The 144,179-nt window shown below is 43.7% G+C and overlaps 1 protein-coding gene across 1 annotated transcript; it reads left to right on the top strand.

The window, feature by feature from the left end:
• Positions 1-60,503: 60,503 nt before the first annotated feature.
• On the top strand, positions 60,504-118,966 carry TRIM36 (tripartite motif containing 36). The gene is made up of 10 exons (XM_016187614.2): positions 60,504-60,738; positions 64,284-64,518; positions 75,985-76,310; positions 80,082-80,228; positions 87,120-87,215; positions 91,021-91,274; positions 92,415-92,539; positions 99,579-99,869; positions 107,944-108,241; positions 118,524-118,966. The coding sequence occupies exons 1-10, from the start codon at positions 60,712-60,714 to the stop codon at positions 118,873-118,875; spliced, it is 2,151 nt and encodes a 716-aa protein (XP_016043100.1). The 5' UTR covers positions 60,504-60,711; the 3' UTR covers positions 118,876-118,966.
• Positions 118,967-144,179: the final 25,213 nt, after the last annotated feature.

The following is a 144,179-nucleotide window of genomic DNA, read 5'->3' as shown; positions in this document are numbered from 1 at the left end:
GTCAGGATGGCATCATGGTAGTGCTTGCAACTTGGTGGCTGAAAGATATAAAGCAGGACAAATTGTTTAATGATCAGGAACCTGAAAGTAAGAACAGAGCAGATGTGTATTCCAGTTTCTTGGGATGAATGACTCTGAAAAATGTCCAATAGTTCTAGTTTATCTATCTCCTTATTTAGCTCCTTCATGTCTCTGTTGATTTTCTGGCTGAATGATCTGTCAAGTTGAGAGAATGGGGTGTTGAAATCCCCTACTATGACTGTGTTGCTATTAATATATTGCTGTAGTTCTTTCAGTAGATGTTTTTGAAAGTGACTGGGATCCATGTGGATTCAGTCGGCTAGGAAGGATCGTCAGTTTCCCCAGTGAATCGGTACTCATGAGATGCACCACGGGAAGGTCGATCCAATGCATCCCATCACAGACCCCTGCAAGCGTCAACCTGGCTTTGACCTAGCACGTTATGATTGGGCCCTCCTCAATCGCAATCGAACAGGCCATGGCTGGTGCACCGCTATGTTCCATCGCTGGGGAGCCAGAGATGACCCGAACTGCCCCTGCAGCTACAGACAGACTATGACCCACATAGTCCATGACTGCCACCTCTCCAGATTCAAAGGAGGTCTCGAAACTTTACATCAGGCTCAACCTGACGCTGTTGACTGGCTACGGAAGAAGGGCAAATGCTAGAAGAAGAAGTAGATGTTTGATGTATTTAGATGGCTTTTCATTGGGTGCATAGATGTTAATAATTGTTAAGTCATCTTAATTGATCCTCTGAGCATTAAGTAGTGTCCATCCCTATCTTTTAAAATTTTATTTATTTTAAACTCTATCATGTGAGATGAGAATAGCTGTTCCTGCCCTTTTTTGTGTGGGCCATTGGCTTGTATGATAGTTTTCCATCCTTTCACTTTGAGTCTGTGTTTGTCTTGTTGAGTCAGGTGGGTTTCCTGTAGACAGCATATTGTTGGGTTGTATTTACTGATCCATCTTCCTACTCTGTGCCTTTTAATAGGTGAATTCAGGCCACTGACATTTATTGATATCAAAGATTGAAGATATTTTAATTCCATTCTTATAGAGTTTTAGAGTGTTCTAAGGAGTTCATCGTTTTAGTGATTTTTGCCTGAGCCTGATAGGTAACATGCAGGTGGGCGTAAAGCATTGTCTGGAAAGATGGTATCAGAGTCGAGAACAGGACTAGAAAGCTGAGGTGTCTTCTAATTTCACCTCTTCCTTTATTGCTGTTAAAAAACAAGATCTTCTACATTGGAGATGATGGAGCTGGGTTACTACAGAAACCACAGCAGTCAGGTGAACCAAGTCCCACTGCAGAGGTGAACCGGAGTCTAGATTTCACTCTCCAATGGCTTAATTCTTGAGAGAAGACACTGGACCACACCAACAGGCAATACCAGCTGCTTTGGGTAACTGGAACTATTTGTGTCGACACTGGTTTCTAGTCGAAAGCCAGATTGTAGTTCTTACAGCTCAGATCTGGTGTTTTGAACTGGTTTTGCTTCCCTACCCTTTTCATGCCATAGAATACAAATAATATTTTATTTGTAGGGTACCTGCAATGAACTCAGGAAGCAGCTTGTGGACAGAATACACCATCCCAGAGACTTTGTTGACCCACACCTTTCCTTTCAAAGGGCTACGTGCCACCATTCCTGACCCATAAGCAATCCATTCCACGGACTGGCATTTGGAATTACCTTGCTGTCTAAGGGAAGCCAGCCAGCAGCAGCATTTTCTGGATTTTCATAGAAAAGCTGACATTCGGGAGTCGGACGGTAGCGCAGTGGGTTAAGCGCAGGTGGCGCAAAGCACAAGGACCGGCATAAGGATCCCGGTTCGAACCCCGGCTCCCCACCTGCAGGGGAGTCGCTTCACAGGTGGTGAAGCAGGTCTGCAGGTGTCTATCTTTCTCTCCTCCTCTCTGTCTTCCCCTCCCTCTCTCCATTTCTCTCTGTCCTATCCAACAACGACAACAACAATAATAACTACAACAATAAAACAACAAGGGCAACAAAAGGGAATAAATAAATTAAATAAATATTTAAAAAGTTAAAAAAAAAGAAAAGCTGACATTCAGACTCATCGAGCATCCATATTTCAACTAGTGGCCCAAGTGAGTCACGTGAACATTCAGGTCAGAGAAGTGTTGATTACAGGGTAATGCCCCCCCACACACACACACACACACCAGCATGCTGTATGAAGCCCCTGGAAGAGCTGAGCGTAGCTACGCTCACTCTTTTTGTTTTCATTTCATTTTTATTTTAAATTATATCCTCTAGAAGTTAATTTTGTAAAATGTCATTTTACTGGGGGTGCAGCTAATGTTTTACAGTGTAGTTGTACAATTTCTTTTCTCCCTATGAGAGGTGTCTACGACATATCCACTCCCAGGTTTGTACTTTTTTCACCAGAAACAGCCCCTAGGGAAACCTTCCTTCCCCAGAGTCCTTTGCTTTGGTGCACTATACCAAACGCAGTCCAAGTTCTACTTTGTGTTTTCTTTTTTCTGTCCCTGTTTCTTAAATTACTCCTCTGAGTGAGAAGATCTGGTATTCATTCTTCTCTTTTGGGCTTATCTCACTTAACATGATTCCATCAAGCTCCATCCAAGAGGAAGCAAGGGAGATGGTAGAGTCTACCCTCATTAAAAAAAAAAAATATATATATATATATATATACATATATATAATATGTATTATCTTTATTTACTGGAAAGAGATAGCCAGAAATTGTGAGGGTAGGGGAGAGAGAAGGAGAGATACCTGCAGCACTGCTTCACCATTTGCAAAACTTTCCCTCTGCAGGTGGGGACCAGGAGCTTGAACCTGGGTCCTTGAGCACTGTAACATGTGTACTCAACCAGGTGTGCCACCACCCGGTCCCACTACCTTCATTTTTAGACAATTTTCTAGTCATAGGCAATAACTATGTAGAAAACCCTGAGTCACTCTGCTCTCTCTACTCTGTCCTTTTTTTTTTTTTTTTAATTTTATTGGATAGGATGGAAAGAAATTGAGAGAAGAGGGGGAAATAGAGAGGGAGAGAGAAAGACACCTGCAGATTTGCTCTGCCACTTGTCAAGCATCCCCCCCTGCAGGTGGGGAGCCAGGGTCTCGAACCTGGATCCTTGCTTGTGTCCTTGCACTTCGTGTGGGAGGAGGTACACTGCTGATGACCCCTCTACTCTGTCCTTTGCACAGAAACACCGTCATCCTAGAGCACCTGTTGTCATTATGAACTCTTGTGTATCCTTTCACTGTCAAAGTCTACGTGTCACCTGCCCCAGATGAATCAGGCAGAGCCAGTTATTGTTCCATTATCAAGTCTTACTTCTGCCCCATTACTGCCTACTTCTGACTGTGTGGTGCTTTAGTTCTTTTCATAGAGGACCTATGACCTGTGTATTTACTGTCAGATTTCCCCTAGTAGACTTGGGTGTCAGTAGTTTTGAATTATACACCTTTGTGCTTCTGGAAGTCAGCACACAGTCATTCTGAAAACCACACTTATTCATCAGCCAAGGGATCTTGTTGGCCATTTCGGCCAGAAATTTCCCTTTGAACATAGTAGTTGTATATAATATTTATAAATCGTGTCAAAACAATTGTCTTTTTCTGTCCTGTGACCATAAAATACAGGTCAGCATATAAATCCACTTCTTATCCCTCAGGCCAGAAGTAGAAATACTTCATGTCTTTTCATGCATATTTAGTGAATTTAACCATGCATTTAATATCTAATGCATTTTAACCATGATAAAAGTATTATAAGGAGGCATCAAATCACTTCAAACTAAGTTATACATAAAAGGCATCTTTTGCTATGACCACTGTGTACTGAGTCATTATCCAGAGTATATCACCAGCCTTTTGGATCTGAGGAAGGATTCGCAAGTATAGAAGTTAGCACGGGAGACCTTTTAGAAAAATTGCCAGAAAGTGACAGGTAGGAGGGAGGCTAGAGAATGTGTCATCAAAACAAGGTATGAGAATATAAGAACGCTATCCTGGAAAGTGTGTGGCCAGCCTCCATGCATTATACCAGTGTGCCTTCTTTGAAATTATTAGTTAGCCTTGACAAATACAATTTTTTTTAATCAACACTTTCCTTAAGGTTACTGTGGTTTGTAAGAAATGTACAGAATGATCAAAATCGCTCTCATACTTACTTGATGTTTTTTTGTTTTGTTTTGTTTTGTTTTGCCTCCAGGGTTATTGCTGGGGCTCACTGCCTGCACTACAAATCCACTGCTCCTGGAGGCCATCTTTTTTTCATTGTTCCTGTTGTTGTTGGATAGGACAGACAGAAATTGAGAGAGGAGGGGAAGACAGAGAAGGGGAGAGAAAGATAAACACCTGAAGAATTGCTTCACTGCGTGTGAAGTGACCCTCCCCCCACCCACCGCATATAGGGAGCCGGGGTTTGAACCTGGATCCTTGAGCCAGATCTTGTGCTTCACACTATGTGTGCTTAACCTGGTATGCTACTGCCTGGCCCCCTCTCATACTTATTTATCTGGCCTTTAACCTCAGCTTCAGGTGTTCACAGCTCCTCAGCGCCATGACATTCCTGAAGTATTGAAGCTGTCTATTAAGGCTGAGGTCAATTGCCAGGGTCCAATGGGTGACTCAGTCCTGCCCATGCAATGAAGCCTCCAAACAATCCAAGTGTGTGTGTGTGTGTGTGTGTGTGTGTGTGTGTGTGTGTAGGCACTGCAGAGAGACTTGATTTATGACCAGACCATGTGAAGAAGCAGAGTGTACCCTAGAGAGATGGTGTGTGGGGGCATGGATCAACCTGCCAACACCCATGTCCAGCAGAGAAGCAATTACAGAAGCCAGACCTCCCGCCTTCTGCTCCCCATAAAGGATTTTAGTGCATTCTCACAGAAGGAGAAATGATAGGGGGAAGATGACCAGAGGGCTCTGAACTCCAACTCCATCAGGACCCAGAGAAAGAAGAGGAAAAAGGGAGGGACATTTGGATGAAGTAATAGGTGTATGTGTGACTTGGAAAAGAAGAGAAGATAGGACCATAGGGGAAAAGGAGGGGGAGGGATATAGACAGATAGTTGTAGAAATAATAGTTAGCTGTATCTGTAAACCTTGGAGAACTTCTGTAGCTTTCAATGGAGAGATTGGGGATTCAGAACTCTGGTGGTAGCAACAATATGGAGTTCTACCCCTGTTATCTTGTTCCCCAGAACTCTACCCTACTAGGGAAAGAGAGAGAGAGGCTGGGAGTATGGATTGACTTGCCAACACTCATGTTCAGCAGGGAAGCAATTCCAGAAGCCAAACCTTCCACCTTCTGCACCCCATAATGATCCTGGGTCCATACTCCCAGAGGGATAAAGAATAGAAAAGCTATCAGGGGGAGGGGATGGGATATGGAGATGGTGGGAATTATGTGTAGTTGTACCCCTCTTATCCTATGTTTTTCTTCAGTGTCCCTTTTTATAATTTTTTTTTTTTAAGTATTGTCTGGAGAGGTGGTGTCAGAGTTGACAATAGGACTAGAAAGTTGGATCAGGGTTGAGAGTAGCTCCCAAATTCACATCAGGTCCTCTTGATCTTCCCCAGACATGGTCACACACACTGCCTGCCTTCTCTACACGTCTTTTTTTATTTATTATTATTTTTTAAGATTTTTCTCTTGGCTGCTAGATTCTACTGTGTCATGGAGCAGGGTAAAAGGAAAATGAAGGATGATAAATGACATAGTGGGGGTTGTATTGTTAAATGGGAAACTGAGGAATGTTATGCATGTACAAACTATTATATTTACTGTTGAATGTAAAACATTAATTCCCCAATAAAGAAATAAATTTTAAAAAAAGGAAAATGTTATAAACAATTAATTTCCTCCTGGTAGCTGAAGAATTACTGGTGTAGCTTACCAAACAGCAGCAATCTGTGAGACTACACCAGGAGCAAAATAAAACCAAGATTTTCTTTCTTTCTGAGTTTAGGAAAGTGAGTAATGTGTGGTCTGGGAGGTGGTGCAGTGGATAAAGCTTTGGACCCACAAGTGTGAGGTCCTGAGTTCAATCCCTGGAAGCACATGTACCAGAGTGATGTCTGGTTCTTTCTCTCTCTCTCTCCTCCTATCTTCTTCATGAATAAATAAAGAAATAAAAAAATAAGAAGAATAAAAGTGAGTGATATTAACTCAGGATACATAGTGGGTGAGCACCTGACTTTGGAGGGAAGGACTTTGAGGACATGGAAGGGGGGTAGCCCTGGTGACAGGGGAAAAAACTTCTAATGGAGAGAAGAAGCTAGCACTCGAATGCCCATCATTCCTCCAGAAATGTAGCAAAAGGGGCAAACAATCTCAAAACATGTAGGCTAAATTCTAGCATAGATGACTAATTTGGCATAATTTAGGAAATTGTTTCTCTTTTTAATTTTTTTTACTATTTGTATTGACTAGAGATAGTCAGAAATCAGGAGGGAAAGGGGAGATAAGAAGAGAGACAGCTGTGACACTGCTTCACCACTCACAAAGCTTTCACCCTGCAGGTAGGGGTTTCCAGCTAGGGGCTGGAACCTGGGTCCCTGTGCATTGGAACCTGTGTGCTCAACCGGGTACGCCACTACCACCCAGCTCTGAAAATTGCTTCTCTAATGTACAGAGTTGCTAAGAAGGAAAATCGATTAGATTTGCAAAATGGGCTCTGTACAGCATCTCAGACGGAAGCTGTGAGACCTAAATGTTGTCATGGTTTCTTAAATCTCTTAACAGGGAGTAAAGGGGCTCCCTAGGAAGTGTCTCCTAAATGTGACTCACTCTCTAAAGAAGCAATGCTTATGCTTCACTAACAAAGACTGTAAGAAAAGTGTCACAATGGAATACTACTCAATGGGGGCTGGCTGATGGCACACCGGGATAAACGCACATAGCACAGAACACAAAGGACCCACTCAAGGATCCAGGTTCGAGCCCCTGGCTCCCCACCTGCAGGGGAATCACTTCATAAGCAGTGAAGTAGGTCTGCAAGTGTCTTTCTGTTTCTCTCCCTCTTTAGCTCCTCTAACCATTTCAATTTCTCTGTCCTTTTAAAAAGAAGAAGGAGGAGGAGGAGGAGGAGGAGGAGGAGGAGGAGGAGGAGAAGAAGAAGAAGGAGGAGAGGGAGAAGAAGAATGAAAGCTGACCTCCAGTAACAGTAGGTTTGTAGTGCAGGCACCCAGCTCCAGCAATAACCCTGGAGGCAAAAAAAAAAAAAAAAAAACTACTCAGCTATCAAAAATGAAACTATCAAAAAAAAATAAATGAAACTATCTCCTTAGCTTCATCTTGGGTAGGACTTGAAGGCATTGTATTAAGTGAAATAAGTTTAGAAGAAAAGGACAAACACAAAATGGTCTCACTTTTAAATGGAACTTAAGAAAGTAGCCAGAGGGAGTCGGGCAGTAGCGTAGCGGGTTAAGCGCAGGTGGCGCAAAGTGCAAGGGCCGTTGTAAGGATCCGGGTTCCAGCCCCCGGCTCCCCACCTGCAGGGGAGTCTCTTCACAGTTGGTGAAGTAGGTCTGCAGGTGTCTGTCTTTCTCTCCCCTTCTCTATCTTCCCCTCTTCTCTCCATTTCTCTTTCCTATCCAACAACGACATCAGTAACAACAACAATAACTACAATGGCAACAAAAGGGAATAAATAAATAAATAAATATAAAAAATAAACAAATAAAAAGAAAGAAAGTAACCAGAAAAGGAAAAAAAAAAAAAGCCAAACCTTGGACTAGGCAGGGCGCATTGCACCAAAGCAAAAGACTCTGGGGGTGTAGGCACTGGGAATGTGTGAAAAGGGTTTTGGGGTACTGAGGTGTCCATATGTCAACAACCATACCGGAAACCATTAACCCCAAATAAAATAAAGTTCAAGAAAGAAAGAAATGAAAATACTGCTAATTTCCACAGTCCAGGATTAACTCATAAGTTGACTGAAAACATCAAGGGAAAAGCCAGAGTTGTCACACTGTCTTAGAGCCAACATAGCTTCCAGTCGAGTAAATTCTGCTCAGATCTCCCTTCTCCATTCAGACACAGACATGGGTAAGCCAAGTCATTTGGACTGTGATTTTGCTGTTTGAGTATATCAAAGCCCTTTCATGTCTGCAGTGAGTCAATATATGCAGCAAGCAAATAGAAAGACCTAAAAAGACACCATAAAGTTCATAATGAAATAGATTCTACTTAGGCTTAGATACGTTCTCACCTACTTCCTATTACACTTCCCTCAGTCACTCCAAAGCTAACCATATCAAAGTGAGGACTACAAAAGCTGAATAAGGGTAAGAGACTGGCATACTTTAAGGATGACTCTTTAGTCACTATCAGGCCACTCCATCAGCTGGGGCCCCCTATTCGGGGAGTCCTGAGATTCCCATACCAAACAGACATGATTTGTCTAGACCTTTAATAGATCCCTCTTTCCATTGTTACCAGTCATCTCCATCAGGAACAACACAATAGACCCCTTTGTGAGCCCCCATAGGACCTTGCCCTCAATGGGGATCAACAACAGTAGAGAATGTTTTATCCTCTGAAGGGAGGCTGGACAATATACTCTGTTCCACCTAAGGAAAATGGGTCTTGAAATTGGGCAGCTTGGAATGTTCCTACTCATGACCACAGAATGTGAACTCAGACCTACAGGGATGCAGAGGTCACATAGGCTCCTAAGCTGAATATGGGCCCCAGATCAGATCAAATTCATGGGGTTTACTGTCAATAATATTTATACCCCTTTCCCATACTTGGGAGCTACTCTCTTCCCTGATCCAGCTTTCTAGCCCCTTTTCCAGCCATGACATCATCTCCCAGACAATAACTTGGATCCACCTGTATACCAGATGTCAGGCTCAGAAAAAAAAAAACACCAAAATACTAGTATAGTCATGGGCCCTTTGGAATATAACTAAAATAGGCCTACTAACTATCTACAAAACAGAAACCCCCAACTCTTCATCTGCACTATTCCAGCTTTTAGGTTCATGATTAGTCAACAATTTGTTTGACTTTATATGTTAACTATTCTTTCAGTCACCAGGTTCCAGATACTACCATGATGCCAACTTGACTTCCCTGTACAGACGACCCCACTAATGTGTCCTGGAGCCCCAGTTCCCCAGAGCCCTGCCCCAATAGGGAAAGAGAGAGACAGGCTGGGAGTATGGATCGACCTGCCAATGCCCATGTAGCGAGGAAGCAGTTCCAGAAGCCAGACTGCCGGGATAGCCTGAGGGTACTTCTTCCCGAGCTAGTGCTCTCTGGGTTGGAGAGAACTCAACTGGAGCTGATCTAGGCTGCTGTGTGGGAGAGGGATCAGGAACTCGTGCTGCACCAACTTCCGCAGGAGATACACTCTGGAACTCTCGGAGCCGGAAAGCAATTTCCAAGTGTCTTTAATCAGAAGAGCAGCTGTTTTTATACTCTGCAAGTAGGGTGGAAACAGGATGTGATATAGAGAGGGTGGAGAGAAAAGTGACTGGTGAAAATCAGAGTGTGACAAGGAGGGGGTAGAGCAGGCGAGAATCCTATCACTGAACCACCAATGCCCTGGAGGGAGTGCTTTATGTAAATGTTAAAGTGATTTATGTAAATAGACCAAAGCTTTGAATGGGATTAAATCTATCCCTATATAGGCATATGGTTAAGCAGAAGCCAGGGGGAGCTGGCATACTACCCAACATCTCCCCCTTTCTTTTTAACTTTTTGCCATAGTATCAGGAGTGCGGGGCACTTTGTGAGGCAGGGAGACTGATAAGAGGCACACCTATTTTGGGGTTCTACTGTCCCTCCTTGCTCAACCTCTCCGTGGAGAGAGAGACTAACAGGATTGACACACCCCTCAGGCTCAAGCCCTTCCAAGCTCAACCATATCCTCACAATTCCCCAACATCTTCCTCTTACTTAATGGCCATATATAACTGGGTCAATGTCTGTAAAAGGCTTCATCTCTGTCAGGGGAATAGCAGTGTAGGGGTGAACGGAAACCTGTTGGGAAGAAAGCAGAATGATAGTGTGTAAGTGTCTTCAAAAATAACTAGCACAAGACAGGGAGGGATAAGTAAGAGTAGCAAGAGACAGAGTGAGCCTGATGGGTGGAGGAGTGGGGGCCTGATAAGCTGAGGGGCTAGAGGGGTGATCTGGCATTGCAAAATCCCGAGTCAGCTGGCGGTAAGTTCTATGAACTGCTACAGTCATTCTTCAAGAAGTCCAGGAGTATAAAAGGAGTGTCCAGCAAGTTATATAGAAGCATCAGTCCAATGTCAACGGCCAGGAAATAAATGCCACACGTCTATCTTGATGGAGGAGGACGGCCACCGGAACTTTTCTTCTCTGTAGAGAGTGACCTGGAACCGCCAAAACATGATCTGCGAAACAGAAGCAGGAAGAGCAGACACCGATGGTTGAGAGAAAGGCAGTAGGAAAGTCTTGTCCTTCGGAGTCTGTGAATCAGGTTCTCCAGATCGTGTCAGGTCACATCATGGATTTCTGGGGATGGCTGTAATTGTGGGTGATGTCAGAGGTCAGGGGTCCAAGATGGATTTCTGGGGATTCTATATGAGCAGATGCTTCTTTATGCGAAGGCTTGTCATAGCTGTAGTCAATTACTTATGAAAAAACTTTGTAACAAATTAGAAGTTTACTACAATTGATAACTCAATGATTATAACTGGTTTAGGTATCTTTATAATTTTGTGTAAAGGTCATCTTACGTGACCTCATGTAGCAGTCTTTATATAGCAAAGTTTTCATACCGAGTTTAAGTTACATATATTGATTCTTGACTATTTTTACATTGGGTTTTTAAGCAAACTCAGGTTACTAGAGTTAACACATTTTAGTGACAATTTTTTTTTTTTGGTACATTTACAATATCGGATTGATGCCAAATTTGTTGTGGATTAATTTCCACAAGATAGCTTACAGGACATTTTTGGGGGCCCTCCAAAAATGTCCTGTATAGAGAATCTGTATTTTAACTTAGGAGATGATGAATTGTCACATTGAATATTTAGAGTTTTACCTTAAACACTCAGTTACTTAAATGAATTGATTTTACCTCTTCTCGTAAAAATGTAACTTCGAAGTTACAATTTAACTGTTAAGTTAATGTTTACCAAACTTGAAACACGCATATTAAACATATAGTTTATAACACACAGGAGGAGAAAAACTTGTAAATAAGATATATCATTTCAAATGTGAATTTAGAACTACTGTCATAGTTGAACCATCTTTACTCACACAGTTTAAGACTAAACATTTCATATTGGTATCAAGACTTAAAAAAGAAATCAAAAGGGGGAATGAACAATTTTTGGACTGTTTCTGGACGTCTCCAGAAACCATGGCTGCGTCCAGCCGTTTGATATAAAGTCAGTTAACTTTCAGAGTACTCTGAGCACAATGGGTCATACAAAAATTTTGGTCACTCAATTTTTTTTTTTCACTCACTCACTCACTCACTCACTCACAAAACACAACTGGCCAGTCATAGCATAAGACATTCATTCGGGGGGGGGGAAGTTCTGTGAATCAGATTTTTTTTTTTTTGATTCTGCCATGCTGTATTATGGATCCTGGGGTGCATCCTGTAGCCAGTCCTCTTACAGTCAGTCTTCTTGCAGTGTTTCTTGTTCTTCAGGGATATCAGCGCCATCATGTGGGTATTGCCGGACATGGCGGGCAGGAACCCAAACAGGCTTGGAGTAATTTTGTGGAAAAATACATGCGAAACCCCTCCCCATAGTCAACGGGGGGTCAGGTCCTTTCCAAATTTTATCAAGTGGGTCTTTCCATTTGACTTTAATAGCTGGGAGGGTGGGTGGTGTTTGCCAATGAAGAATTATAGGAGGTTGGTCGGAGTTTTTGTAAATATTAAAGAGATTTAATGTAGTTAAGGCTTTTGCCAGCTGGATATTAGGGGGGTACATTTCCCCTTTTTCTTTATTTAATTGAGCCTTAAGAGTTTGATGGGCCCTCTCAACAATGCCTTGTCCCTGTGGATTATACGGAATGCCTGTAGTATGAGTAATGTTCCAGAGGGAACAAAAATCTTTAAATTGTTTGCTGGTAAAAGTAGGTCCATTATCCGTTTTAAGTTGAAGAAGTAAGTCCATTACAGCAAAACAGGAGAGCATATGGCTTATAAGCTTTTTTGAGTTTTCTCCAGTCTGAGCTGTAGCCCACATAAACTTAGAGAAGGTATCAATTGAGACGAACACATATTTTTGTTTGCCAAAGTTAGGTATGTGGGTAACATCAATTTGCCAAAGAGCGTTGGCTTTTAAACCTCGAGGATTAACCCCTAGAGTCTGAATAGCAGGTGTTTTGATTAGACCTGCACAGGAGGAACATGTAGCAAGAATACGTTTTAACTGTGACAGAGGAATATCAGGAAATCGAGCTCGAAGACCTTTAAGATTAACATGGATTAGGGAATGAAAGTCAGCAGGATTAGAGACAGAGGCCAGGAGAATTCCTGTGGAGGCAAGGCGGTCAGCTGCAGCATTCCCTTCGGACAGGGGACCAGGAAGAGGGCTGTGGGAACGTAGGTGCTGAACATACAGTGGATGGGTTCGAGAACAGAGCATAGAGGCAATTTGAATTAAAAGAGGAGAAAGTGGGTTGTCATCAATTCTTACATAAGATCGAGCAAGCCATGGAAGTAAGTTAACAGTATACACACTGTCAGAAAAAAGGTTGAAGGATTCTGGTACAGCTTTTAATGCAAGGAAAACAGCATAAAGTTCTTTGTACTGAGGGGAATTATCAGGAAGTTCAGTAAAGAGAGGTTTGGGGTATTGCTGGTCTGGATAATATATAAGGGCAGCAACTCCCTTTTTTCCACCATCAGTGAACACTGTAGGAGCAGAGGGGATGGGATCTCGAGAGAAAAGTTTAGGTACTAGTAGAGGCAACAGAGGTAAAGAAGCTATCAAATTATTAGAGGGAAAATGATTATCTAATTGTCCTGGAAAACCCATTAAACTTATGGCAAAACGAGAATGGTGACGTATGAGCCATTCTGTATCAGTGAGAGAAAAGGGAAGAATGATTGAATCTGGTTCCCTTCCTAAGACCTGAACCGATCTGTTTCTTCCTTGGCGAATCATAAATGCTAAGGCATCAATCTCGGTAAGGAGTCTTGGAGCTCCGCCTACTGGCGTATGAAGCCATTCGAGAACGCCATGTTTCTGCCACAATGCCCCCACTACCGTGGGGGTGGAGATAAAGATTAGAAGATTTACTGGAGAGGAGGGGGAGAATCGAACGAGGTGCATGTCCTGGAGAGCCTGGTTAACTTTTTCCAGAGCCAAGGATGCTTCGGGGGTTAACATACGCTTTGAGGAGGGCTGTTTGTTTCCTTTTAACAGATCGAACAGTGGTTGCAGGCAGCTCGTAGGCAGATAAAGATACTGCCTAAGCCAATTCAAATTTCCAAGAAAACTTTGTAAAGAAGCAAGAGTGAGATTAGAAGGAAAAGTAACACAAGGTTTTAAAGGACAAATCTGCGTTAGGGAAATCTCTGAGCCTAAGAAAGATATTGGAGGGATTAGCTGTATCTTCTCAGGAGCTACATTAAGTCCACTTCTCTTTAAGGCAGGGATTAGAAAATCACGTAGGGCAGAGAGATCTGTATCTAATTCTCCCCATATTAAGACGTCATCCATATAATGAAAAACCTTAAGGCCCTTATGAATATATGGGAAAAGGGCAGATTTAACAACCTCTTGACAAATAGTAGGACTATTAGCCATGCCCTGGGGCAGTACCACCCATTCAAATCTATCGGCAGGGCTGGCATTATTAATAGAAGGAACAGAGAAAGCAAAACGTTTACAATCTTGTGGGTGTAAGGGAATAGAGAAAAAACAATCCTGTATATCAATAGCTATGATTGGAATTCCTGTGGGAATTGCGGAAGCAAGAGGCAAACCCCTTTGGGGGGAGCCCCAAACCTGCATGGTTTTATTAACTGCACGAAGATCTTGGAGGAGGCGCCATTTTCCTGAGCGCTTTTTAATTACAAAGACTGGAGTATTCCATGGGCTCCGAGAATGACGAATGTGTCCCAAAGATAACTGCTCTTGGACGAGTTTTTTTTAAATTTCTAGCTTCTCCCTAGGCAAAGGCCACTGTTCCACCCAGACAGGCTCATTAGAAAGCCAATCTAAGCGGGGAGTTCTGTTACAAACAGTGGCAGTTAGTATTGGGGGTGCTGGTTGGGTCTAGCAGTCTCACAGGAGTGAGTGTGGTGTCCTGCAGAGGTGTCTGAGGATATCACTACATCTAAAGATTCCAGCAAGTCTCTTCCCAATAAATTGGTGCTTATATCAGCTATTAAAGGCTGAAAGCGTCCGGTAGTCCCTTCTGGATCTTCCCACACAAGGGAATCTCGTGTGCGGAATGCCTGAGTCAATCCTCCAACACCATGTAAGCGTGGTCCTGGGAGGAGTTCCCAACTCTGGGGAACCTCTGCTTGTCTTAATATTGTCTTATCTGCTCCCGTGTCAATCAAACATTTAAAAGGAATATTACCAATCTTTACTGTCATAGTTGGGTGACCCCTTTCTAAAACAGGGGTGGTCCATAAAATCTCAGGCTCTGAATTCGAGCTGTTCTCTTGCTCCAGCCGGTTATTTCTATGCTGGAAGTTCCCACATACCGCGGGTTCCTCCTTCTGCTCACCCTCTGTTATTGTTACTTGGCGTGGTGGGTGTAGCGACGGATTGGGTCCCAAGCTGGGCTTCTGTTTGTGGAAGAAGGGCACAGCACCAAGCAGGCGACCTGCTTCCTTCCCTCTTGGGGGCGGGGCTAAGGGAAGCCCCATACCTAGTTTAAATCCCTGTTTACATTTGGCAGAGGCGTGCCGTTCCTAAGGAACCTTGACCAACAATCTCTCCTCCAGTGAAATCCTTTCTGGCATCTGGGACAAGGCATTCGTGGTCTCTGATTCCCTGTCTGGAGGCGGGGTTGCCCTGATTGGAGGTGGGGTCGCCCTGACTGGAGGTGGGGTCGCCCTGACTGGAGGCGGGGTCGCGGTCTATTTTCTGGACATTGGTTACGCCAATGCCCTTGGCGACCGCACTGAAAGCAAGCTCCTTTTTGCTTATGTAAGGTAGCTGCATAGGCCTGTAACATAGGTCCTTGAAAAGAGCTTGATCTGAGATCCTGTGTAGCTAGAATCCAAGTATCTGGGTGTTCGTTTTTAAGAGTGATACAGGCCTGTCGAAAATGCGGAAGCATTCCATCCCAGACTATGGATCGCAGAAGGAGAAAACGAGCGTCAGGATTATAAATCTTCCTTTCCAAACTCGACTGGACCCTGGCAATGAATTTAGCGAGGGATTCATCAGGTTCTTGTTGCAGGGAGAGAATGGGGGCTGAGGCTGCTCCCATGGGTGGTGTTAATCGCTCCCATGCTTTTAATGCACACAGGCGTACTTGATCAAAATACCCCGCTGGAAACTTGGCTTCCGCCTGTTGAATCCCTGTTTCTAATTGGCCTGTTCCAAACAATGCATCAAAATTACCCACTGGCTGATTTTGAATATTTTTCCGTGATTGTTGTAAACATTTGTCACGAAAGAATGCCTCCCATTGCAGGAAGAGGGGGCCTGGGAGCGTAGCACGAGTCACATCTCTCCAATCTTGAGGGGTATTAAGGTTCTGAAGCAGGCCTTGTAAAATGGACCTGGTCCATGGGGCATGAATACCGTCATCTTTGATAGCCTGGAGTAGTTCCTTCAGGTCTGTGGCGGAATATGGATACCAGGCCTGAGGTTTTTGTCTATTGGGGGCAACATTGACCGGAAATGTGTGGACTTGCTCTGATAAGTGTGTAGCGGTAGGAGGAGTCATCGAAGTGGAAGCTTCTGGACAAGTGGCCGAAGAAGTGGTTTTGGAGGCTACAGGAGAATTCGGACATGTGTCTATCAAAACAGGGTGGGGTGAAGAAGCAGCCGTGGAGGCAGCAGGAGGTTCCGGACACGTTTCTGCCAAAATGGGGGTGGCCGAAGAAGTGGCTGTGGTGTCCAAAGGAGAATTCGGACACGTGTCTGCCAAAATAGGGGCCTCAGGGCAAGATGCCAAAATAGGGGCCTCAGGGCAAGATGCAGAGGAATTAGGGTGGGTCAAGATCACGACAGGCCTTTGCTTCTTCTTGTTTTTAAGGTGCTGGTTAAGTTCTATGATTACTTCCTTTATCTCTTTGACCTCAGCCTCTAGGTCCTTAAGCCTTTTGAGAGGTTGACCTATATATCCCTTAAAAGCTGCTATGATGATCAACAGGATATAAGGTGAAGCCCCGAGAAAAATGTCCCAGATATATAAAAATTGTATACTGGAAAAAGAATGCAGGATTTGGAAAAGATTTTCCATGGTAGAGAGATCTCCGGAAAACAATAAGAAAGAAAAAAAATCACAGTGCCTTAACACAATATTGCAGATACCCAAAAGGTGTGTACTTATCTAAGATGTCTTCTTGTAAATCTGCTGCTTACAGGTCCCTGTTCCGGGCGCCAGATGCCGGGATAGCCTGAGGGTACTTCTTCCCGAGCTAGTGCTCTCTGGGTTGGAGAGAACTCAACTGGAGCTGATCTAGGCTGCTGTGTGGGAGAGGGATCAGGAACTCGTGCTGCACCAACTTCCGCAGGAGATACACTCTGGAACTCTCGGAGCCGGAAAGCAATTTCCAAGTGTCTTTAATCAGAAGAGCAGCTGTTTTTATACTCTGCAAGTAGGGTGGAAACAGGATGTGATATAGAGAGGGTGGAGAGAAAAGTGACTGGTGAAAATCAGAGTGTGACAAAGAAGGGATCAGTGTGTGACAAGGAGGGGGTGGAGCAGGAGAGAATCATAGAACCACCAATGCCCTGGAGTGCTTTATGTAAAAGTGATTTATGTAAATAGACCAAAGCTTTGGATCAGTAAAATCCCTATATAGGCATATGGTTAAGCAGAAGCCAGGGGGAGATGGCAACTACCCAACACCAGACCTTTCACCTTCTGTGTTGGTAGGTGTCACATTGGTTTGGTTTCACTCCACCACCACCCCCCCTCCCCCCGGAGATTGTGGTTTAGTCTTTGCCTTTTCCTGTTTCTCCCCGCCCCCTATCCTACAGACTTCCTGAGTTCCTGCTGCTGCTGCTGGAGGAGAAAGATGCAGGACAGAACTTGTGGTGATTAGATTAGATTAGTTTTTTGAACGGTTTGCTTGTGAATAAAGAAATACAGCTTCTCTGCTCAGCTGTGTGTCCCTGGTCTCTGTCTCCCGCCCGGGAAGCTAGCCCAGCATACTGGCGCCCCGAACTTTGATGACACTTCTGCCCCCCATAATGACGCTGGAACCATAGTCCCAGAGGGTTAAAGAATAGGAAAGCAATGAGGGAGGGGATAGGAGACGGGAGTTCTGGTGGTGGGAATTGTGTGGAGTTGTAACCTTCTTATCCTATGTGTTTTTTTTTTTTTTGTCAGTGTTTCCTTTTTATAAATATAAATAAAAATAAAGTACTTTTAAAAGAGAGGGGGAGAAAAAGCCCTTTCATATTCTCAGGAGAATTGGGCCACAAAATGTAAGCTTTATGCCCGGCTATTATGCAATTCCACCACTATTTGAACCCTTCAAAGGAACTTGAAGATATAAGACACCACAGAGCCCAAATAGCACCAAGAAACACTTGCCCCTCACATCTAGGATCCATGTGCTTTTTGGGTTGAGATGATGATGATGATGATGATTTTGCCTCCAGGGTTATTATATGGCCTTGGTACCTGCACCATGAATCCAGTGCTCCTGGCGGCCATTTTTCTGTTGTTGTTGCTGTTATTCTTGTTGTTGCTACTGTTGTTGCTGGATAGGAAAGAGAGACTTTGAGAAAGGAGAAGATAGAAAGGCTAAGAGAAAGATAGATACCTGGAGACCTGATTCACTGCTTTGAAGCAACGACCCCTGCAAGTGGGGCAACTGGGGGCTTGAACCACTATCCTTCCACCAGTCCTTGTGCTTTGCGCCATGTGTTCTTAACCCGCTGCACCACCACAGCCCCCCTGAGATTACGTTTTAAGATATACTGAACTGTGTACCAGCATGTGTGATGCTGGGGGCCATGGGATCTGAGACCTCACACACACAGGTACTTTACACACAGGAGTATTCCTGTGCTTTACTCTCTGAGCTACCTGCCCAATCTGTAAGCCGAGATATTTCTCTTCCTCCTCCTCCTCCTTCTACATTCATAACCTAAAAACTCTTCATTTATTGGATAGAGACAGAAATTAAGTGAGAAAGGGGATTTTAACCACTTGTGAAGCTTTCACCCTGTAGATGAGGACCAGGGTCTTGAACTTGAGTTTTGTGCATTGTAACATGTCTGATCTACGGAGTGCACTGCCACCTGGCCCCTGCAGGCTGAGATTGTTGCCTGCCTGATATATATATATGTATATGTATATATCATATACCTTTTACATAATATATATATATATATATATATATATATATATATATTATGTTTTTTTTCTGTTTTCAAGTGCCTTTCCTCCCACCACATATCTGTCATGGTGCTGCACTTGTGTTGAAATCCCCAGTTAATACAGGTGTCCTTCCCCAGTCATACCACGTGGCCCTTGAAGGAGTAGCTGAATCGTACTCAGTTTTGGATTCTCTCTGCCTTGTAAGGGGTACAAGTTCCCATTTGTTGAACTCAGTGGATCTGCGTCACATAAGCTATTTATTTCCCTGCCAGCCTGCAGTGGTTCAGGGAAGCTAGACACACAGGAATCCCCACCCAGCTGTGCACCAGTTCTGGTGACCTTTGGCAAGCCATGCTCTGTGCCAGCTGTCGTTACTGTATCATACAGGAATCATACACTCTGCCCTGCTGATCAGTCGAGACAGTAACTGTGTGTCTGTGAAGTGCTCACAGATTTTCAGAGGACAGGAAGGGGCATTTGGTTCAAGGGTTTTTAGAAAATGAACCAGCCCAGAAGAACTTCATGTTGCAATAGAACTTCACTATATTGCTCAGATTTTTTTTTAAAAATTTACTTTGGGGTCAGGTGATGAAGCATTTGGTTGAGTGCAAATGATGTAATGTGCAAGGACCAGGGTTCAAAGCCCCTGGTCCCCACATGCAAGGGGGGAAAGCTTTGGAAATGGTGAAGCTGTGCTACAGGTCTCTCTCTCTGTCTCTATCTCTCTTTCTCCCTATCTCTCCCTACCCCCTTGATTTCTGGTTGTCTCTGTCCAATAAAGATAATACAATATTTTTTAAATTTACATTTAGAAGTTGTTTTATAGAAACAACTTTGATTTATAGATTTTTGATTTATAGAAAGATTAAATAGAGCTTTTCAGTGCTGTGCAGCTAGTTTCCCCATTATGAATGTGCTACATGGGCCTTGTGTATTTGCTGTAGCAAATTAAGCATTTCCCCTCCCTCTGGGGTTATCTCTGGGGCTCAGTGCCTGTACTATGAATCCACTGCTCTTGAGGCCATTTTCTCGATTTTTTTTTTGGATAGGACAGAGAGAAGCTGAGAGGTGAGGGGAAGATAGAGAGCGAGAAAGAGAGAGAGACAGACACCTGCAGACCTGTTTCACTGCTTGTGAAGTGACCTCCCTGCAGGTGGGGAGCCCGGAGCTCCAACCGGGATTCTTGTTCGGGTCCTTGCACTTTGCGCCATGTGCGGTTATTCCGGTGTGCCACCGCCCAACCTCACTAATTGAGCATTTTTTTATGGCAGTTATTTATGTTGATGTCACTGGCCCTTCACTGCTCTGGGCTGTTTTTTTCCAGGTAGAAAAGAGACAGAGGGGGCTGGGCGATAGCGCAGCGGGTTAAGCACACATGGCACGAAGTGCAAGGAGCCGCGGAAGCATCTCAGTTGGAGTTAGCAGCTTCCCACCTGCAGGGGGGTCACTTCACAGGTGGTGAAGCAGGTCTGCAGGTTTATCTTTCTCTCCCCCTTTCTGACTTCCCGTCCTCTCTCGATTTCTCTCTGTCCTATCCAAAACAATGACAGCAATAACAACAATATTAATAACAAAGAGAAACAACAAGGGCAACGAAAGTGAAAAAATAGTCTCCAGGACCAGTGGGTTCATAGTGCTGGCACCGAGCACCAGCGATAACCCTGGAGGCAAAAAAAAAAGAAAGAAAGAAAAAAAGAAAAGAGAAGGAAAGAAAAGAAAAGAAAAGAAAAGAAAAGGAGGCAAAGCTTCCCCTAGTGTAATAGGGGCCAGACTTGACTCTGTGCCATGTACTCCAGTGAGCTCTCTTGCCGGCCCTCTTGTGTTGTTATTAAGTCAGATTTTCTCAGATTTTACCCGGCATTTTTGTTGCTGTCATTTTTCCAAGATCCCATCTATACCACTCCATTTATCATTGTGTCTCCTCTTGGCTGCTGTACTTTCTCAATGACTTTGACAGTTTGCAGAGAGAATGGTCATGTATTTTGTAGACCCTTGCTCAGTTAGGATTGGGTGACATCTTCTTACTATCAGACTGGAGTTTGGGGTTTGGGGCTTGGGGAGGAAGAGCTCAGAGGTAAAGTGAATCTATACACCTTTCTACTTTAAAAAAAATCTGTGCCAATTCCCTACTGTCAAAAAAAAAAATCATTATATCGATAGAATTTATCAGGACCAAAGAAATGAGGCCTTATTTTAGCACAAAAGAAAGTAACTTTTCCCCATTAATGCCAATTCTCAAACAACTGGGTAGCATTAGCAGGAATGGACTGTTCAGAAGAGTTCCTTGAGGACTAGTCTCAGCACTACAGACCAGAAGCTCACACTACGGACCAGCCAAAGTCCACAAACCTCTCCCATGACAAAACAGTCCTGGTCGCTGGTGGGAGATACAACCAGAAGGATTCTTTTTTTTAAAAAAAAATTATTTATTCCCTTTTGTTGCCCTTGTTGTTTTATTGTTGTAGTTATTACTGTTGTTGTTGGATAGGACAGAGAGAAATGGAGAGAGGAGGGGAAGACAGAGAAGGGGAGAGAAAGACAGACACCTGCAGACCTGCTTCACTGCTTGTGAAGTGACTCCCCTGCAGGTGGGGAGCCAGGGGCTTGAACCGGGATCCTTATGCTGATCTTTGTGCTTTGTGCCACGTGCCTAACCCGCTGCACTACTGCGTGACTCCCGGAAGGATTCTTGAATCCTTGGTGAGTAATAGAGAACTGGAATCAGACTAACAAATGACAAAATACAATCCTCTCAGAGGCACATGGCTAAAGGAATACACCCACACACTCTTTATGGCTGAGGCATCAACAGTGAAGAAGGCAGCAGGTAGAGTGTTGGCGTATGTGGCCTCCAGGCCCCACACTGTCCCTGCCACTGGCTCTCTGGGTCACCATGGCCCTGGCCAAGCCACTCAGCTGTGTCTCAAAGTAACCATCTCTGAGGAGGCGGGTATAATGTCCTGTAAGATTACACCAGCACTTACTTCCCCTGTAACGGTGTGTGCTCAGTACTCATGGGCTATTATTTGTTAGATTGGGCCTGTGGTGGAGCTCAGAAGGCTTCTAACAAAGTAACTGGGTGGGGGAGTGAATTTCTGGAGAAGGCTCTGGAAACCTCTCAATAGTAGTAACAACAATGACAATAAACCTTCAGTTACCTCATGCACCTGCTGATAGGGCATGAAGGCAGATACCTGTAGCTTCAGGAGCAGGACTGCATACCCCGTATGTCTTCTCCACGAGATTTAAACTTACCATCATGTTCAGAGGGCAGTCAACCAGGACTAAATATACTGCTTTGTCTCAGACCATGAAATGAAACCACACCTACCAGCCATCACTGGAACAGTGAACTTGGACTCCAACCACTGAGCCAGCAAGCTTCTGACTCACCTACGCACATCAACTTGACATTCACCCTCCCCTCAGAGCTCGCTGGAGGATTAGAGGAACTCAGGCATCTGAAAGCTTCTCATGATCTGTGAAGTGCTTTTAATTGATAAGCATTCTTAGTGTTTCTGCTAAATGTGTTGACCTCAAACACACACACCAACAGAAAGCAGTCAGCTATTTCCATAACAAAATAGACTGAGTCAGAGAGGCAACAACATAAACAGAAGTTGAAAATCATCATCTCATGGTGGGGCATATACCCACTGCTGGGGAATCAAAACCAACACCTTCTTGCAGAGCTTTTGAAGGGCCATAGAGCACTTTGCTGGGTAAAGAACATTGCCTTCTGGGGCCAGGGGGTGTTACAATGTGCAAGGACCAGGGTTTGAGATCCCCGCCCCCACCTGTAGGAGGAAAGCTTTGCATATAGTGAAGCCAGGCTGCAGGTGTCTCTCTGTCTCTCTCCCTCTCTATCTCCTCGCTTTCTCTCAATTTCTGGCTGTCTATCTAATAAATAAAGATAACAAAAAAAATCTTTCTTAAAAAAGAACACTGCAGCTTCATTACTCTCGTGAGACCTTTCCTTTAATAGTACACTCTAATTTCATCTCAGGTAGTTCACTTTCTAACAAAGTCCCATAACCTAGATATACACCAGTTTCTGTGAGAGAGAGCTTATGTGCACACGTATCCATAAACTACTGCAAAATATATACCTGAAAGCAGGACTACACTAGAGTTTGCAGTGAGTACCTCCCTAACACTTCCTCTCCACTATTCCAAGCTTGGGATCCATGATTGCTCAACAAATTGTTTGGCTTCATATGTTAACTCTGTTTTCAATCACCAGGTTCCAGATGGCACCAGGATGCTGGCTAGGCTTCCCTGGATTGAAGACCCCACCAATGTGTCCTGGAGCTCAGCTTCCCCAGAGTCACACCCTACTAGGGAAAGAGAGAGGCAGACTGGGGGTATGGACCAACCAGTCAACGCCCATGTTCAGCGGGGAAACAATTACAGAAGCCAGACCTTCTACCTTCTGCAACCCTCAACGACCCTGGGTCCATGCTCCCAGAGGGATAGAGAATGGGAAAGCTATCAGGGGAGGGGGTGGGTTATGGGGATTGGGTGGTGGGAATTGTGTGGAGTTGTACCCCTCCTACCTTATGCTTTTGTTCACTAATCCTTTCTTAAATAAAAAATTAAAAAAAAAAAAAAAGAACACTGCCTTCTTCCTTTCTTTGGGGCCTATTGGTATAGGTCACATCTTGTTGTAGACACAAGGATTATTGGGTCCTGTAGTTTTTTTATTTTTTTATTTTTTATTTTTTTTTTCCTCCTCCAGGGTTATTGCTGGGCTCGGTGCCTGCACCATGAATCCACCGCTCCTGGAGGCCATTTTTTTCCCCCCTTTTGTTGCCCTTGTTGTAGCTTCGTTGTGGTTATTATTATTGCCCTTGTTGACGCAATTCGTTGTTGGATAGGACAGAGAGAAATGGAGAGAGGAGGGGAAGAGAGAGAAGGGGAGAGAAAGATAGACACCTGCAGACCTGCTTCACCGCCTGTGAAGCGACTCCCCTGCAGGTGGGGAGCCGGGGGCTCGAACCGGGATCCTTACGCCGGTCCCTGCGCTTTGTGCCACATGCACTTAACCCACTGAGCCACCGCCCGACCCCCGGGTCCTGTAATTTTAAAAATATATTTATTTTCCCTTTTGTTGCCCTTGTTGTTTTCCATTGTTGTTGTAGTTATTATTGTTGTTGTCACTGATGGCATTGTTGTTGGATAGGACAGAGAGAAATGGAGAGAGGAGGGGAAGACAGAGAGGGGGAGAGAAAGATAGACACCTGCAGACCTGCTTCACCGCTGTGAAACGACTCCCCTGCAGGTGTGGAGCTGGGGGCTCGAACCGGGATCCTTAACACTGGTCCTTGCGCTTTGTGCCTCCTGTGTCCTGTACTTTTGTGTGTGGCAACTCTTCCAGCCCTCTAACCTCATTTTCCCCCCTGCCTGTCAAGGCATGTGTATAAGTTTAATTCCTGTTTCCAGTGCATTTTTTTTTCCTTTTAGTTTCAGATAAAGAAAGACAGAAAGGGGAAACATCATAGCACTGTGCATTTTGCAAGGCTTTCCTCAGTGCTATGCATGTTGCTCCCATGTAGTACCAGGGATTTGAACTCAGGTCCTCATGCATAGGGAAGTGTGCCCTCTATCAGGTGAGCTAGCTGCTAGCCCCTGACCTCAATGAAGTAGGATTTCACTTGATTCCATTTCACTTGCTCTTTGCCCATTCTGAAGAATAAGACTAGAAGAAATGTGATTTTAGTTTTTCACACATGCTTTCATATATTCCAGGGATTAAGTTATATCAGAGATGGTACAAATGGACTGACTTTTCTCCCACCTGTGTTAGTTAGTTACACTTCAAATTGCTTACATGCATTTGTTTAGTTATCCCATATGACAAGTCTCTGAGCCAGTAGCATTGCAGTGGGTCATTTCACAGATGAGTAAACCAAGAGTCAGTGAAGTGAAATGAATTCCTAAAGGCCAAAGTGCTATAATGTGGCTACATCAGCTGGAATGAAGTTTGGTTGCATCTCATAGAAAACTCAAATATCATGAATTAAAGAAGTTCGAATTTCGTTTGCTTTTACGTAACAGAAAACGAGAAGTAACTAATCTAAACAGTAGCATGACAGCCCTCTCATTCTTAGACACTCGGACTCATCTGACTTTTCTAGTCCTCATAGTGCTTACTAATGCTAAGAGTGAAAGGCCTTGACTGTTACTTAGAGATTTCCCTCCAGTTGTTCCCATTATCAGATTGTTCTGCTGATATGAACTATCTTAAAATTTCTTTGATAGTTCTTGGTAAAGAACTAATAAAATACAGGGGATCCAATGGACAGGGCTGTACTACTTTCTTTTAATTTCTTTATTGGGGGACTAATGTTTTACAGTCAACAGTAAATACAACAGTTTGTAAATGCATAACATTTCTCTGTTTTCCACATAAAAATACAACCCCCACTAGGTCCTCTGCCATCCTGTTTCAGGACCTGTATCTCCCCCCACACACCCCAGAGGCTTTTACTTTGATGCAATACACCAACTCTGGTCCAAGTTCTGCTTAGTGTTTTCTGATCTTGTTTTTCAACTTTTGCCTGTGAGTGAGATCGTCCCATATTTATCCTTCTGTTTCTGACTTATTTCACTTAACAGAATTTCTTCAAGTTCCATCCAAGGTGGGCTGAAAACAGTGAAATCATCATTTTTAATAGCTGAGTAGTATTCCATTGTGTGTATAGACCACAACTTGCTCAGCCACTCATCTGTTGTCAGACACCTGGGTTACTTCCATGTTTTTGCTGTTACAAATTGTGCTGCTATGAACATAGGTGTGCACAAATCTTTTTAGATGGGTGTGTTTGGTTCCTTAGAATCTGTCTCCAGGGAAGGAATTACAGGGTCATAGGGTAGGTCCATCTCTAGCCTTCTGAGAGTTCTCCAGAAGGGGCTGCACTGCTTAACCTCCACATCAAGAGAGTAAGTGCAGGAGCCATGATGGTCCTTCTTAAGCCCAAGCTAGAGTCTTAAGTCACCTTTCATTGTTTCCACATTAGAGACTATGAGTCACCCCACAGCTGGTACTGTCTATGATGTTTCTGTGTGGCACTTCAGCTCCAACCCAGTGCCTCCCACATGGTCAGTCATGCTATTATCATATCACCTATGACAGAACACCTGGAGTCACTGAAAGCATGTTGAGCCATCTCCCAAAAGACTGCCTCACTATCGACAGAATAATGGAATAATGCAAGAAAAATTAGCTAGCATTTGCTGCTCCATGAGGACTTCTATCATTTTCTTTTTAAGTAGTTCTTTTAGCATAGGTAAGCCAAATTTGGTAACTGGAAAAGAAAAAAAAAAAAGAAATGAAAAAGTCCTTTTGAAATAATCAGTTGTGAATATTTCAACTAAAAAGTAATCATACATTATACATAATGAAACATTTATTGTGACTCTCTACATACATAGTGGAAGGCAAATGCCATACGTTTCCTTTATTCAGCATAAGCAACATACTGTGAAATACCTTTGTGAAATTCAGAGCTCTTCTCTACCCAGCTGATGGAATTCTAAAATAGATATATCTGCGGAAAAGATTTCTACCATATATATATATTTTTTCCAGCAGCAAATTGAGAAGTAAGAAATGTGTTTGGAATAAAATAGTAGTGGAAGAATTCTCTATAGCAGAAAAGCGTATTTCCCCTGATAGAACTCACAATTGTACATGCCACAAAAGAAATAGTAGTTTAGAGACAGTGCCCAAGGCAGTAGCTGCAGTATTGTGGTTTATTTTCAGTTTATTACTAGTTCTTCTTATATCTTGACACTAGCCAAGCCATTTGAACCACAGAATCTTCACCTCACATTTGTAGACAGTGGCTGTGGGAGAAAAGCTCAGAGGATCCAGGAGCTTTGTATAGAGACCTGTCTAACTGCATGGGCACTGGAGAGAGAGAGAAGAGAGAGGAGAGAGGAGAGAGAGAGAGGAGAGAGAAGAGACAGGAGAGAAGAGAGAGAGGAGAGAGAGGAGAGGGAGAGGAGAGAGAGGAAAGAAGAGAGAGGAGAGACAGGAGAGAGAGGAGAGACAGGAGAGACAGGAGAGAGAGAGGAGAGAGAGGAGAGGAGAGAGAGAGGAGAGAGGAGAGATAGAGAGAGGAGAGAGAGAGGAGAGGAGAGGAGAGAGGAGAGATAGAGAGAGGAGAGAGGAGGGAGAGGAGAGACAGGAGAGAGAGGAGAGGAGAGAAGAGAGAGGAGAGACAGGAGAGAGAGAGGAGAGACAGGAGAGACAGGAGAGAGAGAGGAGAGGAGAGATAGGAAAGTAGAGAGGAGAGATATAGAGGAGAGAGAGGAAAGAGGAGAGAGAGAGGAGAGGAGAGAGGAGAGATAGAGAGAGGAGAGAGGAGAGATAGAGAGAGGAGAGAGGAGAGATAGAGAGAGGAGAGAGGAGAGAGAGAGGAGAGAGAGGAGAGGAGAGAGGAGAGCTAGAGAGAGGAGAGAGAGGAGAGGAGAGAGGAGAGCTAGAGAGAGGAGAGAGAGGAGAGAGGAGAGAGAGAGGAGAGAGAGGAGAGAGGAGAGATAGAGAGAGGAGAGAGAGAGGAGGGAGAGGAGAGAGAGGAGAGAGAGAGGAGAGAAGAGAGAGAGGAAAGAGAGAGGAGAGAGAGAGAGGAGAGAGAAGAGAGGAGAGAGAGAGGAGAGAGAAGAGAAAGAGGAGAGAGAGAGGAGAGAGAGGAGAGAAGAGAGAGAGGAGAGAGAGGAGAGAAGAGAGAGAGGAGAGACAGGAGAGAGAGAGGAGAGAGAGGAGAGAGGAGAGAGAGGAGAGAAGAGAGAGAGGGGAGAGAGGAGAGAGAGAGGAGAGAGAGAAGAGAGAGAGAGACAGGAGAGAGAGAGGAGAGAGAGGAGAGAGGAGAGAGAGGAGAGAGGAGAGAGAGAGGAGAGGAGAGATAGAGAGAAGAGAGAGAGGGGAGAGAGGAGAGAGAGAGGAGAGAGAGAGGAGAGAGAGGAGAGAGGAGAGAGAGAGGAGAGGAGAGATAGAGAGAAGAGAGAGAGGGGAGAGAGGAGAGAGAGAGGAGAGAGAGAGAGGGGAGAGAGAGAGAGAATAAAGAGATGAATTGAGTAGTCCGGCGGTAGCGCAGCAGGTTAAGGGCACGTGGCGCAGAGCGCAAGGACCTGCGTAAGGATCCTGGTTCCAGCCCCTGGCTCCCCAACTGCAGGGGATGGTGAAGCAGGTTAAAAAAAAAAAAAAGGTTGATTGAACCTTCACATGGAGAACATTTCCTCTTAATTGCAAAAGACATGACCTTCATTTCAACTGGCTAAATTGTGAAGTAAAGCAAAGTCAATGAGGAGCAGGGGGCCTGCAAGACTGTGGAGCAGAGTATTGTATGAGGGGGTCGATGTGGCAGATTCAGCAAAGTAGCAAATAGATTACTAGTACAAGTCTCAATAAATGCCCCTGTTGTTTCTCAGGAAAGGAGATTTTTGTTTGTTCGTGGTAGCCTCCCTTTTTTAAACGATTTAGTCATTATAAGACTGTAGGGCTATATATGTGGAATATAGAGAATGAATCACACCAACTTGGAAAAAAAGACAGAAAGAAAAGGAACCAGGCTGTCTCTAAGAATGACGTAGCCAACCCCTTCCCTTTGTCTTGCCTCATCGGTTTCAGGGACAGGTAAAGATGTAATTTACTACAGGTGAAAAAAAATGTGTCTGCTTTTTGGCCCAAAGCCTGTCCTTTCTACTCCTCAAAGTCAATGTTATTTTTAAAGTATAACATTTAGAGAGTTCCTTCCGTAGCATTTTCCCCTGACTCTGCAAATGCCTTCCCAGAAATTTCCCTCCTCTGTAACATAAGTACAGCTACCAGGCACTTAGATCACTCAATTGCTGTTGTTAATATTCTCAGTAGGTAGGGCTGAACCATTTCTCCCTGCAGGGGACACTGTGAAATGATATACCCTTTCTTTCTTTCCCTCTTTCTCTCTTTCTTTCTTTCTTTCTTTCTTTCTTTCTTTCTTTCTTTCTCTCTTTCTTTCTTTCTTTTGCTGTACTCTTTGAGAAAATCTAATACAATATTTATATGTGTGTGTGCCATGATGGCAAAACAGAACAATAAACACACTTTATTAATTTTGTCAGAGCAGGTCAATTCCTTGTGTAATAATTAGCAACCAATTCCATTGTAATTACTTCTTCTTAGTATACCCCAGCTCCACACTCACTGCTGCCAACCAACCAACCAACAAACAAACAATCTCAATCCCAGACCCAATAAATGATCCCCTCCTCCCTGCTTGCTTCCAACAACAACAAAAACAAACACAACAAAAAGCAAAGATTTTCTAAAATAAATAAGGTTCAACAGGAAGATGGCTCTCATTGCCAGTCCATTTATCTTATCGTCAGCGCCTCCTTTATCTCTAACTTTTGACAACTTAGAACACTCAAGATCCTTTGGAAAGGAAAAGAAAGAAAGAAAGAGGAAGGAAGGAAGGAAAGAAGGAAGGAAGAAAGAAAGAGAGACAGAAAGGAAACAGAAAGGCATTGCTACTCAACTATGAGGCAGGAGGGGTAACACCTTTGGACCTTTGATCTAGAAGGTGTTGAAGGGGCTTTAAGGACCTTGCAAAGAGCAAACATTTGTGTTAGTAACACTGGCAGGCATGATGGGGGAAGCAGATCAAAGAAACTTAAAACAGAATGTGTGATTCAATTATGCATGATGATACCTGCAACTCTATTGATCAGAGGCCGTTTTCTCTCTTAACCCTACCTTCTCCTCAGCTTTAGAGCCTATTGTACCCAAAGACCTGTGCTACAGTGTGAATGGAGTGGGTAGGCCTCAGAGGGGGTTATTATTTAGGACGTCAGGCAAGAGAGGACTGGTTAGCCAATAGAGTATGACCATATCTAATGACAAGCATGCTGATGATCTCTGCATATCTCATTTCCTAGGGGGAAAAAAAAAAGAAATGGGGAGTCGGGCTGTAGCGCAGCGGGTTAAGTGCAGGTGGCGCAAAGCATAAGGATCCCAGTTCGAACCCTGGCTCCCCACCTGCAGGGGAGTCGCTTCACAGGCGGTGAAGCAGGTCTGCAGGTGTCTATCTTTCTCTCCCCCTCTCTGTCTTCCCCTCCTCTCTCCATTTCTCTCTGTCCTATCCAACAACGACAACAACAATAATAACTACAACAATAAAACAACAAGGGCAACAAAAGGGAATAAATAAAATAAATATTTAAAAAAAAAAAAAAAGAAATGGTCTATTATTTCACAGTGTCCCCTGCAGGGAGAAATGGTTCTGTTCTACCCACTGAGATCTTTTTACTTGGCGTCCAAATGCCTGATTCAAAACTGAAGCTGTCAGGACATTGCAAGGCGTTCAGTGGGCCTTTCTGTTCTGAAAACCCTGTTTGTCTCAGGCACTGTGGGGCTATGTCAGGCACATGTTAGGTGGTCAGTCATATTGAATGGATGTTGTTGGCATGTTGGGATTAATGACTGGCCCTGGGATTCAGGCCCTGAAAATCATGTGTTGAGCCACATGTCTTACCTCCAGCCAATCCCCACCACTGTCCCCTCGCAGGGGTCTACCATGGAAATCAGGCTAGACCATCCTAGGCTTCCTCCTGGGCAAAGTCATGTTTGCTGGAGAAATGACTTCCTCTGAGACTGAGGATGAATCTAAGATATGTATCCATGGTGGGAGAGAGAACATCACGGTGATGCAAAGAGATTCTCATGCTCGAGGCTCCCAGGTACCAGGTTCTATCCCTTGCCCCACCATAAGCCAGAGCTGAGCAGTGTTCTAGTTAAAGACAGACAGAAAGACAGGCAAACAGACAAAATATATGTGCCCACAGTTCCAGCCTAGTCAGTCAAGAAACTGCTGATAAAATGAAGCGGACATGTGTTCTTAGCCAAACAATCCCAGACAGTTTGCCAAAGGTGGTGCGTAATAAACTTCTGAAGAACAGAAATTGTCCAAAGATATATAGTACCCCTTTGCTTTGAGAGAAAGGAGATTTGAAATGAAAACTTGGGTGAGCTCATTCTTTCTCTTCTCCTCCTCCTTCTCTCCTTCTTTTTCATTTTCTTCTCTCTCTCTCTTTTTTTTTTTTTTTTTTTGTAGGGCACTGATATTGTGGATCTGAGATTCTCATGCGTGTGAAGCGCTCATTTAACCACTGAGCTCTATGCCCTGCCTCACCAAGCTCTATACTTTTCATTTAAAAATACATATTTATGGGGCCAGGCAGTAGCACAGCAGGTTAACAGTGGGTTAAGCACACAAGGCACAAAGCACAAGGACCGGCATAAGGATCCCAGTTCAAGCCCCCAGCTCCCCACCTGCAGGGGAGTCGATTCACAGGCGTTGAAGCAGGTCTGCAGGTGTCTATCTTCCCCTCCTCTCTCCATTCTTCTCTGTCTTATCCAACAACAATGACAGTGATAACAATAATAATAACAGCAACGATGAAAAACGAGGGCAGCAAAAGGGGAAAAAAACTAAACAAATAAATAAAATAAAAATAAATTAAAAGACATTTTTGTTAGAAGAGACAAAGACACCAGAGTACAACTCTGCCCTGGCCCATGTGGGCCTGGATTGAGGTTGAGTGCAAAACCTTTACTCCACCGACTTAGCCCTCCCTGACTGGAAACTTTTTCTTTCTTTCTTTCTTTCTTTCTTTCTTTCTTTCTTTCTTTCTTTCTTTCTTTCTTCTCCTTCCTTCCTTCCTTCCTTCCTTCCTTCCTTCCTTCCTTTTACCAGAGCACTGCTCATCTCTGGCTTATGGTGGTATAAGGGATTGAACCTGGGACTTCAGAGCCTCAGGCATGAGAGTCTCTTTGCATTATGCTACCTACCCCTGCCTTGGCAAACTCTACTTAATGGGGTTGTAGTAACCACCAGTACATGATAGCATACATAGATATACTGGGATATTATTATTATCAGAAATCCATGAAATATGCATGACACATGGAACAGAGAAAAAACTACTACATAAAGTGGAAACAGCTTTAGTATTCTGCTGACTTGGAACAGATACACTGAACAGGAAGAGCCCTTGACCACCAGGAAGTGATTAGACAGGCCAAATCTAGACATTCAGCAAGCAACGCTGAAGATGCAGTAGGAAAAGACAGGAACAGACTGGGGAGCTGCGGATCAACCTGCCAAGGCCCATGTCCTATGGAGAAGCAATTACAGAACTTTGGTCCATACTTCCAGAAGGGGAGAAATGTTAGGGGAAGATGACCAGAGTCCTCTGATTTCCAATTCCATGAGGACCCAGAAAGAGAAGGAGGAGGAGGAGGAGGAGAAAATGAAGGACACTCGGATGTAACGATAGGTGTAGGTATAACATATAGTTACTGAAATACAACTTTATAATTTAAAATGATGAGAATGGATCCTTCAGGATAAAATGGGAAAAAAATACTGAAGATGTTAGTACATCAGGTTCAGTAATGTATCACTAGAATTACCTGTCACAACCAAACCAAGTTATTCCAGGAGCAGTTCAACACTGAAGAAAAGGTACTTTTGGGAGTCAGGAGGTAGTGTGGCAGATTAAGCACAGACGGTACAAAGCGCAAGGACCGGCATAAGGATCCTGGTTCGAGCCCCCGGCTCCCCACCTGCAGGGGAGTCACTTCACAGGCGGTGAAGCAGGTCTGCAGGTATCTGTCTTTCTCTCCTCCTCTCTGTCTTCCCCTCCTCTCTCCATTTCTCTTTGCCCTATACAACAACTACATCAATAATAACAACAGCAATAAAACAACAAGGACAATAAAAAGGGAATAAATAAATAATTATTAGAAAAAAAGAACTAAAAGGTACTTTTATTACTTAAATAAAAATGAAAACAGCTGTCCTGTAAAGAGATGCCCCAGAAGGGAATTTGATAAAATATACACACTAGGAAGACTTAGAATAGAAGAAAAAAAAAAAAGTCTTCTGTGAGAGAGAGCATATGTTCACACGTATCCATAAACTACTGCAAAATATATACCTGAAAGCAGAAGTACACTAGAGTTTGCAGTGAATAACCCCCTAACACTTCCTCTCCACTATTCCAACCTTTGGGTCCATGATTGCTCAACAATTTGTTTGGCTTTGTATGTTAACTCTCTTTTCAGTCACCAGGTTCCAGATGTCATCAGGATGCTGGCCAGGCTTCCCTGGACTGAAGACCCCACCAATGTGTCCTGGAGCTCTGCTTCCCCAGAGACACACCCTACTAGGGAAAGAGAGAGGCAGACTGGGAGTATGGACCGACCAGTCAACGCCCATGTTCAGTGGGGAAGCAATTACAGAAGCCAGACCTTCCACCTTCTGCAACCCACAGTGACCCCTGGGTCCATGCTCCCAGAGGGATAGAGAATGGGAAGGCTATCAGGGGAGGGGGTGGGATATGGAGATTGGGTGGTGGGAATTGTGTGGAATTGTACCCCTCCTACCCTATGGTTTTGTTAATTTATCCTTTCTTAAATAAAAAAAAGGGAAAAAAAAGTCTTCTGGGGCCAGGTGGTGGCTCACCAGGTTGACTGCACATGTTACAGTGTACAAGGACCCAGGTTCAAGTCCCTGATCCCCACCTGCAGGGGGATGCTTTGTGAGTGGTGAAGCAGGGCTGCAGTTATTTCTCTGTCTCTCTCTCCTGTTCTGTCTCATCAACAATAATAATAATAGTAATAATAACGACAACAAAAGGAAAAAATATGGTCTCCAGGAGCAGTGGATTTGTGATGCAGGCACTGAGCTCCAGCAATAACCCTGGAGGAAAAAAAAAAAAGAATAGAAAATGGTAGAAACTGCCCCATTCTCCAAAGGGAGGCTGGGACAACATACTCTGCCACTTGAGGAAGACGGGTCCTGAAATGAGTGCAGCCTAGCCTAGGATGTCCCTAGTTATGACCATGAACTTCGAGCTCAGATCGACAGGACTGCAGAGGTTACACTGTTCTTTTGTTAGATGTGAATAGACATGGGCCCTAGATCAGATCTATGTGGTTTCTAGTTAACAGTATTTATATACTTTTCCCATATTTGAGAGCCACTCTCTGCCCTGATCCAGCTTTCTAGTCCTATTCCTAACTCTGATACCATCTTCCCAGACAGCTGGGGAATTATGCAGATGCAGTCACATCTGCCAAGCTGTCCCCTCAGGCTTTGCCACTTCCCGAGATATTCTCGCAGTGCCTTTTTCAACCAGTCCTGTCCCGACACGTCACTCCTGGTTGTTGCCCTATAAAGTCCTTCTTCTTCCACCCCTCGCCCCTCTTGCCCGTTTTTCACATTGGTGATTAGACGCAAGAGAGGGTGGTCCAGGAGACGGCCATTTTTGCTAGCTTCATGTGGCCTGAACCACTGTGCTCTCACCCAACTCTGAGGTGTCCGTGTGAATAAAGATTTGTGTTCCCTCTTCGCTCCAGATCTCCTCTCTCTTCTCTGAAGCATAGCCCGACACCAGACAATACTTTCAGTCCACCTGCATGTTAGTTATTGGGCTCAAGAAAAAATTAGTAGGGTCATGAACCACTTGAAAAATACCTAAAATAGACTTTTTAGCTTCTTCCAACATGAAGGTTCCAAATTGCATCTGCTATATTCTTACCTTTAGCTTCCTGATTATTAAACAATTCTTTCTGCTTTATATCTTAGTGCTTTTCAGCCACCAAGTTGCAGGTGCTCCCATGATGCCAACCTATCTTCCCTGAGCAGACGACCTTACTAATGGGCCCTGAACCCCACCTTGATACTGAGTAGGAACCCCCACATCTGACACAGCTATTTTGCCTGGAGTACTTCTGCACAGCAAGGATCAGGTGGACAGGCTCTTTCTTTCTTTCTTTCTTTTTAAATGTTTTATTTGTCTTATTTATTTATTTGTTTCCCTTTGTTGCCCTTGTTTTAAAAATATATATTTATTTATTTCCTTTTGGTGCCCTTGTTGTTTTATTGTTGTAGTTATTATTGTTATTGATGTTGTTGTTAGATAGGACAGAGAAAAATGGGGAGAGGAGGGGAAGACAGAGAGGGGGAGAGAAAGATAGACACCTGCAGACTTGCTTCACCGCTTGTGAAGTGACTCCCCTGTAGGTGGGGAGCCAGGGGCTTGAACCAGGATCCCTACACTGGTCCTTGCTCTTTGTGCCATGTGCACTTAACGCGTTGCACTACCACCTGACTCTCTATTATCTTTATTTATTTATTGGATAGAGACAGCCAGACTGAGAGAGTCGGGGGTGATAGAGAGGGGGAGAAACAAAGAGACACCTGCAGCCCTGCTTCACCACTCAGGAAGCTCCTCCCCCCCTCCACACACACAGGTAGGGACTGGGGGCTCGAACCTGGGTCCTTGCACACTGTAACATGTGCACTCAACCAGGTGCACCAACACCCAGCCCCGAGGCCTTTTCTAATAGCAACTTTTCCCAGGGGAAAGAGTGGCAGGCAGCTAATGCTGTCAGGTGACAAAGGGATCCACAGGTCCTGGGTTCTAGTATTTCAAGCAGGAAGGCCTAGGAGAGCCTTCAGAATCAGTCAAAAACCAAGTTCAAGATCACCCACTTTATAGACGAAAAGACTGGATCTCCGGATGTTGAATGGATTTACCTCAAAAACAGCAGAAACTAACAGTTTCCTACCTAGTATCTGTTTCTTTTTCTTCCCTACTAACAAATCCTGGATTTTGTGTAGTGACAATGTTCCTTCCCACCATGAAATAATCACCTTCCTAGTTTTTCTTGTAGTAGGACATACATTTCTAACCTTGTTCTCACAAGGCACATAGATCTAAGTGGAGATTTGTGGTGGATGGAGTCTTTTTTTTTTTTCTTTCCTTTTTTAGGGAGGGGGATAAGAGGAAACAGCTGACTGTGAGGACCCAGTATGTTCATCTGGGTCTCATGGCATCAGGCCATAGATGACAGCGACTGGGTAAAGACATACAGGCTTTAAGGAGAGGGTTGTAGGGAAGAGGAAGAGAGAGAGAGAGAGAGAGAGAGATTGAGAGAGAGGCATGGCTGTAGACCCCTCTGGGTTAGAGAGCAATTAGAAAATCAAGAGGCAAGCAATAAATATATATATCACGCCAAACCAGCAGAACTATGTGACTGCACAATAGGTCACTTACAAGACACCCTTTGCCACTTCATCAGAGCCAGAGCCAGCTCTGCACTCTGGGTGATTCTCCTATTTGCGTCTAATTATCACTGGCAGATGCTTGCTTCCCCTCTCCCTTCCCCCTCCCCCTTCCCCTTTCTCTTTTCTTTTTAGAAAAACACAGACCCTTTCCTCCTTTTCAAGAAAGATAAGAGCCTGGCAACCTGGAGCGCCAGTAGAGTCGGGCTGGCTGTGTTCAACCAAGATTTCTTTTCAAGAGAAGCAATGATTGTCAGGTATGAATGAGGCAGACAGAAGACTGAGAAGCCCGTTTCAGTGGCAGCCTCTCCTTGGGGAGCCGCGATTTAAAAAAAAAAAAAAAAGCACTAGAAAATGTGAGAGAAACAAGAAACACGATGTACTGAATGTTGAATCTATCGCGGGGGAGCCTGTCACTGCAAAAGTGAGTCAAGAGCGCTTGTCCAAGAGAAGCTTACTGGCGCGAATTTCTTTATTCCCCCCTCCCCATAATTAAGGGAAAGTTTAATTTCTCTGTGACAGACACAGACAAGAGATCCAATCCACCTTCCGCCCTTACAGCGTGTAAAAAATACAATCCTGGTAATTGTCCTCGTGGTAGCAGCTTGGTCTTGGTCTTTGTTACCTATTGGGTTTCAGGAAGGCTGACTTGGGAGGAGGCGGCCAGGCGGTTTCCTGGGCCTTCAGTGCATTACTTCTCCCCCCCGGGCGCCGGCAGCCAGCTCCTTTGTTGTGTTGGGGCGACATTCATTCTCCTCGCCGCCGGTGCATCTCTAGCTCGTGGGGTTGGTGTGGGGTGGGGGTCCCCAGTCCTGGCGCTGGGCGCTGGGCGCTGGGCGCTGGGGGCCACCAGCCTCCACCCCACAACCCCTGCACGCTGGATAAAGGGCCGCAGCCCGGCTTTGTGTGTGGCGGGCTGGCGGGCGACCCCGAGGAGGCGGGGTCTGTGCTCCGCCAGCCGGGAGGCAGCTCGGCTGCGGGGCGCCTGTCCAGAGCGCCCCCGGGCCCCGACGGCCGCCCCGCCCGCTCTGCGCGCCCGCGCTTCCCGCTCAGACTCCAGAGGAGGGCGAGCCCCAGAGCTGCCCCATGCGCCCGCCCGAGCCGGGGTGCGGGCAGGGTCCTCGCCATGTCCGAGTCGGGGGAGGCGAGCGAATTCAGCTACATCATGGAGCTGTTAGCCAGAGGCAAGGTGGGTGCCGGGGAGCAGGGACTGGGACCTGCTAACGCTGAGCGTTCTTGCTGGGGGGCGGGTCCGGCGCTCATCGGTCCAGGGTGCGGACCCCGGAGGGTTGGGTCCTGGCGCTTGGGGTGCTGGGGGTGGGGGCAGGGGCTTTGGGGGCACTTGGAGGGGGTTCCTGAGTGCTTGGGTTAGGGGTCTCGTGGGTGAGGGAGGCGGGGGGGCACTTGGTTGGGGTCCTGGGAGCTTGGGTTGGGAAGGCTCTTGGGTTGGGGGTCCTGGGAGCTTGAGTTGGGCGTTCTGGGAGCTTGGGTTGGGGAGGCTGTTGGGTTGGAGGTCCTGGGAGTTTGGGTTGGGGGTCCTGGGAGCTTGGCTTGGGGTGGTTCTTGGGTTGGGAGTCCTGGGAGCTTGGGTTGGGAGTCCTGGGAGCTTGGATTGGGGGTCCTGGGAGCTTGGGTTGGGGAGGCTGTTGGGTTGGAGGTCCTGGGAGTTTGGGTTGGGGGTGCTGGGAGCTTGGGTTGGGGGTCCTGGGAGCTTGGGTTGGAGGCCCAGAGCGCTTGTATTAGGGGTCTGGGAAGCTTGGGTTGGGGGTCCTGGGAGCTTGGGTTGGGGAGGCTCTTGGGTTGGGAATCCGGGAGCTTGGGTTGAGGGTCCTGGTCACTTTGGTTTAGAAGTCTGGGAAGCTTGAGTTGGGGGTGGCTCTTGGGTTGGGAGTCCGGGCGGTTGGGTTGGGGTTCTGGGGCTCAGTTCTGCGCGCTCCACCTGCGCGTCCAGACTGCTTCTAGACGCAAAGTAGCCACCATCTATTCCCAGCGAGGCGTCTCCGAAGTGAGCTGACCAAAGGGGAGGGGTGGGGAGGGGGGCTGCGGGGCGCTGTCTGGGCACCAGCGGGGCGTCAGCTGGAGGGCGCCCCTTCTGACACCCAAGGTCGTCCACGCGGTGACTCCCAAGGGGTGACCTTGTGGGTGGCCCAGCGGGTGGTGGGTGCGGTGCTGGGGGTAGGGGGCCCCGGGGGACCCAGGGAGTTCGCTCTGCCCAAGGGTCTTCAGCTTCACTCCACCCCCTGTTCTGGCTCCCAGTCCCGGATTGTTTCTGGGGTTTTCTGTGGGTGCAAGAGCAGGTGCTGAGGCCACGCCCTGAGCCGGTGCTGGGGAGCCTGGGCGGGGAGGCAGGGATCTGCGAGACACCGCCCCGCAGAGGGGTTCAAGCTTTTTGCAGCCGGAACTGGAGAAGCGGGCTGCCGCGCCTGGAGTTTTTTAGAAGAGGGGGGAGGAAAGGCTGGTCAGAAAGAAGGCTAGTTCGATACCTCCCTAGGCCCTCTCCGCGCGGAATGCAGTGTGTGAAGTCCTGCTTCCACCCCCTTCTCTGTCTCTATCTGAAAAAGATAGGCTGAAGCAGTGAAGCCCCAGGGATGAGGAAGAAAAAAGCAAAGGAAAAGCAAAAGCGCAAAAGAAGAGAAAGAAAAAGGAAGCAGGTGATTCTGCAGCCCTGCTATCAGCCCCTGAAACTGGAAGCTGGCATCTCACTAACAATCCAATAGAGTTGGGAGCAGGAGGTCCTGGGGCTCCAGGCTGGGGAGCCCCCAGACTAAAGCGACCCAGATGGTCCTGGAGCCTCCACAGTTCTCTCTCCAGCTCTGCAAGCGTGGACTATACCCTGCTCCCACAAGGAGTACTTAGTAATGTTTCAAAGGTGGGGCGGTGCCCTGGCCACCCTGAGTGTGCGCGTGTTCGTGGGGGGGGAGTGTTGGGGGGTGTTGTGTGTGTGTCAGACACACTGAGCTCCCGGAGGCCCCAAACCGCTTCTCCTTGACCTCCTTTGGGTATTAGGGTGTTACCGCAGCCTGTCCTGCCCTCTAGAAGACTTACTCTGGAGAGAAAGAGACTGAGAAGAGGGAGCAGAGGCAGCCATCTATAACACATAGTGGATCTACACTGCCGGGAACTGGGAGGAGGGAGGTAGGGGGAGGTAGGTAGGGGTGAGGTGTGTGTGTGTGTGTGTGTGTGTGTGTGTGTGTGTGTGTGTGTGTGTGTGTGTGTGTGTGTGTGTATGTGGTGGGGCTAGCCCTCTATGATTATAGCTGAGTAGACCATTCTGGCTGGGGTGGGAATCCCATGACTGATAGGTGAGTTCAGGCCTATGGTGCTTCGGTCTTCAAAGGAAACCAGAATATACTGGTCAATTACTAATGCCCCTCCACTATAGGCAAAAGTAACCTTCCTGGTGGGGCCCAGGAATCTGCATAGTCACTTCCTAGTTGTCCCTGAAGCAAGCAGGTGAATTTCTTTTTTTTAATTTTTAAATAAAAAAAAAGTTTATTTATTTTCCCTTTTGTTGCCCTTGTTTTTCATTGTTGTTGTAGTTATTATTGTTAGTAATGTCGTCTTGTCGTTGCTGGATAGGATAGAGAGAAATGGAGAGAGGAAGGGGAGGCAGGGGGAGAGAAAGATAGACACCTGCAGACCTGCTTCACCGCCTGTGAAGTGACTCCCCTAAAGAGGTTTTTTTAAAAAATTTTTTTTTAATCCTCAGTGAATCACCAGCTTTTGGGAAGGAGAAGTTTTGAACCTGAAAACTCTGTCTATCTGTCTCAGAGTCCACAGGCAGGGCCACTACTCTAGCCCAACAATGTGCAAGCAGGTGAATTTCTACACACACACACACACACACACACACACACACACACACACACACACACACAGCAGGCCCATTGGCAAATTCCTTATAGCTTGGAAAAGGGAAAACAAAAACCAAAAAAAACAGATTTCTATGCAATGGACTCACCACAGTGTGCTCCTTGTAATGAAAAAAAAAAAGAAAGAAAGACAGAAATAAAGAAAGAAAGGAAGGAAGAAAGAAAGAGAGAAAGAAAGAAAGGAAGAAAGAAAAGAAAAGAAAAGAAGGGAGGAATAAAGGACACCAGAAACAAACTAACTTGTCTCTCTTCACTGAGTTTTTCTGCCTTACTCTTTACTAGGCTCACTTTCTCTGGACTTCAGAGAAACACACACTTGCTGAAAACACACACTTGGTTTTTCAGAGAAAACCACACTTGCTGGTTTTCAATGTTAGTGAGCCCAGGTGTCCCCATGAAATCTCTGGAAACAGGGTCTACCAGTGAGAACAAACATTCTGCTATGTAATTGAGGTCTGTAGGGTGGAGGATATTGTGAGATGGGTCTAATTAGTCCTAGTTCTTATTTTATGATTTTTAAACATTTTTTTCTTTGCTATTTATTGGGTAGAGACAGAGAGAAATTGATAGGGAAGAGACAGAAAGGGAGAGAGACACCTGAGGCACTGCTTCTTTTCGAGTGAAACTCCCCACCCCAAGCTCTACAGTTGAGACCCAGGGGCCTGCATGAGGTTCTTGTGTATAGTTACGTGTTTCCTTGAGCTGATGTGCCACTGCCTGGCCCCCAGCTTCTCTGTCAGAGGCCTGTAATCCACTTGCACCTTCTTCTTTCTCCTCATTCCATTACTCTTTCTCTCCTTTCCCTCCAAAGCAGATAGTGGGGTGGCCATCATCTGTGTTTATTGCCAAGCATTTAAACTTTGCTTTTTTTTTTTTTTTTTTACTAGAGCTCAGATGTGGTTTATGGTGGTGTTGAAGACTGAACCTGAGACCTCAAAACCTCAGGCATGGAAGGAAGGCTCTTTGCATAACGATTATGCCATCTCCCTAGCCCTTTGCCATAAGTCTTTTTAAAAACAATATTTATTTATTATTGGATAGAGACAGAGAAATTAAGAGGGGAGAGGGAGATAGATAGATAGAGAGAGAGAGAAAAAAAAAAAACAGAGACACCTACAGCCCCACTTCACCACATATGAAGCTTTCCCCTTGCAGGTGGAGACCAGGAACTTTATCAGAATCCTTTTTTTTTTTTCCTCCACGAATCCACTGCTCCTGGAAGTCATCTTTTTTTTTTTTCTTATTGTTGTTGCTGTTGTTATTGTTGTTGTTGCTGCTGCTACTGCTGCTGTTGAATAGGACAGAGAAACACAGAGAGGAGGGGAAGACGGAGAGGGAGAGAGAAAGACAGACACCTGCAGACCTGCTTCACCACTTGTGAGGCTGGGGGCTCGAACCAGGATCCTTGCTCTAGTCCTTGTGCTTTGCGCTATGTGTGCTTTATCTGGTGCGCCACCACCCAACCCCTACCATAATTCTTTAATGAACAAAGTATGGGGAGCTGGGCGGTTAAACGCACATGGCACAAAGCGCAAGGGCCGGTATAAGGATCCCGGTTCGAGCCCCTGACTCCCCACCTGCAGGGAGGTTGCTTTGCAAGCAGTAAAGCAGGTCCACAGGTGTCTGTCTTTCTCTTCTCCTCTCTCTCTTGCCCTCCTCTCTCGATTTCTCTTTGTCCTATCCAACGACAGCTATGACAACAATAACAATAACAAGTGTAACAACAGGGGCAACAAAATGGGAAAAATGGCCTCCAGGAGCAGTGGATTTGTAGCGTAGGCACCGAACCCTAGCAATAACCCTGGAGGCAATAAATAAATAAATAAATACATAACAAAACAAAGTGTGGAACTTTACTCTCACTTCTCATCCACTGCCTTCCCCTCTGGCAGCCATTTTTGTGTGTGTGTGTGTGTGTCTGTTTCAAATTGAATTAGGTTACTGTGTATTCTGTGAATGTGGGAGCAGAGCCTTTCATCATCTGAGGGTAATCTAAAACCCACTCAAGGAACCGGATCGGCTTATTTTACTCTATTGGGATGACTACTTTAATATTTAAAGTCCACAGTGAACCCGACTTCTGCAGTCACTCTGCTCATCCAAGTTGAAGTATAATGACTGCCTGAGATAATTCTCAAGAGTAAAAACAAAACAAAACAAAACCACAAACAAACAAACAAAAACAGAGAAGTGGCCTCCTTTATATTTCATGATGAGATGCATTTGTACCCTTTCTGGAAGCTGCTTAATTTCTTCTGTTACTCACCTCTTTGGCCTAGGAGAGAATGTCCACACCTGTGGACTGAGATTATTCAGAGCAGTATTTTCAATCTGTCCTTTGGCCTCTAGAGAGGTTTACCTCATTATGATTATTATTTTAAATCATTTCATATACCTCTTCCCTTTACATTACCACACTTCTGGAATCATAGAATTAAGGCTTAATGACAAGGACACAGGAGAAGTAAAATTTAGTTTGCTATTTTATATTTATAATAGTTAACATATCTATATTTATCTATCCATAGCCAGAAATACCTTTTTTTATTAAAGATTTAATAATGATTGACAAGACTGTGGGATAAGAGGGGTACAATTCCATACAATTCCCACCACCAGAGTTCCCTATCCCATTGGAAGCTTCCTTATTCTTCTGAGATAAGATGAGATAGGGCATGTTCAGGGTGGTATGGCCATAGACAGCTTCCCTATTCTTTATCCCTCTGGGAGTATGGACCCAGGATCATTATGGGCTGCAGAAGGCAGGAGATCTGGCTTCTGTAATTGCTTCTCTGCTGGACATAGGTGTTGACAGTTCGATTCATACCCCTAGCCAGCCTGTTTCGATCTTTCCCTTGTTGGACAGGGATCTGGAGAGGTGGGGTTCCAATACTCACTGGTGAGGTTGTCTGCCTAGGGAAGTCATGTTGGCATCATGGTAGCATCTGTAGCATGGTGGCTGAAAAGCATTAAGATATAAAACAGAACAAATTGCTTAATAATCAGGAACCTGAAGGTAAGACTAGAGCAGATGAAATTTGGGGTCTTCAAATTGGAAGAAGCTAGAAAGTCTATTTGAGGCATATTCCAGGGGGCCCATGACTTTACTCATTTTTGCCAAGCCCCACAGCTAACATGCAGGTAGTTTAAAAGTATTAATCTGGGGAGATGGTGTCAGAGTTGGGAATAGGACTAGAAAGCTGGATCAGGGCAGAACATAGCTCGCAAATATGGGAAAAGTATATAAATACCATGAACTGTAAAGCTCAATGATCTGACCTAGGGCCCATGTCTATTCATATTCAGCACAGGAGCCTGTGTAACCTCTGCATCCCTGTCAGTCTGAACTCTCATTCCATGGTCACAGCTAGGAACATTCTGGGCTGCACTCATTTCAGGAATAGTCTTCCTCCAGTGGCGGAGTATGTTGACCAAGCCTCCCTTTCAAGAGTGGGGCAGTTTCTATTACTGTTATTCTATATTGAGGGCAAGGTCCTGGAGAGGCCCACATGAGGGTTTATGATGCTATTCCTGTTGGAGATGATCAGTGATGTTGTAAAAAGGGATTTGTTAGAGGGCTAGGCCCATCATACCTATGTGGGAATCCCAGGATTCCCTGACTAGGGCCCCAGATGATGGGGTGGCCTGGTAGTGACCAAAAGGGCCTTCATTAACGTGTGCCGGTCTCTTGCCCTTATTACTCTGGCAGGGTTAGCCTATAAAAGTGATTGAGGGAAGTGAAATAGGAAGTAGGTGAGGAGGGTATCTAGGTCTAAGTAGAAAATATTTGATTAGATATTTTGTGGTGTCTTTTTAAGGTCTTTTTTACTTGTTTACTCCACTTACTGAAGAAATTCTTCTTATTGGCTATAGTTCAGTAGTTACCATTCAGGCACCTCTCAGGAATACAGTAGTCTAAGCAAAGTAAAAGAGACTTTGGAAAGCTTACATTGAATTTTCTTAGGCAAATATCCATTACTGGATAAACTGTTACTTTTGACTTTGAACATCTTTGAAGCACAAGAAAATCCATGCACTTTTATAAAAAAAAGCAAAACAAACAACAATAACAATAACAACAAAAAAGACTATGTTTACTCTGAGACAAGAGTATACTTAAACTCTGAAGTATTTAGAGTTAGAAAATCCTCAAATCTAGACTAATGTAAAATCTTAAATATCTCCTGGGACCAAAACAAAAATACCACCAAATTATCAGTTTCAGAAGATTCAATAGATAGTTGCTGGCAACACTGAAATCTAAAGGGGGTGGTAATACTAAGGTTGAGCTCACTACAAAGTATTCTTTAAAATATTCTGTTATACCTTGGGATTGGGAAAAGTGTGTGCATTGTTGGGGGTTAGGAAAAGAAAACAGGAGATTTAGACGTTAGTTATATCATTTTAAAACGGCCAGTTTCACAAACGTCATGACAGTTTTTCTCTAGTGTTTTTTTTTTCCTTTTACTGTTCAAGGAATACTTTAATAAAAAGGCACCTCATAAATTGATTTGTCAGAAGTGTTTAACTCACATTGTTTATGAAATTATAAATTGGGGCCAGGGGGTGGCGCACCTGGTTGAGCACACATGTTCCAATGCGCAAGGACCCAGCTTTAGAATCCCTGGTCCCCCACCTGCAGGGGAGAAGCTTCATGAGTGGTGAAGCAGAGCTGCAGGTGTGTTTCTGTCTCTCTGCTTCTTGATTTCTGGCTGTCTCTATCCCATAAATAAATAAAGATATTAAAAAGTTGTGAATTGAGGTCGGGGGTGGTACACCTGTTTGAGCGCACGTTAACAATGTTCAAGGACCTGGGTTCAAGCTTTTCCCACCTCCCCACCCCCATCCCTTACAGTTTCTGGACCGGCATAATGGCGCCTGAACTGGGACTGACACTCTCTATCCAATAATTTTTTTTTTAAATAAGCCTATTACAAAAAGAAACTAAATTATTGTCTTTTTTGTGTGTATTTTTAGAAATATTATTTAGTCCCTTTTGTTGCCCTTGTTTTATTGTTGTAGTTATTGTTGTTATTGATTTCATCGTTGTTGGATAGGACAGAGAGAAATGGAGAGAGGCGGGGAAGACAGAGAGGGGGAGAGAAAGACAGACACCTGCAGACCTGCTTCACCCCTGTGAAGCAACTCCCTTGCAGGTAGAGAGCTGGGGGCTCGAACTGGGATCCTTACACTTTGTGTCCTTGTGCTTTGTGCCACCTGTGCTTAACCTGCTGTGCTGTCGCCCAATTCCCTTCTTATGTATTTGTATGGTCAACTCAGCTACACTGCTTAGGGTTGACTCTAGATAAATCACCATAAGCCAGAGCTGAGCAGTGCTCTGGTAAAAATAAATAATAATAATAAATGAATAAATGAAAGAAAATAATAGAGACAGAGAGGAGGGACATACACACACACACACACACACACACACACACACACACCAGCATTGAAGCTTTCCCAGGGTAATAGGGGCCAGGCTGGAACCTGGGTTACACAGATGACAAGGTATGAACCTTCCCAGTTACATACATCATATTTACCTGTGTGGCCAGTGCAACAGAGGTGCTGGAGTGAGACCCAGGAATGAATCTTGGCACTCTGGTATCTAGTCATTTGACCTTGGGTATAATCTTTTTTTTTTAATTTTTATTTATTTATTTATTTATTTATTTTTTATTTAAGAAAGGATTAGTTAACAAAACCATAGGGAAGGAGGGGTACAACTCCACACAATTCCCACCGCCCAATCTCCATATCCCACCCCCTCCCCCGATAGCTTTCCCACTCTATCCCTCTGGGAGCATGGACCCAGGGTCATTGAGGGTTGCAGAAGGTAGAAGGTCTGGCTTCTGTAATTGCTTCCTCGCTGAACATGGGCGTTGACTGGTCGGTCCATACTCCCAGTCTGCCTCTCTCTTTCCCTAGTAGGATGGGTCTCTGGGGAAGCTGAGCTCCAGGACACATTGGTGGTGTCTTCAATCCAGGGAAGTCTAGCCGGCATCCTGATGACACCTGGAACCTGGTGACTGAAAAGAGAGTTAACATACAAAGCCAAACAAATTGTTGAGCAATCATGGACCCAAAGCTTGGAAAAGTGGAGAGGAAGTATTAGGGAGGTACTCACTGCAAACTCTAGTATACTTCTGCTTTCTTACTTTGATGCCGTACTCCAAACTCAGTCAATTTCTGCTTTGCGTTTCTACTTCTTTTTTTTTTTTTTTTTTTACATGCATAACATTCCCCAGATTCCCATTTAGCAATACAACCCCCACTATTTCATTCATCATTTTTCATGGACCTGTATTCTCCCCACCCACCCACCCACCCCAGAGTCTTTTACTTTGGTGTAATACTCCAATTCCATTTCAGGTTCGACTTGTGTTTCTTTTCTAATCTTGTTTTTCAACTTCGGCCTGAGAGTGAGATCATCCCATATTCATCCTTCTGTTTCTGACTTATTTCACTCAACATGATTTTTTCAAGGTCCATCCAAGATCGGCTGAAAACGGTGAAGTCACCATTTTTTACAGCTGAGTAGTATTCCATTGTGTATATATACCACAACTTGCTCAGCCACTCATCTGTTGTTGGACACCTGGGTTGCTTCCAGGTTTTGGCTATTACAAATTGTGCTGCCAAGAACATATGTGTACACAGATCTTTTTGGATGGATGTGTTGGGTTCCTTAGGATATATCCCCAGGAGGGGAATTGCAGGGTCATAGGGTAGGTCCATTTCTAGCCTTCTGAGAGTTCTCCAGACTGTTCTCCACAGAGGTTGGACCAATTGACATTCCCACCAGCAGTGCAGGAGGGTTCCTTTGACCCCACACCCTCTCCAGCATTTGCTGCTGTTACCTTTTCTGATGTGTGACATTCTCACAGGAGTGAAGTGATATCTCATTGTTGTCTTTATTTGCATTTCTCTGACAATCAGAGACTTGGAGCATTTTTTCATGTGTTTCTCAGCCTTTTGGATCTCTTCTGTGGTGAATATTCTGTCCAATTCCTCCCCCCATTTTTGGATGGGGTTATTTGTTGTCTTGTTGTTGAGTCTGGTAAGCTCTTTATATATGTTGGTTGTTAAACTCTTATCTGATGTATGGCATGTAAAGATCTTCTCCCATTCTGTGAGGGGTCTCTTGATTTGGGTAGTGGTTTCTTTTGCTGTGAAGAAGCTTTTTAATTTGATGTAGTCCCATAGGTTTATACTTGCCTTAGTCTTCCTTGTAATTGGATTTGTTTCATTGAAAATGTCTTTAAAATTTATGCGGAAAAAAGTTCTTCCAATATTTTCCTCTAAGTATCTGATAGTTTCTGGTCTAACATCCAAGTCCTTGATCCACTTGGAATTTACTTTTGTATTTGGTGAAATACAGTGATTCAGCTTCATTCTTCTGCATGTTTCAACCCATTGTTTCCAACACCATTTGTTGAAGAGACTCTGCTTTCCCCATGTAATAGTCTGGGCCCCTTTGTCAAAGATTAGATGTCCATAGGTGTGGGGCCTCATTTCTGGGCTCTCAATTCTATTCCACTGGTCAGTGTGTCTGTTCATGTTCCAGTACCAAGCAGTTTTGATGACAATGGCCCTATAATATAGTTTGAGATCTGGCAGTGTGATGCCTCCGGTTCTGTTCTTTTTTCTCAAGATTGTTTTGGCAATTCTAGGTATTTTCTGGTTCCAGATAAACATTTGTAGCATTTGTTCTATTCTCCTAAAAAATGTGCTTGGGATCTTGATGGGGATAGCATTAAATTTGTAGATGGCTCTGGGTAATATATTCATTTTGATGATGTTAATTCTTCCAACCCATGAGCATGGAATATCTTTCCACTTCTTTGTGTCTTTTTCAATTTCTTTGAGTAGCGACTCATAATTTTCAGTATACAAGTCCTTCACTTCTTTGGTTAGGTTTATTCCTAGATATTTTATTGTTTTTGTTGCTATAGAAAAAGGAACTGATTTCTGGATTTCAATTTCTTCTAACTTAGTCTTTGCATAGAGGAATGCCACTGACTTTTGAATGTTAATTTTATAGCCTGACACATTACTGTATTGCCTGATGATTTCCAAAAGCTTCTTGCTAGATTCCTTAGGTTTTTCCATGTATACTATCATGTCATCTGCAAATAAGGAGAGTTTGACTTCTTCTCTTCCAATCTGTATGCCTTTAATTCCTTGCTCCTGCCTGATTGCTATGGCAAGAACTTCCAACACTATGTTGAATAGTAATGGTGATAGTGGGCAGCCCTGTCTAGTACCTGATCTGAGAGGAAATGCTTCCAGTTTTTCACCATTGAGTATGATGTTGGCTGTAGGTTTGCTATATATAGACTCCACTATCTTCAGGAATTTTCCATCTATTCCTATTTTTTGTAGTGTTTTGATCATAAAGGGATGTTGTATTTTGTCAAAGGCTTTCTCTGCATCTATTGATATGACCATGTGGTTTTTGGTCTTGCTTTTGTTGATGTGGTGGATCACATTGATTGATTTATGTATATTAAACCAACCTTGCATGCCTGGGATAAACCCCACTTGATCATGATGAACAATCTTTTTGATATACTGCTGTATCCGGTTGGCTAGAATTTTGTTCAATATTTTCGCATCTATGTTCATCAGAGATATTGGTCTGTAGTTTTCTTTTTTGGTTGTGTCCCTGTCTGCTTTTGGTATCAGGGTGATGTTGGCTTCATAGAAGCTGTCGGGGAGTATTCCAGTGTCTTCAATCTTCTGGAAGACTTTTAAAAGTAGAGGTATTAGTTCTTCTTTGAAAGTTTTATAGAATTCATTTGTAAAACCATCTGGTCCAGGACTTTTATTTTTGGGAAGATTTTTGATAACTGTTTCAATTTCATTAGCTGTGATGGGCCTGTTCATGTTATCCACTTCCTCTTGACTGAGTTTTGGAAGTTGGTAGGTATCTAGGAAATCATTCATTTCTTCCAGGTTCTCTAACTTGGTGGCATATAGTTGTTCATAGAAGCCTCGCATGATATGTTGAATTTCTGCAGTGTCTGTTGTGATATCTCCTCTTTCATTTACTATCCGATTTATTTGGGTCTTCTCCCTTTTTTGTTTTGTGAGTCTGGCTAAAGGTTTGTCGATTTTGTTTACTCTTTCGAAGAACCAACATTTACTTTCATTGATTTTTTGTATGGTTTTCCTATTCTCAATGTTATTTATTTCTGCCCTAACTTTAGTAATTTCTGTCCTTCTGGTTGCTTTAGGGTTCTTTTGTTGTTCTTCTTCTAGGTCTTTAAGATGTGCAATCAGGCTGTTTATTTGTGCCTTTTCTTGTTTCCTAATGTGTGCTTGTATAGCTATGAACTTCCCTCTTAGGACTGCTTTAGCTGTGTCCCAAATATTTTGATAGCTTGTGTCTTCATTTTCATTGAACTCTCGAAACATTTTGATTTCTTCCTTGGTTTCCTCTTTGACCCAGAAGTTGTTAAGAAGTGTACTGTTGAGCTTCCACATTTTGGCACTGTTACTAATCTTTTGTTGATTGTTAAGTGTTAGTTTAATTCCACTGTGGTCTGAGAAGATGCTTGGGATGATTTCAGTGCTCTTGAATAGGCTGATGCTGTCTTTGTGGCCTAACATATGGTCTATCCTTGAGAATGATCCATGTGGATTTGAGTAAAATGTGTATTCCAGTTTCTTGGGATGAATGACTCTGAAAAATGTCCAATAGTTCTAGTTTATCTATCTCTTCATTTAGCTCCCTTATGTCTTTACTGATTTTCTTCCTGGATGATCTGTCAAGTTGAGATAGTGGGGTGTTGAAGTCCCCTACTATGATTGTGTTACTGTTAATATATTGCTGTAGCTCTTTCAGTAGAAGTTTGATGTATTTAGATGGCTTCTCATTGGGTGCATAGATATTAATAATTGTTAAGTCCTCTTGATTGACTGATCCTCTGAGCATTAAGTAGTGTCCATTCCTATCTTTTTTAATCTTATCTATTTTAAAGTCTGTCATGTCAGATATGAGAATAGCTGTTCCTGCCCTTTTTTGTGGGCCATTGGCTTGAATGATAGTTTTCCATCCTTTCACTTTAAGTCTGTGTTTGTCTTGTTGCGTTAGGTGAGTTTCCTGTAGACAACATATTGTTGGGTTGTGTTTTCTGATCCATCTTCCTACTCTGTGTCTTTTAATAGGTGAATTCAGGCCATTGACATTTTTTTTTTTATTTTTTATTTTTTATTTAAGAAAGGATTAATTAACAAAACCATAGGGTAGGAGGGGTACAACTCCATACAATTCCCACCGCCCAATCTCCATATCCCACCCCCTCCCCCGATAGCTTTCCCATTCTCTATCCCTCTGGGAGCATGGACCCAGGGTCATTGTGGGATGCAGAAGGTGGAAGGTCTGGCTTCTGTAATTGCTTCCTCGCTGAACATGGGCATTGACTGGTCGGTCCATACTCCCAGTCTGCCTCTCTCTTTCCCTAGTAGGATGGGTCTCTGGGGAAGCTGAGTTCCAGGACACATTGGTGGTGTCTTCAATCCAGGGAAGTCTAGGCCATTGACATTTATTGATATGAAAGACTGAAGATATTTTAACGCCATTCTTGTAGAGTTTTAGAGTGTTTTGATATATGTTCTATTTGTGGTGGTCTGGTTGTTTATAGGAAACCTTTCAGAACTTCTTTCAAGGCAGGCTTGGTGATGGTTGCTTCCTTCAACTGTTGCTTGTCTGAGAAGGTTTTGATGCTTCCATCTAGTCTGAATGACAATCTAGCAGGATATAGTATTCTTGGCTGAAAGCCTTTCTCATTGAGCACTCGATAGATATCTTGCCATTCTCTTCTGGCCTGTAGTGTTTGTATGGAGAAGTCTGCTGCTAATCTTATGGGTTTTCCTTTGTAGGTGACTCTTTGTTTTTCTCTTGCAGCCTTGAGGATCCTTTCTTTATCCTTACTCCTTTCCAATCTAAGTATGACATGTCTTGGTGTCTTTAGGTCTGGGTTAATTCTGTTTGGGACCCTCTGGGCTTCTTGAATCTTTATGTCTTTGGTGTTGTCTAGACTAGAGAAATTTTCAGCTATTATGGCCTGGAGAACGCTTTCTTCCTCCCCTTCTCTTTCTTCCTCTGGTAAGCCAATAATGCGTATATTGTTTCTTTTGAAGTCATCCCATAGGACTCTGTTGTTGTTTTCAGCATCTCTTAATCTCTTTTTGAGATCTCTTACTTCTTTTTTAGTTGTCTCTAATTCATCCTCAATCTTGCTAATTCTGTCTTCAGCCTCATTGATTCTATTCTCTCTGCCCTCTACTGCTTTCTGGAGTTCATCTATTTTGTTGCCCTGCTCTGATATTGTTTTAGCTTGTTCAGCTAGTTGCCTTCTTAGCTCAGCAATTTCAGCTTTCAGCTCTCTAATAACCATGAGATTATTAGAATTTTCTTCCATATTCTCATTTGTTGTTCCTGCAGTTCTGATTACAATTTTTTCAAATTCTTTACTCACTCCTGTTATTATTTCCTTAGCTAATGTTTGGATGTTGAACTCGTTGTTTTGTGCTTCACCCTCTGGAGGACTTTTAGCTGGACTCTTGTCCTGGTTCGAGTCTCCATTATTTTTTCTTGTTGTTTTAACCATTTTATATAAGTTAACAGTTTTTTCAATCCCTGAGTTGGAGTTCAGTGGTGTAAAAGCCTTTTTTTTTTTCCCCCTGTAGGCTATGGTAGCCTGAGGGCTTTTAAACTATCAATAGGCTTCTTGGCTTAATCAATGACTCCTGACCAAGAGATAAAGCAGGGTGTGGCAGAGATAATCCAGTGGTTATGCAAAGAGACTTTCACAGCCCTTCAGCTATGCCACCGAGGTATAGGTCTTCTCCTGAGTTTCCCGGTTAGATCTCTGTGCCCTGGTGTCCCTCCCTGTTGCTGCTCCAGATTCTGAGGGTAGTAGCAATGGAGACTCAGAGTTGTACTTGGTGAGTCTCTGGGGAGTCCTTTCCTCCCTTCAGCTGTCCCCTTGTTAGTGGAGCAGACTGGAGGTGGTGTCTCCACTGACAAACTGTCGAACTGTTAGCAGTCACTTAATCTCTCCTTAGGCCCCTCTCTCCTCTCTGTCACCAGCCACGCGTGTTTGTACTCACGGGTGATTTACTGGGTTTCTGTGGTCATTCTAGTCCTGTCTTGTTTCGGTCCGGGTGGTCTCCTTTGGTATTCCTAGTTGATCCGGGAGAGGAGAGGAGAGGAGAGAAAGCGATCTGCTGCTCGTAGCTCCGCCTCCAGAAGTTGAATCCCGGGTATAATCTTTATGTTGGATGTTGACTGGGTTTAATATGTCCCATCTACAGGGTATCATGCATTGTTCATAGGACTTCAAGGATCAAATGAATACTTTTTATGATTTTAATAATATTTTCTTTGTTTATTTACTATTGGATAGAGACAGAGAGAAATTAAGAGAGGAGAGATAGAAAGGGAGAGAGACACCTGTAGCCCTGCTTCAGCACTCATGAAGCTTTCCCCCTGTAGGTGGGGACCAGGGGCTTGAACCCAGGTCTTTGCGCACTGTGATGTGTGTGATTAACCAGGTGCACCACCACCTGGCCCCTGTGTTTCCAATTGTACTCTACCACTGCTGACGTCATTTAGAGTTGGAGTTTGCTTCTTTTCCTGTAGGACTATTAATTCTTCCAAGGCAGGAGTATCGCTGGTGAATTCTTTCAGTTTCTGTATGTTTGGGAAGATTTTAATTGCTCCCGAATACTTGAAAGATAACTTAGAATACCCAAATTCTTGACCTGGTGCTTCCATTTAGCAATTACAGGCTGACTGGATGTTCTCCAAAGGTCACATCAAATCGATGGGGTTTACAATCAACAATATTTATACCCCTTTCCCTTATTAGGGAGCTACTTTCTTCCCTGATCCAACTTTCTGGTCCTTCAGCCAGCCATGACATCATCTCCCCAGACAATTCTTAGGATCCACCTGCATATCAGATTTCAGGCTCAGGCAAAAAACAAACAAACAAAAAAACACTAGTATCGCCACAGGCCCTTTAGAATATAACTAAAATATGGCTACTAGCTATCTACAAAATGGAGACCCCCTCCCCAACTCTTTACCTGTACTAGTCCAGCCTTTAGGTTCATGATTGGTCAACAATTTGTTTGGCTTTGTATGTTAACTCTCTTTTCAACCACCAGGTTCCAGATGCTAGAATGAGGCCAACCAGACTTCTCTGGACAGACAACCCCACCAATGTGTCCTGGAGCTCCGATTCCCCAGAGCCCTTCCCCACTAGGGAAAGAGACAGGCTGGGAGTTTGGATTGACCTATCAATGCCCATGTTCAGCGGGGAAGCAATTACAGAAGCCAGACCTTCCACCTTCTGCATCCCACAATGACCTTGGGTCCGTACTCCCAGAGGGATAAAGAATAGGAAAGCTATCAGGGGAGGGGATGGGATACGGAGAGCTGGTGGTGGGAACTGTGTGGAGTTGTACCCCTCTTATCCTATGGTTTAGTTGATGTTTCCTTTTTATACATAAAATTTTTTTTTAAAAAAGGAAACAAAACCAAAGCTGAAACTGGCTATGAAGATTGGGCAGACGTGGCATAGAACATCAGTGAAGGAAACGATGTCATTTGGTTAAGTTGAGCACTAAAGCTCTAAGCGCTAAAGTGGTTCAGGGTAAGAGGATCCAATCAATGACAATGAGATTAATGAGGAAGAAAGCTCGAGATCTGCACTTTGAAAGGCGAGGAGGTTTTGGCTGGGCAGTGGGGAATCTGAACTTCCTGGCTGCTGGGCTCCAGTCCCCTGAGGTTGTTGCCATAGAAACACTTTATGACAGGTAAACTTGGCCAGTCCAGGCTTGAGTCAATAATTGATGAATGCCATTCATTGCCCCTTCATCTGTAACTTCTTGATACCTGGTGCCATAGACAGTGGCTGTGCCAGCCTACTGTGATTGGATTCAGTGCCATCTGCCTCATTTCCCCCCTCTAAGTCCGGGGGCTTTCTTTGATTTGATGTCCAAGGTGTTTAATGGATAGGGGTTTCCAACTGGGGACTTGGTTTAGGGGTGTGTGACCATGCTATCTCAGTCAGGACATATTAACAGAAGGTTATCCTGTCTGGCTGATCTTAGAACGAACAGACTAAGAACCTGGGGTACCTCTGAGCACTGACTGAAATTGGAACCATGCTCATTAAGGCTACACGCCCAGCCATTTGATCTCTTGTTGGGTATTACTAGTCGGCATGGAAAGAGACCAGGTTAGTTTAGTGAGTAGTGGATAGCCTAAAAGATACACTCAAAAACAAAACAAAACCTTACATGCCAGGTAATAAACATTTAATGAGTCTACTTTGCTAAACCAGGGGAAAGAGAAAGAGAAAGAGAGAGAGAGAGAGCTTGCACTTGCACTTGGGGAGTGGCTGGTGAAAGCAAGAGAAATAGACCTTCTCTGACCTTTTGGACTTCATAAGTAGATGTGACCTCCCACACATCTCACACCCTTGTGATAGAGGAGCAATTAACCCCAAAACAAAAGATAAGATAGACAGTAGACAAAGCTACTGAAGCCCTATGGACTTGGTGTGTGTGTGTGTGTGTTAGCTATGAGACAGATTTCCTGATGTTAAATTTTGAGCTATATTTTCAAAAGTAATGGTTGGAAAAAGAGTTGTTGGAAAAAGAGGATCCTCCAGCCTGGAGAAGAGTAGACACTAAGAAATACAGGGAGAAAGATACAGAAAGAGAAAGACCAGAGCACTGTTCAACTCTGGTTTCTGGTGGTGCGGGCGATTGAACCTGGGATATTGGAACCTCAGACATAAAACTCTTTTGCAGAACCATTATGCTGTCTCCCCAGCCCAATTTTACCACCTCTATAACACTGACCCGAACACACAAACTTTTAAATCCATACACACACATACCCACACGCACACGCACATGCACTTTTAAATCCATACACACGCACACGCACCTCCTTTCAGTATTATTTCCTCACTGTGTTGGTTCAGCACCACAGATTTTTCTGCCCCTTTGCAGGAGGTGTGTGTGTGGTCTGTGTATGTGTGTGTTTGGGGGGGTGGGGGGTGGGGAGACAGTCCTGGGATAGCAACACACGTGGAAAGTCATAGATATTTAATGCTGGGCTGTTGTACTCTAAGCTTGGAGAGAGATGAATCAGGGTGGGCAGGAAGTTGGATGTGAGAAAGAAAAAGAATAGAATCTGAAATAGTAGGGCAGTAGCACAGCTGGTTAAGTGCACATGGTGTGAAGTGCAAGGACCAGCGTAAGAATCCTGGTTTGAGCCCCAACTCCCCTAGCTTTACAGTTGGTGAAGCAGGTCTGCAGGTGTCTATCTTTCTCTCCCCCTCTCCGTCTTCCCTTCCTCTCTCTATTTCTCTCTGTCCTATCTAACAATGATGATATCAATAATAACTACAACAACAATAAAAACACAAGGGCAACAAAAGGGAAAATAAATATTAAAAATATTTAGAAAAAAAAGAATAGAATCAGAGAAGAAACAAAAGGATTTGAGAATGAGAAAGGGAGAAAAAGAGTAATAAATGACCTAAGAGCTTTAATTTAACCTGAGGAACTGGGAAGGTTTGCAGTATTTCTGGTAATTGAGAGGTTAGAAATGTGTGTATGCTGAGAGAGACAGTGGTGAAAAGAAGCAAAGGAAGTGACTAGAAGAATGTGAATATGATGTTTGGGAATGGTGGTGTTCACATCTGCTATTTTTTCCTTACCAGTACTGTTTCCTTTTGTTTTTAAAGTTTATGGGTAAATTTTGTACTACGTTCATTAGAAAGTTTATGGATTAAATTGCAAAAAAGTATCTAGAAGTAAAACACACATATCTTATAGGTGGGAATACTTAACAGTATGAGTAAAAAGGTAAATATTTTTTTAAAAAAAAATTTAATTTATAAAAAGGTAACATAGACTAAACCATAGGATAAGAGGGGTACACAATTCCCACCACCAGAACTCCACATCCCATCCCCTTCCCTGATAGCTCCTATTCTTTAACCCTCTGCGAGTATGGACCCAAGGTCATTGTGGGATGCAGAAGGTGGAAGGTCTGGCTTCTGTAATTGCTTCCCTGCTGAAAATGGGCATTGGCTGGTTGATCCATACTCCCAGGCTGCCTCTCTCTTTCCCTAGTGGGAAGCACTCTGGGGAATCAGAGCTCCAGGACATATTGGTGGGGTTGTCTGTCCAGGGGGAAGTCTGGTTGGCCTCATGCTAGCATCTGGAACCTGGAGGTTAAAAAGAGAGTTAACATACAATGCTAAGCAAACTGTTGACCATCATGGACCTAAAGGCTGGAATAGTACAGGTGAAGAGTTGGGGGGGGTCTCCATTTTGTAGATAGCTAGTAGGCATATTTTAGTTATATTCCAATGGGTCTGTGGCTATACTAGGTTTTTTTTTTTTTTTTCCTTTTTTCCCCTGAGCCTGAAATCTGATATGCAGGTAGATCCAAGTTATTGTCTGGGGAATGATGTCATAGCTGGAAAAAGGACCAGAAAGCTGGATCAGGGAAGAGAGTAGCTCCCTAATATGGGAAAGGGGTATAAATTTTGTTGACTGTAAGCCCCATCTATTTGATGTGATCTGGGGCCGATATTCAGCTTAGGAGCCTATGTGACCTCTGCCTCCCTCTAGATCCGAGCTCATATTCTGTGGTCATGAGAAGGAACATTCCAAGTTGCCCCAATATCAGGATTCATCTTCCTCATGTGTAGCATAGAGTATATTGTCCAGCCTCCCTACAGAGGATGGAACATTATCTACCATTGTTGATCTAAGTTGAGGGCAAGGTCCTGTTGGTCTGCTTCTAAGACCCCTTCTGTTGCATTGCTTGATGCTGTGGTCTATTTACATAATCATTGTTTTGCCCAAACTGGTTTAATCCCCACTGGTCACCACTCCGCCCCCTCTCCTAGTCACATCCTGTTTTCCACCGTTTAATCCCCACTGGTTGGCGCACTTTTTCCTTCTCCTCACCCCCTATCCTACGTACTTCCTCTTCGGACCTGACACTTCCGCCTCAGGAGATATATAGGACAGGATTGTGATTAGATAGATAGCTTGCACTGCATTCCTCATCAATAAAGATTGAACTGCGTCTTACTCAGCCATGAGTCCCTGGTCGTCTCTCTCCCGCCTGCAAAGCTAGCCTGGCAAGGTCCTATGGGGGCCCACAACAAGGTCTATTATGTTGTTCCTGATAGAAATGAAAAAGGTAAATATTCTGTACTTGAATACTCTCCCCTATTCTTCTGATATAAAAAATTCTATTTCCAAGACTTCTTTTTCCTTTTTTTTTTTTTTTTTAAGAATAGAGGCCAGGTGGTGGTACACCTGTTTGAGTGCATATGTTACCAAACCCACAGATCCAGGTTTAAGCTGTCAGTCCCCATCCGCAAAGGGGAAGCTTCTTCACAAGAGGTGAAGCAGTGCTGCAGGTGTGTTTCTTTTCTCTCCCTTTCTATCTCTCCCCCTCTCAATTTCTCTATCCTATCAAATTAAAAAAAAAAAAAAAGGAACTTGGATCCCATTGTCTCTCTAGGGCCATTAAAAAAAAAAACTTTTTTGACCTACAAAATAGTTCACCTCGAGTGTGTAGCTGCTTTACCACCCAGACAACCTGGCTTTGAGTCCCACTCCCAGCTAGAGCATGGTTCAGTGCTGTGGTGTCTTTCTCTGTGTCTGTGTTTCTGTCTCTCCCTGTCTGAAAAAGTCAACCTACAGTGATGAGTCCCCAAATGAATACCCAGTGATGACAAAGAAGTAAACAAAAAGAGAAAAAAAATACTATTATCTTTTTTTTTTGGCCTAAGAACAACATACAGATTCCTGTAGGGAAATTGTGAGGATATGGTTGACCATGGTGTGGGACCTCCCATTGAAAAAGTGGGAGTCTGGATTGCACAACCTTTCCTATTAGTCTCTCTCTACTTGAGATTGAGCATGGAGGGAAAACGACCACCAGGAAATGTCTCCTCCATAAGCCTCCCTGCTTCACAAAGGACCCTGCATGCAGCCCATTTCCTTGTTCTCAAACCAGTTGGTTCGTTTACTCAGAAGTTAATAGAAGTCCATCTTCTTTGATCATACATGGCCCACACATCATTGTTTTGCTCTGTCAAACTATAACCCAAGAACATCCTCTTTACTCATCCACCCACTCTGGACCTTCTAATCCTACATGATCTATCTCCTCTCTTAAGGCTTCTCTCTGTCTGCTAGTTATTGATATCCCTACTTCCTTTGTTCCTTTGATCAACTAAACCCCTTGTTCAACATTTACTAGGGATTCTCTGACCTTTTCTCAACCCCCTATTTCTCTTTGTCCCTCTTCTCCAAAACCATATATGGAATGGATAACTAGCTTCCTCCTACAACCCCTTATAATCCCTACTTTGCTGTTCAATAAATGGATGGTTTAAGAAACATTCCCCCGGTGATCTCTGGTAACATCTCTTGCTACTTTCACAGGGAAAGATCTGGTCGCTCACTCCTACTGCCCCGGGAACACTCTTGCCCCCCGCATCTGGTGCACAACAGAGTGGGTAAGCCAGAGATTTGTGCCCGGGAAGAGGTCTCCCCACCCAAAAGGTCCGACAAATTCCATATAGTTTTGTATATTAGCACTATATTTTAGAAATCCTTTTTTATCTGCCCATTAATTTTAACAAGCTAATATAAATATCAATAGATTGAATTACTATACATAAGGTCTAATAATATCTTCATATATGTTCTTGTGAACGCATGTATTTCAGTAGGAAAATCTTTAGAAGTGGCATTGCTTAACCAAAGGTATAGACATTTAATTTTTTAAAAAAACATTTATTTTACTTTATCAGAGCACTGCTCAGATCTGACTTATGGTGGTGTGGGGGATTGAATCTGGGTCCTGGGAGCCTCAGGCATGAGAGTTTGTTTGCATAACCTTTAATGCTGTTTCCCCTGACCTAAACATTTGACTTTTACAGGCCCTGCAGAATTTTTCAAATATCTACAGTCTCCCAAAAAGTTTGAGTGTCTCGTTCCCTACATTCTTGCAAAGTGTATTCTAATTTTTTTTTTTCAGCTTCTGGAAGTTCACTGGGAAACATCTTCTACAAGTTTTATTTGCTTAATGGAAGCACTTTCAGATTTATTTTGAGCCATACCCTGTGTACACAAGTCTTATCTTTAGTTCATGTTAATGAAACCTCATATCAGGCTGTCAGTTTCAGACCAAAATTGGTACCCAGGTGTTCTTTTTTAAAAAATATATTTATTTTCCCTTTTTGTTGCCCTTGTTTTATTGTTGTAATTATTGATGTCGTTGGATAGGACAGAGAGAAATAGAGGGAGGAGGGGAAAGACAGAGAGGGGGAGAAAAAAAGAGACACCGGTAGGTAGACCTGCTTCACCTTCACGTCTTGTGAAGAGACTCCCCTGCAGGTGGGTTCAAACCAGTATCCTTGCTCAGGTCCTTGTGCTTTGTACCACGTGCACTTAACCCACTGCGCTACCGCCCAATCTTCATACCCAAGTGTTCTGATGTGAGATATCGTCAGAAAGGAATCATTGAACCCAAAGGCCAGTATGAAAAACTGAAATGTGCCTTTGATGCTTTTTCAATAGTCGAGTTTCGGAAAAATCCATGCGAGGACGTGGTGGGGGACATGATGTAGGAACTTAAAAGCAGACAGACATTGGTCATTGTCATTTCTCTGCTCTGAGCCTTCGAGCCAGGAAGCAGATTCATCTCTAGCCCAGGATCCGAATGGTCCAGTGTTTTTGCTCAGCAAGCCCCATCCTCTGCTTGACTGGACTGCTGTGGTCCTAAATGCTCTTACTTCCCGACCAGACCGCTGCCTGGTTGGAGCAGAGGCTGAGAGCAGTGAGAAGACGGTTTTGCAGACTTCTCCCAAGTGGGAGATAAAGGTGGGGAAGGATTTCAAACCTCGCTCTGGCCCTGTGGTCTCTTCACCCAGCTCCCTCTCTGCGCTAAGAATGATGGAGCTACAGATCAGTCGGAAGGCGGTTGCGTGCTCCAAGAATAAGGCAGCCCACGCCCCAGGCTAATCTGTTTTCCGTTTGTTTGCAAAACAAGAACGGGGAACCCGGTGCCCACCATGGCAGAAGGATGTCAGGCGGCTGCTCTCTGAGCTGTCGAGCGAGCGCGCCTGGGCCACGGGCAGCCCTAGGGTGCGCAGGTGTTATTTTGTGTGTGTGTGTGTGGGGGGGGTTGGGTTTTAGGGATGCTGGAGGGGGGGGGGGCGGTTCGTGGCGGAGTGTTGCAGGGCTCCCTGGACGCAGTCTCTGGAATTCAATCCCTGGCCAGCACGCACATGGGAACCCCTCCCTGGCCAGTCTGCGCAAAGTGTGGACAGTTTAAGAGCAGGTGCTGAACGAGGATAGTGTCAAGTTCACCTGTGAACCACAACGGAGTACAGTGGTGTGTGTGTGTGTGTGTGTGTGTCTGCCTGAGGGAGACCCATTCCCCACCCAGGACCCGGGTAGGGGTGGGGGAACTGGGTGGGGCAGTGGTGGTCTCCCCAGCGCCCCAGGCAGGAGGGAGTGGAGGGCCGGGTAGAGCAGTGGCGTCCTTCCCATCACCCCGGGCAGGGGGAGTGGAGGACCGGGTAGAGCAGTGGTGTCCTTCCCATCGCCCCGGGCAGGAGTAGAGGGCCGGGTGGGGCAGTGGTCTCCTCCCCAGCGCCCCCCGCCTAGCCACCGACCCCGCTTGCCAGGCCGGGGCGCAGGGCCAGCCCGCCGCAAGGGCGCGGGGCTGGGGGATGCTAGGGGCCGACCCCGCCCGAACCCCGACTTCCGCCCGGGCCCCGGCCTCCCCCGGCAGAGGGCCCCAGCGAGACAGGCGGAGGGGCCGGGCCCGCCCCTTTGTGCGGTGGCGCGGTTGCCCCGGCGACGGCCCCGCCCCGCCCCCCGCCCTCCGGCGCCCCGCGCCCCGCCCGCCCCGCCGCAGTCCGCAGCCGCCGCCGCAGCCGGCCGGGCGGGATCCCCGGGGCGTCGCAGGCTGGGAGCCCCGCTCGCTCTCCGCGCCCGCGCTTTCGCCCCCGGCCCGCCCCTCGCCGCGTCGGTCCGCTGGCCGGAGCCGGCTGCCCCGCTCGCCCCCCGGCTCGGAGCCCAGGCTCTCGCCCGCCGGGGCCGCCGTGCATGACACCTGGCCGGCGGCCATGGAGGGGGACGGTGCCGACTCGCCGGTGAGCGCGGGGTCCCCCCACCCTTGCGGGGCTCCGCACCCCGGGGGCGCCCCCTTTGTGCCCCAGCCCGGAAGGGGGCGCGGCGGGGCATTGCGGGGCTCCTCCACCTGGGCGCCTCGGGGGCGGGGCGGGCCGGGGGTCCGGGCGCGGGGTGACTGGGTGTCGCGAGGTCGGTCCCCGGAGTGCGGCTGCTGGGCGGCGGGGACTGGTCACCCCCACCACTCCCCCGAAAGTGCTCTTTGCCTTCGGAACCTCATTTATTTTGCAGACCGCCTCGGGCTGTCTCCCCTCGGTGAATGTGAAATGAAACATGTTAACTAAGTGTTCAGTGAGCACTGCAGGGGCTGGGGAGATAGCAACAGGACTTCTGTAATAATAATAAATAATAATAATAATAATAATAATAATAATAATATTTTGTGCCTGAAACTCTGAGGTCCCAGGTTCAATCCCTGACGCCACCTGTAACCAGAGCTGAGCAGTGCTCTAGTGTAGAAGGAAAAGAAAAAAAGAAAAAGGCACTCATTGTTTTTTTGGGGGGGTGGGGGTGGGGGTGAGGGGCTGTCAGTAAAATTAAAAAAATACTCCATACCTATTTCTATTAGGAAGCGGACACACGCCTTTAGGTGCACGCGATGTGGACATGATTTGAGATTCTCCTCATCCCCCACAGTGGAAAGTAAACCTTAAATTAGCTCAATTTTCGGATTAGCTGGGATGGGAATATTCTAATTGGAGTTGTGAGGCATGGCTGTCTTATTTCCAAGCATATGGAAGCTGTGGTGTAATATGGGCTTCTGTTAAATGTTTTTTGAGGATGCAGCAAGAGACTCGCTGTTGCGTTGGAAGACCCAGCTGGCTGTCTCTTTTTTTTTTTTTTTCTCTTTCTTGGGGATTATTATGACACTTTGTGTCAGTTGAGGGGGCAGTAATTGGCATATAGTTTTAAGTGTGTGTGTGTGTGTGTGTGTGTGTGTGTGTGTGTGTGTGTTTGTGTTTTTTCTAATCAGAGCACTGATCAGTTCCGGTTAATGGTGCTGCTGATAATTGACCTGGGATCTCAGGTTTGCAGAACCACTATGTTATCTCCTCTTGCCTTGACATGGTTTTATTATTATTATTATTTGGTAGATTATATGAGTTAATTCAATTTAAGATTTCTGTAAATTTCCAGTGTTGAAATGATTGATGATACAAGGTCTGTGAGTACTTTCAAGTTGGATGATCATGGAAACTCCAGGGAGTTGAGCTTCAGAACCCCTGAGTCATGAATACCTGGGAACAAAAGCCTACCTGGGGGAAAGAAACTGGCCAGAGGTCATCAGATCTTTCTAATGGACAGAAGTCTTCAGTGATTCTCACTAAAGATAGAGTGACTCCTGCAGGCTTGAGAGCTCTTACCAAAGTGCCTCCTAACCCTCTTACACTCTTACAATATTTATTAAGTGCTTTTAAGTAAGTGCTTTGCAGTACAAGAACCGCAAGCATTTTTACCTGCATTACTGTTGAAACACAAGAAAAATGGTCACAGTCAAGGTAGAAAGCTGTTCTTGCCTGAACAAACTACCTAAACTAGTTTCACTAGCGCTTGCTGTTTGTTGGTCACTAAATACAAATACACTCTTACTTTTTGTGCTGTGTATAGTGGCTTGTCAGAAGAGTCATGGAGTATTTTTCTGTAGAAAAAAATAGGAAAAACATCATGACTTTTCTGACAACCATATATATACATGTGTGTGTGTGTGTGTGTATATATATATATATATATATATATATACACACACACACACACACACACACACACACACATATATAGTTTTTTTTTTTGGTTGCAGTTAAGGACTGAACCCAGTGTCTCATATATGGGAACCATGTGTTCTGTCACTGTACAATACCAGCTCCTATGTACTTAATTAAATAAAAATTTATTTTGTACTTAATTTTTATTAAAGTGATCTCATTTCGCTTTTCACTGGAATCCTGTCAGTAGTAGATAAAAGGTGATGTAAATAACTTCATGATGGTTTTTTGTTTTTTAATTTTTAATTTATTTGTTATTGGATAGAGACAGAGAGAAATTGAGAGAAGGGGAAGATAGAGAGGGAGAGAGACAGAGAGATGCCTGCAGACCTGCTTCACCACCGGGCCTGTGAAGCGACTCCCCTGTAGGTGGGGAGCCAGGGGCTTGACCCAGGATCCTAACTGGTCCTTGCGCTTTGCACCAAGTGCACTTAACCAGCTGCACTACTGCCCAACTCCCTGTTTTTCTTTTTTTTAAATAAAGTATTCTTTTTTTAGTTTTTTTTTTGTTATTTTTATTTATTGGATAGAGACAGCCAGAAATTCAGAGGGAAAGAGGTGAGAGAGAGGGAGAGAGATAGAGAGACACCTGCAGCCCTGCTTCACCACTCGTGAAGCTTCACCACTTGTGAAGTTTCTCCCCTGCAGGTGGGGACCGGGGACTTGAACCTAGGTCCCTGTGCACTGTACTGTGTACTCAACCAGGTGCGCCACCACCCGGCCCCTGTTTTTTTTTTTTTTGTTTGTTTTTCTATACATTTAAAAATATCTTATTCAGTGATCCAGGAGGTGGTGCAATGGATAAAGCATTGGACCTGAGTTCGATCCCTGACAGCATATGTACCAGAGTGATGTCTGGTTCTTTCTCGCCTCCTATCTTTCTCATTGATAAATACATCTTTGAAAAAATAGAAATAAAAAATAGTAAAAAAAATATTTATTTACTTATTGGATGGAGACAGAGCAGTTGAGAGGGGAGGGTGTGTCTGTGTGTGTGTCTCTCTGTTTCACTCTAATCTAATAGAGTTTAAAAAGTAATCAAAATAAAATAATGCACACTGTTTACCCCCCAATGTGTCTAAAATACCATTGTTTGTAGAGAGAGAGAAAGAGATATATGTGCACTGCTTCACCACTTTATGAAGCTTCCTCCTGGCATGCGGGGATGGGGGCTCGAACCAGGTCTTTGTGCGTTATAACGTGCACTCACCAGGGTGTGCCGCTGTCCAGTCCCCTCTTCATAATTGCTGATAAGAAATCATGTCCACTAATTTTATTTTGCCTCCAGGGTTATTGTTGGGGTTTGGTGCCTGCATGATTCCACCCTGGTGGTCTTTTTCTTTTTCTTTGTTTCTCTTCTTTTCAGACAGATGTGAGGGCGAGGCGGGGAGGAGACAGCACACCTGCACTGCTCCACCGTATATGCATGTAGCACCCTTTCTGCAAGTGGGGGCTTGAACCCAGGTCCTGAGCATGGCAATATGTGCCCTCTACCGCAGCCCCTAATATGTTATGCTATTTCCCCCCCCCATTCATATTTGTTTCTACCCTCTTGTCCTTCTGTTATAAATATGGATGTTGGAGGGGGGTTGGGGTTGATGGTATAGAATATTATAATGAAAGGGGAAATTTTGACTTAAAAAATAGATCTGGGGGGGAAGGTGAGCACAAGAGGAAGAGTAATAAGCATGTGATTATGTTGGCCCACAAAGAACCTTTCACCCCCAATGTCTCTCTCCATTTAGGTTACCATTAAGAATATCGAGAGAGAGCTCATTTGCCCAGCATGCAAGGAGCTGTTCACCCACCCGTTGATTCTCCCCTGTCAACACAGCATCTGTCATAAGTGTGTGAAAGAACTTCTCTTGACTTTTGATGATTCATTCAATGATGTGGGCTCAGACAACTCCAATCAGAGCAGCCCTCGCATCCGGCTCCATTCCCCCAGCATCGACAAACTTGACAGGATCAGTAGACCAGGTATGTGACAGATTGTGTGTATAAGTGTGAGTGTGTGTGTGTGTTTTGAGAGTTAAATGTCCAGTGATAACTGTGGAAAGGAATTGTTTGTTTGTTTATTTTTATTGCCACCAGGGTTATCACGGGGGCTTGGTGCCAGCACTACAAATTTGTCATTCCTGCCAGCCATTTCCCTACTTCCCTACCTCCCTACCTCCCTCCCTCTCTCCCTCTCTTCCTCCCTTTCTTTCTTTCTTTCTTTCTTTCTTTCTTTCTTTCTTTCTCTCCTTTCTTCCTCCTCTCCTCTCCTCTCCTCTCCTCTCCTCTCCTCTCCTCTCCTCTCCTCTCCCCTCCCCTCCCCTCCCCTCCCCTCCCCTCCCCTCCCCTCCCCTCCCTTTCCCTCCTCTCCTCTCCTTTTCACCAGAGCACTGATCAGCTCTGGCTTCCAGTAGTGCAGGGGACTGAACCTGGGACTTTGGAGTCTCAGGGATAAGAGTCTCTTTGCATAATCATTATGCTGTCTACCCTTGCCCCATTTTTTTTTCTTTCTGTTTCATTTGATAGGACAGAGAGAAATTGAAAGGGGGAAGGGGAGATAGAGCAAGAGTGACACTTGAGTCCTGCTTCACTACAAGTGTCGTGCCTCCCCCCCATCAGGTGGGGTGCTGGGACTCAAACTGGCCCTTGTGTGCATGTAAACTCAACTCATTGGGTGTGCTACCACCCGGCACTGTCATTTTTTTTTTTTTTTAATTTAAGGATTAATCTTTCCAGGTGAATAAACTAGAACTGCTGTGATAAAGGAAACTTCCTATTAAGATGTCAAAAGAAACACTGTGTGGGTGCTCAGGATTTGAATCCTTAGTGGGTGCTAAAACTCTTAGCACCTGTGCCTGGAGTTTAGGGCGTGTTCTCACTCTGTGATGGGTGTGATATGTGGGCTGAACTGTGGAGCTCTTATGAGTGGGATAATCTATACATGGGAACATCTGAATGCTGATGCAGTTAAGGGAGGAGACCATAGAGTGACTAATCCTTCAATTCTTTTTCGAGAAATTGATATCCTATTCTACCTGAGGGCTTTATTCCCCTTTATTTATTCCATTTGTGGTTGATTGGAGGGGGGTGTATTTAATGTCAAATGCGCACTGAGAATGGGAAAAAGAATCAGATATCTCTAATAATTTTGATACTGGCTACAATTTGAAACAATGGTATTTTAGATACATTGGGGGGCTAAACTGTGCATTATTTTATTTTGATTTTTTAAAAATATTCATTCCCTTTTATTGCCCATGTTGTTTTATTGTTGCAGTTATTATTGTTGTTGTTGATGTCCTCGTTGTTGGATAGGACAGAGAGAAATGGAGAGAGGAGGGGAAGACAGAGAGGGGGAGAGAAAGATAGACACCTGCAGACCTGCTTCCCCGCTTATGAAGCGACTTCCCTGCAGGTGGGGAGCCGGGGGCTTGAACCAGGATTCTTATGCCGGTCCTTGCACTTGGTGCCATGTGCACTTAACCTGCTGTGCTGCCGCTCGACTCCCTATTTTGATTATTTTTTAAACTTTATTAGAATAGAGTGAAATTGAGAGACATACACACACACACAGACACACCTGCAACACTGCTTCACTGTTCCTGAAGCTCCCCCTGCAGGTGGGGACAGGGGACTGGAACCTGGTCCTTGCACATTATAACGTGCACTAAACCAGGTGTACCACAGCAGCATGTGTTATTAAAACAGGGTTCATTTGTTTCTCTTCCCTTTTTCAGTGTGGCTAATGGAAAAGTCACAGTGATACAGGTGACTAGCACTTTGGCTCCTAGATTCCTTTCAGATAGCGCTGCTTGGCTCATTTGACAGATTTAAATAAAAGGATGCCCTCAAAGGAGACTAAAGTGTGTGCCAGAAACAACACCAGCTTACGTAAAAAATAAAGGCTTCGTTACTGTACATCTTTGGTCACATGTATGCAAGTTCCCACTTGTTCCGTGTTTTTTTTTTTTTTTAATATTTATTTTGTGAGAGAGATACAGAGAGAAAGATACCAGAGCACACTGCTCAGTTCTGGCTTATAGTGGTGCTGGGGATTGAACCTGGGGCCTCTGAGCCTCAGATAACCATTATGCTGTCTCCCCAGCTTTTCACTTGTCGTTTAATTTCTTCTTGTCAGAAAAGCATTATTTTAGTCATTTTTTTATTTACAGCATTGGCTTTGATAGTAAAAAAAAAAAAAACTAAACTAAAAGAAACAAAAGGTGTTTGATGTTACTTGCAGAAAAATGGTAGTTTAACTGTGGGACGGTATAAAGTGTAGTTTTCTTAAGCGCTGGACCCCACCCACAGCAGTGGATTCTAGACCCCAGTCAGCCTGATGAATGGTTTCCCATTGCAGCCTCCGTGAACACAGACCACGTGGACGAAGAAACATTTCTTTCTACTGTTGATTCAATGATTGTATTTTGTGCAAGACACAGTTACTGCTTTATCTTTTGTTAACAAGCTGTGACTCTTTCTCTGTGAAATTAAATTCTAAACCCAGCTTTCTGTTCATTGTCCACAGCATCACAACGGAGATCTTTGGGGTGGAGAGGTAGAAAAAAAAAAATGCTTTTTTTTTTTTTTTTTTGCTTGTGTGGCCGCAGGCAGTACGGTTTTAGAGCGAATCTAAATAACACAGATAAGGCTTTTCAACACCAGTGGTCAAGTCTTCAAAATTCTACAGAAAGTGAACCAATTGGGCTGAAATGTCTTAAAAGATCAACTGGACAAAATTGCTAAGAAGTTCTCTTTTTTTTCTTTTCTTTTCTTTTTTTCTTCTTTACTTTTATACTGATTGTGTAGGCAATGGTGGGTTGGGGTATCCAGGCCCAGGGCTGCCTCTATAAGAATTATGTGCTGTGTGAGCTGCAGCCCTGCTCAGTTCTGATGTATTTAAAGGAAGCACTGGTATTAGTGCTTCCTTTTTGTTAATAAAATTGGCTGTCAGAAAAGTCATACCATATTTTTCTATGCAAAAATGCATCATGTTGTTGTTGTTGTTCTTTTTTTTTTTTTTTTTTACCAGAGCATTGCTCAACTCTGGCTTATGGTGGTGCAGGGGATTGAACCAGGAACTTTGGATAACATTATGTTATCTACCCTTGCCCTGGTTGTGACTTTTCTAACAGTCCAATACATGACAAACCATTTCTGGGAAAAGGTTATCTGTGAGTATTTTTAAAAATATCTAATTTATTGGATATAGACAGGGAAATTGAGAAGGAAGGGGAAGACAGGAAGAGAGACAGATACCTGCAGTCTACTTCACTGCTTGTGAAGCCTTCCCCTGTAGGTGGGGGGGGACCTGGGGCTTGAACCTAGGAGTTTTTTTTAAAAGACATTTTCATAAAAATCTTTTACAATTATTTAATGGAACAGACCTTCTGTTAACAGTCCTATTGCTACTTTGGAGAGAAGTTCAAATACATATGTGCTTTATTCTGTATTCAAAAACTTGCTTAAAGGTATTTTATAGTGTTTTTTTTTTTTTTTAGTAATATATCTTATGCTATATAAGTTACTATTTTAAAGCCGTTGAGATAAAAATTTTAACATTGTGGATTTATCTATTTTGGGGTAAATGATACATACTGCTTTATTTTTATAAGTATTTGATCCTATATGAATGGTAGGTCAGCCTATTTGATCAAAGTTATACACACATATGTATATGTGCATGTACATGTCTATGTGTATGTATATGTATGTATATATATCTTGTTTCTATTCCCATTGATCTGTGAAAGGTAGGTCAGCCTATTTGATTAAACTTATATACACACACACACACACACACACACACACATATATTGTTTCCATTCCCACTGACCTTTAAACTAAAGTTGGTTTCTTTTCTTTCTTTCTTTCTTTTTTTTTTTTTGTGTGGAATGCTGATGATAGCTTACATTTTATAAGAGAAATTACACACCTGAAATTATCCCTTTTTTGTCCTCACTTCCATACTCTGAGAGGCCACATTTAAGTCAATTCTCTCTCTTCTTAAGTCCCTGAAGAATTTTTTTTTTTTTTTTTTTTTAACCAGAGCACACTGCTGCTGCTGCTGGTGGTGATGTGTCTGTGTGTTTGGGGGGAAGGGGATTGAACCTGGGACTTTGGAGCCTCAAGCACGAGAGCTTCCTTGCATAACCAGTATGCTATCAAACCCCCCCACCCCCACCCCCCTACCCAGTCCTTGGAAATTTTAAGGGTTTAACAATTTAGAAATTGGAAGATAACATCAGAGCAGTTTTGTTGTTGTTTGTTTTTAATTTAGAGCTTTTTATTCTGGACTCAAAACAGTTGAAAAGCAGTTTTTGCAGATTGGAAATGCTAAAACTCACAGGGTAACTAACTCCCAGGTGTCAGATGGTCCATGTGTATTGGAGGTGGCATCTTGTCTTTTTTTTTTTTTTTACCAAAGCACTGATCAACTCTGGCTTATGGTGGTGCAGGTGATTGAACCCGGGACTTTGGAGCCTCAGGGATGAGAGTCTCTTTGCATAATCATTACGCTATCTAACCCTGCCTGGAGGTGGCATCTTGTATGATGTTGACCTACTGTTCAACTCCACAAGGTCTAGCACAGATGCCCAGCCCATAGTTCACTGACTGGCAGCAGTGGGGCTATTATTTGCCACCAGGATATGAGGAGTGAGGAGGACATAACTGGCACATGCTTGGAACCTATGATGTATGAACTAGCTCTCTGTTTCTTTTCCTTTTCTTTTCTTTTCTTTTCTTTTCTTTTCTTTTCTTTTCTTTTCTTTTCTTTTCTTTTCTTTTCTTTTCTTTTTTCTTTGCCTCCAGGGTTATTGCTGTGACTTGATGCCTGCACTACAAATCCACTTAATCCTAGAGGCTATTTTTCCCATCTTGTCGCCCTTGTTGTTGTCATTATGGTTGTCATTGATGTTGTTGGATAGGACAGAGAGAAATTGAGGAGGGGAAGACAGAAAGGGGGAGAGAAAGATAGACACCTGCAGACCTGCTTCACCGCCTGTGAAGTGACTCCCCTGCAGGTGGGGAGCCGGGGGCTTGAACCAAGATCCTTATGCAGGTCCTTGCGCTTCGTGCCATGTGCGCTTAACCCGCTGCACTACGGCCTGACCCCCAGCTCTGTTTCTGAGTACCTAATGCTATCTTTTTTTTAAAGATTTATTTATTTATTTATTAATGAGATAGGCAGAGAGAGAGAAAGAACCAGACATCACTCTGGCACATGTGCTGCCGGGGATTGAACTCAGGACCCCAGGCTTGAGAGTCCAGTGCTTTATCCACTGCGCCACCTCCTGGACCACACAAATGCTATTCACTTTTTAAAAAAATTTTTAAATTTTATTTTCCTCTTTTTAAAACTATTATCTTTATTTACCGCATAAAGATAGCCAGAAATTGAGAGGAATGGTTAGCTAGAGATGGAGAAAGAGAGACACCTGCAGCACTGCTTTACCATCTACAAAGCTTTCTCCCTGTAGGTGAGGACTGGGGGCTTGAACCCAGGTCCTTGGAACTTGTAACATGTACACTGAACCAGCTACACTACCACCCCACCCCCTGCTATTCATTTTTATGATTGAAATGGTAAGGCATATGAATGAGAGTTAACTTGGCTCGGGAATTCTTCCATAAGCCATTACAATCTTCGTTTAAAAATTGTCCTGAATTTTATCTTATCTAACCCCTTTTAAAAAATTTCTTCATTGGGGAATTAATGTTTTACATTTGACAGTAAATACAATAGTTTGTACATGCATAACATTTCCCAGTTTTCCATATAACCATACAATCCCCACTAGGTCCTCTGTCATCCTTCTTGGACCTGTATTCTCTCCCCCCACCCCCCCACCCCAGAGTCTTTTACTTTGGTGCAATATGCCAATTCCAGTTCAAGTTCTACTTGTGTTTTCTCTTCTGATCTTGTTTTTCAACTTCTGCCTGAGAGTGAGATAATCCCATATTCATCCTTCTGATTGATCTAACCCTTTAAAAATTTTTTTATTACCTTTTTAAAAATAGTTTATTTTCTCTTTTGTTGTCCTTGTTTTTCATTGTTGTTATAGTTATTATTGCTATTGATGTTGTCATTGTTAGATAGGACGGAAAGAAATGGAGAGAGGAGGGAAGACGGGGGGTGGGGTGGGGAGAGAAAGATACACACCTGCAGACCTGCTTCACCGCCTGTGAAGTGACTCCCCTGCAGGTGGGGAGCCGGGCCTCGAACCATGATCTTTGCTGGTCCTTGCGCTTTGCTCCACGTGCGCTAAACCCGCTGTGCTACCGCCCAACTCCCTTTTTATTACCTTTTTGTATTTATTGGATAGGCACAGCCAGAAATTGAGAGGAAAAGGGTGATAGGGATGGAGAGAGACAGAGAGACACCTGCAGTCCTGCTTCACCACTCGAGAAGCTTTCCCCCTGCAGGTGGGGACTGGGGGCTTGAACCTGGGTCCTTGCGCACTATAACATGTGTGCTCAAATATGGGCGCCACCACCTGGCCCCTTTTCTAACCTTTTTTAAAAAAGGATGTCTTAAAAAAAATTTTTTTTAATTATCTTATTTATTGGATCAAAATGCCAGAAATCAAGAGGAAGGGTAATATAGGGAGGGAGGAAGACAGACACCTGCAGCACTGCTTCACCACTCGTGAAGCTTTCCTCCTGCAGGTGGGGACTGGGGGCTTGAACCCGGTTCCTTTCACATTGTAACATGGGTTTAAACCAGGTGTGCCACCACCGGGCCCCTTTACCTGTCTTTAAAGATACAGGGAGAAAAGAACTGATTCTACTGTGGTCCAGGAGGTGGCTCAGTGGATTAAGCATGAGCTCTCAAGCATGAGGTCCTGGGTTTGATCCCTGGCAGCAAATGTACCAGAGTGACGTCTGTTTTTTTTTTTCCCTCTCTCTCCCTTCTCCTGTCTTTCTCATAAATAAATAAAATATTTTTTAAAAAAAAATACACCTACTTAAAAAAAAAAAAGAATTGACTCTACTAGGTGACATACTCAGGAAATTTTCAGATATTATTGTAGTAAACGTAGTTTGGCCTGTGAAGTTGCCCTGTTTACTTAAGCCCACGCTTATTTCCTCCTCTGCCATCACCTTCTCTCTCTTCATCGTGTCACTCGGTGCACCGTGTCATTGAACGGCACTATCCAACAGGATATTCTTCTCAGAATATGGAAATGCTCGCAGCCATGAAGTGCCGATGGTAGCCAGGCTAGCCATATGTGGTTCTTGAGAATTTGAAATCTGGATATGGAAACCAAGGAAGTGAATTAAAAAAAAAAACTTTTAATCTTCCAAAAGAATTATTTATTTACTACTTTATGTATTTATTCACCGGATAGAGACAGCCAGAAATTGAGAGGGAAGGGGGTGATAGGGAGAGAGACAGAGAGACACCTGCAGCACTGCTTGATCACTTGCGAAGCTTTTCCCCTGCAGGTGGGGACCAGGGGATTGAACCCAGGTCATTGCACGTTATAATGTGTACTCAGCCAGGAGCACCACCATCTGGCCCCTTCCCCCAATTTTTAAAAACACATTTTTTTTCTTTTTTTTAAAATTGTTTTATTTATTCCCTTTTGTTGCCCTTTTTTTTTAATTGTTGTAGTTATTGTTGTCATTGTTGGACAGGACAGAGAGAAATGGAGAGAGGAGGGGAAGACAGAGAGGGGGAGAGAAAGATACAGACCTGCTTTATCGCCTGCGAAGTGACTCCCCTGCAGGTGGGGAGCCAGGGGCTCAAACCGGGTTCCTTACGCCGGTTGGTTCTGCGCTTTGCGCCTTGTGTGCTTAACCCGCTGCACTGCCGCCCAGCTCCCAAGCCCCCCAATTTTTATTTATTTATTTAATGATAGAGACAAAGTCCAAGTAGCACTTGGAACTTCAGGCTTGCAAATTCCAAGCTCTGTCACTATGCATTCTCATAGACTGCAGGGAGTGACTTTTAAATTAAGTTTAAATAACTGCATTTGGTTAACAGTTATATGAGTCAGCATAGCTGTAGAATCAAAAAAGTTGGCTTTTAATATTTCATCTGTAGGTATATACTTTTTTTCTTTGGATTTACTGCCCAGAGTATCTTTAGATCTGTTAGATTTTCTTTTTTGCCCATATATATATATATATATATATATATATATATATATATATATATATTTTTTTTATTGCTACCAGGGTTATCTCTTTTCATTTCCTTTCTTTTCTTTCTATTTTCTTTGACAGGACAGAAAATTGAGAGGGGAGGGGAAGGTAGAGAGTGAGAGAGAGAGAAAGAGCGAGGCATCTGCATATCTGCAGACCTGCTTCACTGCTTGTGAAGTGTCACCCCTGCAGATGGGGAATGGAGACTTGAACCAGGTCCTTGTGCGCTTAACTGAGTTCACCACCACGTAGCCCCTCCATATATTCTTTTTTTTCAGTGAGAATAATGGTAGAAGTACAAGGCAGATGGAATAAAACGTAAATTCTTTTTTAAAAATTAACTTTATTTATTGGATAGAGATGGCCAGAAATTGAGAGGGGTGGAGGAGAGAGAGAGAGAGAGAGAGAGAGAGGGAAAGAGAGGGAGAGAGAGACACCTGCAGCCCTACTCTACCACTCATGAAACTTCCCCCTGCAGGTAGGGACTGGGGGGCGCTCAAACCCAGGCCTTTGTGCACTGTAATATATGTGCTCAACCAGGTGTGCCACCACCTGGCCCCTAAAACATAAATTCTTTAGCATTCCTAATTTCTCGCGTCATTATGGCCTGTTTAGAAAAGTAGCTAACGTGCGTTGGTTTAATATTTTTGACTGATTTCAGAACTTCAGTGTGATATTTTTGACTAAAATCTTATTTTTATTTTGAAATTAAAAGAGGGTTACAGAAAAGGGATGAAACACCAGCTCTGAACATTTTGCTTAGGGAGGCCAAAATCTGGTTGTCCTCAGTGTACATATTGGAGGAATATGATTCAGTTGACCTGATTTAATTTTGCTGTATTCCATTACATCATTGATCAGAATCTGCATACAAAAATTAATTAAAAAAAAAAAGCCACCGGCTATTGAAATTACTTACCTATCTTAATTCCTGTCACTCCATTTGTGAGCGGAAGCATGTCCTTTAATGCGAGTTTCCATTTGTTTGAACTTGACCACTGCATTGCATCACTTCCAGAATTACTTGGCTTGTTTCCTTGTTCACGAAATGAACATTTTCATTGGCATGTTTGTTTGTTTTTTAAGTAGCTGTACTGCTTATTTCATTATGTGCCTGCTGTGGTGTGAAACATCTCGGACTGTATTGCATGTTATTTTTTTTCTAGAACTGTGACAAAGATATATTTTTGCAGAATTTCCCCATCAGACTGTATTGCATGTTATTTTTTTCTAGAACTGTGACAAGGATATATTTTTGCAGAATTTCCACATGTTTATGGGGAAAAGCCATTTTGTATGCTTTCTTTTTTGTCTGCTTAAAAAATAAGTAAAGGTTCTATCTTTAAATGGAAGCCTTAAAAGAATTGTGCATGCTAGTTGCACAGTGAGCCATCTGGCTAGATACCATGGAGCATGCTGTAAAGTTATTTCACTTGAATAATATTGTGGGCTGATGATAATTTTCTTTTTCTTTAATTGGATAGAGACAGAGAGAAGTTGAGAGGGGAGGGGGAGAGAGAGCAGGAGAGAGACAGAGAGACACCTGCAGCCCTGCTTCATCACTTGTGTAGTTTTTTCCCCCCTGGAGGTGGAGACCAGGGACTTGAATCTGGGTCCTTGTGCACTGTAATATGTGCGCTTAACCAGATGCGCCACCACCTGCTCCCCTCCCCCCATTTTTTTTTTTTCTGTGTAATAATGCCAGACATCACACAGTGCGCCAGTGAGCACTTCACTTCACGTGTGGCATATGCTTAGTTGAACCACTCATTTTTGATACTGGCTCTAGGCAGTTTGAAAGAAGACTGAAGGTTAGAATTTGTGTTTAGGAATTTAGGAAGTTCTTTTGTGGGCAGCTGTGATCACATGCTCTTAAGAATAGTGTGTAAGAGAGGCATATGGTGTGGTGGTGTGGTATGGCATGCATGCGGCTATGTTTGGGCAGTCCTGGTTTCCTGTGAACCAAGTGGTAAGAACTGCCATGCCTTGGGAGTGTGGTGCTTGATTACACTCACTGTATATTCCTGGTGTCATATACTTAGTAGAAGTATGTGCGATGCTTGTTGTGTCCTTTTGGCTTAACTGAATTTCATAGATCTTAATGATTCTTTTATTTTTTTTCCCCCAGGCCATAAGAAGATATTACATGGTTGGTTTTTCCTTCTTGAAGTCATTAGATCCTAGATCTATGAATGAAGCTCTTTCACTTCCTTCTAGATGGCTCTCAGTTAGTTAATGATTCCATTTACTGAATTTCTTCTGAAGTGACAGTACTTCAGGGGAAAGCTCTGTGTCACAATGCTTCTTCTTCTTTTATATATATATATATTTCTTTTTTATATTTATTTTTCCTTTTGTTGCCCTTTTTTTATTGTTGTTGTACTTATTATTGTTGTTGCTGTTGATGATGTCGTCGTCATTGTCGTCGTTAGATAGGACAGAGAGAAATGGAGAGTGGAGGGGAAGACAGAGAGGGAGAGAGGAAGATTGACACCTGCAGACCTGCTTCACCGCCTGGGAAGCGACTCTCCTGCAGTTGGGGAGACGGGCTCCAACCCGGATCCTTGCTCCGGTCCTTGTGCTTCATGTCACGTGCGCTTAACCTGCTGCGCTACCACCCGACTCCCGTCACAGTGCTTCTAATAAGTTCAAAGTCACATACTCCTTTGAGAGAAGGGTAGAATAAAAACTATATAGTATTTAACCAGAGGAGACCTGTGGATATGTCGATGCCACATATTTTCATACAGTTCCAGATTATTTGCAAGCCTGTTGCGGGGGGGGGGGGGGGGGGGAAGGGAAGGGATTCTCTCCAGACCATGTTCATGAGTTCCAAGTCAGGGACTCCTGCTTTTCCATGTATGAACTCGTTTTCCTCTGAGACGGGGCTGTATTCATTTGAAAGGAAACCAAATTGCTTCGCAAATGAGATACAGAAATACTACAGCTGGTAGTCCTATCATTTTGACAGATGCTAACCCTATGCATTGTGGTTTTGTTGATTTACCTAATTTAATCTGTTTTTTCTGTGGGGGTTTTCCAATAGAATCTTTTCCTATTCTTGTTTAATAATCATTAATAACTTGAGGTTGTCTTTTGTATACCAAAGAAAAGCAGGTTTTTAAAAGTAGCATTTCCATAATGCAAATAGACTCAAGTGGAGCCACTATGAATACTATGTTTTTGAATATGTATCTACATATATATCTACCTATCTTTCCCAAACATGACTCCTTCCCCTCCCCCCTTTTCATTTTCCTACTGAAGTAACTAAATAAAGGCTTACCAATTACACAGGCTGGAAGCGCAATTCATTGACTCCTAGAACAACCACTCTTCCCTGCCCTGGCTGTGAGCACGTTGTGGATCTTGGAGAACGAGGAATCAATGGTTTGTTTAGAAATTTCACTTTGGAAACAATTGTTGAAAGGTACCGCCAGGCCGCTAGGGCAGCCACAGCCATTATGTGTGACCTTTGTAAGCCACCACCCCAGGAATCCACGAAAAGTTGCATGGACTGTAGTGCCAGCTACTGCAACGAATGCTTCAAAATCTATCATCCTTGGGGCACTGTGAAGGCTCAGCACGAGTATGTGGGTCCAACCACCAATTTTAGACCCAAGGTAAGCAGCACTCTTGTTAAGACGGTAAGTCTTCATTCTGTGAAAGACAAGATAACACATCTGTTTCATTTGTCTTTCAGTTTTATTTTACTTTTTTAATCATCTTAATTTATTTATTGGATAGAGACAGCCAGAAATCCACAGGGAAGGGGGATGATAGGGAGAGAGGCAGAGAGACACCGGCAACACTGCTTCACCACTGGCAAAGCTTTCCCCCTGTGGGTGGGGACCGGGGGCTCGAACCTGGGTCCTTGAGCATTGTAACATGCGCAGCCCAACCCAGTGCTAATAGTGACTCTTAACACCTTGGCAGCTGGACACAGTAAGATACAGTGTAACACAAGTGTGTTTATAATAACTAAATTACAGCGGAAAAGGTCACTTAGATGGATGTTGAAATTCTTAAACTTAAATAGCTTCTGGGCTGTCCTTTCTGATGTATGATATTCTCACAGGGTTGAAGTGGTATCTCATTGCTGGTATCTTACTTGCATTTCTCTGAAATCAATGACTTGGAGCATTTTTTTTCCCTATGTCTGTTGGCCTTTAGGATTTCTAAATTTTCTAAAAGAAAATTCTGTGGTGAATTTTCTTTTCATATTCTCTCCTCATTTTTGGATGGGATCCTTTGGTTTTTTTGTTGCTGAGTTTGGTGAAGTCTTTATTTATTTTGGTTATTAGCAATGACTAAATCATTAACCCTTCCAATAATAAAAAAAAAAAAAGTGGTCCGGAAGGTGGCTCGGTGAAAAAACTTTGACTCTCAAGCATGAGGTCCCGAATTCGATCCCTGGCAGCACATATGCCAGAGTGATGTCTGGTTCTTTCTCTCTCCTCCTACCTTTCTCAAAAATAAATAAAACCTTAAAAAAAGTTTTTTTTAATGAAAAACTGTAATAGTAATAATGAGTCAGGTTCATTTAAGAGTATATTTGACTAACCAGTGAAATTATTAAAAATTTTGTGCTTGTTAGTATAACTCATAACTGGGAAGCATTTTTCTGACTTTTTAAAGCTTAAATTAAACTATGAATAAGTAAGAATAACAACAGGATAGTATTTTGAAACTTATAACTCAATAATTATGTAGTATGTAAGATAGACTTTATTAAGTCTTAAGATATTCCAAATATTCTGGGTAATTTCTTTAATCATGCCCACAAAGAACTTTTTTTTTTTTTTAACTGATTCCTCTGTTACTTTGCAAGATGAAAAGCAAGATTAATTATGAATATTCTCACCTTTTGCCTTCTAGTTAAGGGAACACTGTAATTGATTATATTTGGTTTGTTTAAAGTTTGTATTTCTTATAATCTAGTGAGTTGTGTGTAATATAGTAATGTATTTGCATTTTTTTTGAGCATAAAACCTATAAGAAAAAAATGGGGGAAAGTCAAATGTTTCCTGAGGCTGTGAACTAAGTAATTCTCAGAGTGTTATTAAGTAGTTAAGGATTAGTCCATGAGAACTAGACCACAGACAATTCCAAGTTCTGAATGACTTTTTACCAAATGTCAGTATGCTAAAAGACTTACCAAACAGTGCTTAGTGGTCTGTATTAATCTCATTTTAAATGCCAGAAGTCTTAGATTTAAAAAAAGTTGTTTCTTCATGAGAGAATCTGCGCTTCTTAGGTAAATTGAATTTGAGTGTACAAGAGTTAATTTCAGGAAATTTTGAGTACAATAAATACAAATTGTAGCCTTGTGCTAGACTGTAATATAATCTGTTCTGGAATATAATAAGTAATCATTGGGGGCCACGTAACATGAGTCATATGGAGAAATATATTTTTCCCTTCTAAACTGTTAATGTTCAAAACATTAAAAATTTAAAAAGATCTGCCGTATCCTATTGAATGTTTGCATATAAATTTGAGTTTGTGTGATGATTTCTTGCAGAATTCCAAAAAAGCAGACACACCTGGAACTTTATATAATAAAATATTCTAAGAATTTTTGATACCGATGCCACAATTTCTCTTTCTTCATTTCTTCCTCCTTTCTTTTTTTTATTTGCTTTTTTCACCTTTTGTTGCCCTTGTTGTTTTAGTTATTATTATTGTTGTTATTGATGTCGTTATTGTTGGATAGGACAGAGAGAAACGGAGAGAGGAGGGGAAGACAGAAAGGGGGAGAGAAAGACAGACACCTGCAGACCTGCTTCACTGCTTGTGAAGCGGGACCCCCCCCCTTTGCACGTGGGGAGCTGGGTGCTCAAATCGGGATCCTTACCCTGGTCCTTGTGCTTCACACCATGTGCGCCACTGTCCAGCTCCCAGGAAGTATTTAAAAAAAAAAAAAAAAAAATATATATATATATATATATATTTCCCCTTTTGTTGCCCTTTTTTTTTTTTATTGTTGTTGTTACTGATGTCATCATTGTTAGATAGGACAGAGAGAAATGGAGAGAGGAGGGATTATGGACCAAAAATCTCTATGGGGTGCAAAAGGTGGGAGGGAGGTCGGCTTCTGTAATTACTTTTTTTTTTTTTTTTTAGAATTTATTTATTTATTCATGAGAAAGATAGGAGAGAGAACCAGACTTCACTCTGGTACATGTGCTGCCAGGGATTGAACTCAGAACCTCATGATTGAGAATCCAGTGCTTTATCCACTGTGCCATCTCCCAGAGCACTATAATTGCTTTTCCACTGGATGTGGGCATTGACAGGTTGATCCATACCCCCAGCCTGTTGCCACAGTTTTTCATAAGGTGTTAGTCACCTTATAAATATATAAATAAACCATCAAGAATTGTCTAGCGTGTTCAATTCCTAGTTTAGTTCTATATCCCACTGAAGTCTGCTAGGAATGCAGTTTTCACTACATTCTCACCAAGTTTAGGAGAACACTTTCTACATGTTTAACTGACCATTTTGAGTTCACCAATGGTAAACAACAAAAATACTCATAAAGGAATTTTCACATAGCATGTCATATTCTTTTCTTTCTTCTTATACTTTTAGTCACTTAAGAGACTTACACAAGTGCCCTGGTCACTCTGGCTCTTGGTGGTGGTGGAGACTGAACCTGAGACTTCTGAATCTCAGGCATGAAAGTCTTTTTCATTACCATAATGCTGTCTTCCCTTGGGAGGAATTACAGGGTTTCACTGTTCCAGGCTGACTGTTTTAGTGGCAGAGAAAAGGGATAAAGAAATCACAACATGGGGCCAGGTGGTAGTACACCTGGTTAAGCACACATATTACAGTGTGCAAGGTACCTGGGTTCAAGCCCCTGATCACCACCTGCAGAGGGAAAGCTTCACGAGTGGTGAAGCATGGCTGCAGGTGTCTCTCTCTTTCCTTTTCTACCCCTCCCCTCTAAGTTTCTTTCTGCCTCTCTCTAATAATAAAATAAAAGTATTAAAGAGAAAAAAGATAAGAAAAGAAACCACAGGGAGTCTGGCGGTAGCACAGCGGGTTAAACGCACTTGACGCAAAGTACGAGGACCAGCATAAGGATCCCGGTTCAAGCCCCCGGCACCCCATCTGCAGGGGGTTCGCTTCACAGGCTGTGAAGCAGGTCTGCAGGTGTCTATCTCTCCCCCTCTGTCTTCCCCTCCTCTCTTCATTTCTCTCTGTCCCATCCAACAACGACGACACCAACAACAACAATAACTACAACAATAAAAACAACAAGGGCAACAACAACAACAAAAAGAAACCACAACACTGAAACTTCCGTGGGGGTGAAAACAATTTTTGTTTTTATGTCACGTGAGTGCTGAAGATGCTCATTTATGCTTTTACTCCTTGCTTTACAGATTCTGATGTGTCCCGAGCATGAGACGGAGAGAATCAACATGTACTGTGAGTTATGTAGGAGACCAGTCTGTCATCTCTGCAAGCTGGGTGGCAATCATGCCAATCATCGTGTGACCAGTATGAGCAGTGCCTACAAGACCTTAAAGGTAGGACTTGTTTGCTTTTGGAGCTCATTTGGATGTTAACTGGACTTCTTTAACGTCTTCCTTAGAAAATCATGCCTTGGGGAGTCGGGCTGTAGCGCAGTGGGTTAAGCGCAGGTGGCACAAAGCACAAGGACCGGCATAAGGATCCCGGTTCGAACCCCGGCTCCCCACCTGCAGGGGAGTCGCTTCACAGGCGGTGAAGCAGGTCTGCAGGTGTCTATCTTTCTCTCCTCTTCTGTCTTCCCCTCCTCTCTCCATTTCTCTCTGTCCTATCCAACAACGACAACAACAATAATAGCTATAACAATAAAACAACAAGGGCAACAAAAGGGAATAAATAAATAAAATAAATATTAAAAAAAAATTAAAAAAAAAAAAAAAGAAAATCATGCCTTGCTGTGTGCTCTGTTTTACCGAAATGAATCGTCACTCAAATTGCTATGTTAATGATGTGCTCATATGGGGCCACTAGTCTTTCTTTCTTTCTTTCTTTCTTTCTTTCTTTCTTTCTTTCTTTCTTTCTTTCTTTCTTTCTTTTTTTTTTGCCTCCAGGGTTATTGCTGAGGCTCAGTGCCCGCACCATGAATCCACTGCTTCTGGAGGCCATTTTTCCCCCCTTTTGTTGCCCTTGTTGTTGTAGCCTTGTTGTGGTTATTATTGTTGTTGTTGATATCATTCATTGTTGGATAGGACAGAGAGAAATGGAGAGAGGAGGGGAAGACAGAGAGGAGAAGAGAAAGACAGACACCTGCAGACCTGCTTCACCGCCTGTGAAGCGACTTCCCTGCAGGTGGGGAACCGGGGGCTCGAACTGGGATCCTTAACACCAGTCCCTGCGCTTTGTGCCATGTACACTTAACCTGCTGCGCTACTGCCCGACCTCGGGGCCATTAGTATTTCTGTCTAGGCACTTCTTGGCTGGATTGGCTGGCTTGACTGGATTGACATGTTAGTTCTGAACTCTGGGGAAAGAAGGATGACTTCTTTCCTTATAACTCCTATAGTCACTTCCTTATAACCTCCTGTGAATCCCTGTCTGGGAAGCTGGTAGCTATTTGAAGATGTTTGACTCTTGTTTGCCCGTTGAATTAGATTCAACTTACTGTTTATTCTGTTAGATCCTCTGTTGGCTAAAACTGAGTTAGTTACTTCCTGTCTCCTACACTGACATATAGGCCCGTTAAGACTTTACATTGGGGGGCTGGGTGGTGGTAGCACAGCGGGTTAAGTGCACATGGCACAAAGTGCAAGGACCAGAGTAAGGATTCCGCTTCAAGCCCCTCTGGATCCCCACCTGCAGGGGAGTCGCTTCACAAGCAGTGAAGCAGGTCTACAGGTGTCTTTCTCTCTTTCCCCCTTTCTGTCTTCCTGTCCTCTCTCGATTTCTCTCTGTCCTATCCAACAGCAACGACAGCAATAACAATAATAATGACAACAACAATGATAAGCAACAAGGGCAACAAAAGGGAAAAAATGGCCTCCAGGAGCAGTGGATCGTAGTGCATGCACCGAGCCCCAGCGATAACCCTGGAGGTAAAAAGAAAAGAAAAGGAAAGGAAAGGAAAGACAAAGGGTTGATAAGGTTTGATAAGGTTACCTTCGGAGTGACTGAGGGAAGTGTAATAGAAGGTAGGTGAGGAGGGTATCTAGATCTAAGTAGAGACTATTTCATCAGGTACTTTATGGGGTCTTTTTAGGTCTTTCTACTTGCTTGTTTCATTTATTGACTCACTGCAGACTATTTGATTGATGATACGCAGCAAAGGAAGCGATAGCTATTTCATCTTGCTCTCCCCTTCTCCTCCTACTCCTTTCTTCTCTTTCCTTTTTTGCTGTACCCAGTTTTTCATTTATCACCATTTTTGAATAAGGGAAGGAGAAAGTGGAGAGGGGGTGAGATTGAGAAGAGAGAGAGACCACAGCATTGTGGCATTGCCCCCACTGTCCATGGGACTCCCTGGTGCTCTGTTCCTGGTGCTCCCAGCAGGACCTCCCCTAGAGCCAGGCATATACTCTGTGGGGGCAGACCACCTCTTGGCTCCTGTTACACAGTTTAGTTACCTTTTCTGATCTAGTTTTAGGGGATACCTGAGATTCAAACCGGCACCTCATACCAGACTGGCTGCATATTTTCTCTTTCTTTTTTTTTTTAAATTTTTTTCCTTTATTTGTGATGACCAGTAGGTCACAGGATTACGAGATTACAGTGTGCAGTTCCACACCCCCCCCCCCCACTAAGAGTTCTCTATCCGTCCCCCCAAAGATATCCACCACAGTTCTCACCAGTCTGAGCGGCCACTCCCTTGCTTCTGTTCTATTATAAGTTCACGTGTATCACATCTCTAGGTTCCATGTGAATGAAACCACTCAGTACTTGGCTTTCATCTCTTCACTTACTTCGCTAAGTGAACCCTCAGATTTCATCCATTTTGTCCCGAAGGACATAGTATCATCTTTTTTTTTTTGACTGCATGGTCAAAATATATATCCCATGATGTCCTTCACCTGGCTGCCCCTAAGTTCTCTGCGCCAAGCCCAGGAGACCTTCTCCAGGCTGTCAGCTGCACTGTTCACAGGCTCATCGTATTTCTTAGTCCAGGAGATCTCTGTTATTTATTTCTCCATGCTCAGTGTCTGAACAATTGTTTCATATATTCTGTTAGTACTTTTAAGTATTTTTTTGTGGCAAAGTCAGCCCTCTCTCTGTTACGGTGTCACTCCCATAATGGAAACACCACTGTTTGGTATTGAATTCGACCTTTGACACCATTAAAAAAAAATACTTTTATTTATTTATTATTGGATAGGCAGAGATAAATTGAGAGGGGGAAGCGGGAAGAGAGAGAGAGAGAGAAAGAGACAGACATCTGTGGCCATGCTTCACCCTCATGAAACTTTCCTCCTGCAGGTGGGAACCAGGGGCTTGAACCTGGGGTTTGAGCATTGTAATGTGAGCAGTTAACCAGGAGCACCACCACCCGCCCCCCACCATCCCCCACACTCTTTTTTTTTGTTTGTTTCTTATTGGTTAGATCTTACACAAATAGTTCAAAAGAAAAAAAATGGATGTAATCTCTGACAGTAATCAGATCTTCACATCTTGCATAAAAGTTTAACCTTGTGAAAAAATTCACTTGATAATCTTTTCCCCAGTTTACTCCCTATTAAGGAAAAAATTGTTTAAAGCATTGTTCTTTCTTGCTTTTTTTTTTTTTTTACCAGAGCACTTCTCAGTTCTGGCTTATGGTAGTGCAGGGGGTAGTGGAGCCTCAGGCATGAGAGTCTCCGTGCATAACCATCATGCCGTCTCCTCTGCTCTCCTCCCTCCCCCCCCTTTTCATGTGTGAGAGATCAGAGCACTACCATACTCTGTTATATCTTGGTGCTGAAGATGGAACCTGGGACCTCTGACGTCGCAGACAGCCTTGTCCTATGTACTACTGCTGCACTGGCCTCCTAGCCTCAGATAATATTATATAGATTTACATTTGCAAAAGCAGTAAACGGATAGCCTGTCTTTTCACTTGGTTTTAGAATACCATCTGTATAATACAGGTTTATATTATTCCCATTTTTCCTGCAATTTCCCCCCCCCCCCCAGCACCATGGATCCACTGCTTCTGGGGGCTACATTTTCCCCTTATTGTTGCCCTTGCTATTATTTTTATCATTGTTGTGGTTATTACTGTTGTTGTTATTGCTGTTGTCATTGTTGGATAGGAGAGAGGAGGGGAAAACAGAGAAGGGGAGAGAAAGACACCTGCAGACCTGCTTCACTGCTTATGAAGCCACTCCCCTGCAGGTAGGGAGCTGAGGGCTCGAACTAGGATCCTTACTCCGGTCCTTACACTTTGTGCACTTAACCTCCTTGCAAATATATATATTTTTTCCCTCCAGGGCTATTGCTGGGGCTCAGTGCCAGTACCATGAATCCACTGCTCCTGGGGGCTATTTTTTTCCCTTTTTGTTGCCCTTGTTATTTTTACCGTTGTTGTAGTTACTACTGTTGTTATTGCTGTTGTTGTTGCATGGGACAGAGAGAAACCGAGAGAGGAGGGGAAGACAGAGGAGGAGAGAAAGACAGACACCTGCAGACCTGCTTCATCACTTGTGAAGTGAACCCCCTGCAGGTGGGGAGATGGGGGCTCGAACTGGGATCCTTACATCAGTCCTTGTGCTTTGCACCATGTGCGTTTAACCCACTGTGCAACCGACTGACCCCCCTCCCGCAAATATTTTTATTGGAGGCTAATACTTGACAGTAGAGTTGTTGGCACATAGGTACAATTTCTCCTCTCCCGGTGGTAGGTGTCAGCAAAGCTGTCACTCCCAGCTTAAGTTTTTTCCACTGTCATATACCAGGACCCTAATGCCCTCTGTATCCCCTCCCTTTCCCTTCTCCCCCAGAATCTTATGCCATGGTAGAGTATACCACATCGAGTCCAAGTCTCACCTTTGTTTTCCCTTTCTGTCCTTATTTCTTAATTTCTTTTTTTTTTTTCTTTGTTTCCTTGTTTTGCCTCCAGGGTTATCCCTGGGGCTTGGTACTGGCACTATGAATCCATGGCTCCTGGCGGCCATTTTTTTCCATCTTTATTGCATAGGACAGCGAGAAACTGAGAGATGAAGGGGAGATAGAGAGGCAGATAGAAAGAGAGACACCTGCAGGTCAGCTTCACTGCTTGTGAAGCGTTCCCCCTCCCACCACCACAGGTGGGGAGCTGGGGACTTGAACTTGAATTCCTGTGCAGGTTCTTGTGCTTAGTACTATGTGCACCATCACCTGGCCCCTTAATTTCTTTTCTTTTTTTTTTTTTTTGATGATTTTTTAAAAAAAAATTTATAAAATGGAAATATTAACAAGACTATAGGATGAGAGGTGCAACTCCACACAATGCCCACCTCCCAGAACTCCATATCCCATCCCCTCCCTTAAAAGCTTCCCTAGTCTTTATCCCTCTGGGAGCATGAAACCAGGATCATTATGGGGTGCAGAAGGTGGAAGGTCTGGCTTCTGTAATTGCTTCCCTACTGAACAGGGGTGTTGGCAGGTCCATCCATACTCCCAGTCTGTCTCTCTCTTTCCCTAGTGGGGCAGGGCTCTGGGGAAGCAGGGCTCCAAGACATGTGGTGCCAGGTCATCTGTCCAGGGAAGTCAGGTTGGCATCATGGTAGCATCTGGAACCTAGTGGCTGAAAAAGAGTTAAGATATAAAGCAGAACAGATAGTTGACCAATCATGAACATAAAGGCTGGAATAGTACAGATGAAGATTTGGGGTCTCCATTTTGGAAAAGGCTAGTTAGGTCTATTTTAGATATATTCCAAAGGGCCCATGACTTTACTAGTTTTTGCCTGAGCCTGATATCTAATATGCAGGTGGACCCAGGTTATTGTCTGGGGAGGTGGTGTCATAGTTGGAAAAAGACTAGAAAGGTGGACCAGGGAAGAGGGTGGCTATAAATATGGAGAAAGCCTATAAATATTGTTAACTGTAAGCCCCATTGATTTGATCTGGGGCCCATATCCAGCATAGGAGCCTATGTAACCTCTGCATCCCTGTAGGTCTGAGCTCACATTCTGTGGTCACGGCTAAGAACATTCTAGGCTGCACTCATTTCAGGACCCATCATCCTTAGGTAGTAGGTAGAGTATGTTTTCCAACCTCCTTTTGGAGAATGGAACCGTTCCCTAGCATTTAGTGATCCACATTGAGGGCAAGGTCCTATAGGGCCCCACAAAGGGGTCCTTTATGTTCTTCCTGATGGAGATGACCGGTGACAGTGGCGAGAGGGATCTGTTAGAGGTCCAGGCCCATCACGTCTGTGTGGGAATCCCAGAACTCCCTGACTAGGGCCCCAGGTGATGGGGTGGCCTGGTATGGCCCCTTAATTTCTACCTATGTGTAATTTCACTAAATGTCAATGGTCTGAACTCATCCATCAAAAGGCAGAGAGTAATTAAGCCGGATCAAGAATCTTCATTGTCTAGCTGTCTGCTGTCTGCAGGAGTCACACTTGGACCCTATAGGACAAAAATAAGCTCAAAACACAAGGGCAGAAAACCATCATACAAGCTCTAGTGGACCTCAGAAAAAGGTGCAGACAGCCACTCTCAGATCTGACACAACAGTATTCAACATCATGAACAATAGTGCATCATCTCCACTTTTTTTTTTCTCTCTGTTGGGGGGATTAATGGTTTACAGTTATCCACTTTTCTCCTTAAAAAAATCTATTTTTTTCAATATTTACAGACAAATTGAGAGGGAAGGGAGAGAGAGATAAAAAGGGAAAGCGAGACAGACACCCACAGCACTGCTTCACCCCTCCAAAAGTTTCCCCCTTGCAGGTGGGGCCCCACTTTTCAGCCAAGTGTTACAAGGTGAGAAGAGAAATGAATTTCTCTGATTTCCAGAGGAGACTGTGGTCGACCAGTTAGTAGTGAACCCAGTGCTCTGAGACCATACTTCTGGATGTTCCCGTTAGTTTTCTCTACCTGTCTTGCTTTTTAATTTTTTTTCTCTCTCTTCTCCTTCTCTTTCTCCTCCTGTCTCTTCTCCTCCTCTTGTTCCAATCTCTTCTCCTCTCTTTTATTTTCCCCAGGAAAGACTGTTGCTGAGCCTATGTGGCTGCCTGATGCCATCACTCCCAGCATTCTCCTCTCCTTTTGCTTGTCTTTCTTTTTTCAGAGAGGGAGAGAAGCAGAGAAGGAGAGAGACACCGCAGCACTGCTTCATCGCTCATGCCCCCCCTCCCCCGTGAAGGTGCCCCATGTAATGCATGGGGAGGCGCAGGGGTAACCATGGTGACAAACAAACAAACAAACTGTGTCCTGCAAGACCTTTGGCAGACTTTTCATTCTACCCATGTGTGTTGTTATGTTCCACTAGGAAAAGCTTTCAAAGGACATCAGTTACCTCATTGGTAAGGAGAGCCAGGTGAAGAGTCAAATTTCGGAACTCAACTTGTTAATGAAAGAGACAGAGGTAAGTGACCGGTGGGTTCGTGGCTTTTTGTGGCTTTTTCGTTTATTCATCCAGATGTTCTTTGATTCATTTATAAAATCCTGAGTGTATTGTGTGATCTGGACGTGAAAAGATCTCAGCCTTGCTTTTCTGGGGCTAGGAAGACAAATGGGAGGAAACAGACTGTAGGTCTGGGTGGTCGACAATGCTCAAGGACCTAGGTTCAAGCCTCTGGTCCCCACCTGTAGGGGGAAAGCTTTGTGAGTGATGAAACGGAGTTGCAGGTGTCTCTCTGTCTCTCTCCCTTTCTATTTCCCCTCTCTCTCTCTTGATTTCTGGCTGTCTCTATACAGTCAATAAATAAAGGTAATAAAACAAAACAAAACAGACAAACAAAAAAGACTATAGTGATATGTGATTGTGCTATGGAAAAGGCAGTGATTCCATGGCATGGGCACACAGAAGAAAGGAACTCTTCATGTATCTGCTAGTAATAGTAGTAATCGGGGCCGGGCTATAGCGCAGCGGGTTAAGTGCTCATGGTGCAAAGTGTAAGGACTGGAGAAAGGATCCTGGTTCAAGCCTCCGGCTCCCCACCTGCAGGGGTGTTGCTTCACAAGCGGTGAAACAGGTCTGCAGGTGTCTTATCTTTCTCTCTTCCTCTCTGTTTGCCCCTCCTCTCTTGATTTCTCTCTGTCCTGTCCAACAATGACAGCAATAATAATAATAATAACAATGATGAACAGCAAGGACAACAGAAGAGGAAAAATAGCCTTCAGGAGCAGTGGACTCGTAGTGCAGGCACTGAGCCCCAGTGATAACCCTGAGACAAAAATAAATAAATAAATAAAAGGTAATAGTAGTAATCAAAAGGCAATTTCCTATTTTTTTTAGTGTGCTGAAAAATGCATGGTTTGTGCTCCAGACTGGGTTCCTGAAACCTGTCAGATATCCCTAAGCCTAGATCCTGGTGTGTGGTAGGTTACTCAGAGCTACCCACAAGCAGAGGTCACTGATCCTCTCATAACGTATTGACAGAAGGAGCCAAAGGATCTTATTCTATGCATTTCCCTTCAGAAAAGTGCTCAGATGGGTAACTTTTGAGTATGTTGTTGGAATTCAAGATAAGAGTTGTTGAAGGGAGTCGGGCGGTAGCGCAGCAGGTTAAGCGCAGGTGGCACAAAGCGCAAGGACCGGTGTTAAGGATCCCGGTTCAAGTCCTGGCTCTCCACCTGCAGGGGAGTTGCTTCACAGGCGGTGAAGCAGGTCTGCAGGTGTCTGTCTTTCTCTCCCCATCTCTGTTTTCCCCTGCTTTTTCCATTTCTCTCTGTCTTATCCAACAATGACAACAACAATAATAATAATTACAACAATAAAACAAGGGCAACAAAAGGGAATAAATACATAAATATAAAAGAAAAAAAAGTTGTTGAAGAGGGTGAGGATGATTAGTTAGTACTTGGGGAAATTCGAAAGGTTTCTGGGATGGATACAGAGGATGCCCTCTTATTTTTATCTGGATGCTGGCTACGTGGGTGTATTTGCAAAGATTCCTTATACTCACCTATTCACTTTTTGAAAAAAAAAAAAAATGTATTTTAAATTATTATTGTACCCCAGAAACCCCATAATGTGAATCCACAGCTCAGCCTCAAAGTTCTAAATACTCTTATTAAATTACCTAGCTGCCTGTTTCTTTTCTTTTTTTATGATTTTTTAAAAAAAAACTTTATTGCATAGAGACAGCCAGAAATTGAGAGGGAAAGGGGAGATAGAGAGGGAGAGAGACAGACACTTGCAGCCCTGCTTCACCATTTACAAAGCTCTCCTCCTGCAAGGTGGGGCCTGGGGGCTGGATTCCAGGTCCTTGCGCATTGTAACATGAGCGCTCAACCTGGTGCACCACCACCCGGACCCCGTCTTTCTTTTCTCTGTGTGAAATAACCTGACGAACCATTACTCCTGACTACTGTGAAAGTGACAAACATAAAAATAGACAAGCCCGTGAGACTCAGTGAGATTTTTTTTCAGACACAGATTGTGATCATTAAAAAAAAAAAAAAAAAAAAAAAAAGGTAATAGATTCCACCTGACACCTGTAAGGATGACCTCTGTCAGTAAAACCAGGGAAGATAGTGTTGAAGAGGCTGTGGAGAGAGAGGAACTCTACTGCACTGCTGGTGGGAATGTAAACTGGTGCAGCCACTCTGGAGAACAGTGTGGAGAATAACAAATACAAAGGGAAATACCATATGACCCAACAATTCCACTACTAGGTATATACCCAAAAGATATAATAACACTGATTCGAAGGGACATATGCACCCCCTGTGTCTATAGTGGCTTCATTCACAATAGCAAAAGCCTGGGAACAACCAAAATGCCCTTCAACAGATGAGTGCATAAAAAAAGTTGTAGGACGGAAACTCAATAGAGTACTATGCAGCACTGAAAAATGATACTGTGTCCTTTGGGATAAAGTGGATGAAACTGGAGCAGATGATGCTCAGTGAAGCAAGTGAGGTGAAGGCCAACTATTGAATGGTTTCACTCAGATGCGGAATTTAGACAATTGAGTATAGAAATGTGGGGGGGGGGGGAAGGAAATGTATTTCCAAGACTGTGGGAGAACTCCAGTGGTTATTTATGGGGTTGGGGATGGGGATACAGACCTTTGGTGACAGGAGTGGTGAAAAAAAAATAGGTAATTTCAAAAAATAGGTAACAGGACAGTAGTGAATTTTTTGTTTTTAGTTCTTTTTCAATATTTGTTAAATCATCTTTATTTATTGAATAGAGACAGCCAGAAATTGACAGGAAGGGGAAGATAGAGAGGGAGGGAGAAAGAGGGAGAGAGAGAGAGAGAGAGAGACAGTGACCTGCAGCCCTGCTTCACCACTCATGAAGCTTTCCTCTTGCAAGTGGGGACTGGGGGCTTGAACCCAGGTCCATGCACATTATAACATGTGCGATCAACCAGGCACACCACCACCTGGCCCCTTCAGTCATTTTTTCTGGTCACCACTAATCACCCCCCCACCCAGTGTCTGTGGTTTGATTTGAAAAAAGTTGAAATAGAGTGGAGAGGCTAGAGAAGACACCCTGAGTAATGAAATGAAATAAAGGCTCCGTAATTGTATTATCTTGTATCTTTGGTTAAATCGAATTCCTGCCTCAGTTTCCGTTGTACACAAACTGAAAGTGGTTTTCTTTTTTAAAATTACTATTATTTTAATTTATTCATTGGATAGAGACAGCCAGAAATCAAGTGGGGAGGGGCAGGTAGAGAGGGAGAGAGACAGACACCTGCTTCACCACTCAACAGAGTTCTCCCCTTGCAGGTGGGGAGCGGGGGGGGGGGGCTCAAACCTGGGTCCTTGCAGACTGTAACAAGTGTGTTCAACCAGGTGTGCCACCAGCCAGCCCCTGTTTTTTTTTTTTCAGTCTTTATTTATTGGGTAGAGACAGCCAGAAATAGAGAGGGAAGGATGTGGTAGAGAGGGAGAGAGACAGAGAGACACCTGCAGCCTTGTTTCAATACTTGGCAAAACTCTCCCACTGCAAGTGGGAACCGGGGCTTCAAACCTGGGTCCTTGTGCACTGGGACGTGTGCGCTCAACCAGGTGCGTGGCGCCACCACCTGGCCCTGGTGATTTTCTTATTTCAGCAAATAAACTGCTGATTGTTATACTTTGGAATCTGGGCTGGTCTTGTCAGGTGTCGGCTAGCCAATCATCCTATGAATGAAATGCCCTGTAGCATTTTTTGAGGAGAGGTATTGTTGGGATTGAGCAGGTGGGGTGATGATGCTTTGTCTTCATGGCAGTGTAATGGAGACAGAGCTAAAGAAGATGCCATTGAACAGTTTGAGAAGCTCCGTGGAATTCTAGAAGAGAGGAAGACGTTCGTTTTGAAAGCCATCGATGCTTCCAAGAAACTACGGTTAGACAAATTCCAGACGCAAATGGAAGAGTATCAGGGGCTCCTGGAGAACAGCGGGCTAGTGGGCTACGCTCAGGAAGTGCTGGAGGAGACAGATCACTCCTGCTTTGTTCAGACAGCAAAACAGCTCCACCTCAGGTGTGTGTGTGTGTGTGTGTGTGTGTTTGCATGTGTGTGTGTCTGTGTGTTTGCATGTATGTTTATGTGTGTTTGTGTTTTCATGTTTGTATGTTTGTGTGTGTTTGTGTGTGTGTGTGTTTTACACTTTGAATTAATAGTCGATCTAGCAGTGCCATTAAATGCCACCCCTGGTTTGAGCTTGCATTTGGAATGGATTAGAGAGCTGTTTGGTGCAGTCTGTTGACTTTAGCCTTTGTTCATATTGATACGGTTTTATTTTATGACTTATTATTTAAAAATTTTTAAAAAATATTTATTCCCTTTTGTTGTCCTTGTTGTTTTATTGTTGTAGTTGTTATTGATGTTGTTGTTGGATAGGACAGAGAGAAATGGAGAGAGGAGGGGAAGAGAGAGGGGGTAAGAGAAAGATAGACACCTGCAGACCTGCTTCACCGCCTGTGAAGCGACTCCCCTGCAGGTGGGGAGCCGGGGGCTGGAACCGGGATCTTTATGCCGGTCCTTGCGCTTTGCGCCACGTGCGCTTAACCCGACTCCCTATTATTTTTTTATTGACAGCAGGGTTATTGCTGGGGCTCAGTGCCTGCATGATGAATCCACTGCTTCTGGTGGCTATCCTCTCCCCTTTTTCTCTTTTCTTTTTTAATATTACTTGTTATAGGATAGAGACAGAGAAATTGAGCAGGGAGGGGGAGAGAGAGAGGACAGAGACAGAGAGACACTTGCAGACCTGCCTCACCACCGGTGAAGCTTTCCCCCTGCAGGTGGGGTCTAGGGGCTTGTGCACTGTAATATGTCCACTTGACCAAGTATGCCACTACCTGCCCCCTCCTTTTTTTTTTTTCTTTATTTGATAGGACTGAGATAAATTGAGAGGGAAGGGGGAGAGAGAAAGGGAGAGGGACAGAAAGACACCTGCAATACTTGCTTTACCACTAATGAAGCTTCCCTCGTGCAGTTGGAGGGCAGCGGGGGTCTTGAACCCAAACCCTCGTGCGTAGTGATGTGTGTGTGCTTAACCAGGTGCACCATTGCCCACCTTCCTGAAGTTTTCTTTTGTGAACGGCTCCACAGATGATTAGCCTGCTTTGCCTTTCTAAAAAGTCATTTTTACACAAAATTATCTTTCTTTGTCTGCAGGATACAGAAAGCTACGGAGTCTTTGAAGAGCTTTCGACCTGCTGCTCAGACTTCATTTGAAGATTACATTGTTAATATCTCAAAGCAAACAGAACTTCTCGGAGAACTGTCCTTTTTCTCCAGTGGTAAGTTTTAGAAACAGTAGAACCTTGCTGTGTTTTGTCTGTGTTGCATGGGCGGGAGAGAGGGGGACAACACCCAGAAACTCCCTTTGTTTTGACTCTGTGAAGTAGCCCTTCCAGTTATGTAGAAGCATCCAATGCTGTCAACTTGTCCCATTGCGTTCTTATATTTATACCTAAACTCCATTCTGTTGTGTTTTAAACGTTCTGTGAATGACCTCACATGGTATCCTTTTTTTTAAATTTTTTATTTTTTTTATTGATGTCGTTGTTGGATAGGACTGAGAAAAATGGAGAGAGGAGGGGAAGACAGAGAGGGGAAGAGACAGATAGGCACCTGCAGACCTGCTTCACTGCCTGTGAAGCGACTCTTCTGTAGGTGCCCAGCCGGGGGCTCCAACCAGGATCCTTAGGCCGGTCCTTGCGCTTTGCGCCACCTGCGCTTAACCCGCTGTGCTGCCGCCTGGTATCCTTTTTATAAGTTGCTTCTTTAATAAAATGAGGTATTTGTTGATACATTAAGTTCTGGTTTAAAGCTTTGTTTTCACTATTGATAACATTTCATTGTAAATTGTTCTACCAGTGAGAGACAGATTGTTTCTATTTTTTTTCTCTTGTAAGAAGTGCTTTGTTGAATATCTTCAGGGTTTCTTTGTGTGTGTGTCTGTCTGTCTGTCTAGGACAGAAACCTAGAGGTGTTACCTGCACACTGTAACTATTAAGGTGCTTATGAAGGGGCTGGTGAGATAGCCCATCTGGAAGGATGTCTACCTTGCCTTAAACATGGTTCATGTTTAAACACCCATCGTCGTATGAGTGTGCTATCACACCAGGGGAAGCTTTAGTGCTGTGTTGTTTGTCTGTCTGTCTTCTTTTCCTTCTCCTCCTCCTCCTTTTCCTCTCTCTCTCTCCTTTTTCCTTCTCTCTCCCCCCCCCCCTTTTTTTTTGCCTGCTGGGTTATCACTGGGGCTTAGTGCCTACACTGTGAGTCTACTGCTCCTGTGGCCATTTTTCCATTTCTATTGGCTAGGACAGAAAGAAGTTGAGAAAGGAGGGGGAGAGAGGGAGAGAGAAAGATAGATACCTACAAGTGGGGAGCTGGGGGCTAGAACTTGGATCCTTGTGCTTGGTACTATGTGTGCTTAACCCTGTGCACCACTGCCTGGCCCCCATCTCTTTTTCTAACTGAAAACAACTTGAATGGAAAAAATCGCACAGGTGCTAGGCCCTGGTGTACAAAATAAATAAATACATACATACACACGTACATACATATATACATACATAAATAAAAATAAAAAAGAAAGAAAGAAAGAAAAAAAAAGATGTCTGTACTTACTTTGCTAGGACTGCCAAAGACTATGAAGACTGACTTCCTCCTAATAGTGGAGGCTAGACATCTGAGGTCAAGTTGTGGGGTGTGTGGGCTTCTAGAAGTCTGAAGAGCTCTTGGCTTTCTTTTAGGAGGAAGTCAGTGTTTTAGAATTCCTTGTATGGAAAGGATTCTGGATATGCAGAAAGATTAGTAGTAATATCTAAACGGTATTTTTTAGTGAAAGTCCACATATTTCTAAAAATAGTTGTGTTCATACACCCATATGGTGGATGACAGAATCTAAACAAAATTATCATAGTGCTTGTTTTTAAGTCACAGGACATTTTCAATGTGTTTTATGCAGTATTGGGTTTGTTTTTTTAAAATTTTTTAAATCTTTTTTCTTTTACATATTTATTATTGAATAGAGACAGAGAGAGAAATTGGGAAAGAGAGAGAGAGACAGACACCTGCAGCCCTACTTCACACTTACAAAACTTTTCCTCTACAGATGAGGGCCAGGGGCTTAAACCTGGGCCCTTGTGTATTGGAATGTGAGCATTTAACCAGGTGCGCCTCTGCCTGGCCTCTGTGCAGTATCTAGTTTTTTTTTTTTTTTTTTTAAGATAAACATAGGTATCATGTTTGGGCTAAGAAGGATTCATTTAAAAACTAATTTCTTTACATTATTTTCACCAGAGCTTATGGTGGTGTGGAGGATTGAACTGCGGAACTTTGGAGCCTCAGGCTTGAGAGTCTCTTTGCATAACCATTATGCTATCTACCCCCACCCCTTCCTTCTCTACTTATCTGTGTTCAAATCTTTTTTTTCTTTTTTCTTTCCTAGTTTATGGCAGAGCTGAGGATTGAACCTGGCTGCTCAGGGCTTCAGGCATGAAAATCATTTACAGAACCACTCTGTTATCTTCCCAGGCCTCTAAATCCTCTCTTAACAGGACACCAGTCATTTCAGTCATGTTGAAATAGAGCTCACAGTGAGAGTCTAATGTTCACTTAGCTACTTCCTTTTTTTTTTTTTAATTTATATTTATAAAAAGGAAACACTGACAAAAACCATAGGATAAGAGGGGTACAACTCCACACAATTCCCACCACCAGAACTACGCATCCCCTCCCCTCCCGATAGCTTTCCTATTCTTTATCCCTCTGGGAGCATGGACTCAGGGTCATTATGGGGTGCACTTAAAACTTATCTCCATATACAATTGGGTGCTGAGATGTGGTGGGTAAATTCCTCTAGTATGAACTTTGGGGAGACACAGTTCAAATTCAGACTTGTATTTTGCTGGATACCACAGACTTTTTTTTTAATTTCTTTTTAAATAAGTTTTTATTCTCTTTATTTATTTATTGGCTAGAGATAGACAGAAATCAACAGGGAAGGGGGAGGTAGAGAGGGAGAGATACAGGAACACCTGCAGCCCTGTTTCACCACTCTCAAAGCTTTCCCCCTGCAGGTGGGGACCAGGGGCTTAAACCCGGGTCCTTGTACGTTGTAACATGTTTTTTCAGTCAGCTGTGTCACCACTTGGCCCCTTCTTCCCTTTCTTTTTCTCCTCAGATTTTCCTTCTAGATGCAGAAAAGTTCCAGTCCTTAGAAAGGTAGGCTTACAGTCTAGTTAGAGACGGGTACAGACATGTAGGTTTGCACTGGCAAGCAAGTTTGTCATATGAAGACTAAAAACTAAAGTTTTCCACTGTGACTTCCTTTCTCTTCAAGTCAACACTTGAACCTCCTTTCAGGCATAAACTAATCTTGTTTATCCTGATAGTCATGTTTTTTTTTCTTTTTTTTTTTAATGGCCTCCAGGGTTATTGCTGGGTCTCAGTGCCTGCACCATGAATCCACTACTACTGGAGGCCATTTTTCCCCCCTTTTGTTGCCCTTGTTGTTGTAGTTGATGTTGATGTCGTTCGTTGTTGGATAGGACATCGAGAAATGGAGAGAGAAGGGGAAGACAAAGAAGGGGAGAGAAAAACACCTGCAGACCTGCTTCACGGCCTGTGAAGCGACTCCGCCTGCAGGTGGGGAGCCCGGGGGCTTGAACCGGGATCCTTACACTGGTCCTTGCGCTTTGCGCCACCTACACTTAACCCACTGCGCTACCACCTGACACGCCGACCTCTAACCCTGTAGTCATGTTTTACATATAATCAAATCTATAGTTGTTTTTCTTTTTTTTTTTTTTAATATTTTTTTATCTTTATTTGTTGTATAGAGATAGAAATTAAGAGGTAAGGGAGTGATAGAGAGGGAGAGAGACAGAGAGACACCTGCAGCACTGCTTCACCATTTGTGAAGCTTTCCCCCTGCAGGTGGGGACTGGGGGCTCGAACCTGGGTCCTTGCGCATTATAACTTGTGCACTCAACCAGGTGCACCACCACCTGAACCCTATAGTTGTTTTTCTTTCAGATCCTGGTGCTACTTCACACACTGCACTCCCTCTTTCCCACTTGAATTATTTTTCATGTCAAAGTAGTTTACCCCCTTCTCTGGAGATCCCTAAAACCATCGTTGCAAAGATGAGGTTGGAATTGGGTGATTCAAGTCTGAGTTGGTTATGTCAAGTTTATAACACGGAACCCGTGAAACAGGAAGTAGAAGCAGTCCTTTACCCAACTCTGGCTGATGGTTTTTTTTTTTCTTGACCTCTTTTTTTTTTTCCATGCACGCTTTTAAAGTAAGGATGATTGTTGTTAGAATTCGGTGGCTCCAGCTGGCCGGGCTAGCTTCACGGGTGGGTAACAGACGACCAGAGACGTATGGCTGGGCAGGGAAGCTATATTTCTTTATTCAGGAACAACGATTCATAAACTAAGACAAACTAATCACCAAACAGAACTCTCTTGCCTCTTTCCCCCCGCCCCAAGCACTCTCGAACTCTGGAACTCTGAAACCCTCTCGGGGTTCCTTGGGGCGGGGCCAAGCGGGCCGTGAAACTAGCAGGACTGATCCAATTTTCTTGGCAGGGGGAGAGCTAGAACAACCCAATGTAAAGCATACAACAGATGATTCCAGAAAAGAGAAGGCTGGGGAGTCACATTATTCTGTAGTTTTGCATTTTCGCTTCAAACTGCTTTTTGAATAACTTTCCAGACCTTATGACAGATGTGTAATATTTAGTTGCGTAAATAACACACTGCACACAGACACATTCATACATTGCTTACGTATCGTGGGGGACATGGAGCAGGCGAGTGGTTTCCTACTTTTTATTCAGATGCTTTTTTCTGTGACTTCATATAAGCGTGTGTGTGTGTGTGTGTGTGTGTGTGTTGTTGTTGTTGTTGTTGTTATTCTTGTTACTGCATGGCCCAAGAAATTCCAGTTATTGGAATTCCTTGTATGGAAAGGATTATGGATATGCAGAAAGATTAGTAGTAATATCTAAATGGTATTTTTAGTGAAAATCCACATATTTCTAAAAATAGTTAAGTGTTCATTCACCCATATGGTGGATGACAGAATCTAAACAAAATTATCATAGTGCTTGTTTTTAAGTCACAGGACATTTTCAATGTGTTTTATGCAGTATTGGGTTTGTTTTTTAATTTTTTAAAATCTTTTTTCTTTTACATATTTATTATTGAATAGAGACAGAGAGAGAAATTGGGAAAGAGGGAGAGAGACAGACACCTGCAGCCCTATTTCACACTTACGAAACTTTTCCTCTACAGATGAGGGCCAGGGGCTTAAACCTGGGCCCTTGTGTATTGGAGTGTGAGCGTTTAACCAGGTGCGCCTCTGCCTGACCTCTGTGCAGTATCTAGTTTTTTCAGATAAACATAGGTTTGGGCTAAGAAGGATTCATTTAAATTGCTTGGTAGTCCTAAAAGGAAATATGAAAATTAAGTCTTACTATTTCACGGAGGTTTATTTTACTTACTAAATTTAGATTTTAAAAAAATATTTAAAAAAATATTTTCATATATAGATGGACAAAGATGAAAAATTTTAAGTCCAGAGTTCTTGCTCAGTGGATGGACACTGAAGGCATATAACATGTTAGAAAAATTTTAATATACAGTGTTTTAGAGTATTTATAATACACTTAAAGCTATGTGTCGTTAATTTTTTGTTTTGTTTCTTCTTGGCAATTGTAAAGACAAGTTCACCTTTTTAAATGTTCTCCCTTCTTTATCTCTCTCCCTCTGTCTGTCTCTCCCTCTCTCTCTCTCTCTCTCACACACACACACACACACACACACACACACACACACACACACATTTCTCTCTTTCTTTCTTTTACCCTGACTTACCTCTAACAGTTCTGTTATTGTAAGAACACTTGAGATTTATTGCTCTAACGAGTATTTTGCACTGCAGATTCCCAGAGCTTTTTTTTTGTCCAGCTTAAGTAATTAACTAATCAGCTTTCTGCCTGTGCTTAATAACTCCTCGCTTCCTCCATCCCAGCTTCTGACATTATGAGCTTGACTGCTGTATGCTCTGTGAGTGCAATCAAGCAAATAGTACTTGTCTTTCTGTGTCTGATAAGTTTCAGTAAGCACAACTTCCTCAGTATCCACCCCCTCTGTTGCTGTTGCATTCTGTATGATTTATTTCTTATCTGTGCTATTATGAATTTAGGAAACATCTTGAGCAACACAGAAATCATTAAGTATTGTCAGTATATCACTTTTATTTTATTTTTTTATTAGTGATTTAATAATGATCAATAAGATTGTGAGATAAGAGGGGTAAAACTCTATATAATTCCCACCTCCAGGGTTCCATGTCTCCTGACTCCTCCATTGGAAGGGTCCCTAGTCTTTATCCCTCTGGGAGTATGGATCAAAAAATTTTATGGGGAGCAGAAGGTGAAAGGTCTGGCTTCTGTAGTTGCTTCTCAACTGGACATGGGTATTCACCGGTCGATCCATACTCCCAGCCTGTTTCTGTCTTTCCCTAGTGGAGGAGGGCTCTGGGGAGGTGGGGTTCTAGGACTCACTGGTGAGGTCGTCTGCCCATGGAAGTCAGGTTGGCGTCATGGTAGCATCTTCAACTTGGTGGCTGAAAAGCATTAAGATATAAAGCAGAACAAATTGTTTAATAATCAGGAACTCGAAGGTAAGGATATAGCAGATGAGATTTGGGGTCTTCATGTTGGAAGAAGGTAGGAAGTATTTTAGGTATATTCCAAGGGGCCCGTGATTTTACTTATTTTTGCCTGAGTCTGAAAACCAGCATGCGGGTGGGCTGAAAGTATTGCCTGGGAAGATGGTGTCAGAGTTGGGAATAGGCGTTGGGAATATTCTCAGGGAAGAGAATAGCTCCTGAGGATGGGAGAAGTGTATATAAATACCGTAAACCGCATCGATCTGACTTAGGGCCCATGTCTATTTGAATTTAGCACAGGAGCCTGTGTAACCTCTGTATCCCTGTCAGCCTGAATTAACAGTTCATGGTCATCTCTGGGGCTTGGTGCCACCTTTACGAACCCACTGCTCCCGGTGGCCATTTTTTCTATTTTATTGGACAGGACACAAAAACTGAGAGAGGAGGGAAAAGAGAGAAAGAGAGAGAGAGAAAGAGAGAGAGAGAGAGAGGCAGACAGACACACACCTGCAGACCTACGGCGCCATCTGGATCCGTGTGTTTAGTACTGTGTTTGTTTAGGACTTCATTTCTTGTAAAGAAAATTTCGGGTTCTGAAATCTCCACACTTTGACATTGTTTGCAATTCCATTTTTAACTTTTCAGGCATAAATGTGCCAGAGATCAACGAAGAAGAGAGCAGAGTGTATAACAACGCTTTGATAACTTGGAGCCATTCGGACAAAGACAAAGCCAACAGCTACGTCCTTGAGTATCGGAAGATAAACCGAGATGAAGAAATGTTATCTTGGAATGAGATAGAAGTGTTTGGCACAAATAAAGTGATTTCCGATCTTGAAAATAATTGTAGCTATGCCTTCCGAGTGCGAGCTTACAAGGGATCCCTCTGTAGCCCTAACAGCAGAGAACTGATTCTCCATACTCCACCGGCTCCAGGTATTGTGAATTTGGGGACTGAGAGAAGCCCGTATGGGGGTGGTGGTGGGGAAGAAATCATCTCTACTCTTCTGAATTTTTTAAAACATTTTTATTTATAAAATGGAAATATTGACAAGACCGTAGGATAAGAGGGGTACAATTTCACACAATTCCCACCACCAGAACTCCGTATCCCATTCCTCCCTTGAAAGCTTTCCTATTCTTTTTTTTTTTCAGTTTTTAAAAAATTTTTTACTTATAAAAAGAAAACATTGACTAAACCGTAGGATAAGAGGGGTACAACTCCACACAATTCCTATTACCAGAGCTCTGTATCCCATCCTCTCCCCTGATAGCTTTCCTATTTTTTAACCTTCTGGGAGTATGGACCCAGGTCATTGTGGGATGCAGAAGGTGGAAGGTCTGACTTCTGTAGTTGCTTCCCCGATGAACATGGGCATTAACAGGTCCATCCGTACTCCCAGTTGGTCTTTCACTTTCCCTAGTTGGGAAGGGCTCTGGGGAAGGAGAGCTCTAGGACACATTGGTGGGATTGTCTGTCCAGGGAACTCTGGTCAGCATCATGCTAGCATCTGGAACCTGGTGGTTGAAGAGAGAGTTAACATACAAAGCCAAACAAATTGTTGGATGGACCTAAACGCTGGAATAGTGCAGATGAAAAGTTGGGGGACCCTCCATTTATTTTGTAGATAGCTAGTAGGCATATTTTAGTTATATTCCAAAGGGCATGTGGCTATATTAGTTTTTTTTTTTTTTTTTTTTACCTGAGCCTGAAATCTGTTATGCAGGTGGATCCTAATTATTGTCTAGAGAGGTGCTGTCATGGCTGGCAGAAGGACCAGAAAGCTGGATCAGGGAAGAGAGTAGCTCCCAAATATGGGAAAGGTGTATAAATATTGTTGACCATAAACCCCATCTATTTGATGTGATCTGGGGCCCATATTCAGCTTAGGAGCCTATGTGACCTCTGCCTCCCTCTAGATCTGAGCTCTCACATTCTGTGATCATGAGTAGGAACATTCCAAGCTGCCCCAATATCAGGACCCATCTTCCTCAGGTGTAGCATAGAGTATATTGTCCAGCCTCCCTACAGAGGCTGGAACATTCTCTTCCATTGTTGATCCAAGTTGAGGGTAAGGTCCTATGGGGGCCCACAGAGGGGTCTATTGTGTTGTCCCTGATAGAGATGACCGGTAACAATGGAGAGAGGGATTTATTCAAGGTCTAGGCCCATTATATCTGTTTGGGAATCTCAGGACTCCCCGAATAGGGCTCCAGCTGATGGGGTGGCCTGATAGTGACTAAAGAGTCATCGTGAAAGTATGCCAGTCTCTTGCCCTTATTCAGCTTTTGCAGTCCTTGCTTTGATGAGGTTAGCTTTGGAGTGAGTGAGGGGAGTGTAATAGGAAGTAGGTGAGGAGGGTATCTAAGTCTAAGTAGACACTATTTCATTATGAACTTTATACTGACTCAATGTAGACTATTGTGTACTTTTGCTTTCAGGTATATATTTTGCCCTAGTTTATGGACACATGTGAACATATGCTATATCATACGGGACCTGGTCTATATCTAGGTTTTGGGATTTTGTTAGGAAGTGTACCTCCTGGAATGGAATTTGAGAATCCTATGAAAGGAAAGGTCTCACCCGAGTAATGAGGGTGAAGGGTTGACATTCCATGCCTGACGTCTCTGGACACAGTCTGAAGTGAAGCATGCTGAGGTGGTACTTGTTGCGTTGATTAGGTTGGGATCAGTGGATGCAGTATCATTTGTTATGAATTGAGAAAAGCATGCGGCAAAGTGAACCCTACCCTAGAGGTTCTAGGACTGGTGGAAATATAGGCTCTATAGAGGAAGTGGGATGTTCCTGCTGTCTTAGGGTTTAAGAAGACAATAGATAGTTATTGCTATAATCATATTCTTGGCAATTGGGTTAACTTTGAAATATCCCTTTGTTAGGATTTACTGTATCATACACAGCATCACCATAATTTATGTCCTTTGACATCATTTGTATATAGCTGTGCCACCAAGCTTTCCTATTCTTTAACTCTCTGGGAGTATGGACCTAGGGTCATTATGGAGGTGCAGAAGGTGGAAGGTCTGGTTTCTGTAATTGCTTCCCCGATGGGGTGTTGGCAGGTCCATCCATACTCCCAGCCTGTCTCTCTCTTTCCCTAGTAGGGCAGGGCTCTGGGGAGGTGGGGCTTCAGGACATGGTGGGGTTGTCTGTCCAGGGAAGTCAGGTTGACATCATGGTAGCATCTGGAACCTAGTGGCTGAAAAAGAGTTAAGATATAAAGCAGAACAGATTGTTGACTAATCATGAACTTAAAAAACAAGAATATTGCAGATAAAGGTTTGGGGTCTCCATTTTGGAAAAAGCTAGTAGGTTTGGGGTCTCCATTTTGGAAAAAACTAGTAGGTCTATTTTAGGTATATTCCAAAGGGCCCATGACTTTACTAGTTTTTGCCTGAGCCTGACAGCTAAAATGTAGGTGGCCCTAAGGTATTATCTGGGGAGATGGTGTCATAGTTGGAAAAAGGGCTAGAAAGCTGGATCAAGGAAGAGTAGCCCCCAAATAGGGGAAAGTATATAAATATTGTTAAGTGTAAATGCCATCCATCTGATCTGGAGCCTATAGTCAGCACAGGAGCCTATGTAACCTCTGCATCCCTGTAGGTCTGAGCTCACATTCTGTGCTCACAGCTAGGAACATTCCAGGCTGCAGTCATTTCAGGACCCATCTTCCTCAGGCGGTAGAATATGTTTCTGGATTCTTTTAAAGCTGGTTGAATAATCGAATAAGCATCCGGCTGCTAGAGGAAATCTACTGGGGCGGGGGGGGGGGGGACTCGTACCAAGAAATGAGGATTTTCAAAGCCAGGGAGGCAACTGTGGGGATCTGTATCCTAGTATAAGGACTGTGGGGCATAGATGTGAGGGCGATCTGGCTGCGACATCTGTCACCCCATTGATCTCCAGGGTTGATTCGGCTGATCTGGGTGGCTAGGCAGGTGTCCCCTTCCTCCCTCACTACTCCATGTGCATCCTTCCCGAAGCTGCGCCCTCGGTCAAAGAGGACGGCCTTCCCCGAATAGAGACAGACCGGTCTTCGGTTGAGGGTATCTGAGTAGCTGCTCTTCCCTGCTAGAACCTCCAAACCAGCTCTCGAGGACTATGGGGGCAGTGCTTGGGACTTGAAGGGGAAGTGGAAGGTTCTCACATGACCAGGAGAGAGGGAGACTTACCTGATGGTCTTCAGCTGGCATTTCTCTGGCATTGCAGATAGGTTGCACTGGTAGGAGGGTTATATTTTGTAATAAGCCCAGGTTTTATTCTCCCGCTTCATAAAGGAGTGATAGTGTCTTGTGAGTCTGTAGGGCATTGATTGCCCTCAGTTCAAAATAATCCATGCCAAAGTGGCCCCCTTTCAGAGGGTCTGTTTTCGACATCTTGGAAGGGGAGGCTGGTCCTGTGGAAAATCCTTGGTAAACTGACTGGTCAGTATCTTCATGTTGACCTACCTTGAATTATTTTTTAAATTTAATTTGGATAGAGATTGAGAGGAAAGGGGGAGATAGAGAATGAGAAAGAAACAGCCCTGCTTCATCACTTGTGAAGTTTCCCCTCTGCAGGTGGGGACCAGAGGCTTGAACCCTAGTCCTTGTACATTGTAACATGTGCTCTCAACCAGGTGCACCACCACCCAGCCCCTGACCTATCTTGAAACCGTTGTAAATCTTTGTGAACCACAACAACAAAATACCCAGTCAGTAGATTCTGTGCCCCAGTTGGGATTTGTACATAGACCCAGTACTTGATTTTCACCTGGCCACCTAAAAATAGGATTAAATTTTTCTCCGACATCAGATACTAGCAAACTTGTAAGAGAAACATTTGAGTGAGCAGAGCCGTTCATTTGGGATTTAAAATACGATAAAAGCTGCCGTGTAAACTCTCAGTAGTTTAGCTGTTTATTTTTTGAAATAAAAGCCAGAGATATTTACAGAAATCTCTGGAACATAGACTCTGGGTAGATTATTTTAACATGAAGTATTTTTATGGAATGAATTCTGACCTTCTGGATTTCTTCTCTAATTTGGTGACCCCAGCACAGGGAAGGGGAAACGTATTTGAAGTACCTGGATAGCATGCCGCCTACCAGCTCCTCCTTCCCAGACACCCCACATACCCTCCTCTACTTTCTCTTTCTCTCTCTCTCTCTCTCTCTCTCTCCAACACATTCTCCCTTTCTTCTCCCACCCCTCCTCTTTTTTTCTTCCTTCTTACCCTTCCCCTTCTCCCCTCCCTCCCTCTCTCTTTTTGCCATGTTTTATTTGTGATTACTTGCCGGGCTGGGCTGGATTCATGGGCGGTAGAGAGACGACCAGGGACTCATGGCTGAGCTGGGAAGCAGTATCTCGTTTATTAATCAGAGACTTCGCCTTTTATGCATCTCTTCACCGGAAGTGGCAAGGGAAAGGAAATGACTAGGAGAGGGGGCGGAGCAAAAAAAGAGCTCGAACAGAACACCGAAAGCTTCCATCTAACCAGTGGGGATTAAACCAATACCCTGCAGGCAGGGCGGGACCCAGGTAAAACTGTAATTATGTAAATAGACCACATCGTAAGTAATACAAGCGAACCTAATGTGATGATCAAAACAGAAGGTCTTATAAACAGAATTTAGAAGCATACCAACAATTACTAGTGGGTTACAAGACTGTAAGATTACAGGGTATATAAGGGGCCGGTGGTGGTGGTGCACTTGGTTGAGCCCACATGCATAAGGATCCGGGTTCAAGCCCCTAGTCCCCACCTGCAAGGAGAAAGCTTCACAAGCGGTGAAGCAGAGCTACAGGTGTCTTCTATTCCTCCCTTTTCTACCTCCCTCTTTCCTCTCAGGTTCTCTCTGTCTCTAGCCAGTAAATAAATAAGTAAATAAATTACAGGGTGTAGTTCCACAATGCACACACCACCAACGCTCTGTGTCTCTGCCCCCTTACTTCCTCTCCTTTCTAAGTTGGCCACAGTAACAGTAGCTGTGTATGACTGAGAGTGACTGCTAGGCTAGGTGGTGGATGGTGTTCACTACAGTGTCTCAAGAGGCATTTTTAAAACCAAAGATGTGCCCAGGAGAACCCTGCCTTAGAGATTTCTCCAGATCCTATTGCCCTGGGCTGGCTCTAATGGCTTCTGCACCCAGATTTTGTGCCCTCTGCCCTTCCTTCCCTTTTTTGGTCCAGAGTATGCTACCCACAGAGTTTGCTGTACATGCAAACATCATTGCTAGCTTTTCAAGGTAACATGCAAATCAGTCAGGTTGGTGAAGACTAGTTTGAGCGTGGATTTGCAAGTAGGAAGTAACCTTATAGTTCCTGCTTCCTTTCTGGCCTCTGACTAAAAGTGAAAGAAAGAATAAATCTGAAAGCAGAGGCTGTTTTGAGTAGCTCAGAGGGGTGGGGGGAGGGAGGAGCAAAGGAAATGCTGAGGGTTATCTCCCTTTTTTTCTGAGAACAGCAGTAGAACAGGGTGGCCAGTTTCTTTCTTTCTTCCTTCCTTCCTTCCTTTCTTTCTTTTCTTTCTTTTTTTTTAATTTCAAACCGGAAGACTTCCTGTTTTAAGTGAAACACAATTCACCAAACTGGTAGGATATGCCCATTAGATAAACAGTAATTTCCCACCAACCCCCAAGCCTGCGAGGGCCTGGTTACCTCTGTTCTACCTTTTTGCCTCTAAGCAATTTGCCTACCTATGTACCTCAGGTAAGTGGACTCCCAGAGTGACTTTGTAATTGACTCATTTGAGATATTGTCTGTGTTGTAGTGTGTGTGTGTGTGTTAAGTTCCCTTCCCTTCCTTCACTTAACTTAGAGAGCTTTGGGGTTGTTTTCACTTTGGGGGCTGGCAGCCAGCGCCAACCTTATGGGATTTGCGTTGATAAGAGACTTGAGTTGGGGGTATAGTCTGGAAGGGTAGTCAAGGAAGTGAAAGCCTGGATTCAGTTCTAGCTAAGTGTTAGAGTGGGAGATTCAAAGCCTGGTCTCTCCTGTATACTGTCTGTTCTGTCTGCCCTGTCAAGATCTCACTACAATTGTTCTGCTGTTTTCTGCATTGTGAAATTTGGGTGACTTTTTATCATTTTATAGGAAGATTGTTTATAGTACAGTTTCTCATCTCACCATAAAGTACTCTTTTAAAAGTGATTTACAGGGACTCGGGCGGTAGCACAGTGGGTTAAGTGCACATGGCATGAAGTGCAATGACCAGCGTAAGGATCCCAGTTCGAGGCCCCGGCTCCCCACCTGCAGGGGAATAGCTTCACAGGCGGTGAAGCAGGTCTGCAGGTGTCTGTCTTTCTCTCCCCCTCTCTGTCTTCCCTTCTCTCCATTTCTCTCTGTACTAGCCAACAATGATGACATCAAGAACAACAATAATAACCACAACAATAAAAAACAATAAGAGCAACAAAAGGGAATAAATAAATATTTTTTAAAAAGTGACTTATAGCCGACAGTAAAATACAATAGTCTGTACATGTATAACATTTCCCAGTTTTCTACATAATAAATCAACCCTCTCTAGGGCCTCCTCTGGCATCATCTTCCAGCGTCCTTTACTTTGGTGCAATACACCAACTCCAGTCCAAGTTCTGCTTTGTGTTTTCCCTTCTGTTTTTATTTTTCAACTTCTGTCTATGAGTGAGATCATCTGATATTCTTCCTTCTCTTTCTGGCTGGTTTCACTGAACATGATTCTGTCAAGCTACATCCAAGATGGGGTAAAGATGGTGAATTCACCATTTATAATAGCTGAGTAGTGTTCCACTTTGTATATAGACTGTCACAACTTGCTCAGCCACTCATCTGTTGTTGGACACCTGGGTTTCTTCGGCTTTGGCTATTACAAATTATGATGCTGTGAACATGGTATAAATACATCTTTTTGGATGGGTGTGTCTGATTCCTTAGGATCTATCCCCAGGAGAGGAATTTCAGGGTCATAGGGTAGGTCCACTTCTAGCCTCCTGAGAGTTCTCCAGACTGCTCTCCACAGAGGTTGGACTAATTTACATTCCCACCAGTAGTGCAGGAGGGCTCCTTTGTCTTGAATTACATTTGTAAGAAACTATAGATGTTTATGACAGTGTCTGACCTTTTATTTGCAAGGATAAAGGGCAGATGGAATAGCGTTAAATAAAGAAGGAGTTAAAGAAGGAGAGACTTCTTTTGTTTCTTCCAAGTAATGACCTTCATACATTTTTCTCATCTCTGTAAAGTCGTCTTTTGAGATACTGGACGGTTTTCAGGTGCAGAGATTTGACTGGGAATCATTTCTGTATCATAAGCTCCTCTGAACTGCTGTCTTCTCAAGTTATTTCTAATTACAGTACTGAGTTATATAGCAATGCTAATTTGGGCTGGACAATTGCATACCTGTTTTTCTTTTTTCTTTTTCTTTTTTTCTTTTTGCCTCCAGGGTTATCACTGGGGCTTGGTGCCTACACTACACTGCTCTTGTGGCCATTTTTTTTTTTTTTTAGTTTTTATTTGATAGGACAGAAAGAAATTGAGAGGGGAGGGGAAGATAGAAAGGGGGAGAGAGAGACCTGCAGCCCAGAAGCCCTGCAGACCTGCTTCGCTGTTCACTACTCCTACAGGTGGAGAGCTGGAGGCTTGAACTGTGATCCTTGTGTGGGTCCTTGCACTTCTTCTGTGGGTGCTTAACCCAGTGTGCCACCGCTTGACCCCCAGTGTACCCATTATAATGCACACACATTATCCCATGTACAGGGCCTGGGTTCAAAGCCCTACGCTGCTCCCCACCTGCAGGGAAAACACTTCACGTGCAGTATTTCTCTTCCTCTCTCCTTTCTGTCTCCTCTTCTCCTCTCAATTTCTCTCTGTCCTATCAAATAAAATAGGAAGAAAAAAAAAAAGAAAATGGCAACTTGGAGCAGTGGTTATACATTGGGCCCCAGCTAACCCTGGTGGCAATAATAAAAAAGGAAATTCTAGAAATGATAGTACGTAGCGTCCAGACTAACGTGAAGTCCCATTTGCAGTTTTCAGTTTCCTTTTTGACGGAAAGTGCGGCTATAACAACGAGCATCTAGTGCTGAACCTGAAGAGAGACCGCGTGGAGAGCAGAGCGGGGTTTAACCTGCTGCTCGCTGCCGACCGCATCCAGGTGGGCTCCTACACCAGCCTGGACTACATCATCGGGGACGTGGGCATCACCAGAGGGAAGCACTTCTGGGCCTTCCGGGTGGAGCCCTATTCCTACCTGGTCAAAGTGGGAGTGGCTTCTAGCGACAAACTGCAGGAGTGGCTCCGCTCTCCCAGGGATGCAGTTAGTCCAAGGTAGGTTCTTCTGCTGGTCCAGGATTTGCTCATTTCTTTGTGGTTGCTACTGCTTTTAAACCTGGAGAGACAGCCAGACATGATGCAGGTGTCCTTGGTCTTACAGTGACACACGAAAACACAGCATTTTTTGGATCATTCTCTCAAACGTAAGTGTCCTTGTTGAGCCTGGCAAGACGGAGAATAGGCTGGAGTCTTCTACGTCTTGATTTCTTAGACTTAGGCTCGGAGGCTTTGTTGTTTTTCTTCCTGCTTTTGATAGAAGCATGAAAGACAAAGGGAGAGACAGAAGAGAGGAAGGGGGTGGTCCGGGAGGTGGCGCAGTGGATAAAGCATTGGATTCTCAAGCATGAGGTCCTGAGTTCAATCCCCAACAGCACGTGTACCAGAGTGATGGCTGGTTCTTTCTCTCCTCCTGTCTTTCTCATGAATAAATACATAAATAAATCAATAAATTCTTAAAAAAAAAAAAAAAAGATGAGAGAAAGGGGGGTATTGGGACTCAGCCTGTGTCCACAACCCCGTCAGCCTGTGTCCATGACCCCCTCAGCCTGTGTCTACCCCTCCCTCCCCAGCCTGGTGAAGACAAGTCAGGTTGCCTTGTAGTCACATAGTGAATAACATGATTTAGCAATTAATGAATTTATTCAGTTACTTATGTATTTCCCACCAAAATTATCCCTGGGGACTTGATGCCTGTAATCCATAGCTCCCAGCCTCTTTATCTTCTATTTTATTTATTTCATTATAACAGAGATATAGATAAATAGGGCAAGAAGGGGAGAGACAGGGAGAGGAGAAAACAGACACCTGCAGCCTGCTCCAGTGCTCATGAAAGTGGGGACCAGAGACTCGTACCCAGGTCCTAAGAGATGGTTATCTTGAGGGCTTTACTGGTTGTACCACTGCCTGACCCCTTGCAGTTAATTTTGATGCCACTCAGAAACACTCAGTTGTGATATTACTGTGTGTGTGTGTGTGTGTGTGTGTGTGTGTGTGTAATGTTTATTTGACTTACTATAAATGAAGGAGAGAGTTTCACAGGAGACAGAGAGGAGGAGACAGACCTGCCGCAACACCACAGCAGTACATATCTTGCTGAGGGTTGAACCAGGAATCTCAGGCATGAAACTTGGGTGCTGGGACCAGGCAGTGGTGCACCTGGTTGAGTGTACATGTTACCTTGCACTGAGACCTAGGCTTGATTCCTGGCCTCCATCTGCATCGGAGGAAGCTTTATGGATGGTGAAGCAATGTTGCAGGGGTCTCTTTCTCTCTGTCTCCCCCTTCTCAATTTCTCTCTGTCTTTATCTAATAAAGAAAGAAACATGGCTTCTGAGAATAATGGATTTGTCCTGTAGACACTGAGCCCCAGAGAAAGCCCTGGTGGTAATAAAAACAAACAGACAAAACAACAAAAATGAAAAAAAAAAAAGAGAGAGAGACAAAAGAAAGTAGAGTCCTCTGCTGGTTATTCCACTGTGTGGTTTTAAATTTTGAAAGGTTGTTGCATCAGTTACCTTAGTTATGGGGTAGGATTTGCTTACATAATAAGATGCCTCTAGTCACCATGCTTCCCAAATTGCTAGAAAGTTGTTCTCTTGTTATAAGATACAATTTTCTGATTCAAAAAAGACTTTATTATGAGAGAGAGAGAAAAGGAGAGGGGAGGGGAGGGGAGGGGAGGAGAGAGATTTACATGAGACATTGACAGAGAAGTTAAAACACAGCTCTAGTCCATGCTGGAACCTTAGGTGTACAAGTCCAATGCTCCATCAGTTGAACTATTTCCCCACCCACAGGACAGTTTCTTTAAATTCTCCCATGAGTACTTTGCAAAAATGAGACATATTAACCTGCCTTCTCAGCAGAAAATTCATTTCTTGAGACTAACAGAAACTTGATTGTATAGTGTCTTTCGCTTAGTGTAAGGTGAATCAGTCCAGATAATTGTTGAAAATTGATGTGAACAGAAATCCCAGATGGAGTATGGATCGATCGACCTGTCAACGCCCATGTTCAGCGGGGAAGCAATGACAGAAGCCAGATCTCCCACCTTCTGCATCCCACAATGACCCTGGGTCCATGCTCCCAGAGGGATAAAGAATAGGAAAGCCATCAGGGGAGGGGATGGGATATGGAGTTCTGGTGGTGGGTATTGTGTGGAGTTGTACCCCTCTTATCCTATGGTTTTTTTTGTCAGCATTTCCTTTTTATAAATAAAAATAATTAAAAAAAGAAAGAAACCAAAGGAGAACCTATTAAGAAAGAAAGAAAGAAAGAAAGAAAGAAATTCCAGATGAACAATCTCAGTGATAGGAAAAACATCTTGCACCAAGGTCAGAAGTGGACCGTCTGTCTAGGGGACATCTTCTAGCTCAGGAGGTAGAACGCATTACTCGCAAGTGTGAGACCCTGGGTATGGAACCACCCCCGACACTGTAGATGCCAGAGTGGGGCTCTCGTTATAGTCTCTGTCTTGTAAAAATAATAATAATAATAATAAAATAATAAATCTTAGAAGAAAAAAATCCTAACGGGGAACTGGCTAATTAGGCATAGTGGGGCGCCCACTCAACAGATAGTCGGTATGAATGAATGTTTTAATAGTTTATAACGTGAAGCCAGGTGAGAGCTTTCCTGGCAAGGCACACACACTTTGCCAGGCAGGAGGAAGAGAGGTTGAATTGTAGCACCACATGGGAGCGCTGGGGGCAGTATCAAGAGGAAGCTCAGTCCCTTCTATTAGATGCTGTGGCGACAGAGAACAAATCTTCAGACCTCTTTTCCTCACAGACCCATACAGAAACCCAAACCAGGAGATAGAGTTCTTAGGAAGCTGAAGCCTGCCCGTTCTTTCATGTTATTTTGCAGTTCCTGTTCAGTTTATTTTACTTAGTCTTCTAATTCTAATTAGATGTGCACATCCTCTCTTGACTTCTTTTGACATACTGTAATTTGCTTTATTTCCTTTTTTTATATGGCACATGGAAAGGAGTCCAAGGCCATGTGTGTGTGTGTGTGTGTGTGTGTGTGTGTGTGTGTGTGTGATACCTCCAGACCCAATTTTTAAAAAATTTTTATTTGTAAAAAGGAAACACTGAAAAAAAAAAAACACATAGGATAAGAGGGGTCCAACTTCACACAATTCCCACCACCAGATCTCTGTAGCCCATCCTCTCCCCTGATAGCTTTCCTATTCTTTATCCCTCTGGGAGCATGGACCCAGGGTCATTATGGAGTGCAGAAGGTGGAAGGTCTGCCTTCTGTAATTGCTTCCTTGCTGAATATGGGCGTTGACTGGTCGATCCATACTCCCAGCCTGTTTCTCTCTTTCCCTAGTGGGGCGGGGTTCTGGGGTAGTCTGCCCAGGGAAGTCTGGTTGGCATCATGGTAGTATCTGGAACCTGGTGGCTGAAAAAAGAGTTAACATATAGAGCCAAATAAATTGTTGACTAACCATGAGCCTAAAGGCTGGAATAGTTCATATGAAGAGTTGGGGGGGGGGGGTCTCCGTTTTATAGATAGTTAGTAGGCCTATTTTAGTTATTTTAGTTTAGGCCTATTTTAGTCAAGGGGCCCATGACTATACTAGCTTTTTTTTTTTTTTTCCTGAGCCTGACATCTGAAATGCAGTTGGATAACTGCAAGTTATTGGATAAGTTGGATAACTTTCCAAGTTATTGTCTGGGGAGATGATGTCATGGCTGGAAAAAGGACCAGAAAGCTGGATCAGGGAAGAGAGTAACTCCCAAATATGGGAAAGGCGTGTAAATATTATTGACTGTAAACCCCATCAGTTTGATGTGATCCGGGGCCCATATTAAGCTTATGAGCCTATGTGACCTCTGCATCCCTGTAGATCTGAGCTCACATTCTGTGGTCATGAGTAGGAACGTTCCAAGCTGCCCCAATATCAGGACCCATCTTCCTCAGGTGTAGCATAGAGTATGTTGGCCAGCCTCTCTTTGGAGGATGGAACATTCTCTACTGTTGTTGATCCACATAGAGGGCAAGGTCCTATGGAGGCCCACAAAGGGGTCTTTTGTGTTGTTTCTGCTAGAGATGACCAGTAACAATGAGAGAGGGATTTATTCGAGGTCTAGGCCTATCATGTCTGTTTGGGAATCTCAGGACTCCCCGACTAGGGCCCCAGTTGATTGGGTCAGGCCCAATTTTTATTCCAGGTTTTTAGAGAGGGGCCGGGTGGTGGCTCACCTGGTTGACCACACATGTTATGATGCTTAAGGAAGGACATGAGCTTTCAGTTCCTATCTGCAGGGAGAAAGCTTTGTAAATGGTGAAGCAGTGTTGCAGATGTCTGTCTCTTTCTCTATAACCCCCTTCCCTCTCAATTTCTTGCTGTCTCTATCCAATAAATAAATATAAATAAAAATCATAAAAAAAGAGGGCCAGGTAGTGGCACACTTGGTTAAGAGCACACATTACAGTTTGCAAGGACCTGGGTTCAAGTCCGTGGCCTCCACCTACAGGGGTAAAGCTTCACAAGTGGTAAAGCAGGGCTGCCGGTGTCTCTCTGTCTCTCCCTACCTCCCCCTTTCCACTTAATGTCTCTCAGTCTATCCTAATAAAGAAAGTTAAAAAAAAAAAAGACAAGTAGTGCAGATGAAGAGTTGGGGGGGTCTCCGCTCTGTAGATAGCTAGTAGGCATATTTTAGTTATATTCCAAAGGGCCTGTGGCTATACTAGCTTTTTTTATTCCCCCCCTAAGCCTGAAATTTGATAGGCAGGTGGAACCTAGTTATTGTCTGGGGAACACGGAGACAGATTTCCCCCTCCCCTAACTCTTCATCTGTACTACTCCAGCCTTTAGGTCCATGATTGGTCAACAATTTGTTGGCTTTATATGTTAACTCTTTTTTTCAGCCATCAGGTTCCAGATGCTAGCATGATGTCAACTAGACTTCCCTGGACAGACAACCCCAACAATGTGTCCTGGAGCTCCAATTCCCTGGACCCCTTCCCCATTAGGGAAAGAGAGAGACAGGCTGGGAGTATGGATCGACCAGTCAATGCCCATGTTCAGTGGAGAAGCAATTACAGAAGCCAGACCTTCCACCTTCTGCATCCCATAATGACCTTGGGTCCATACTCCCAGAGGGTTAAAGAATAGGAAAGCTATCAGGGGAGGGGATGGGATATGGAGTTCTGATAGTGGGAATTGTGTGGAGTTATACCCCTTTTATTCTATGGTTTTGTCAGTGTTTCTTTTTTTATAAATTAAAAGAGAAAGAGGGAAGAAAGGAAGAGAGAAAGGAGGAAGAATAAACAACTATTCCATTGTCCTGTGGTTCTTTTTATGGCTGTCCTTTGTGTTATTGGTGATTGAACCCATGAACTGACATGGGTCTGGAGTACTCTCTCACCACTGAGCAACCTTACCCATCTCTCCCCCTTCCCCCATTCAATTCTGATAAGCCAAAGTGATTTTTTAAATTTAATTAGTGACTTAATATTGATCTACAGAACTGTGTGATGACAGGGGTGTAGCATCACTCCATTCCCACCACCAGAGCTCTGTGCCCCCCATTCCCTTCATTGGAAACTGCAGTAGGTCTCCCAAGGTCACAGATATGGGTTGACTCATTTCTTTTTTTCTTTTTTTAATAATTTATTTATTTATTGGGGAATTAATGTTTTACATTCAACAGTAAATACAATAGTTTGTACATGCATAACATTCCCCAGATTCCCATTTAACAATACAACCCCCACTATTTCATTCATCATCTTTCATGGACCTGTATTCTCCCCACCCACCCACCCCAGAGTCTTTTACTTTGGTGCAATATGCCAATTCCATTTCAGGTTCGACTTGTGTTTTCTTTTCTAATCTTGTTTTTCAACTTCGGCCTGAGAGTGAGATCATCCCATATTCATCCTTCTGTTTCTGACTTATTTCACTCAACATGATTTTTTTCAAGGTCCATCCAAGATCGGCTGAAAACAGTGAAGTCACCATTTTTTACAGCTGAGTAGTATTCCATTGTGTATATAGACCACAACTTGCTCAGCCACTCATCTGTTGTTGGACACCTGGGTTGCTTCCAGGTTTTGGCTATTACAAATTGTGCTGCCAAGAACATATGTGTACACAGATCTTTTTGGATGGATGTGTTGGGTTCCTTAGGATATATCCCCAGGAGGGGAATTGCAGGGTCATAGGGTAGGTCCATTTCTAGCCTTCTGAGAGTTCTCCAGACTGTTCTCTACAGAGGTTGGACCAATTGACATTCCCACCAGCAGTGCAGGAGGGTTCCTTTGACCCCACACCCTCTCCAGCATTTGCTGCTGTTACCTTTTCTGATGTGTGACATTCTCACAGGAGTGAAGTGATATCTCATTGTTGTCTTTATTTGCATTTCTCTGACAATCAGAGACTTGGAGCATTTTTTCATGTGTTTCTCAGCCTTTTGGATCTCTTCTGTGGTGAATATTCTGTCCAAGTCCTCCCCCCATTTTTGGATGGGGTTGTTATCTTGTTGAGTCTGGCAAGCTCTTTATATATGTTGGTTATTAAACTCTTATCTGATGTATGGCATGTAAAGATCTTCTCCCATTCTGTGAGGGGTCTCTTGGTTTGGGTAGTGGTTTCTTTTGCTGTGAAGAAGCTTTTTTTTAAAATATTTATTATATTTATTTATTCCCTTTTGTTGCCCTTGTTGTTTTATTGTTGTAGTTATTATTGTTGTTGTCGTTGTTGGATAGGACAGAGAGAAATGGAGAGAGAAGGGGAAGACAGAGAGGAGGAGAGAAAGATAGACACCTGCAGATCTGCTTCACCGCCTGTGAAGTGACTCCCCTGCAGGTGGGGAGCCGGGGTTCGAACCGGGATCCTTATGCCAGTCCTTGTGCTTTGTGCCACCTGCGCTTAGCCCGCTGCGCTACAGCCCGACTCCCCGAAGAAGCTTTTTAATTTGATGTAGTCCCATAGGTTTATACTTAGTCTTCCTTGTAATTGGATTCGTTTCATTGAAAATGTCTTTAAAATTTTTGCGGAAAAAAGTTCTGCCAATATTTTCCTCTTAAGTATTTGATAGTTTGTGGTCTAACATCCAAGTCCTTGATCCACTTGGAATTTACTTTTGTATTCGGTGAAATACAATGATTCAGTTTCATTCTTCTGCATGTTTCAACCCATTGTTTCCAACACCATTTGTTGAAGAGACTCTGCTTTCCCCATGTAATAGTCTGGGCCCCTTTGTCAAAGATTAGATGTCCATAGGTGTGGGGCCTCATTTCTGGGCTCTCAATTCTATTCCACTGGTCAGTGTGTCTGTTCATGTTCCAGTACCAAGCAGTTTTGATGACAATGGCCCTATAATACAGTTTGAGATCTGGCAGTGTGATGCCTCCGGTTCTGTTCTTTTTTCTCAAGATTGTTTTGGCAATTCTAGGTCTTTTCTGGTTCCAGATAAACATTTGTAGCATTTGTTCTATTCTCCTAAAAAATGTGCTTGGGATCTTGATGGGGATAGCATTAAATTTGTAGATGGCTCTCGGTAATATATTCATTTTGATGATGTTAATTCTTCCAACCATGAACATGGAATATCTTTCCACTACTTTGTGTCTTTTTCAGTTTCTTTGAGTAGTGACTCATAATTTTCAGTATTACAAGTCTTTCACTTCTTTGGCTAGGTTTACTCCTAGATATTTTATTATTTTTGTTGCTATAGTAAAAGGAACTGATTTCTGGATTTCAATTTCTTCTAACTTAGTGTTTACATAGAGGAATGCCACTGACTTTTGAATGTTAATTTTATAGCCTGACACCTTACTGTATTGCCTGATGATTTCCAAAAGCTTCTTGCTGGATTCCTTAGGTTTTTCCATGTATACTACCATGTCATCTGCAAATAGGGAGAGTTTGACTTCTTCTCTTCCAATCTGTATGCCTTTAATTCCTTGTTCCTGCCTGATTGCTATGGCAAAAACTTCCAACACTATGTTGAATAGTAATGGTGATAGTGGGCAGCCCTGTCTAGTACCTGATCTGAGTGGGGGTTGACTCATTTCTATAACTACCTGTCTATATTTATACATATTTGCCCATTTTTTCCCCCTGTGGTCCTGCCTTCTCTTCCCTTCTAAGTCTATACCTATTCCTATTTCCAAGTCAATTCCTATTTCCAAGTGTCCTTCCTTTTTTCCTTTTTCTGTCTCTGGGTCCTGAAGGAATTGGAGCTCAGAGCCCTCTGGTCAACTTCCCCTAACATTTCTCCCCCTCTGTGGGTGTGGACGAAGATGCCTTATGAAGTACAGAAGATGGGAGGTCTGGCTTCTATAACTGCTTCTCTGCTGAATATGGACATTGACAGGTCAATCCATTTCCCCAGTCCAAGTTATTACTATTTTTATATATATATATAACTAGGGAAAAGTGGCTAGAGGTGTTATTTGTATATTTTTATTATTTTATTTTATTTTAATTTTGTTTTTTCCACAAGGGTTATCATCACAGGAGCTTGGTGCCTGCATGACTCCACCATCCCCAGAGGTCTGATCTGATCTTGTTATCTTGTCTTTCTTTTAAAAATTTTTTATTTATAAAAAGGAAACAATGACTAAACCATAGGATAAAAGTACTACAACTCCACACAATTCCCACCACTCTGTATCCCATCCCCTCCCCTTTAACCCTCTGAAAGTATGGACCCAAGGTCATTGTGGGATGCAGAAGGTGGAAGGTCTGGCTTCTGTAATTGCTTCCCTGCTGAACATGGACGTTGACAGGTCCATCCATACTCCCAGTCTGCCTCTCTCTTTCCCTATTGGGGTGGGGTTCTGGGGAATCGGAACTCCAGGACACATTGTTGGGTTTGTCTATCCAGGGAAGTCTGGTTGGCATCATGCTGGCATCTAGAACCTGGTGGCTGAAAAGAGAGTTAACATACAAAGCCAAACAAATTGTTGACCAATCATGGGCCTAAAGACTGGAATAGTGCAGATGAAGAGTTGGGTTGTCTTTTCTTTCTGTCTGTCTTCTTCCTTTCTTTCTTTTGATGGAGGGTAAGAGACAGAGATAGAAAAGGAGAGAGATGTAGGGAGAGACACCTGCAGAACTGCTACACGACTTGTGAACCTTTCAACCCCTGGGACTGGGGACTTGAACCTGGGTCCTTGCACATGACTATATGCTCTCTAAAAGGTGAGCCACTACCTGCTTTATAAGTGGCTTAAGGGAATTTAGCAATAAGTCTCTGGCATAATACTAAATTGCTTTGTAGTCCTCATTGCTCCTGATTGTTTATCTCTTGTTTAGAATATTTTTGGCGTAAAAGTACTTTAGTTTGGGGGCTAGAGAGGTTGCTCATTGGGTAGGGGTGCGTACCTTGCTGCATTTAAAACTCAGGTTTGAGCCACTGCTCATAACACATGCGAAGCATTAAGTCACTGGAGAAAGTTGTGATGCTCTCGTGTCTTCCCCTTCTCTCTGTCTCACGAGCAGCATGTGAGCAGTATGCCCAGAGTAGTGAAATCACACGTGTGTGAGACTCTGAGACACCCCCCTCCACACACACACTTTAATTACTCTTTTAAAAATTCATAGCCAGTGGGAGTCGGGTGGTAGCGCAGCAGGTTAAGTGCACATGGCACAAAGCGCAAGGACCAAGCGTAAGGATCCCTGTTGGAGCCCCCAGCTACCCACCTGTGGGGGATTCACTTCATAAGCGGTGAAGCAGGTCTGCTGGTGGCTTATCTTTCTCTCACCCTCTCTGTCTTCCCCTCCTCTCTCTATTTCTCTCTGTCCTATCCAACAACAACCACAATGCCAGGCTAGCTTCGCCGGAGGGAGAGAGAGATGACCAGGAACTTGTGGCGGAGTGAAATGCAGTGCAATGCCTTTATTAATTAGAGACAATGCCTTTATATCTTTTGAAACAGAAGTGGCAGGTCGGAAAAGGAAATGGCTAGGAGAGGGGGTGGAGAGAAGAAAAGAGTGAGAAGGTAGCAAGCTTCCATAGCAGCTATTGGGAAGGTTCTGACCAGTGGGGATTAAACCAATACCCTGCAGGCAGGGCGGGTCTCAGGCAAAACAATGATTATGTAAATAGACCAGAGCATCAAGCAATGCAGGGGACCTGGCCTAATGACCAACACCAGAACGATAAAATAATAAGGGCAACAAAAGGGAATAAATAAACACAAAAAATAATTTTTAAAAAATCCATAGCCAGTGAATGATTGTGAACACATCTTAAATCACAAAGCCTGTAGTTGTCAGTCTGGATAATCTGTCTTGCACGTTGCTTTGCAGGTACGAGCAGGACAGCGGGCATGACAGCGGAAGTGAAGACACTTGTTTCGACTCTTCACAACCGTTCACGTTAGTTACTATAGGCATGAAGAAGTTTTTTATACCCAAGTCACCGACTTTCAATGAACCCGAGAACAGAGTTCTTCCTATGCCTACAAGCGTCGGCGTTTGTCTCGACTACGACAAAGGCAAGGTCAGCTTCTATGACATGGACCACATGAAATGTCTGTACGAACGCCAAGTGGACTGCTCTCACACCATGTACCCAGCGTTTGCATTAATGGGCAGTGGAGGAATTCAGCTGGAAGAAACCATCACAGCAAAATATCTAGAGTACCAGGAGAATGCATAGGTTAGACATCAGATGTGGCTTAGAATGAAAAGCGTGAGCAAAAGAATGCCTACGTGTTAACCTTTGTAACTAATTACATATCATCTAAGTATTCTTGTTTGTTGTGGTATTTCTTCTGAAAACCAAGGGACTCTTAATAGCCTCACTTCTCCCATGTCTTTGTTCTGTCTGTTCTTCACAAACTGTGGGTCACAAACCATGGGTGCGAAGACACTCCTTCTTGAGTAACTGACATGCTTAACTTGGCAACTTGATCACCTCTCACTGTTTATGAACAGTGAGTCTAATTTATTTAAGAAATATCTTTTTTTGGGGCGTGGGTGGGTAGGGTGGGACAGAGAGGTATACAAAAATATTTATAGTGTCTTTTTTGTGTGTTGTTGTTGTTGTTTGTTTTATGTCATGTGTATGTCCTAAGAGAAGATATTTTTAAAATACTTTCAGGATAGAAATTAGTACTAAGCACTGTGTTTCGCATTTGCTTTAAATGGGAAAAGGAAAGTATAGCTAGGTTTAAAAAAAAACTAAATGCCACAGATATGGTAATATACTTAATGGGAAATTATGTATTTGGAGGTAGTAATTAATATTGAGTATATTGCCTGTGGTCTGGGAGGTGGCGCAGTGGTAAAGCTTTGGACTCTCAAGCATGAGTATCCGAGTTTGATCCTTGGCAGCACATGTGCCAGAGTGATGTCTGGTTCTTTCTCTCTCAAATCTTTCTCATTAATAAATAATAATAAAAAAAGAGTATATTGCCTGGAAAATGAGACTGCTGATTTTTTTTTTTTAAGGCCACGAATTATATTCTGAAGGATACTATAAGTAAGACTGTCTGAGCTTGAGCCCTATTTCTGCATGCATTGTAAGAAGCATAGCTGTCTTGGCTTACATATGAAGCTTCTCTTCAGGAAAATGTATCTTCAAGTATTTTTCAGAAATACTAGTGAGGCTACCTACTTGCTCTCTGGTAGTGTCTTAGGATTTGTGGTTTTTTGGGCACAAAGCATGTAATTATTAAAAGGCCGACATTAGATGGTCCTGGCTTATGTTTACATTTTTGAAATGCTCATGATATATTTTCAGAGTCATTAAATCTAAAACTTTAATTAACCAGTTGGTTGGGCATTCTCTATGGCTCACTGTTTGCTAACAAACGTCTGGAATATAAGTAAGTAAAAATACCAATGGGCCAGGTGGTGGCGCACCTGGTTAAGTGCACACCCTACAGTGCACAATGAACTGAGTTCAAACCCCTGGTCCCCACCTGCTGGGGGAAAGCTTCACTAGTGGTGAAGCAGGGGCTGCAGGTGTTTCCCCCCCTCAATTTCTCTCTGTTTCTATCCAATAATAAGTAAATAAATTTTAAATAAAAAATATACAAATGGAATTACTTAGGAATAATGACTAAATCCTGAATGACTCTGTCCCCTTTTGTAAGTGAAAATCTGGTTTAATCAGAATTAAATTTTGTCTAAACTTTAAGTTCGTTTTTGAAAGTACTTCTTAGCTTTAAAAAAAAAGAATTTTAATTAAAGTTGCTTTTTGAAGTTAAAGCATTCAAAAACTAAACTGTTATACATTTAGCATTAACTAGTTTCTAGTGCTTTTGACACATTTTAACCAAAACTCTTAAGTATTAAGAGTATGCTGCCTGGAAAATGAGACTGTTGATTTTTTTTTTTTAAAGACCACAAAAATTATATTCTTTTTTTTTTTTTTTTGCCTCCAGGGTTATTCCTGGGGCTCGGTGCCTGCACCACAAATCCACTGCTCCTGGAGGCCATTTCTTCCCCCTTTGTTGCCCTTCTTGTTTTATCATTGTTGTGGTTATTATTGTTGTTGTTGCTCTCATCGTTGTTGGATAGGACAGAGAGAAATCCAGAGAGGATGGGAGATAGAGAATGGAAGAGAAAGATAGACAACTGCAGACCTGCTTCACCGCTTGTGAAGCGACTCCCCGCGGGTGGGGAGCTGGGAGCTGGAGCCGGGAGCTCGAACCGGAATCCTTATGCTGGTCCTTATGCTTTGCGCCATGTGTGCTTAACCCGCTTCACTACCGCCCGACTCCCACAAATTATATTCTTAAGGATACTTCAATTAAAAGGATTCTTAGGCCTCCTTTTTTTTTTTTTTTTTTGGATATTTTTACGTATTTCTCCTAATGGAAATCTCTTAGTTCAGCTGGTAGTTCAAAATCAGCCTTTCAACCCCAACTGAAGTAGAACATATCACGGAAACCCTCAGAGTTGAGTGGTCTTTGCTTCTCTCCCGCCTGTGACTGCACTTTATGACAAGAGGTTGAACTGAGCCTAAACAGTGTTTCATGGGTCATTGTGCAATAAAGCTGTTAACATCATACGTGTGGTATTATTGGAGTTTCAAGCCTGAGTAGGCACAGATCATGTAGACATGTCAAATAGAATGCTTTACTAGGAATAGAAAAGCTGTTCCATTGTTCTATGGATTGTTCCACTGATTTCTTTCATTTTTAATAAAGATTGTAACGAATCCATCAATTGTAATGACTAAAGTCGGCTCTCCAGGAATTTTCAGTATGATTATTTGAGAAATGGAAACACTGGTTTTTTTTGCTGAAAAGATGTTTTGGACTGACTGCATTAACTTTGTGCTAAGGTTTTGTATAAAGTTAACCTGGACAGTTACGAATGTCTTTTTTTTTTTTTTTTGTACAAGTAATCATTGCAAACATGTAACCTGGAACTTCTTTGTCTCAGTTGATCAAATTGCCTGGTATTTCTCAGGGCAGAATCAGTTTTGATCAGGTGAGTGGTCCTTCAGTATATATGATTTAAGAGAGAGAGAGAGAGTCCAGAGCACTGCTCAGCTCTGGTTTATGGAGGTGCTGGGGACTGAACCTGGGTCCTCAGAGCCTCAGGTAGGAAAGTTTTGCATAATCATTATGCTGTTCCCACCCTAGTTCTTGGGTTATAATATGTCTTTGTAGTTGTCTCTTCTGGCTGACATTGAGTTATTGTTAGTGTATGATGTGTTCCCACTTAAACAGAAGATTCAAGACTATTCCTGTGAAGACCGTACAGTAACTGACTTCTCAGGTTCATAATTGTGCTCCCATTTGGGGCTCAGTCTTTGCAATAGCCCTTAACTTGGCTAGACTGAGAGTGGGTGCCATGTGAGGTTATAGCCAACTGCTACAGAAAGCAGGTGTCACAGGCAACAGTACTCTCTACGAGAGTCATATTCATTGCAAAGCATCAATGGTTTCACAATTGGATGTTTATACAAATGATAGCGCTCTTAACAATTGGAATGTTTTCTTTAAGAAATAAACTTGAAGCCAAGGGTGGACCTCAGCACATGTTTTGCATATGTGCTCAATCTCTGGCCTCCAAGAGATCAGCTGGGGACTGAACCTGGACCTTGGAGCCTCATGCATGAGAGTCTGTTTGCATAACCATTATGCTATCCTCGTCCCCTCCTCCCCCCCCTCAATACAGAGGGCAGAGATGCAGGGGGGAAGAGGGGTGGGTAAAGTTGAACCTGGGTCCCACATGGTAAAGCAACCTGTATTGGGAATTTACAACCCAACTGTGTTTTACCCATGTTTAAAGATTCATCACATATAATCCCAACAAAGAATTGAGAAGAAAGTATGATTTTCAGGAACTTTAAACTTTAGGAAAATTGAGAGCATTCACATGTTAAGCAGAGAGAGAGAGAGAAAGGGAGAGGGAGAGAGAGAGAGAGAGAGAAGACAGAAGCCCCCTTACTCAAATGTTCAGGCTCACCTAAGGCATAAAGAGAGCACCATGACCACAGGTCTAGTCTGTAAACACTTTTCTAAGCCATACTTGTTACCACTCTTCATTTCCTCTGCAACAAATCATTCCCCTGCCCTTTCCCCGCACACCTGTGTTCCTGGGGAACATGTTCTGGTGTGGTGCAGCAGTGTTTATGTGCCCCTGTGTACTTCCTGTCATTTCTTACTTCAATAAACCCACAATCCAGGTTAGCTATTACACACACACACACACACACACACACGTTTTTAAATGTCTATGGTTTTATGACACATTATGCTGTGCATTGGGTATAAAGAGAACGAGATAGCTAAGCTAGCTTCCTGCTTTTAGGAAGAGATGATAAAATATAGAAGGGTATTTTCGTCAACTGACTATTCTAGCTCCTGAACTTCTGTACTAGTAAAAGAGTTGTCTTTAAAAACAAATTTCTTTTTAAATTATCTTTATTGGATAGAGACAGCCGGGAATTGAGAGGGAAGAGGCCAATAGGGAGAGAGACAGAGACACCTGCAACACTGCTTCACCACTTGCAAAGCTTTCCCCCTGCAGCTGGGGACTGGGGGCTCGAACCTGGAACCTTATAACCTGTGTTCAACCAACTGTGCCACTATCTGGTCCCAGAGGAGTTCTCTATTCTAAGATCCTTGATCTAAAATTTGTAAGTCTTCTCCTTTTATCCTCAGTGGAGATGCAAAATAGTATTTAGAGAATTCCTCTGTCGGTATGGATGATGTAGAAATACCAGCAAAAGTGCTTGAGTGGTGAGCTAGACTTGGGACTTGTCTTCATTGAAACAGATCATTTTCATTCCTTTACAAGCTTGTCATTCTTTTTGGAGTCCACTATTACAAGTCATGTCATTCCTTTCCTCCAACCTTCACTAAAACAAAATAAAGATATATAGAAGCCTTTAAAAGAAATTACATGCATGGTCTTAGAAGTGGCACAGTGGATAAAGCATTGGACTCTCAATCATGAGGCCCCAAGTTCAATACCCAGCAGCACATGTAGCAGAGTGATGTCTGGTTCTTTCTCCTATATCTTTCTCATTAACAAAATAAATAAAATTAAAAAAAATATGTTGGTCTATCTATTATTAGTGTTAGAAGGAGATTTGGTTTGCACTGTTGGGGGGGAGGGAAAAAACCCTAGTAGCACTGTTAAAAAAAACTGATTTCTGTGCTTATTAGGATTGGAATGTTAGCTTACTATGCAGAGAAGAAAAGATGCTGTGACCATATCATTAAGATAAAACTTTAGTCTTCTGAATTCCTATAGGTGTGTACTGCAGTTGGAATGTCTGAAGAAAACACAAAACTGGGAGGAGAAACCTATTTGAGAAAGAAGGGACGAGGAAGAGAATTTGAGGATGGAAGCTTTCTCTTCCCCATTGGCCAGTGGCTTTCTGTTTTTTATTTTAAGAAAGTTTGATTTTGGGCAGAGGGTAGATAGCATAGTGGTTATGCAAACGGACTCTCATGCACAAGACTCCAAAGCCTCAGGTTCAATCCCCCACACCACCAGAAGCCAGAGCTGAATACTGCTCTGGCTAAAAAAAAAAAAGAGGGGGGGAAGGAGTCAAGCGGTAGTGCACCAGGTTAAGTGCACGTGGTGTGAAGCGCAAGGGCCAGCATAAGGATCCCGGGTTCAAGCCCCCGCTCCCCACCTGCAGGGGGGGGTCACTTCACAGGCGGTAAAGCAGATCTGCAGGTGTCTATCTTTCCCCTTCTCTGTCTTCCCCTCCTAATTCTCTTTGTCCTATCTAACAACAATGACATCGATAACAAAAACAGTAATAACTACAACAATAAAAAAACAAGGGTAACAAAAGGGAAAATCAATATAAAAATATTTTGATATTTTTTATTTTTCCTTACCAACAGTTGTGGCTGTTAGATTGTTGATTTTTTAAATTATCTTTATTAGAGACAACCAGAAGTCAAGAGTGTAGGGGGAGACAGGGAGGGAGAGAGACAAAGAGACACCTGCTGCCCTGCTTCACCACTGGCAAAGCTTTTCCCCCTGCAAGTGGGGACTGGGGGCCCCGAACCCAGGTCCTTGCATACTGTAATATGTGAGATTGTTGATTTTAAAAGTATACATTTTAAAACTATCTTGATTTATTGGATAGAGATACCCAGAAACTGAGAGGGGGGGGAGGGAGATAGACACCTGCAGCCCTGCTTCAGCAGTACAAAGCTTTCTCCCTGCGGGTGGGGACTGGGGGCTTGAACCTGGGTCCTTGTGTATTGTAACATGTACGCTCAACCAGTTGTGCCACCACCAGACCCTTAAAAAAAAAACATTTTGTACTCTTTCACTAGTAGATTGTTTCAGGAACCCCTCTGAGGAGGAACAGGAAGTGAGAAAAGTGAGAGAGTTAACACTGGCTCAAGAGTTCTGACAGGAAATAAAGCTCATCCTGGAGGGTGCAGTTGAAAAGGCATTAAAGAGCAGGGGGAGGGGGACATAGAGTTATGGGCAAACTAAAATGCAGAGGCAAGGGTGAGGCTGCCACCAGAGCTGGGGGGATGGAGGTGTAGTGGCAGGCGGAGCTCTGAACATGCAGACATAGAGAGTCTGTGTCTTTAAGAGAGGAGGAAGGGGCGGGGGTGGGGGGTGGAGCTCCATTCAGGTGGCTGTGGGGAAGGTATGAATACACCCAGAGCCATTTGTAAGTGAGAAAGGAGCAAAGCAGGGGTAGGGGAGGCTAACTGGCTATTTGGTTGCTGACTTTAAAGGTCTTGACAGTCTTCCGAAATGTTACAGCACCACGTAAAGATGAAAGATGCCGTCCTGTGGTTTTCCAACTGGCCTGCTGCTTCTGCTTTTCAGCTTTCTGGGATTTCTGTTCCCAGTTGGCCAGGCTATGTGAGATCATCTGCAAGGTTAATGAAATTGCTGCTTTTCTAGCCTTGTCATGTCTTGTCTGGAACCTTCTTCTCTCTAGGACAGAGAAGAAAAGTAAATACTATGATTAAGGAAAGGTGCTCTCTAGTTCTGGCTGGACTTCTTTTTTTTTTTTTTTTTCCCAGATATGTCCAAGATAGGTCCAGATAGGTCAGTGAAAGAGGGCACAGCACCAAAACTTCCATTGCAGTGGGGGCTGGGCTCGAACCTGGGCTGAATACATGGCAAAGCAGTACACCAAGTGAACTATTTTTGCTGCAACCCTGCCCCTGTCCCTGACTATTCTTGTGTATAAGTTGGTTGAGTGTGATGTTGTCGATTTAAGTGAAAATGAGCTGAATTTCTGTTGAGGGGCAAACCCAGGACCCCCTTGCGTCCTCCATTTGTGATTTTTCTAAACCCTTGACATTTCTGGAATGTGAGTTGACTAATTTGCCTCTTGGCATTCTAAAAGAATGCCTTTTTATTTTTTTTTTTAAATTTTTTTTCCTCCAGGCTTATTGCTGGGGCTCAGTGCCTGCACTTTGAATCCACTGCTCCTGGAGGCCATTTTTTTTCATTTTGTTACCCTTGTTGTTATTGATGTCATCATTGTTGGATAGGACAGAGAGAAATGCAGAGAGGAGGGGAAGACATGAGGGGAAGATAAAGACACCTGCTGACCGACTTCACCGCCTTTGAGGAGACTCCCTGGGCTACTTGCACTTAACCCGCTGTGCTACCGCCTGACTCCCCTAAAAGAATGTCTTTACAAACAGTTCTGTTCTTTTTCTTCCTCCTTCCCTTCCCTTCCCTTCCCTTCCCTTCCCTTCCCTTCCCTTCCCTTCCCTTCCCTTCCCTTCCCTTCCCTTCCCTTCCCTTCCCTTCCCTTCCCTTCCCTTCCCTTCCCTTCCCTTCCCTTCCCTTCCCTTCCCTCCCCTCCCCTCCCCTCCCCTCCCCTCCCCTCCCCTCCCTCCCTCCCTTCTTTCTTTCTTTCTTTCTTTCTTTCTTTCTTTCTTTTTCTCTTTCTATCTCTCTTTCTCTCTTTCTTAGCACTGCTCACTTCTGGTTTTTAGTGGTGCTGGGAACTGAATCTGGGACATTGGAACCTCAGGCATGAAAGTCTCTTTTTGCATAACCATTACCGGCCTCTTATTTATTAATTTTTTGAAGGATCCTATTAACAAGAGAACCAGAGCATCAGGTTCGGTGCCTGTACTACGAATCCACTGCTCCTGGAGACCATTTTTTCCCTTTTGTTGCCCTTGCTGTTTATCCTTATTGTTATTATTGTTGTCATTGTTGTTGGATAGGACAGAGAGAAACAGAGATGAGGAGAAGGCAGAGAGGAGGAGAGAAAGACACCTGCAGACCTGCTTCACTGCTTGTGAAGCGATTCCCTTGCAGGTGGGGAGCTGGGGGCTCGAACTGGGATCCCGGTCCTTGCACTTTGTGCCATGTGCGCTTAACCCGCTGCACTACTGCCCGGTCCCCTAAAAATAAGTCTTTAATAAAATCCTCCCCTCCCTTTACTTTTCTAGATTGCTTCGTTGAGTTGCCTGAATTCAGTCTGAACGAGCTGCCTGGAGTTTATGGGACGTGTGGCTCTGGTGCATTTTGAACCTGTGCAGACTGGTCCCCTGTTGTATGGCTGCTTTTGACACCTGCTTCCTTCCAAGCTTCCATCCCCTCAGACACACTTTGTCAAAGCACAGACCCAACTGTCTTTCTGAATGAGATTTGTTGAGGAACAAGGAGTACCTGGAGGGCAGTACCGCCCAGAAAATAGGAGTGGTTATAGCTGTGGCTTGGAAAGGGGGTGGGGGGCTTGGGTTTTAAAAGCAAGACCCCTGGTCTTTCAGGCTCTTTCTGTCCAGACCATCATGTAAGTGGTAGCTTGGCTTTTTTTTTCTTTCTTTCTCTTCTCTTTCTCTCTCGTGTTCTAAAGTACCTGAAATCCATGCTCTCTCCTCAGTTCTCTGTTGAGATAATATGGGATGAACATTTTACTGTGGGGGTGGTGGTAATGACCGCCAACCTCCCCTTTCTGCCATAACAGATCCTGGTTGTCATCTTAAGCCTGGTGGGAGCTACAATGACTTTCTAAATTTCTTTCCTGGATTGGGTGCCATAAAAGTAGTTTCCTGTTTCCCAAATAACTATTTCATATCTCCAAGTAATTAGAGTTAAGAACTGAGATAATGACAAAAGATCATAACCACAACAAAAAGAAAGCAGACTCCCCGTCTCCTGCCTTTATACTATCCAACTCCCACTAGCTCTGGTTTCTTCTCTATTTATATATATGAACCTTTTATGGGAGAGGGAGGGCGGCACAAGTTTCCCCAACGTTTAAAGAAGTTTTTCTTGCATTTATCTCAAGAATTGAGGGAAAATTATTATTTTCAGGAATTTTTAAATGTAATTTGAGAAAATTGAGAACATCCACATTAGGCAGAGAGAGAGAGAGAGAGAGAGAGAGAGAGGGAGAGGGAAAATGAGAATGAGCCCATGCTCACAGGATGGCCTAATCAGACAGAGCAAGAAGCCCACAGGTCTCCCAAGGCCCGCCTCCACCTTTCTAAGCCACACCTGTCACCACACCCATTTTCTGGGCGGTACCCTCCAGATAATCTCCTGTTCATCAACAAACCCAACAGGGCAGGGGAGGCAGTTTAATGCTTATACAAAATCACCTTCATACCTGAGGCTCCAATGTCTCAGGTTCAATCCCTCACCCCACTATAAATCAGAGATGAATAGTGCCTGTGTGTGTTCATTTAGCTATTTATCAATGCTCTGTAATGACGAGTGAGGATTTGAATTTTCAAAAACATTGCTCAATATTCAGCCAACTAGCTGTGTTATTACCTACAGTTTTGTTTTGGGATAACTTTTTATTAGGTGGAGTTACTTACTATTTTGCTTAATTTTCTTTGCACCTCTCATTTGCCAAATAACTCTTAACATTTCCACAAGCCAAACATGTTTTGTTTTTTTTTTCTCCCATCTAGTCTTCAGGGAGTCCTTCCTGGAGCTCTCTGTCACTCTGCTGTAGTACATCCTGTTTGGTCCCTGGGTCTACTCAGTGTTTTGGGGGGGCTTTCTCCTCCCGCCCTTTTATTTTAGTGATTTCAACTTCCCTCTTTTGAGGGACAAAGTACCACCCAGAAAACAGGAGTGGTTACAGGTGTGGCTTGGAAAGTTGGAGGTGGGTCTTGGGTTTTAAAAAGCTAGACCTTTGAACTCTCTGGGTTCTCTCATTGTCCAGATATCATCATGTGAGCGGCATCTCTGTGTCTCTCACTGTTTTCTCTACCGGACCACCATGTAAGTGTTAAATTAGTTCTTTTTAACACTCTGTCTCTTCCACTCATGCCCTAAGATGTGATTGTTCTCAATTTTCTCGAATAAAATTTAAAATTCTTGAAAATAATTCTCTCTCCCAATTCTTTGTTGAGATAATGTGTGACGAACTATTTTAATGTTGGGGAAATGAACGCTGACTCTCCCCACCCCACCGCCACCCCCACCACCACTACACCTTCTAAATAGAAGTCTACTTCTGGATCCCAATTCTTTTAACTAGGCTTCTGTCCTCCTTTGAGTGGAACAGGCTCTCCGTCTTGTCTGTCTTGAAACTAAGTAGTAGGAAAGTAAATTTTAAAGATGAGGGGCCGAGCGGTAGCACAGCGGATTAAGCGCATATGGCGCAAAGCTCAAAGACCACAAGGACCAGCGCGAGGATTCAAGCCCCTAGCTCCCCACCTGCAGGGGGTCACTTCACAAGCGGTGACGCAGGCCTGCAGGTGTCTATCTTTCTCTCCCCCTCTCTGTTTTCCCCTCCTCTCTCGATTTCTCTTTGTCCTATCCAACAACGACGACAGCAATAACAACAACCATGATAACAAGGGCAACAAAAGGAAAAAAATAGCCTCCCGAAGCAGTGGCGATAACCCTCGAAGCAAAAAAATAAAAAAATGAACAGGAAAAGGGATACCTGGTCAACATCCTGGTCGATTGCAACAGGTCATTTTGTTTTTAACAAATACCTATGTCACATCTAATTGGATGCCAGAAGTAGGCCTGACATTTATTTTATCTTCACATCACCTTGTCACATCAGCTCTAGAGCTAACTCTCTTTTGCAGCTGCATCAGAGAATTAAGTAGTTTGTCTAAGGTTGCATAGCTGGGATTCAAATTTTTGAAATGCTGTTATTTTTTAAAAATATTTTTCCCCTTTTGTTGCCGTTGTTTCATTGTTGTAGTTAGTACTGATATCATTGTTGTTGACTAGGACAGAGAGAAATGGAGAGAGGAAGGGAAGACAGAGAGGGGGGGAGAAAGATAGACGCTTGCTTCACCGCTTGTGAAGTGACCCCCTGCAGGTGGGGAGCCAGGGGTTTGAACCGGGATCCTCACGCTGGTCCTTGCGCTTCGCACCACATGTGCTTAACCCTCTGCACTACCGCCTGACTCCTGAAATGCTGTTATTCTAAAGCTTCTTCTTTCTAACTCTCCCACTGAGCAGTTCAACCATTTCACTGTCTTTTTTTTTTTTTGCGTCCAGGTTTACTGCTGGGGCTCGGTGCTTGCACTACACATCCACTGCCCCTGAAGGCTATTTTTTCCCCCTTTTTGTTGCCCTTTTTTTCTTATCGTTGTTTTGGTTATTATTATTGATGTTATTGCTGTCATTATTGTTGGATAGCATAGAGAGAGGAAGGGAGACAGAGAGGAGGAGAGAAATACACCTGCAGACCTGCTTCACGGGCTTGTGAAGAGACCCCCGGCAGGTGGGGAGCCAGGGGCTTGAACAGGGATCCTTGAACCGGTCCTTGCGCTTTGCGCGGGTCCTTGCACTTTGCGCCATGTGCACTTAACCCGCTGTGCTACTGCCCCACCCCCACTGTTCGTCTTTTTAAGGCATTGCTCTGTTTTCTTTTTCTTTATATTTGACATATTTATTATTTTTTTACTAGAAAACTACTAAGCTCTGGCCTCAGACACATGAGATATGTACTGTACCAATGAACCCCCCTCCCCAAGTTCAGTTTTGTTATTTGTTTTCCAGGTGTAGTGAACATGTAACCCTAGTAACTATAAGTAACCATAGTATGCCTGCATATTGTGATAAAGACAGAGACATATGTATACATAAGAGAAGACGCCAACCCGAACCTGATTGGCCAATGGAGATGTAACTTTGAAACCAGAGGCAAGCTAATGATACGTAAAGGCTCAGAAACCAGCGGGATGAAGCACTGGGATGCTGCTGGTGCTGCTAAAGACTTAAATTAAGCACATGCGGCCAGGCTAAGTAGCTGCTTCCCCAGCTTCCAGGGACCGTCCCTCATCTGGTTGCGCCAGTGGACCAAGGACCTCCAGTCCCGCAACACAGCGGATGTGGTGACCATGTCGTAAGCCTCACCTGCGAACAGCGACTAAGTAAGGAGAGGTATCGGGTTGGCTGTGTGTTGTGTGAATTGTGTGACCCTTCTATGGCATCTAAGAATAAGTAAAAAAAAATATTGCTTAACCCCGACACGCTCTCCGAGAGTGAGTCCTTGCTCTAATTCCTTGCTGGAGACACCAGGGCACTGCTGGCTCTGGCTTTATGGTGGAGGTAATGAGGGGGTGGTTAGAACCTGGGACTTTGAAGCCTCAGGCTTGAGAGTCTGTTTGCATAACCATTATGCTATCTACCCCCTGTATTTGTTTTTACTGAGGGCACTGCTCATCTTTGGCTTAAGGTGGTGCTGGAGACTGAATTTGTGACCTCAGTCCTCACACCTTAAAAACCACCGGTTTCCGTAACTGTTATATTATCTCTTCAGCCCTCCAGCATTCGGCTTTTAAATTGCATCTCTAAGAATAGTCCCCAACCCCATAAATCAACTTCTGTATGTGATGGGAGTAAAAGGTGTATTTGAATACAAAATTGTACTGGGGGCATGGTGAGTCACAAAATTGACAGCTCATGTTGTAACACCCACAAACCAAGCTGGAGAGAGATGAACAGAGGCATCATTCAGCCGGCCAGATAGAAATTGAAGCCACTTCTCTGGAAGCCCGAGGTGATAAAGAGTCAGGTGTATTTCTCTGTTACTACATAACGAAAAACAAAGGCTTATACAATAGACACAAAAGGGTTTTTGCAGCCTGTGTTGAGTTTGGACTCTCAGGTAAACTTAGTTCACTGTATGTAGATTCCCCCAATATGTCTTGTTCACAGGCAGGTTTTGATTCCTTCGAGGTCGGCTGGAGCCAGGGCGCGGCTGACCTCCGCAGATGTTGTTGATGCTGTGGGTCACGTGCGGTGCGCGTCTTGCACGCGCGGATGTGGCCTCTCTGCACACGTGGGGCAGGAGCAGGTCTGTGTGTGCAGTGAAACTGTCACTGGGTACAGCAGGAACGGAGCCCTGGGTCTGAGCTGACACTGTGAGAGTTATAGGTCAGGCCAAAATATTATCTTTTAAAGGAGCGTTGGGCCAGCTAAGGGGTGCACACTTCACTGGGCGCACACTTCACTGAATCTCGAAAGGTGCTGGTGGTGTACAGCGGGTTAAGCGCTGTTGGCGCAAAGCACAAGAACCGGCATAAGGATCCCGGTTTGAGCCCCCGGCTCCCCACCTGCAGGGGAGTTGCTTCACAGGTGGTGAAGCAGGTCTGCAGGTGTCTGTCTTTCTCTCCTCCTCTCTGTCTTCCCCTCCTCTCTTGATTTCTCTCTGTCCTATCCAACAACGATGACACCAATAACTACAACAATAAAACAAAGAGGGCAACAAAAGGGAATAAATAAATAAATAAAATAAATATTTTTAAAAAAAGGTGCTGGTGGGACCAAATGAGAGAGTGAGTTTGGGGTTCCCAGACTAAGTGTGTGGGGTCCAGGCCCTCCCCACTGGGAAAGCAGGTCTAAACACCTCAGCATACACCTTCCGGGATATGCGGAGCATTTGCTGGGCCTGAGGGCCTGGGCTCTTGGTGTTCAATTACAATGAGTACATTGCAAAATGGAGCCTCAGCTAAAAAGAGTGATTTGATGGGATTTATTCTTTCAAAAGTTTGCTTTTTAGGGATGTATTCTGGAAAATCTGCTAGTTGCTTTGTATAAATTTTATTTTAATTCTTAAAATTTTTTTTTAAAAAATTATCTTTCTTTTTTTCTTTTTTAATTTTTTTTATTTAAGAAAGTATTAGTTAACAAAACCATAGGGTAGGAGTGGTACAATTCCACACAATTACCACCACCCATTCTCCATATCCCACCCCCTCCCCTGATAGCTTTCCCATTCTCTATCCCTCTGGGAGCATGGACCCAGGGTCATTGAGGGTTGCAGAAGGTAGAAGGTCTGGCTTCTGTAATTGCTTCCCCGCTGAACATGGGCGTTGACTGGTCGGTCCATATGCCCAGTCTGCCTCTCTCTCTCCCCAGTAGGGTGGGTCTCTGGGGAAGCGGAGCTCCAGGACATATTGGTGGGGTCTTCAGTCCAGGGAAGCCTGGCTGGCATCCTGACGACATCTGGAACCTGGTGACTGAAAAGAGAGTTAACACACAAAGCCAAACAAATTGTTGAGATTATCTTTACGTATTGGGTAGAGATAGCTGGAAATTGAGAGAAAGAGGAGACAGGCAGAGAGACAGAGAGACACCTGTAGCCCAGCTTCACCACTTGTGAAGCTTTCCCCCTGCAGGTGGGGACGGAAGTTTTAAACCTGAGTCCTTGAGCACTGTAATGTGCGCCCTCAACCAGGTGTGCCACCACCCAGCCCCCTATTTTAATTTATTTTTTCCTCCAGGGTTATCACTGGGGAGCTCAGTGCCTGCACTATGAATCCACTGCTCCTGGGGTCATATTTTTTTTTCCATTTTGTTGCCCTTGTTGTCAGCTATTGTTATTGCTTTTGTTGTTGTTGGATAGGATAGAGAAAAATCTCCACAGAAGTTACCAATTTGCAGTCCAACCAGCAGTGCAGAAGGGTTCCTTTGTCCCCACAACCTTTGCAGTATTTGTTGCTATTGTCATTCATTTCTGATGTATGACATTCTCACAGGGGTGAGGTGGTATCTCACTGTTGTTTTTATTTGCATTTCTCTATGATAATCAATGACCTGGAGCAATTTTTCATGTTTTTTTGGCCTTTTGGATCTCTTCTATGGTGAATATTCTGTTCATATCCTCTCCCCATTTTTGGATGGGGTCATTTGCTTTTTTCTTGCTAAGTTTGGTGAGCTCTTTGTATATTTTGGTTATTAGCCTCTTGCATGATGTCTGGCATATATAGATGTCCCATTCTGTGAGGTATCTTTTTGTTTGGGTGGTGGTGGTTTCTTTTGTGGTGCAGAAGCCTTTTAATTTGATGAAATCCCTTTGATTTGTTTTTGTTTTAGTTTCCCTTGCAATTTGGTTTGTATCATCAGTGATGTCCTTGGGGTTTAGGTGGGAAAGTGTTCCACCAATGTTTTCCTCTAAGTATTTCATAGTTTCTGGTCTAACATCCATGTCCTTGATCCATTTGGAGTTGACTTTTGTTTCTGGTGAGATAAAGTGGTTCAGTTTCATTCTTCTGCATGTTTCAACCCAGTTTCCCCAGCACCTTTTATTGAAAAGAGTCTTCTTACTCCATTTAATAATTTGAGCCCCTGGGTCCTTGCTCCCAGAGGAATAAAGAATAGGAAGGCTTTCAAGTGAGAGGATGGGATACGGAGCTCTGGTGTTGGGAACTGTGTGGAATTGTACCCCTCTTATCCTATGGCCTTGTCAATATTTTCATTTTATAAATAAATTTTAAAAAAAGGATAGAGGGGAAGACAGAGAGGGGGAGAAAAAGACAGACATCTGCAGACCTGCTTCACTGCTTGTGAAGCAACACCCCCCCTGGGGGGCCGGGGGCTCAAACTGGGATCCCTACTCTGGTCCTTGAACTTCATTCCACGTGTGCTTAACCCACTGTGCTACTGCCCACCCCCTGGCCCCCCCCATTTAAATTCTTAATCTCAAGAGGAGAGTATTTCTTCCTTATTTTAAAAATATATTTTATTTGTTTTTTTAAAAATGTCATTGACTTGGTACGGCGCCCCGTGCCTTGACCCGCCGTGGAGCTTGACAAGGTCAACTGCCACAGCCATGAGGATGACAGACTTCAAGGAAGCTGCATCCCAGGGAATGGGCTAGGAGGCCGCAAAAGGAGTCTATGTTAGAATGTTTTGACTAGCAGATGGCACCCCCCACACAAACATAATAAACCTATAAACACCAAAAGTATAGTTTCCACAGTCATGACTGACCACGGCCCTGCTTACAAAATAGGTGACATTTCTCATGATTAATATCAACTGTTTATAGAATTTGGATGAGGAATCATCCACAATATAGTCATTATCCATCAGCTGTTACTAGGCATGCACTCATAAGACTCATGCTCCAAAATCCTAGCCAAAAGAATTTGCAGGACAAACAGTAAAGTCACTGATAGCCAGCTGATTATACAAATGTCAAGGGAAAAACAAATTAACTAAAAACAAATAGTGCTGCATGAACAGAGCAAGAATTACGATTCTAGGCAAAACTACAAACCCCAATACTTATCTTTTTGCTTTCGTTTCGTACCAATGTTTACGTAACTGTGAAACTGTATAAAAGCAGAAGTTCTAATTAAGTAAAATTGTGTTAAGCTTTTAAGAGAGATGATCATACTTGAGAGTGTGTAGATAAAACTAAAAGAATGTTACAGTAAAGTGAAAGTAAAAAGAAAACTGCCATGTCCCACTCAACTCCAGAATGACTGGTCTGACAGGGTCAGCACCCAGGAAAACTCTTCAAGGAGGAAGAATTCTGGGAGTGGGTCTTGGCATCCTGAGAAGATCTAAATTGGAAACTATGATTGTTGTTTTCATTATGTACATGGTAATGATGCTGTGTAATCGGGGACAAACAGTCCCTGTTCCCAGATTAGATACAGATGAACAAGAAATGAGGTAGACAAAGTTATGGGTCATCAAATACATAAAGTTTTAGGAAAAATTCTTAATAATTCTTACTCACCTCCTCTTATGAAATATGTTAAAACTCTACGTAAAATACTATCTGCTAAGCCTATTACTCAGAAATGCATCACCCCATGAAGTACGACATTACTGTGTAAAACCGCAAGGCCATCTAATCAAGAAATGAGCTTTGTTCCAGATATTGTTTATGTAAGACTGAAGGATATATAAACTCTCACTTGCTAAATAAAACTTGAGTTCAGATTCACCCTCCCACAGAGTGTGTTGTATTCTGTTCTCCTCCTGACCCACCCTGGTGGTTACCTTCAGAGTTCCCTGATACTTCCTGCTGCTCCTCAGCCTGAGCGGTCCGTCACAACTTTGTAATGACAGAGATGAAGAGGAGGGGAGAGATAGAGGTAGACAGAGACAGAGATAGAGATAAGGGGGAGACACTTGCAGCACCTACTTCACTTCTTGGAAACCCCCTCCCCTGCAGGTGGACACTAGGGCTTGAACTCAGGTTCTTGTGCACTGTAACATGAACACTCAAGCATTGTGCCATTATCTGGCCCCTTTTATAAATAGCCTGCCAAAGCCTTTATAGTGTGTCAATGGCATAGATGAGCTTTAAAAATATACATTTATTTGGGGCCAGTTCAGTAGCTCACAAGATTATGGAATCATCTTTATTATTTTATTTTATTTTTAAAATATTTTATTCATTTATTCATGAGAAAGATAGGAGGAGAGAGAGAAAGAACCAGACATCACTCTGGTACATGTGCTGCTGGGGATTGAACTCAGGGCCTCATGCTTGAGAATCCAGTGCTTTATACATTGTGCCATCTCCCAGACCACTCATCTTTATTTTTGTATTGAAGTTTTTCTTTTTAATTGTCTTTATTTATTGGATAGAGCCATTTAGAAATCTAGAGGGTAGGGGGAGATAGAAAGGGAGAGAAACAGAGAGACACCTGCAGCCTTGCTTCACCACTCATGAAGTTTTCCTCCTGCAGGTGGGAACCAGGGGCTCGAACTTGGGTCCTTGTGCACCATAATATATGTGCTAGTACCATGTGCACCACACCCGGCCCCTATTTTTGTATTTTTTTAACATACAAAAAAATAAAAAGATGTCTTTATTTTTAAGAGAGGAGACTGAGATCCTCAGCTCCGGTGGAAGGTGCTACAGGGATTGAACCCAGGGCTTTGGTCTTAAGCAGGTATGTTCTATGCGTTCATGCTGAGTGTTGAGCTAGTTTCCCTGCCCTCAGGGATGAGATTTGAACCCACAGTTTATGTGTGTAATCCTCGAGTCCTTTATCAACCTGCCTATTAAACCAGTTTAAATGTTGTCTGCCCAGTGGTGATGCCTATAATTGAACAGTATGTTTTGAACATGAATTTGAGCAATAATTTTAGTAACTGTACAAATCTATTGCAAAGTGCAAGGACTGGAGTAAGGATCCTGGTTCCAGCCCCCAGATCCCCACCTTCAGGGGAGTCGCTTCACAATGAAGCAGGTGTCTATCTTTATCTCACCCTCTCTGTTTTCCCCACCTCTCTCCATTTCTCTCTGTCCTATCCAACAACAACGACATCAATAACAACAACAATAATTGCTGGCACTTGCACAGGTGGCCTCAGGGCAGAGTAAGCCAGCTGGTTTCCCATGCTAGTGCTAGAGACTACACAACAGACAGAAACCAGGGGATCATTCAGCTACAAACAAATCCAATTTATTGTACAGAAGACAGGGTTTAAATAGCAGAAGTGAACAAAGGACATTTTTCACATGTGACAATAATTGTGGGAACCCTCATGGTGAAGGATCTGAGGAATGAAGAGAATTGATAGGGGTAGAGGAGAGTTCAGTGATGATTAGTGGCTATTGGGTAAGAGAGTCAATTAGCTGAAGGTATTTAGAAAAACATGTTAATTATACCAGTAAGGGAGAGGTAAACAGAGAAAAGCAGAATATTGTTATAGTGAGTAGTGATCAAAGAACGGAGAAATAGAGTGTGGGCCTTACTATTATTCTACTGACAGGGTAGGATGATGGATTATAGTTTGTATGCGATCAAAGATGGTGAACTTGTGAACTTTAAGCAGGCAACCATTTGGTTTGTAACAAGGGAATGAGTTAAGTGTTAGGGGGTGTAGGCCTTTGTGAGGCCTGGGAGACTGACAAGAGGAAACAGAGTGAGGAAAGCTTTTTCCTTCCATGCTCGACCCCTGAAAGGGAGAGGCTGACAGGTGGGATGTCTTTTCAGATCTCCATCTTTATGGTGGGAGTTCCCCTATGCTCTTACCATGCTTTCACAATTATCCTACAAATAATAACTACAACAGCAATAAAAAACAATAAGGGCAATTAAAAGGAAAATAAATAAATATTAAAAAAAAAAGATCTATTGCTGGAGAGTTAAGAGTTTCTAGTGTTTGTTCTTAATGCTTTGAAGAATGTGTTTGGTACAGGAGCCCCTGGGTGCCCACACCAGGAGGGGGTGCCTGGTCTGTTTAGTTTCTGCATTCCTATAGGAGAAAAAAACACCCCAATTTTCTCTACAGAGAAAAGCTGGGTTTGGGATGCCTCTCTAGGCTGGGGAAAGAACTTTCATATTTCTGAGTCACTTGACCCTTTTTTTCCTGGGCCTGCCTATAATAGTCTTTGTGCTCTTTTTTATTTTATAGTTATTGTTGTTGTTATTGATGTCATTGTTGGACAGGACAGAGAGAAAGGGAAGACAGAGAGGGGGAGAGAAAGATAGACACCTACAGATCTGCTTCACCTCTTGTGAAGTGAGCTCCCCTGCAGGTGGGGAGCAGGTCTTGAACTGGGATCCTTATGCCAGTCCTTGCGCTTTGCACCACCTGGTGCACCACCTGGTGCACCACCGCCCCACTCCCCCCAAACTTCTTTCTTTTTAAAAAATATTTATTTATTTATCCCTTTTGTTGCCCTTGTTGTTTTATTATTGTAGTTATTATTGTTGTTACTGGATAGGACAGAGAGAAATGGATTGGAGGGGAAGACAGAGGGAAAGAAAGACACCTGCAGACCTGCTTTACTGCTTGTGAAGTGACTCACCCCCCCTCCACCCCTACAGGTGTGGGGCCAGGGCTCGAAACAGGATCCTTTCACAGACCCTGGCACTTCGTTCCACCTGCGCTTAACCCACTGCACTACTGCCTGACTCCCATCTTTGTGCTCTTCAAGGCTCGGGTAGCATTATAAGAGGATGCAGTGAGTTGGGAAAGGGGAGATTCCCAGTCTTCTCAATGCCTCTTGAAGACCAAGCTTGTACTTTTCTCAAAGGAAACTGTGCCTGTGAGGTTGGCAATGCACATGACTTACAAGTCCTGATGGCAGGAAACACTGTGCACCTCATGTCCTCGCTGTTCTTTATTCTTGGGTTTCACCTGTAATTAATATCATTTAATGTTGAGCTTTCTCTTTCTGGCTTGCCTCACTCAACCTAATGTCTTCAAGTTCTGACCACAGTATTGCAAAAGGGAGGGATGGCCTTATTGTCTGTAACAGCTGCATAGTATGCGATTGTGTATAGGTACCATGACTTCCTTAGTCATTATCTGTCATTGGGCATCTGGGTTGCTTCCAAGTTTGGACTATTACAGACTGTGTTGTTATAAACATTGGTGTGCAAGGTCTTTTTGGAAGCTTGGATTTGGTATAGCGTATTGCACCAAAACATAGGACTCTGGGGAAGGAGGGAAAGAGACAGGATGAAGGGACATTGGAGTTCTGGTGTGTTTTCTAGACACCAGTCAAGGGGAGATGAGAGGTTGTGTCTCTGTGTTAAAGACTAGACTGTAAACCATTAACCTTCCAATAAAATTAGAAAAAAAAAGGGTGGGCAAGACTTTAAGTTATGAGATTCAATCCTTGCATCCCATACACCAGAATGATAGTCTGGTTCTTTCTATCAAGTGTTAATAAATAACATCATGTTCAGTGGAGCAGTGCTTAGGTGATTGATTTAAAAATGAATGGTGGTGGTCAGGGAGGTGGTATAGTGGATAAAGTACTGGACTCTCAAGCATGAGAGTTCTATCCCTGGCAGTACATGTACCAGAGTGATGTCTGGCTCTTTCTCTCTTCTATCTTTCTCAAATAAATAAATAAAAATATTTTTAAAAAGTATTAAAAAATGGATAGGGGGCAGGCAGTCACACAGCAGGTTAAGCACACATATCACCATGTTCCAGGACTTGGGGTTTGAGCCCCTGCTCCCCACTTGCAGGGAGGATACTTCAAGAGTAGTGAAGGAGGTCTGCAGATGTCTCTCTTCCTCTCTATCTCCCACACACCTCTCAATTTCTCTTGTCCTGTCAAGAAACAACAACAACAACAACTAAAAATGGCCATCAGGAACCACGGATTCATAGTGCAGACACTGATCTACAGTGATAACCCTGATGAAAAAAAATGATGGAACCCTAGTTTTGAGCCACATAAGTTGGCATGACACAAATACACCATCTACAACCTGTAGACTTGTTCTCGATGGCCATTTGTTATGGCTAGTAGCAGCGTGTGTCTGTTGGTGATACTGCCCTCATGTTTTTCCATTTTTCATTGCGATTAATAGTAGGTTACAGTATTTTAAGATTACAGTGTAGCATTCCACACTACACCCATCACCAAAGTTCCGTGTCCCCACCCTTCCACCTCCCAGAGATTGCCAGGCTAGCTTCATGGCGGGAGAGAGAGATGATCCAGGAATCAAGCTTGTGGCAGTAACAATACATATCTTTATTCAGATGGGAGCTCCAGAGTCAGGTGTGAGTACAGTGGGTTAAGCCATATGGCGCCAAACTGTAATGGCCACCTCCTGCTCTGCACGCTGCCCTTCTCCAGGTCAGGATGCGGGAGAGCAAAGAGAGCGAAACTGCGACCTGAAGTGGCAAGTTGGGAACGGAGATGGCTGGGAAAGGGGGTGGAGAAAAGAAAGAGCAGGAAGGTGGAAAGCTTCGGTAGCAACGGTTGCTAGGGTTTTAACTGGCGGGATTAATGTACCCTGCAGGCAGGGTGGGTCTTGAGGTAAAAAGATGGGATCTTTCAGGCAAAACAATGATTATGTAAATAGGCCATAGTATCAGCAATGGAGTATGGAACAGAGCAGGGGGGCTGCCCAACAAAAGATCACCACCCTGATTCTTACAAGTCTTACAGTTTGCTTGCTTCTTCTTCTTCCATGTGTATCAGTTCTTTAGATCCCATATTATAAGTAAAGCCATCCTTAATTATAGAACCCTTCATCTTTAAAAGAAGAAAAAATTTAAATCTAGTATTTTATTTGGTAGGACAGAGAAATACTGAGGAATGTTTAGGAAAATTGTGAGGATGTGGTTGAGCTTGGCAAGGCTTGACCTGAGGGGTAGGCATCCATCCTGTCAGTCTCTCACTCTCTACTGAGAGGTCAAGCAAGGAGGGACATGAGAGCCCCCAAGGTTTGTCTCGTCTTATCAGGCTCCCTGCCTCACAAAGCACCCTGCATTTTTCTGCCTCCAGGAGCCCAGAATTCCTTAAAACATCAAGTCATCTCCCCCTGCTCCATCCTGCATTCCTTGATACTGTGGCCTGCCCATTTATTATCTACATATCAATCTGCTTTGTCTAACAAATGACTTAAGGCCTCCTCCCTATTCCCCCACCCATTCTGCTCCTTTAATATATTCTTTTCCTACCCTCAAGACGGCAGGGTATTATTAATCCTACCAGTTAGAGCCCTAGCAACAGTTGCTAAGGAAGTCCCTACCTTTCCCAGCCCCTTTACCTTTCTCCACCCCTTTCCTAACCATGTATGGTGTTGTCAAGCCACTTCCGTTTCTGACTTGCCTCTTCCATTTTCCGGCTTGGGAGGAGCACGCAGGCAGACTGGGAGGCTGATGCCGGCCATTGAGGTTTGTGCCACGTGGCTTAACTAGGTGTGCTACCTCCTGATCTGGGGCACTTGGATGAATAAAGATTTGAACGGCCTCGCCGACATGAACTGGAGCCAGCAAGCATGATTTCTGGGATGTGGGACTGGAGAGGGACTTCAGAGGATCAGTGCACATGGGAATCAGAGCCCTCACCAGCACACCTGGCTGACACATTTGGCTTATTTATTTATGTATTTATCATTTATTTATTGGACAGAGGCAGAAATCAAGAGGGAAGGGGGTGATAGAGAGGGGTCAGGATGTGGTATGCCTGGCTAAGTGTCCATGCTACCAAGTGCAAGGACTGGGGTTCAAGCCCCTGCTCCCCACCTGCAGGGGACCCACTTCATGAGTGGTGAAGCAGGTCTGAAGGTGTCTTTATCTATCCCTGTCTCTCCTCATCCTCTCTCAATTTCTTTTTTTTTTTCACCAGAGCACTGCTTAGCTCTGGTTTATGGTGGTGTGGGGGATTGAACCTGGGATTTTGAAGTCTCAGGCATGAGAGTCTCTTTTGCATAACCAGTATGCTATCTATCTCACACCCTCCTCTCTCAATTTCTCTCTGTCCTATCAAATAAAAATTAGAAAGATAAAAAGTAAAGGAAAACATGGCCACCAGGACCAGTGGATTCATAGTGCTGGCACCGAGACACAGCAATAACGCTGATGGCAATAAAAAAAAAAAAGAAAGAAAGAAAGAAAGAAAGGGAAAGAGACACCTGCAGACCTGCTTTACCTCTCATGAAGCTTCCCCCATGCATATGGGGAACAGGAGATTGAACCTGGGTCCTTGGACCTGGTTGAGAGTACATGTTACAGTGCACAAGGACCTAAGTTCAAGCCTCTGGTCCCCACCTGCAGGGGGAAAGCTTCCTGAGTGGTGAAGCAGGGCTGAAAGTGTCTCTCTGTCTCTCTCCCTCTCTATCTCCCCTTCCCTTCTCAATTTCTTGCTGTCTCTATCCAATGATAAATAAAAATATATAAAAAAAAACCAAAAAAATGCATGGAGCAGTGCTGTACAGGAGTGAGTTGTTAGATGTCTGCATGACATCTCAAGTGCAAAAGCAGAGAAAACTTGAACTCTGCTGGAACATGAGCTTCACAGTGTGTGTATGTGTGTGTGTGTGTGTGTGTGTGTGTGTGTGTGTGTGCATGTGTGTGTATTTAATCTTTTGTTTTTAGGATTTCTAGTGCCTAAAACATCCTGGCACATACAAGATGCTCAGGGAATAATTAATGATTTTCATCTCTTTCTTTTTTTCTTTCTTTTCTCCATCGTTTCTCTTTCTTTCTTTCTTTCTTTCTTTCTTTCTTTCTTTCTTTCTTTCTTTCTCCCACCCTTTCCTTCTTTCTTCTCCTCCCTTCCTCCCTCCCTTCTCTTGTGTTTCTGGTCCTCCTTTGTGTGAAATATGTCATTTTAGATAGTATGTATAAAAAAAAAGAGGAGAGGCTCAAATAAGTGTCGATCATTTCACTTTTTTTCCCTTTAAATTGAGTTATTGTTGGATAGAGACAGAGAGAAATTGAAAGGGATGCAGGAGATAGAGAGGGAAAGGGACAGAGAGATACCTGCAGCTCTGCTTCACCACTCGTGAAGCTCTCCCCCCTGCAGGTGGGGACCAGGGGTTTGACCGGTCCTCGTGCTTAGTAGGGTGTCCTACTACGCAGTCCCCACCCCCCATGTATGCAGACAGAGTCAAAGTGACAGAGGCCACACAGCACGGAATCCTCCTTCAACACTATGGGGGCTGGGCTAGAAAGCAGGTACTATTCAAGTAAGCTATTAAGCTATTTCACCTTTTTCTTTCTTTCTTTCTTTCTTTCTTTCTTTCTTTCTTTCTTTCTTTCTTTTCTTCCCCCATAATTTCCCTTTACTTCTCTTTCTTTCTTTCTTTCTTTCTTTCTTTCTTTCTTTCTTTCTTTCTTTCTTTCTTCCTTCCTTTCTTTCTTTCTTCCACCTTTTACTTCTTTCTTCTCTCCTCCCTTCTTCCTCCCTTCTCTTGTGTTTCTGGTCCTCCTTTGTGTGAAATCACACTTCTCCAGGCTGATTCTCTTATTCTTTTTCTTTCAGATAGAGAGATAGGAACAGAGAGAGAGAGAGAGAGAGAGAGAGAGGGAGGGAGGGAGGGAGAGCATTTTGCCATCTGAGGCGTTCGCCCAAGTGCCAGGGTGCCCCCCGCCCGTGGCGCTGAGGTTCCCAGGCATCGCACATGGAGCAGCCTTTCCCTTGCTGAGCTATCTCTCAGCCCCCCTCCCTCGCTATATTTCTTAAGCGAGGTTGACAGCAGCTTTTGGAGCATTTTATCCACTCTTAGCCTTTGAAAGTGACTGTGGAGCCTGCAGGGTCCCTGGGTGCTAACCTCTGGCTCCAGCCTCGCTTCCTCTGGAGGCTTGCTCCAGAGATGCACTTCTGATTTGCGCCAGAAGGTGGCGGGCTAGGCCTGGGGAAAAACAGTCAGCACTGTGGGCTATGGGCTAGTCTAGGCCTGCAGGGCGGGGCTCCGCCGGCAGGGGGTGGGGGGGTGGTTCCTAGGAGATTGGGCTCTGCAGTAGTGGCTGTGGGTCACACACACACACCACACACACACACAACACACACACCAAACACATACCGCACACACACACAACACACAGCACACACACAGACCACACACAGCATACACACACCACACATGCAACACACAC

Source organism: Erinaceus europaeus, chromosome 2 (assembly GCF_950295315.1).
Source record: "Erinaceus europaeus chromosome 2, mEriEur2.1, whole genome shotgun sequence".
NCBI lineage: Eukaryota > Metazoa > Chordata > Mammalia > Eulipotyphla > Erinaceidae > Erinaceus > Erinaceus europaeus.
This window is presented reverse-complemented; position numbering and strand designations above follow the sequence as displayed.

Excerpts from the sequence above, each read along its gene's own strand:
- TRIM36 (XM_016187614.2), top strand. The coding sequence starts at position 60,712 with ATGGAGGGGGACGGTGCCGACTCGCCG. Across the intron at positions 80,229-87,119 it reads GTGCCTACAAGACCTTAAAG|GAAAAGCTTTCAAAGGACAT; the intron begins GTAGGACTTGTT and ends ATGTTCCACTAG. Across the intron at positions 108,242-118,523 it reads AGGGATGCAGTTAGTCCAAG|GTACGAGCAGGACAGCGGGC; the intron begins GTAGGTTCTTCT and ends GTTGCTTTGCAG.